This window comes from Elgaria multicarinata, chromosome 1 (assembly GCF_023053635.1).
Source record: "Elgaria multicarinata webbii isolate HBS135686 ecotype San Diego chromosome 1, rElgMul1.1.pri, whole genome shotgun sequence".
Lineage (NCBI taxonomy): Eukaryota > Metazoa > Chordata > Lepidosauria > Squamata > Anguidae > Elgaria > Elgaria multicarinata.
In genome coordinates, this window is record NC_086171.1 from 180834963 (window position 1) to 180958439 (window position 123477).

General features: G+C 44.3%; 1 protein-coding gene across 2 annotated transcripts; it reads left to right on the forward strand.

The window, feature by feature from the left end:
• Nucleotides 1-6962: 6962 nt before the first annotated feature.
• On the forward strand, nt 6963-94920 carry MTCL2 (microtubule crosslinking factor 2). Of its 2 annotated transcripts, none has more exons than XM_063144911.1 (15): nt 6963-7148; nt 33113-33337; nt 42792-42950; nt 55501-55563; nt 63040-64272; nt 66477-66650; nt 67909-68034; nt 69057-69284; nt 70576-70683; nt 70989-71156; nt 82531-82782; nt 84566-84637; nt 84875-84945; nt 86840-88283; nt 90408-94920. In XM_063144911.1, exons 1-15 carry the CDS (start codon nt 6987-6989, stop codon nt 90555-90557), a joined length of 4635 nt encoding a protein of 1544 aa, XP_063000981.1. In that variant the 5' UTR covers nt 6963-6986; the 3' UTR covers nt 90558-94920. The 2 variants fall into 2 exon arrangements, with proteins under 2 accessions (XP_063000981.1, XP_063000971.1); XM_063144901.1 differs by having other exon boundaries at nt 6979-7148; nt 66480-66650.
• The last annotated feature ends 28557 nt before the right edge of the window (nt 94921-123477 follow it).

The following is a 123477-nucleotide window of genomic DNA, read 5'->3' on the forward strand; positions in this document are numbered from 1 at the left end:
GCCATAATAAATTTGTTAGGAGACTGTGCTGTTTTTAGCCATCCTTCATGCTTTCACAGATAAAATGCTTAGAAAAATCTGAATTCGGTCTTGCAACAAATCTGAAGAATAGTCATATGCGAACCTCCTGCCAATGTTTTGCTGGTGCTACTGTTGGTCTTTGCTTTTGTTTTTCCATGGCAGGGGTTTATATCTATTTAGCTTAAGTCGGGGATGGCCATTTAGCAGCTTGCAGAAGCATCTGGCCAAGGATATTGTTTTGTCTGGTTTGCAGGAGTTTTTGTAGTGGGTAGTACATAGTAAAAAAAAACAAGACCTGGAGCTGACTGTAGTTCAGATCACGAACTTCTTATTGCACAATTTAGAATCAAACTAAAGAGAATAGAGAAGACCCACAGATCAGTTAGATATGAGCTCACTAATATTCCTAATGAATATGCAGTGGAAGTGAAGAATAGATTTAAGGGACTAGATTTAGTAGATAGGGTCCTGGAAGAACTATGGACAGAAGTTCGCAACATTGTCCAAGAGGTGGCAACAAAAAATGTCCCAAAGAAAAAGAAAACCAAGAAGGCAAGATGGCTGTCTGCTGAGACGCTGGAAGTAGCCCAAGAAAGAAGGAAAGCAAAAGGCAACAGTGATAGGGGGAGATTTGCCCAATTAAATGCAAAATTCCAAAGGTTAGCCAGAAGAGATAAGGAATTATTTTTAAACAAGCAATGCGCGGAAGTGGAAGAAGACAATAGAATAGGAAGGACAAGAGACCTCTTCCAGAAAATTAGAAACATCGGAGGTAAATTCCAGGCAAAAATGGGTATGATCAAAAACAAAGATGGCAAGGACCTAACAGAAACAGAAGAGATCAAGAAAAGGTGGCAAGAATATACGGAAGATCTGTATAGGAAGGATAATAATATTGGGGATAGCTCAGACGGTGTGGTCAGTGAGTTAGAGCCAGACATCCTGAAGAGTGAGGTTGAATGGGCCTTAAGAAGCATTGCTAATAACAAGGCAGCAGGAGACGACGGTATCCCAGCTGAACTGTTTAAAATATTGCAAGATGATGCTGTCAAGGTGATGCATGCCATATGCCAGCAAATTTGGAAAACACAAGAATGGCCATCAGACTGGAAAAAATCAACTTATATCCCCATACCAAAAAAGGGAAACACTAAAGAATGTTCAAACTATCGGACAGTGGCACTTATTTCACATGCCAGCAAGGTAATGCTCAAGATCCTGCAAGGTAGACTCCAGCAATTCATGGAGCGGGAATTGCCAGATGTACAAGCTGGGTTTAGAAAAGGCAGAGGAACTACAGACCAAATTGCCAATATCCGCTGGATAATGGAGAAAGCCAGGGGGCTCCAGAAAAACATCTATTTCTGTTTTATTGACTATTCTAAAGCCTTTGACTGTGTGGATCATAACAAACTGTGGCAAGTTCTTGGTGGTATGGGGATACCAAGTCATCTCGTCTGCCTCCTGAGGAATCTGTATAACGAACAAGTAGCAACGGTAAGAACAGACCACGGAACAACGGACTGGTTTAAGATTGGGAAAGGAGTACAGCAGGGATGTATACTCTTACCTTATCTATTCAACTTGTATGCAGAACACATCATGTGACGTGCTGGGCTTGACGAATCCAAGGCTGGAGTTAAAATCACAGGAAGAAACATTAACAATCTCAGATATGCAGATGACACCACTTTGATGGATGAAAGTGAGGAGGAGCTGAGGAGCCTTATGACAAAGGTGAAAGAAGAAAGTGCAAAAGCTGGGTTGCAATTAAACCTCAAAAAAACCAAGATTTTGGCAACCAGCTTGATTGATAACTGGCAAATAAAGGGAGAAAACACGGAGGCAGTGACAGACTTTGTATTTCTGGGCGCAAAGATTACTGCAGACGCTGACTGCAGCCAGGAAATCAGAAGACGTTTACTTCTTGGGAGGAGAGCAATGACAAATCTTGATAAAATAGTTAAGAGCAGAGACACCACACTGACAACAAAGGTCCGCATAGTTAAAGAAATGGTATTCCCTGTAGTAACCTATGGCTGCGAGAGCTGAACCATAAGGAAAGCTGAGCGAAGGAAGATAGATGCTTTTGAACTGTGGTGTTGGAGGAAAATTCTGAGAGTGCCTTGGACTGCAAGAAGATCAAACCAGTCCATACTCCAGGAAATAAAGCCAGACTGAGGGACTTGAGGGAATGGTATTAAAGGCAAAACTGAAGTACTTTGACCACATAATGAGAAGACAGGATACCCTGGAGAAGAGGCTGATGCTAGGGAAAGTGGAAGGCAAAAGGAAGAGGGGCCGACCAAGGGCAAGATGGATGGATGATATTCTGGAGGTGACAGACTTGACCTTGGGGGAGCTAGGGGTGGCGACAGCCGACAGAAAGCTCTGGCGTGGGCTGGTCCATGAAGTCACGAAGAGTCGCAAACGATTGAACGAATAAACAACAAGTACATATGAGTACTGTAGAGCTGAACAATGAGGTCTCGGCGTTTTGTGAGTTCCCTTCCATACACAGGCAATGATATCATAGCCAAGGAGGGATCCAGTGACATGATTTTATAGGGTAACCCTCCCAGCAGTCCTCCTTAGCTAATATTATTATATCACCTTCTCCATCATCATCTCACCTTCCCAGGAGTTCAGGATGGCGATATAATTCTCTCTGCTTTCATCCTCACAACAATACTGTGAGGAAAGTTAGGCTGAGAGATAGTGACTGGACTCAGGTCACCCAGTGAGCTTTATAGCTGAGTGGAGAATTTAACGTGGATTTCCCCAGTTCTCATCCAACACTTTTAACCACTACACTACATTGGTTCAATGGCAGTCTTCTCTTGAGACTTGCCTTCACGGAGCCACTTTGCTGCCACGTTAGAGAAATTCCCACAGTTTCGCTGCTTAGGGGATGGAGGTGGGAAATCCCCGTGGCCGGAGGGAGCATGGCGTTTTCCGGCAGCCATCCAGGTACTTGAACCTGCCACCTGCCCTCTGCCTGGTTTCTGGCAACCAATCAGCTATTGCCATCCACCTGGGAATGCCCCCCAGCTTGTTGCTGGAGCAAAGTCACACTGTGGAGACTTTGCTTCAAGGGGAAAAGTCTGCTTTTTAAATGCAGAGCTTTGGGAGAAAGCCCCATGGTAGCTGCGAGTTGGTGGCTGTATTGTATAACTGCTGCAGTGCCACCGCCCAGCCACCATGGGCAAATGGGTTATGGGAAGCACGCTAGTTCATAGAATTATAGAATACTAGAATTGGAAGGGGCCTATAAGGCCATCGAGTTCAAGCCCCTGCTCAATGCAGGAATCCACCTTAAAGCATACCTGACAGACTTATGTCCAGCTGCCTCCTAGATAGCCCACAAACTCCCTAGGTAATTGGTTCCATTGTCGTACTGCTCTAACAGTCAGGAAGTTTTTCTTGATGTCCAGCTGGAATCTGGCTTCCTGTATCTTGAGCCCATTATTCCGTGTCCTGAACTCTAGGATGATCGAGAAGAGATCCTGGCCCTCCTCTGTGTGACAACCTTTTAAGTATTTGAGGAGTGCTATCATGTCTCCCCTCAATCTTCTCTTCTCCAGGCTAAACATGCCCAGTTCTTTCAGTCTCTCCTCATAGGGCTTTGTTTCCGGACCTCTGATCATCCTCGTTGCCCTCCTCTGAACAGTTAACATGGTCCTGGGCATACTTCGAAGGTGTAGGATGCAGGAAATGTGTGAAGCCAAGAAGATCTGGGTTTGGTCAGTGCCTGGGTGGAAAACTCCCCTCAAGCAGTAGCAACAGCAACAGCAGCAACAACGAAGGGGCTGCTGAAATGTTTGAGGGGCCAAAGATCAGACTAGAAGCAGAAACACAGTAGAATGAGGCACAGTTAGGGTTAAATATAGTAAGGGATGGGGCATAAGTGGGGAGAAATGCTGATGGTGGAAGGAAACCAGAGGTTTTTTTTCTAAAGTTGAAGGAATGAACTTTTGGCTGTAGTAATCTTGGCTATAAATAGTATTCCATAGAATAAACTCTGGCAGGATGACCTAAGGATTGTTGATAAACAGAGAAGTAGTGAGCTGACATTAGTTATATTTCTGATAGTCAGTTTGTAATCCTCAAAGGACTAAATGCAGGATAATGCAATTCACTTCAGATTATTCTACATGAAATAGTATTATGCTTGTCTTGATTAGCTGCTTAATCAGAAACCAGCAGATTTTAAATATAATGATGAAGGAACATTACCAGAACTAAAGAAAATAGTAGCATTGCTGTCAACAGTGCTCAACTTGAATATGTGACCTATGTGGAAAATAATTCAAAGTAAACGTCATCAAAAAGAAAGAAAGAATGTTGATATACAGACAAGGTGAAAATGACAGCCTGGAGTTGGCAGATGATATAATTGGTGACAGGCTGCTTCAGTGAAGACTTGTGTAGTGTCATGCAGGGTTGGGCAGAAGTGAGGCTTGAGGGATCTCTCTTTTTTTTTAACTAGAACCATGAGATCCACCAGCCTGGTGCCTGGTGCAAAAGACATATACTTAAAATAGCAAAATTCTGAGCCCAGGAATTTGTTTTGAGTGCTAGAATTGAACAGCGCCCAGTCCTTCCACATGAAAATCCATTTCCCAATTTTTCTTCATTTCAGCATTCAGGATGCAGCAATATAATTTAGGGAGGGGGAAAGTCATTTTGTCATTGCTATTATTAAACAGGATGGAGTTAGAAATCCTTGCCGATCTACTGCAAACCACTAGAGATTTTACCAGTAGATTCTGATCTAATGTCTGCCTATCCATCCCTAGAATTTTGGTTATATAGGGAAGTTGGTTCAGCTCTTAGCTCAGCTATTAACTCACTGGGTGGTCATAGAAAGGCCATTACAACTCAGCTTCAGCTCCCCATGTGTAATATAATTTGAGGATAATAATAATGACCTACTTTGCAGGGCCGTTGCAAGGATTACTGAGATCCATTTAATATGTTTCTGCACAGAAAGATCTGTGCAGAAGAAAGATCTGAAGAAGAAAGTTCCAAGGAGGTCTCCTCAAAGTGTCCTGCTGCTGTGTAGCCGGCCTTTGAACTAATTATTTGAATAACCATCTTTGAATTTGTAATATAATGATTCTCCCCCCTCTCCCCATGCTCAGTTTGATGAAAGTCTGGTTTAGGAAAGGCTAGAAGGCAGATTTACATAATGGTAATAAAACAGGATATTAGAACAGAGGGGTGAAGCCTAGGGGATTACATATTAAAACAGTTTAGGGAAAAGGCCTGATGTGGGTGGTTGTTTCTTTTGCCTTAGTGAGCTATTACTTTCAGAAGTAAAAGAAAAAACCTTCATATAGATAGTTTCCCTCTCCAGAAACAAAGGCCAACTGTGTTAAATTACTCATGTATTCCCCTCCTGTAGGCTTCCTGTGCTGTGCTTCTGTTTCCATGTAGGACACAGTCTTGTCCATTCTATTCCAGGTTGGAAACAACTGCTGTAGGGCTGGATTGTGATTCTGCAGCTTGTTGTTGCAAGTATGGGTGAGGCAGATCAGAGAGATTTCCAACCTGCTGCTTCTTTCATTTTATGTGGAGAAAATCTAGGAGTTGCCTGCAGAGATGAGGATTATAGTTCTCCTGTCCAGTGGTTAGTTTTAAAAACACACACACAGACAAATGTTCCAAAGATTCACACATGCCCAAAATTACAGTCTTCTAATCTGGAAGCCCTACCTTTTAATCTCAAAAATTACTCTTTGGCCAGATGCACTATTCCAGAGATGAGCCCAGGCATGAAAAAGAGGTCCTGGGGCTATGCTGCGGTGAGCCCTACCTCAAATGGACTCCTGCTTAAGGCGAAATAGGGTGTTGCGTTTTTATTGATTGATTTCAGCCAGGAGAGACACATCCCCTCTCAGCCGTCCGGAGAAGGGGGTCGCTGTTGCCTCGAGGATCCGAACGCCCCCTCGGGCGCCTCTCTCCGCCTTTTGTTCCCAGGCCGTGCGCGTCACCGGCTTAACGGCTGGGCGGAGATAGGAGGCGAGGGGAGGCAGAGGGCGGGCGGAGGAGCTGGGGCTGCTTCGAGAGGCGACGACGAAGGAAGCATCATCGCGGCGTGGCACAAGCAGCAGCACAGCAGCAGCAGCAGCAGCTTAACGGCCAACCCAATCCGGTTTCGCTGTGGCGGCCAGAGCAAGCCCCATCCATCCGGGGAGCTTGTTTGGCGGTGGGGGCGCAGCGCTCCAGACGCAGCCGGGCGCGCAGCGTAGCGAGGCAGGGCACGGCTTCCCGCGCGTGATCATGAGCGACTCCAGCCCCAGACGGCTCCGGGGGGGCCAGTGAGGGCCCGGCAGCGCGCCCACAGACAGCCGGGGATGGCGGCGCCGGCCGAGGCGGAGTCCAGCCACCAGCCCCTCGCCTCGGCCCCCGCGCCGCCGCCGCCGCCTCAGCCCGAGAAGAAGAAGCTGCAGCGAGCGCCGTCCCCGGCCAGACCCAGGGATGTGCCGGGCTGGTCGCTGGCCAAGAGCCGGCGCGGCAGCCACCCGGGCTCGCCCGCCTCGTTCTCCGGCAAGCCCGGCGCGGGGGGCGGGCACTCTCGGCGGCCCGGGGGGCTCAAGGATGGCCGTTGCGACAAGAAGGGCAAGGCCATGCCGCCCATGGGGACCAGGAGCGCCGGCAAGGGCTCGGGAGGCCGGGCCGGGGCCAGAATGAAGGGGCGGAGCCGCTTGGCGGTGGCCGCCGGCGAGGGAGCCGCGGCAGGCTCCGGGAAAGGGCCCGGCCAGGCGCGGCCCCAGCCGCCGCCGCCGCCCGCCCTCAGCCTGACGGACAGCAGCTCGGAGGTGTCGGACTGCAGCGCCTCGGAGGAGGCCAAGCTGCTCTCGCTGCTGGAGCTGGGCGGGCTGAGCGGCGGCGGCAGCGACACTGAGTCCCCCGCCAGCAGCAGCGCCCCGGCCCAGCCCGCCAGCGCCTCGGCCGACGGCATGTCGCCGCTGCCCGAGGACCCCTCCACGGCCGCCTCGCTGGCCAGCAGCCGGCTGCCGCTCAGCACCTCGCTGGCCTTCTCCGACCTCACCGAGGAGCTGCTGGACGCCGGTGTCGCCAGGGAGTTGGAGGAGCTGCGCTCGGAGAACGACTATCTCAAGGTGAGGGGGCTGTCGCCGCTGCCCGGGCGGAGGGGCCCGCGCTGGTTTCAGGGCAGCAGCAGCTCTGGAGGAGCGAGCAGGCACGCTGCACTCCCACACCGAAAACGCGCTCGTCCCGCACGCCGCATGGGCAACAGATTACCTCCGGGCCTCTGGAGATCCTCCAAGCCTAGTGGGACAAACTCAGCAGACCCCACAACTCAGATCCAGGAGGGCAGATGGGTCAGCCTTATGTAAAACAGACACCCGCTTCCCCCCCCCCCCCCCGGCCCACCAAAATGTCCTAAGGGGAGAATTGAACATTTCTTCTCTATCCATTGTAAAATGGAATGGAACAGGTGTCTCCTGGAACATTTCTCTCACCTCTCTAGGGAAGACACCTTACAGAATAAATAAGCCCATAGCCTTTATTTACTATTATATTTATATCCTGCCTTTTTTCCTCCAAGGAACGCAAGGTGGTTTACATGATCTTACTCTCAATGTTATCCTCTCAACAACCCTGTGAGGTAGGTGGGGCTGAGAGTCAGTGACTGGCCCAAAGTGAGCTTCATGGCTGAGTGAGGGACTAGAACCCAGATCTCCCAAGTTCCATTGCAACCATCTAACTACTACACCACACTGGCTCATTAGATGAACATGTTGTTCTTCCTTATACAAGACATCTGCCCTCAGTGCTGGCTCAGGACATTTGGGTGCCTGAAGCAGATTACCAGATGTCCCCCACTCACCCCAAGGCAGAAGAAGCTCCTGCCTTCATCTGCCTAAATCGTGCTCCCTGAAGTGGTTTGCTTCACATTGCTGCATAATAGGGCTGGCCTTGTTTCCCCCTTAAACCAAATGCCCACAAAATCTTTTAGACCAGATACATTGTGTCATTAGACATGACCTGTCACTACCCAGAATTTTTAGAGTCCTTCCTTGGGATAGCCAGCATTGTCTAGTGGTTAGAATGTTAGGCTGCAGCTTGGGAGATCTGGGTTCTAGTCCCCACTCAGCCGTGAAGCTCACTGGGTGACTTCAGGCCAGTTACTGACTTTCAGCCTAAGCTGCCTCACAGGGTTGTTGTGAAGATAAAATGGAGAGGAGGAGGACCATGTTTGCTGCCTTGGGTTCCTTGAAGAAAGGTGGAATAAAAATGTAACAAATAAATAATAAACAGATACTCTTATAATGAAAGATGGGCCTTAGCTAGACCTAAGGTTTATCCCGGTATCGTCCTAGGGTCATTCCTGTTCATGTAAATGACACACAGGAGATCCTGGGAGCAGGCAGGGACCCCGCCGGAACGATCCTGGGATAAACCTTAGGTCTAGCTAAGGCCCTAGTCTCCCTACCCCAACATCTGCAAGATGTTGGCTATGTGGAACAGTCATTTCACATCCTTCAAAACACCTGCCAGCATTGCAAAGCTACTTGTAATTGACATTTCTCTGCCTTGTGGGGCACACATGTGTCTTTAAAGAAGCTTTCCTCCCCCAGCCCAACATTGCTTCCTTGGAACAGACGTTCCACAGCATTGATGACTTCTCTCTTCTAAAACCAAGCATAAATATGTAACTGAGGCATACATCACAGAGACCCAGTGTATAGAACCAGATACCTCATAGATCCCCTTCTCTGGTATCATAGAAAGCTGATGGAACTGATGCTTCACATTCCCTAAGAAGATATCTTATAGCGTCCTGGAAAAAAATATCCCTCAGTTCTATCAGACAGATACATCACATCCTTAGGAAACAGATCTTCTTTCATGAAATTGGAATGAATTCCTCACATCCTTGCATGTATTGAAAATTCAGAGCTACCGGAATAAAATTCTTAGGGTCATGTTAAAGGTGCCCAGGATTTTTTTCCATATACCATATTTCTTCGATTGTAAGACACCATCGATTGTAAGACACAAACTAATTTCAGTACCACCAACAGAAAAAAAGCGTTGATTCTAAGAATAATAATTGCACCCGTGATTCTAAGACGCACCCCATTTTTAGAGATATTTATACGGGGGAAAAAGTGCATCTTAGAATCGAAGAAATACGGTAATAAACAGTTTAGCACTCTACTGCAAGTCTCCCACCAGTGTTCCAAGGGTGACTCTTCATCCCTATTAAGCAAATACCTCCAGGCACATTACAAAACTACTTAGGGCTGGTTGCAGCTACTTCCCTCTGGTGACTTCATGTCCAAGCTATAACATCATATGGTGCAGCTCCTGATTGCCTGGAGATGTTCCATGATTGCTGGAAAGCATTGCTTCCATGGCATTGCATGGTATTCTAGGAACACCTGGACCTGGCATAGAAAATCTAGGTAGAATATGGGGAATTTATATAATAAACAATGCTATTTATGACAGTTGTGGAGGGGAGGGCATGAAGTTGTGCAGATACAGGATCAATGTATAGAGCTTAACATGTGGAACTTAGGCAAAAATGCATCTTGGAAAAACATCACCCCAAATCCATGCTTGTCAGAGTAACACAAATCCCTGAGGATATGGGAGGGCATTTCCAGGGGAGAAATAGTGAGGAAGATTAAATCATTTACATATCTGCTGATTTCACCCTGCAACCCCCACACCTGAATTTCTGATTTCAGAGCCTAGCTGGAAATGTGAAGAAAGATGTCCATGGAGTGTGCGTATTTGCAGGGGAGGGGTATGTCTAACCTCAGGGAGCTGGGAAGGCATTTGTAGGGGAGAATCAGTGGGTGATTCTCCTCTGCAAACATCCTCTTTTCACTTGCTTATTCTGCAAATCGCCCCACTAGCATTATGAATGAATTGTGGTTGGGAACCCCATGTTTCTATTGTAATATGTAGTTCTCTTCTTATAGCTCCATTTGATGGAACATCCTAGTTCTGTGTAATATTTTATTAGTTTTGAACTTTGCAATTTTGCAACCAGAAGACTCAGTGTAAGGCAGCATTGTATTTATCCTTGATTATGAGAATTTGCCATTTTGGGGGGGGGGGGACTGAGTTTTTGCAGGGTTTAGTATGATCTCAGAAGTTCCAGACACACACTTAGTTCTGTTGGGTATACTCCCCATCAGATATAGTAGGTATAAATATAGTTCCGGGCCGACTTTCAGAGCCCATCCACATGGATATTTCTAAAGTCTTTTGAAAGTGGTTTTGGTGTGCTTCGTAACTCTGCCATACATCCATGTGTTGTTGCTGGAACTGTGTGGCAGTCTCTTTAATGTTCCTGGTTGCACAGGGCAATCAGTCAGATATCAGCATCAGCCATTCAGTCTAGGTGACTAGACTGTACCTGGTTCTGATTTCTGTACCTGGTACTTTCCATGGTTCTGATTTGGCTAAATTAATAGCATGGAAAGCTATTGTGTTGGTATGCCCCCAGAGTGGCTTGGAAAAAGCATTACAGTCTGTTTGGGTGATGTAACAATATTGCTTGACAGGTAGCCTTGTGGTGTTTGGAATATGTGGAGCTGGGGAGGCCTGGGGGAGTGGTTGAGCTGTTGCCAGGTTCAGTTGCTGCCTTGATTCTCTTGCTAGTACTACTGAGCCATGATGGTTTTATTTTGCAGGATGATGTTGGCATGGCAACAGTAGTAGGTGTTTATTGAATGGCTGCATATAATAACCAGCTCAGATGGAGGATTAGGTTTATAAAGCAGTGGTTCTTATAGCCCCTGAGAGGTCTCCGGCAGGGTGGAAAGCAAAAATCCCTATATATCCTTTTTGTTGTTATTGTTGCAAAAAAAGGCAACCAATATGATGGTCCAATCTAGGGGTGGCCAGAAGGTTGATTGGGATCTACTGGTAGATCTCTGGGTGATAAGCACTAGATCTGCAAGTGATTCTTGGCTCCTAATTGTTTAATAACAGCAACAACGATAAAAGGCTCCCTCCCCAACCCCCAAATTAGGCTGCTTAAATGAAGAAAGCTTGTGGAGGGTGCATGCATGTGCACGTGTACACACAGATGCACACCCACACCCACCCAGGAGTGGATTTTTGTGTGAAAGGATGGTGAGCTCTGTTCTGATACTGAAAATGAATTCTTGCTCTGAGGCATGTATTTAGAGGCACCCTGTTCATTCATTCTACCATATGCGTGTCTGTCCCACTCCACTATTTTGCAAATGAGTCTAGTTGATGGTTCTTGAGCAGATTCCAGAAACCTGACGCCTTCCCACCCTTGGTCCAATCTGACCTTTTATAAAACCATCCGGGAAAAATATAATTAGATAAGCTGTGTAATACTTTATTCACCCTGGTCTCATTCCTATTCTGCACATCATTTGTCCTCTGCCTTTTTACTTAGAGAATCCACCAGTGGAATTTTGTCTTTGTTTGGAATTCACCTGTCTTTTGGCATTATGTGTCTCTGAAAGTCACTTTTTGCCAAATCCTCTGCTGGCAGTGCGTAAGCATTGCTGTGCTGGTCATTGTTGGCTCCCATATGTCTTCAGTCTATGTGCTGGGTATGCAGCAGTAATTCTAAATATCATCTCCAAATAAGTATTGATTGGCACTCTGCCTGCACGCTTTCCATGTTGTTTGAAAAATGCTGAGTTGGTTAGGATCTAACTTGCCTATTTTGTTGGGGAAAACAAGTGTTGTTTTATGGGTTGAAATTTGAACTGCCCAGCTTCACATACCTTGCTATTTAGCATCCTCCTCCTCCTAACTGTTGTAAGCATTTCGTTCCAGGAGAGATGGGGTTCAGCTCAGCCATAGAACTAGGCAGCTACATAGGGTGACATGTTTCAAGGGGCACCCACCTTTACAGAAATCCTGGCTCTTGATCTGTCCCATGCAGAAATAACGTTCTCAGTTCATATGTGGCCTTGCTTTCCTTTGAGGCCCGGACTGTATTATTTATTTATTGCATTTCTATACCGCTCAATAGCCAAAGCTGTATTCTTTCTCCCCCACCTATTATGCTGCTGTTTTGAATAATGTTCACATTGAGATGACAGGCATATGGAGTGAATCCATTGTACTCAGACGTTTTACGTTGGTGCAGTTCGTTCTGGTTTCAGAGGCTGGTGAACCTTTGAGCTAAAGGCTGCGGACTGCTTATGTAGAGTCAGTTCTTGCAAAGCCAAATAAAGTAGTTGGTTATTCCCTGCCGCTGCCCCGCCCCCCCTTAAGTAAAGGAAAATTGGCAGGAAGTCAAGACTTCATTTAGACTGGCCCTTCTCAGTATTCTGATAGAAAACGGCTGCGGAGATTCAAAATTGCCATGGCAATGTAACAACATTTCACACTCACTAGAAATATAGAGAACACTTATGTTTAAAACTATGTGCGTGATCTAGGCATAGTTAAAAGTGCTTAACAGTGCAGTCCTATACATGTTTACTCAGAAGTAAACTCCAGAGAGTTCAATGGGACTTGCTAGTAAGTATATTTAGTACTGCAGCCTAATAGTGAGATTGTGTATATGCCTCCTCAAATGTAAGACCCGCTGAGTTCAATGGAGCTTACTCCCTTGTAAGTGGGTATAAAGATTCACAGGAAGTCTCATTGATTTCAGTTGGAGGGAGTTAATCATGTTCCTTCCTAATTCTCTAATCTTTGGGACTTATTCACTCTTGTATGAAGGTTGCTTTATCTTTTAGATAAAGGTTCTCAATCTTTGGTGTTACTCTGTTATTGTAAGAGTTGATTTATCTTCTTACTTTTGACATTTTATTTATCACCTTGTAGTTTGCTTTTGCTCAGGTCAATTTCAGTCATATTTTTCCTCATAGAGATTTCTTTAGTAATATTATTGGCAACTAGGTTAAGGAAGATAAACTTAGCAAGAGCTGATCTGCTATATTAAATCAGAACTGTTTGCAAACACTCAGCTTCTATGTGCATTAAGTAACATGATCAAGATAGGTTTTACAAATATTCTAGGTCATAAAAATGGTGTACTACAAATATATATTTTTAATCCATGTTAGTCTTAAAATATATAATGGCAACGTTTGATTCCCCCCTCTCCCCCAACATTTCAAGAGACCAGGATGAATACTGACTATTGGATTTACTTTCAGCACAGGTCAGGAAGTCAGAGGTTTCAGAATCAAGTATGCCTCAGTTGTCAATCTTGACATTTGAATCTGATCTTACTTTTTATTCTGTTTTCAATTCTACGTAAGTTTAATCCTAGCCTGTCATCTGCTCCATCTGTGGGTAGCATCCCATGGTATCCCAGTGCTAATGATGTTGTGCTAGCATAAACCAACAGTTGCACTAGTTACATTATGCAATTGTTGGCTTATACAAGCACAGTGCCATTAGTGCTAGCACTGGAACACTATTGGATAAGAGAAGGTTGAGAGGAGACATGATAGCACTCTTCAAATACTTTAAAGGTTGTCACACAGAGGAGGGCCAGGATCTCTACTCAATCACCCCAGAGTGCAGGACACGGAATAATGGGCTCAAGTTACAGGAAGCCAGATTCTGGCTGGACATTAGGAAAAACTTCCTGATTGTTAGAGCAGTACGACAATGGAACCAATTACCTTGGGAGGTTGCAGGCTCTCCCACACTAGAGGCATTCAAGAGGCTGCTGGACAACCATCTGTCAGGTATGCTTTAAGGTGGATTCCTGCATTGAGCACGGGGTTGGACTCGATGGCCTTATAGGCCTCTTCCAACTCTACAATCCTATGATTCCACCCATTATCTACAGATGCAAAAATGTTCACTGAAAGAGCAGAGCAAGTATGAGCCTCCATCTACTTAGCACACTTATGTTCAGTTACATTGTTTCCATCAATTGAGGGAACAAATTTTCCAAGTCATTTATTTCTCTCATTAGTGCTTTCTTGTGTATATTGTAAACGTGGTGTTGTATATCCCCCGGGTTGGTGGCTTAGCAGTCTAATACACCTTTTGGGAATGGTGTTGGGTTGCTTGCTGGGTTGGAGGCAGAACCCTTGATTTGTATGTAGAGGAACTGGATGGGTTAAGAGGAAGGTGGAGGCAGCTTTAGAGTTTGATGTTCTACCAACTGGATGAGAATCCTATAGATATTTAATATTTAATATTAAATGAAATATTAATATTAATATTAATATTAATATTAGATGAAATATTTAAACAGTACTGCTTTCTTTTTCATAATGAATTGTTGCACTGTGTATTTTACTTAGGCACCTCTGCACAAAGCAGTCAGTGCCTAGGTAGCTTCATCTATACCAGCCTGATTGGCTGCATGGCTTGGATAGAATATCAGCTTTTGAAATATTTTGTAGCTGTAAGGAAGGACACATCTTCCATTAATCAACAACAACCTTTTATCAGGAATCTACTGGCAACTGATGAGAGTAGAGACAGAAAAAGGAGTACTGCTACTATCCCTTCTTGCATGCCTCCTCTGGATACTTCCTCCTTGAGGAACCATAGCAGCAGAAGTTGCATTTTGTTGAGATCAGTACAATGTTTTTGGCTAAACATGGATCACAGCTTGAAAGGCTTTCAGTTAAAACAAGGAGGGCTGTAAACTTGTGGGGATTTGGTTGCAAAATCCATGCTTAGCATTGGACAGTCTCTTCTGTGAATTTTGTGCTTTATTCAGGCATTCTATATGTAGATAAATCAAACGCTGGAAAATCTGTGTTCTGGCTCATGTGAAAAGCCTCCATGGACAGAGGAGGCTGTCTTCTTCAAACTGTTGCCCTCCACAAATAGAGTGACAGATGTGAAAAGGGAGAGGGACAGGGCTGGAGTGCTCTCTCTTGTTGCATGTTTAATTTATCCACATATAGAACGCATGAATACAGTTTCTGAGAAACCTAGATTTAAAATTGTACGTGTAGCTAAGTGTCCAGCAGTGTTCCTGCTGCCTCTTCCAACTGGTCAGAAACTCCAGATTTACTGAAATGCACTACTGTGCACTGAAAAGGAAAGTAAGCAAAATGAAGAATTTTGCTTCGTTGTTTGAAAGAAAGTGAGAGAGCTCCTGGGATCTGGTTGGTAAACTGCTGTCTTTAAGGTAGAGGGCTGGAGGTGAATTTTCTTGCCTTTAAAGGTCATCCCACCAATAATACTTTGATAAATCACCCTGCTACAGCTGACTTATTATCTTGCACTACTTCTAAAGGCCAAATGCTTTGCTTTTGCAATGGTTTTTCTAAGTGGTAAATGTAGAATTGTAAATATATAATAATCCTAGGGGCAGCATCCAATGCTGCCTATCCATTTCTCCTGATTATGTTGCACCACTGGGACCCAACACCAGTACAACAGAGCAACCCCAGAAATGAGCTGCAACACTCATTTCTGGAATGGGACAGGGTAGCAGAGCTCCATCTCATAGGGTGACCATATGAAAAGAAGGACAGGGCTCCTGTATCTTTAACAGTTGCATAGAAAAGGGAATTTCAGCAGGTGTCATTTGTATGCATGCAGCACCTGGTGAAATTCCCTCTTCATCGCAACACCTGCTGAAAGTCCGTTTTCAGTGCTACTGTTAAAGATTCAGGAGTCCTGTCTTCCTTTTTATATGGTCACCCTACCCTTTCAGGTCCTGTACTGTTCCAGAAATGAGTGTTTTAGCTCATTTCTGTGGTTGTTCTAGGAAATACTAGCATCCAATTGTGTAGGCAGCGTGTCCCACTGGTTCATGGGCAGCATTAGATACTGTCCCCAGTAATCTTTGCTGGAACTGTTGTAGGGGAGGAAACTTTTTTAAAAATTATCCTGTCATGCTCCAATCCCAAACCTTATTGTCCTTTCCTGTACTTGCTATTTTTAGTAAAATTATGATCATTTTGTTTCCCCGATTTCCCCTCAAGTTACAAAAATGTGGACAAAGCAGAGTCAAGGTTACCCCAGTGGGTTTGATTTACAAGACAATCCTTTGTTTCTTCTGATTTTTCTTGTTGGATTTTGAGTTGTTATATCTTCTCTGGGAAAAATGCACAAGTTGCTCAGAAATGTTCATCGCAAAATATGTTTCCCTCTGTGCTTGCTTCTATCTTGCTGATCTCAGGAGCCCAGTGCAATGTGTGGCAGTCCTATCCTAGCTCTGGAGCTGAAAGTTCCCTTCCTGTTTCAGAACAACTATGCTGATTGGAGGAAGAGCAAGCTGCTGTATTTGGCTGTTGCAATAATAAACATAGAAGGAGGATGCTGACAGCACCTGCTTTTCTTTTTCTTCCTGGCCTCTCCTCAGATATCAGAGACCTTTGAACAAAAGTGGGCAGGAACGTTTTCATGTTTGGGAGCTGCTATGCCTTTAAGAGCACGGCAGCCTGCCACCGCCTTGTCATCCCAGTGTGAGGGAACAAGAGCTCTGAGACCCTGCTCAGCAGAATGGAAAATGTGAGATGTGATACGGCAGCAGCTGCAGAGGGATGTGAAGACAAAGAATGGGCACTGGAGATTCCATTTGCTGTAAGGCGAGGAGAAACCTTAAAGCCAATCACATTTCCAAATAAAAGGCATATGCCACAGATAACTGACAGATGGGATTTGGACTGGCCTCAGCCCAGGGGTCCCAACTGGCCTTCTGCTCATCTTCCGATTCAGGCTTTTCCTGTTTACTGTGTTTCCTCCCCCGACTCCTGTGTTAGTGTTGATCATCTCATGCCTTCCCTACCCATCCTTCCCTTCTTGCTAAGAAGCAAAACTTGGCTATGGATCGGGCTTGTTTTTTCTCTTTCCCACAAATGTAAAAGAGATGCTCAGTAGAAGAGAGCAACAGGAAATGTTCGTTTGCAAATAGCCAGTGCTCTGTTCCTTGCTGTATTTATGCAGGTCCAAACGTTTGCCCATGGGAAACCACATTGGGGGGAATACAAATATGAGTTCTGAGCTGCTAATTCACATTGGCCACTTGCTCTTCCTATTTATGTTCACAACATGGAGTTCTGGAGCCTGAAAGGTATGAAAAATGATATACAAAATTTTGCCCCTTACTAGAACTACTGCTTCTGTGTAACCAGTCTGGAATGCTGCACATTAGAATTTACCATTCAGTTTGCATTGCATTTCATAATGCAGATAGCTGGCCATTGATGACATGGTACAACTACAGGCAATATTCAGTATTAATTTGGTGTAAAAAAACCCTAACATGTGAATTACATGTGTTCCTAATGCAGCATGAAATGAAAGTGGCAGCTTATGTCACCTTTTATTTTTGGGATGCAGCTTATTGGCATTACTATTGCTTGGTTGTTTGGCTGTTAATTTATACAGGAAGGTGTAAATCTGTGAGTCAATTATCTCCATTTCCCCCTTCCTGCTCATAATAACTTCTGAGCTGCATGTATTGTCTTGGCAAGAAAGATGCAGGGGGCAGTGCATTGCAGCGTTTTATGGTTTGTATGTTGCATTATCTGTCAGGAGATGGAAAATAGGCTCATTATATTCTGTGGGCTGAACTCACCAAACAATGATGTGGACTAATCATAGTTTAGAATCCAAACTTTGATTTGAGCTTACAAATGTACAGGCAAGCTATTGTGTAGAGCTGTTTGTCTTTATTTTCTGTCTAGTTAGAGGCACTGCTGTAACCATAATTTATCAACACAGACATCACATCAGACCATAGTTATACTTCCTTAATCATGGTTTGGTATGTTTGAATTCAGCCTATGGCCTGGTTTGGACGTATATATCCTGGCATATTAACCCAAGGTATGAATGAGCTTTGTGTCTGTATCCTCCTGCTATTTCTTCCTTCCTCACTTCTCCATGCACCATGATTCAACACTTCTAGAGTTAATTACCCATAATTTCCTGTTATGTCTGAATTCGGAAATGTGGTTACATGGGCCAAATATGGTTTGTTCCAATCTTGGTAACCATAGTTTCCCAGTTTGGACGTGATAGGAAACTGTGGTTAGTTTACACTGTTGTTAGTGCTGAATGATAAACATGCTGTTTTCTGACATGCTGAGAAATGAGGAGGGAAGGGGCGTCTTGAGAATGGAGTAACAGGCATTCGTTTCTCAGTTTAACAAACTCAGATACATATGTCTGAACTGGGTAATTATTATGTATGCAAGGTCCCTAAGATATATTCCGAGAAAACTAATAGCGAGATTTCTGAGTTGTAGCTTTTTGTACAAATCTCGTATGCAGGTATTATGAGAAAATATGCTTCAACTGTCCATATTTACTAAGGATAATCCCTTTTTTCTACTTCCTGTTTCTGGTAATAGAGATACTTGGAATATCCCTAATTTTGCCTTTTTGGGGATAGTTTGTTTTTGCTGGTGTGATTTGGTAGCATTGTCATTCTTCAAGGTTCAACTCCCTCCCCAGATTCTTTAAAAGTTAAATTTCTCATTGGGGAATACATACATCTTATTTTTTAGTGCACATGTATGCAAATGTGTGCATGTGACCACTAAGGCATCAGTGGGATGGATCCAGATCTAGTCATCTTAGAGTAGACCTGTTGAAATCAACAAGGCGCATTAGTCATGACTAACTTAAGTCCTATTGACTTCATTGGGTCTGCACTGACTAAGTCTGGATCAAACCAAATGAATATAGCCAGAGAGAAGAGCTTTTAGCAATGAGTAATGGAGGGTGAGGTGATGAAGTGATTCTTTATATGAGAATGGGGGTGTTACAAATATGTCCCTATTTTCATTTGTGAAACCTTGGAAAGTATGCATTCACTCTCACAAGTTGCACTGTGGCCAAATCTGTTGGTCTAGCTGAGAGTTACAGTGCTATTGCCAAAGCCTTCTTCACACTGATCTCTGCTGTGCCATTAACACAATAATCTCACACACAGTTTCTTTCGCTTTAGTACCGTGAGATGCACAAAGAAATGACTGAAAAGCTCTTTGAAATGAAAGTAAGATTTACTTGCCCCCTTTGTCCATTTGTAGTTTTTCTCTAGATAGCTCAGGGTAGATAAACTGTATTAAACCCCTCTGCTTGTACCTCAACCAGGATAAGCTGAATTATAGGAAGTTAAATGTAAGCAGCATTTTTGATATTCAGTCAAACTTTAATTATAAAATGCAAGAAGCTAAAATTGCATCCTACATATTGGCATCTAGCTATATCAGACATTGCCACCTGGAAATACAGCTGATTTAGTATTTCAAAGGCTCACCACAATGGCTGAAATTCCAAGGAAGAATCCTAATGATCATTTAAAAATACATATAATTTGTAGACCTGACACAGAAGGTCACAAACTCTGAAATGATTGATGCTCTTTAGGATCAGAAGAAGCTCTTTAGGAAGAATCAGGCCATTGGCCTGGTTAGCACAGTATTGCCTACACCAGGGGTCCTCAAGTTTTTGAAATTGGTGGGCACATTTGGAATTTTGAGAGAGTGTCATGGGTACATACACAAAATGGCTGCCAAAATGGCCACCATGGTGGGCATCACCAGTCACATGACACTCATTTCCCAGAAGACAAACTGGTAAGACTAAAAGAAAAGTAGCTTGCTCAAGAAACCAAGTGCAAGGCAAAGATGAGGTCTGATCTCCAAAACACAAAACTGCTCTTTTGAACCCAAGTAAAGATGGTACTAGAGGACAGCACTTTGTTTTGCAGCATGCCAATGCCCCATATAACAGAGGAATATAATTAAACACGCGCGCATGCGCGCACACACACACACTAACAAGTAGAAGGGGCAGGGAGCCTAATGAACACCAAGGCCAGATCTACACCAAGCAGGATATGACACTTTGAAAACAGTTTGAAAACTATATGGAGTGTGTCCTGGGCCCCAACAGTTGTCACTACTGTTATAAAACATTTTAAAGCAGTAGTGTAGATCCTTCCCAAAAGAAGTACCTGCAGGCATATTGGTGCCCATTGGGCTCCCAGGATCTACACTGACTGGCAATAGCTCTCCAGGGCTTTTGACAAGGGCCTTTCCCAGCCCTCCCTGGAGATGCCATGGATGAACCTGGGACCTTATGCATGGAAAACATGTGCTCTACTACTAGGGTGACCATATGAAAAGGAGGACAGGGCTCCTGTATCTTTAACAGTTGTATTGAAAAGGGAATTTCAGCAGGTGACATGCATACTGAGAGGGAAGTATGCATGTCGCACCTGGTGAAATTCCCTCTTTATCAAAACAGTTAAAGCTGCAGGAGCTGTACTAGAGTGACCAGATACAAAAGAGAGCAGGGCTCCTGCAGCTTTTATTGTTATGAGGGAATTTTACCGGGTGCTGCATGCATACAAATGACACCTGCTGCAATTCCCTTTTCAATACAACAGTTGAAGATATAGGAGTCCTGTCCTCCTTTTCGTATGGCCACCCTATACGGCTTTTATTTGCACCTCTTTTGTTTTACTGGCCACAACGTCATTTGTAACAGCTTCATTTGGGGAAGCAGTCTGTTTTCTGTAACACTTTAATCCACTTGGCCTGGAGATCTTGACACCATTTCACTCATCTGTAGAACCATTGCACAACTTCCCTATGGAAATCTTTTCTTATTTTGTCCTGGTAAATTATACCACTGTTCCTTCTGTCAGTCTGTGGCTTGGAGTTAATTGAAAGCTGCTGCTTTTGTTCCTTTTAATCTCTAAGGAAATGTTCCCCTTGTTATTCCCTGATGTCAATTTCCATGTTAGAGCGAAAGATCACAAGAATACGAGTTTAGCTTTTGCTGTACTAGGATAGATCAGTGCAGCATTTCAGCTTCCATATTTTTCAAAATGTGGCCTCTCTGAAATTCATTGACTTATAAAAACCAACAAACAAACTCCCAAATCCTTATAAACAATACAATAATTACTTTTTGCCTGTCTCCTTAGTCTTATTAGTTATAAGTGATTTTCACTAACATTCTGGACATAAACGTCACATCAGTGCAAAAAATATTTTTCAGATTAAAGAGAACAATAACATTCATTTGAACCAGAGGAGGGTAATTTTTTCTCATTGAATTAGTGTCCTGTCATGACCACAAGTGGGGGCATCTGAGAGGGAAGTATTAGTCGGGTAAGTGGGCCACAGGCCAAGGCCTCAGCCAGCCCTGAGTTACCAAGGTGTAAAGACAATGGTCTGACTGGTCTTCCTAGGCTCCACCCACTTCCTGAAAAGTAAGTAGCCTTAAAGGGTAGATCTCTTGTGAAGGCTTGGGAGAAGAAGAAAAAAAACAGGAAAAAATGGGGGTGGGGTGGGGACAGGAACGGAAAAATTCCAGGAAAGGGGAAACTAGTAGTCCCCCCTTTTCCAAAAATCCCTTGAAAAACAAACCCCTCTGTTATCCCTGCCATTTATTTCTGTTTTCTGCCCTCAGGCCTTCACATCCCTGCTCTATCCTGGAGTCTAGCACTCCTTCACCTCTTTGTTAACTTATTCCTGGTGTGATGCCTGCAATGGCAGTTAGGCCCCTGGTATAGAGGGGACTGGTCTCTTGGAGGAATCAGACCTCAGGAATGTTGTGTTTGCGGGTCCTAGTTCAGGAGTCTCTGGCCCAAGCGGCTCCTGGTTGACAAGTTCAGCCTCTGGCTCAGTATTAAGGTTTATGTGGGTCCAGCATATCTGTGACTGATGATCCTAGACCTTCTGGCTGGCTCCTCTTCTAAGTTTAGGTCACTGCTTGGGGTTAGGGTCTTGACAACTAGGGGATATTTTTGATGTATAATAGGGTATTCAGCACTGGTTTATTATCCCATAACTGATAGTAACCCCTCTGGGAACCAGGCAGTTTCCTGAGTCATTGTTATATTGCTTGTCTCTTGTTGCTTAACGCAGTTGTAGTGTGCAGTATTAATTAACACAGCTCAGTTATAGCCGCATGGATCTTTGTACAATTTGTCCTGATCGCTTCCCAGTTCCTCTCCATTCTACCCCTCCCCCCAGATATGTAGTGCAAATGCCATTTATTATGGCCCATTTATTTGCCAAAAAATTAATGGGCCATTCATGTGTAGCATGCAGATCTACAGACTGGAATGACAATGACGTGGAGCTGGGGTTGTAGACAGGTTGATGGATTTATTATTGACACTTTGGAACAAACCCCGATCCCACAGTCAATTTGATGCTGCTAGGAGGTTACCTCCCTCCAGTGTGTCCTCCCCCTGACCCCTTGAGAACACATGCCAGGGTATGGTTTAATTTGTTTTTAACTGTGCATATTTATTGTTTTATACTGTATGCTTTTATCTGTATGCTGCCCTGAGATCTTAATGATATAGGGCGGGATACAAATGTTTTAAATAAATAAATAAAGCAAACATTGTCTAGAAAAGGAGTGCTCAGAATTCTGGGTGGATCTCCCATGTACAGCAATTTCAGAAAATTCAGTAGGATATTGACACTGCCTGTGGCAGTAGCATAGTACGTTAAATGTGTATTGGGCATGCACACATAAAAAGGTTTTAATATTTGCAAAACCAATATGCCAGTTTCTGCTTAAACCCTTACTAATAGAAGGAAGACTTGTATAAATGTTTCTTAAGCACCTAGCCAGCGGTTGTTAATGGCAATAAGGATCTCGAATGGCTTTGATACTCTGTGGGAGGTGGAGTGAGGAGTATTCTTTAATCTAATTTGAGTATAAAATATTGGATGCTAAAAATAAGCTAAGGGCAGAATGGAATTACTTTTGAAAATGCAGGAAGTGGTTCTTTGCTATTGGGAGCTCAGAGCACAAGCTTTGTATATATAATGTCTCAAATCCAATCCTGGCATCTCCAGCCAAAAGGATTTTAGGTGGCAGGGTTGAGAAAGACTTCTGCCTGAGATCCATGGCCAATCACAGTACCAGGAATGCCAGGAAATGGATATATGCGTGTCTAATGTAGGAAAATCTTGACAAAATGCATTTATGTTTTTTCTGAATTATTCTAATGTTGGGTTTTGGCAGACCTCTTTGAGATTTCCATCATTGGAACAGAATTGTTGGACTGAACTTGAAGCAGGCCTAGATCTCAGATCTTAATGGAAGGAGGAGCTCTCTAACATGTTTCGGGGTTATGGATGGAATTTTGAGTGAAGTGGAAAAAGTGTCAGTTTTATGAAATTCATTGAAGTTTTTCCCCCCTCTCACCTTTTCGTATAAGGCAATGGTCTAGTTTGCATGTAGCAACAATTTGTTTAAAAATTGTTTTAAATGTTAGCTGTTTTTATGTTTTTAAATTTTGTATATTAATTTTTAATCTAATCTTTTTAATTTTTGTAAACTGCCCAGAGAGCTTCAGCTATGAGGCGGTATATTAATGTAATAAATAATAATAACAGTGCAAAGTACAAGTTGAGTATGGGTTGTTGTTGAATCGTGGTTTGTTGTTGAATGCATTCCTAGCCATGAACTCTCAAAATTCTTATTTACTCTCTTCTTTGCATTGCTTTGGCATTTAATAGATTTTTAAAACTAATATCAGCTCACATTAAGATGCTGTTGTGAGAATTCTAGTTCTTCAGCAGACTTTCATTTCACTGGGGGTAGGGGCTTTACATCTGGCCCATTTTGCAATATTAGCTTATATGGCCCTTTTTTTGAAACAGCCCCATTGATTTCTCCTACAGAATCCAGAACAAGTCAGTCTGTCCTCTTTGTTCACTAAATATTTCGTATTTTCTTTTTCAAAGCAAGCCTGCTTTGTCTGCCAGATGTGTCTCTCGTTACCCAACGCCTGGTCATTTGCATGTGTAGGTATTACACATTTCTTCCTTTTACTCAAAACGAGTACTCAGTATTTGGAAAAAGTGTGACAGAAATATTATCTTTAAAAATGTGAAGAGGTGATTTCCTTTATGAGATTTGTTCTTGTAAAAGTTTGGGTTAGATTGAATGATACCTGCAACAGATGTAATTTGGAAATTTACTATGAGGGCAATTGCCACCAGCAGGCCTAAAGAGATTCAGAGACTGTTGCACATTCTAGTCTACAGTGACAGAAATGGTTTGAGACAGTGGCTCAGTTCAGACAACGTGGTAGTCAATGCAGTGTGAAAACCCCACTCAGTGGTTGAGTTTTTAGGGAATACTCCCCACACAACATGTTCTAACTCCACCGTTGCGTGACTGTGGGCTACCATGGAGTTGAGTAAAATTCATTGCAATGTTTGATTGACAGTTCTTCTGTCTTCTCTCCTCCCCTGGTCCTCCCGATGGTATCCCATCAGCCATTGCTGCAAAAAAAAAAACCACAATCCCAGCAGCTCTCCTAGAGTGACACTCACTCCTTTTGTCACTCTTGCTAGGGCCCTCTGTAGCCAGTGGGAGAAGTCAACTCAACGGAAAACTCCATGAAGCCCATCACACAACATGCAACACAACAGTTGTGCAGTAACTCCTCTGTACAGCATGGATATTCTGTGTAGAGTGTTTTCCAAAAACCCCTCCACTGTTGCATGGAGTTTTCCCACCAGACAACACGTTTCTCAATGGTGGTGTAAAAATTCCACCGTGGAGTTCTAAAACCACTGTCGAGAAATGTGTTGTCTGAAATGAGCCAGTGTTGGTTACATGGAGACTTCAGCGGTGTGTTCCTAAATCCTTTCTAAAGAACAGTGCAGAAATGGCCATTCATATACACCCCCACAAGGCACTCTTCCTCTCAAAAATGGGTTATTTGAGGGTTGTCGAACTCTCCAACAACCCCTACTATCTGGGTTTGCATGGTATCACAAGCCAGGGTAAGCCAAGTGTTCACGAGCGTCCGGCACAACGCAGCAGCCCATATAGGTAAATTAAACCACAATGGGCTGTCATGTCATGCGAACTAGGTCAGAATGTAGTGGCAGACCAGCCCTGCTTTAGATAATCACTCTGCAGTTTCGCTGTAATTGCAAGTCTTTTGATTGGGGTGGCCTTGTGTCCTACCTTATAGAGGTCAGTCTTCTATTTAAAGACCTTTGGCGCTCTATTCAGAAGTGTCAATCTAAGTCCAGTTTAAGGACAAAGGATCCTAAGAAGGGAGCGCAGGGGCCTTGAAGTTTCCTATCAATAGTTGGCACCTGAATAACAGACTGAACAGACACACAGGTCACCAGGTCTTCGCCACTAAGTGAGATTTCTTGTATTTCTGTTTAAATGATACTAATTATTTCTAAATGTGCATCTCTCTCTGAGCAAATTAGCATGTGCAAATTGCATGCAAATCTGTTTCTTTTCTCCCTGGTGATATATTTCCTCTATGTTGGCAATGTGCAAATGGGCACCCAGTTTTTGAGGATGGTCTGGCTTTTGGAGCTGTATTTCTCTGCCTAGGTTGAACTCTGCCTAGTAACAATTTCCTGCTCTTTTGTTGTTTATCGCAGCTGTCGGAGCAGAGGCGTTTCTCCCCCTACCCATCAACCCGCCTCTGCCATCCTCCATAGAAATGAATACCTGGGTCAGAGCTTTGATGCTGAAACTGGTAGAATAATGGGTTGAATTGCTCTGCTCCTTTGTGCTTGCTTTTTTTTTTTACGGTGCCAGTTTCAGCTTTGATATAAGTTTCGTTATAATAGTGCCTTTCAAAGAAGAGAAAGCGTCATTATGATATGGCCTTTAATTATAGCCGCCTATTGAAACTTGATCAACATAGTTCATGCAGGGCCTCTTTACTGAGAGAGGCTTGGTGCAGTAACAGTGAGCTCTGGACAATGTAGGTTTCTTTTCAAAAGCAACCTTCTTTCTGAAGTCCTTTTCAACCATGGACACATCTCATGCTCTGCTTGGACATCCTGCCCCCTAGAATACTCTGATCCAAATAACTAGCAGTCTTCTGCATTCTTTTCAGTTTGTACAGACATATCTGTATAACATATCTATTAAGAGTCTTCCTGTGAATACAGACTAGGAGCTGGTTATACCATTTAAATGCTGTAACAATTACTTGGTTTTCAGCTTCAAAGGCTGAGATTTCTCTAGAACGATTTGGGGCCAGCCTCTTTATAAATCCTCTACTATGCTTCTTGTGAATTCTTGCCATTGTCAGGGCTAAGTCAGCCTTCCCCAATCCTGTACTCTCCAGATGTTTTGAACTCCAGCACTCCTGAACATTGGCCATACTGGCTGGGGTTGATTGGAGATGACGTCCAAAACATCTAGGAGGGCACTGGGGTGGGGAAGTTTTGGCTGGCATGCTTTCAGTCTGGTTTCAGTGTGTGTGATCCAGCATCTTAAAAATGTATTAATTTCCCTGGCATGAGCCCATCCCATAAACTGTACGTATTGCTGTTGTTAGGGAGCTTGTGAGCTCTTCTGTTACTTTTCACAGCAAACATTTAGATCACAAGGCAGTAGGGTGAAGAAGACCGGTCTGTGATTGCAGCTTGCTGGGATATTGCAGAGAACTCTGAATCCTCTGGTGCCCTTGGAGATGATGCCTCATTTCATCATCGGATTTGACATGTTGACTGGGAGGCAGGCTTGTGAAGCTATTGTTTGTGTACCCTTTTTTGCTGGCTTGCTCAATAGGAAGGCTTCCTAATGGGTGCTGTTCTGTGATTGGCTTTCTTCTGCGGATCATAAGCAGATAAACCACTGAGCCGTAAAGGACTAGAGGGGATTTATCTACCTGCTCCCAGCCTCCAAATGAAAATGGACAAAAGCCTGAAGGTCTCCCAGAGAGAGCAGGGAAGGCAACCAGCCAGCAAAGGAAGTGGCTGAGAAAGCTCAGCCCTCTTGCAGGAGCATTTTTGCCAGTGAAACAGGGATTAACAGATGGCTTGGAACACTGGTATACTAGCAGTATCCCTGTACTACTAGCCATAGCCAAATGGGGTCCCTTAGGTTGCAGTATAGCCTGTCCAATGTGCCATCAGGTCTTGTTTTGTGACACCAGTATGTGGAAGTGATTTTGGATTTTCATTTCCTTTTATTTACATGAGCCATCACGTTTGTTGCTCTGCTAGCCTGCAGGCACTAGAGATCCTGGTCACTTGACAGTGTCCATACCATGGCAAGATACAAAATAAACTCATCCCAGTGCATTGGTCAGCTGGAATAGAAGTGTAGCTGTGTTGATATTAATTTTCTAATAGTTCTCATTTTCATGTATGGGGAAAAATGTTCCCCATCAGTAAATATATCTTGTACCAGTAGCTTTGGGTGATATTTTTAGGGACAATTCCAACTCCTGTTCCATACATAGAAGCCCCTACCTCCTGAAGTGAAAGGTCATATAAAGGAAAAGATTGATTTCTTAATAGAATGATACTTTACTAACAGAAACCTCTATGTGTTCACGGAACAATAAAACATAAACACAAATGTGTATCATTCTATAGGCATTGATATTTACATAAATGTGTCAGACTTTTTCTTTTGTTTCTAAATCCAAATACTGCCAGTTCATGAGCATATGCTTGGCCTGCCGATAACATACATGATTTTGAGTTTGGTTTATCTAAATTGAATTTGGCTTCAGTAAACTCAATTGCTGAGCCTGCAAATCGAGTTCTATGCATTTCTCTTGGTTGCATTCCAAAGGCTGTTTCTTTATTTTGCATCCTTCTGGGTAAAGCGGTGCTGTCTCTTCACAACCTGTTCCGACATCTATCCGCTAGGAAGGAGTTTCTCCCCCGTGATTGATCTCCATTTTTGTTGTTGCTGCTGTTTCTTCCGTCTAAGCATCACATTGAGGAGAGCCCTGTCTCCACCCACACTTCCCTCTTTATCTCCCTGTAAAATATTTATAGAAATAAGTTATCTCTCTCAAGCCACCCTTGCTTCAGGCTCTTTGTGTTCAGGGAGTTCCCTTCTGGTATCAGAGTTATTCTTCCAGACTGTCAGGCTTGTTTATGTTTCAGTGGTTGGGCCTAGTGAGGGAAAGTGATGTGCTGGTTGTTGAGTTGGTTAATGTGTCAGCCCTGTATGTGCTGTATGAAGGCAGTAGGTTTCATGTAAAGGAGATACAACGTGCTGAAAGAGTGTACGCTTTGAAGCTTTAATAGACTTACTCATTTCTGGGGGCCATCCTGGTAATTCTGTCCAGTACCCAAAGTGGCTTTTCCATGAGGCCAGGCATGGTGGCAGATTGTGGGCAGTAGAGTGGGAGAAACAGACTTGACCCAAAGGCATGATCTAACCTTCCCCAGTCTGGTGCTCTCCCGATGTTTTCATCTATAACTCCCAGGATTCCTGAATATTGTCCATACTGGTTGGGGCTGATGGGATCTGAAGTTTACAACATTGGCATAATCCACTAGGATTCCAGGAATTTCTCCACAAAATTTAACTGAAATGAACAGGAGTGGAAAATTATGTGGTCTTCTGTAGGTCCTGTGAAGGGACTTTCTCAGGACAAATTCCTTGTGGAATTAGCAGGTCTCAAGCCAGCCTTCCAGTGCCATGCTATGCTAAGTCTCCAAGAGAGTTGATCATCTTTTGGGTGCTGCTGCATATTGATTCTTATTAGGTACCAAGGCTATTGATGAGTTCCCACTAAATATCAAAATGCACCCTTGCAGCATTTATTGTGGAAAATGGTAACGCTTTTTAGGTTAGGGTAGTCTGAAGAAAAGACAAGAGCTCTTCAATAACACGGCTTCTGAACAACTCCTAAGGGAGCTTTGTCTAGTTCTATCCAATATGTGAAGGTAGTTTTAATTCTGCGCTTTTTTAAAGGTATGGACACACGGGTGATCTGAACATCACTTAAGGAGTTGATGGAGAAATGTACAGTAGAATCCTTGAGGATGCTATTATGCTTTTGTCCTCCTTGTGGGCTTTTTATAGGCATCTGGTTGGCCATTATGGGAAACTGGATGCTGGACTTGATAGGCCTTTGCAATGATCCAGGAGGGCTCTTGTTATGTTCTTATGCAGTCCAGAGAAACATAACCGAGAAAGACATCCTGTGGGATGCAGACTGGTTCAACCTATGTTGTCCCTGTTGGCCTTTGCATCCTAAGTGTCTAAACCAGGGGTAGTCAATGTAGCACTGGTGGGCAACATTGCACCTTCAGACTTGGGACCTTGCTGAGGTATCCTACCACCACCCCACTTAAGAACCCCCCCCTTCAAATAATGTTTCTTACTGCTGCTGGGATCGCTTCAAGGCAAAGTGAGGGCCTCTGGTTGCTCCAATCCTTTGCCATGAATGCCTCTGGGCTACATGTAGGGCTCAGAAACTTTCCTATGAAATGAAGATGGCAGGTTGCTTTCATCTGCAGTGTGCCCATTTTGTGGTGATGCCCAGGACAGTTTCTCAAATTGCCAAATGTGCTCATGAGCCCATAAAGGTTTTGTACTGGGTAGCACGTACTAAAGCAGTTGCTGGAATTCACAGGTTGTAGAAAGTGACTGCCCATGATCTTGAACAATAGCACAGAACCAATATTAAAGTATTTTTTCCCCTTCTCCCACCGTGTGTCTGTGACTCCTTTCCTATAAAGGGCGGATGTCTTCCCGACACCCTGCTTTTGGCAGACAATTCCCTGCAGCACTCTTTTGCTCTCCCATTACTTCTGGGAATTTATCAACATGTGATAATGTTTGTTCCAATATTCCATGGATTGGCAGAACCTCATTAACTCCCTCTCGTGTGTGGAGTTGATAGTTAGCCATCACTAATGCTTGTCTGTGTGTTGGTAGATCTCCATTCTGAATATTGTCATCACAACAATGCAGGTAGAAGCGATGTTACCAAAGGAATACAATAAACAAGAGTATTAATATTGCTGCTAGATTTTGGCTATGGTTAGTTGCTGTCTGGTGTTCCTGTACGGCTTAAAACTCTGCTTTGTTACAGGTTTTTCTTTGCTAGCAGTTGTCTTTCTGCTGATGTGAATGCAAGCAAGAAGGGTTATCCTGGTATGCTATTAGTGACAATTCTATAGCATGTCATCTCTCAAAAAAAAAAGGAGCCAATGCCCATTTTCTACTCATCTCTCATGTATTAATAAGCAGCTGCAAAATATGTTAAATCCAATTTTTGTTATGAGATGTTCCAGGTTAAATGCATGCTCTTGAGCATGACAAGTAAGATACCCCTTGGGCTGACAGAGCAAGGATAGAGCTGTATAATCCATGGGGAGAAGGATTTCCCTTTGGCCAAATAGCTCCTGTGATTTGATATGCATTTTTGTCATGGACTGTTAATGGCTTTTGGCAGCCATTTTGGAGCCCAGGTCTGAAATCTCTTACCAGCTCATTGAAAGGGAGGGACACTGGGACAGAGCACTTGAGACTTCCTTTTGATTTAGACAGGCTGGGAGCTCCAGACAGAGCCTAGCCCAAACTGTAGGTATAAGGATAGAAAGAATAACATTGCTGCAGGTGTAAGGGCAGTGTCTGTTGTGGCTCAGGGAGATAAACCTTGGTCCTCATGACTGGCGGTGGTGCGGCTTTCATCTTGCTGTGCAGTCTTTTTTGCCTAGCTTTACATGTGGCAGGCTCACAATGCATTTGCTTCTAATCTCCTTGGGCTAATTAGCTGGATTGGCATTGGAAGGCTGTACTCTGGTGCAGGGTGGTTTCAGAGCCTTGCATTTGGGATTTCCCTCCAATTTTTTCTCTGTAAGTGGTGGATTTGTAGCTGTTAATCTCGCCCATCACATGTTTCCCAAGTGTAGTTGTTGTATCTAGTAAGAGCAGCACAGTAAAAAGTTTAAATAACAAAGATAGTAGAACTAGCAGCTATGCCTAGAACTAAGCAGACTCTATTGCTACTTCCTATTTCCTTTTATAGGCAGCCTTCCTTCATCTGAATATAATTCCAGCTCTTTTAAAGATACAAGAGCATAGTCAAACTATGGGATTCGCTACCACAAAACGTAGAGATGGCCATCAGTTTGGATGGCTTTAAAAAGGGGGTTAGACAAATTTCTGGAGGAGAAGGGTGTCAATGGCTACTAGTCCCGATTGCTGTATGTTTATTCCAGTATCAGAGGTAGTACACCTATATACACTTGTTGTTGGGGAACATGAATGGGAGGGTGCTGTTGCACCCATGTCCTGCTAGTAGGTTTTTCATCAACAGCTGGTTAGCCACTGTGTGATCATAATGCTTGACTAGATGGACCCTTGGTCTGATCCAGCATGGCTCTTTTTACGTTCTTACAATGCCTGCAAAATCACCACCGTAGTTCTGAACACTATAGTGAGGAGATCTAGTGTACAAGTCTTTTTCTTTGTGCTGCCCTTGAAACATTTCTGGAGTGGTGGCAGCCTGTGCCAGGAGTTCATAGGTAATTTCCATGGATCTGCAGGTGATCCATCACTTAGGGATGCTGCAAGTGTCTGGTTGGGTCTGTGCGGGCAGCGGACCCCCACCTCCCCACTTCCGGCCCTCATAGAACCAACCCGATGTGCCTGCTGTGAGGGCGGACCCATGCCAGAGCGCTTGCGATCCCCCACAAGGGCTTGGGTGTTGGTCTGCCCTAGGAAAGCATGCTTTCTCGTGTCTCTGGAAAGTACACAATTCCCCCGGGCACACTAATTGGCTGAGCAGAGGCTGCCGCAGCCTGGCTCATTGGAGCAGGCTGCTCAGGTGGTGGTGCTCACAGGGCAGATGTGGGCAAGGTTAATAAAACCCTTCCTTCACTTCTGCAGAAAAGTAGTGGATCTGTGATTTTCTTTTCATTTAGCATTCATTATCCAGAGGCAGAAATTCATCATTGGAAGTAGTGAAATCCTGACTTTTTGTTGTCCTTGCAAGCTTCACCACTGATTATTCATACATGGATGAACAGGAAATAATAAATAATAGTAAATAATAAATATTTATATAGTAAGCATAAATAAAATTATTTACTTAAGTAATAGCAGATAGTATTATTCATTCATTTATTGCATTTCTATGCCGCCCGGTAGCCAAACCTCTGGGCAGTTCACAAAAATTAAACTATGAAAGCAATTCAAAGTATAAAACAAACAGCAGTATAAAGACACAGTGTAAAAGTACAATATAAAAGCACAACCAGGATAAAACCAGGCAGCAATGCAGAGATTAATATGGATTTAAAATACAGATTTAAAACAGCAAGGTTAAAAACTAAGATGATAAACTATTAAAATACTGGGAAAATAAAAAGGTGTTCACCTGGCATCGAAAAGTATAACGTAGGTGCCAGGCAAACCTCTCTAGGGAGCTCATTCCACAGCCGGGGTGCCACAGCAGAGAAGGCCCTCCTCCTGGTAGCCACCTGCCTCACTTCCTTTGGCAGGGGCTCATAGAGAAGGACCCCTGAGGATGATCTAAGGGTCTGGGTGGTACATATGGGAAGAGGTGTTACTTCAGATAACCTGACCCCAAGCCGTTTAGGGATTTAAATATTAATACCACTGTAAATGTATGACAGGAAATAGGAAGTAGTACAGCAATGTAATATCACATCTGTGATTAACTCTTATAGTAATGTATTCAGGACCAGGAAGGTGGGGAAGGGAAACACAGTTCATTCAAATCAACTGGCTCTAACCTTAGTGCCCTCCAGATGTGTTGGACTGAAAATCCTATAATTCCCAATTACCATGGACATTGGTCATGATGGCTGGGAATTATGGGAGGTGCAATCCAACACATCTGGAGGGCAGCAGATTGGGGAAGGCTGATTTACACACTTCTCTTGCCACCTCATAACAGGTATGTAGATGCCCTTCTCTGGATTCATCTGCCTTCAAAAAGTGAGGAGGGCATCTACTAGAGAGAAGGCCTTCTCTGTGGTGGCACCCTGACTTTGGATTTCCCACCCTAGAGGAGTTTGCCTAAGTGCCTTCATTATTGCCACCAGGTTAAGTAGTTCTGCCCTGTTCGCATGAGGTTTTAACTAGCTTCAGTGGCTTTGATTGGCTTTAATCTGCAATTTTTCATCTGTATAAATGATTTATAAAATGGCTTTATAAAATGGCACTGCTGTTCTGTTATGGTTTGCGTTTCTATTTTTTTAGTTGTGATTTTTATTGTCTGCCTTGAGGACTTTTTGTAGCAGAATGGCAGGATAGAATTTTTAATAAATAAATAAATACACAGACACACACACACACGTGTACGTATTAACTGTTTTCCTTTCCTTTCCTAATATCCCTCACAAGCTGGTTCCATGACTTTCACCCTGTCCGTCCTTTGATTATTGTGGTGTCTTGCCTTCCTCAGGATGAGATTGAGGAACTACGTGCTGAGATGCTGGAGATGAGAGATGTCTACATGGAGGAAGATGTCTACCAGCTACAGGAGCTCCGACAGCAGCTGGATCAAGCCAGTAAAACCTGCCGTATCTTGCAGTACCGTCTGCGTAAGGCAGAACGACGCAGCCTTCGTGTGGCACAGACTGGCCAAGTGGATGGAGAGCTCATCCACAGCCTTGAACAAGATGTCAAGGTAAGCCTGCGAGTACACATTTTTTCTCAATCACAACTGAAGAGATAGTTAAATGGCTCTGGGATATGTGTCTACTAGACCATAATGTTTGTTCTGGCAATTGGAATCTCTCCAAGGTCTTCCCTAGTTCAAGTACCTGAAATCCTTTAACTGGAGATAGCTGGGGGTTTTCTACATTCAAAGCATAGGCTCTACTGCTGAACTGTGGCCCCTTTTTTACAGAATTTGGTGTGGATTTCATGTAACTTTTGAAAAAGAGCTGCTTATAAATACGTCATTAAGAAATTAATCTGGTGCTGTGCTGGCCTGGAGGAACACTGGAGAGGATCTCTTGGAAGATATGTAAAGTGCTATTACGTATTTTAGTCATTTTCTAGAACAAACCATGAGGCTTGAATTCCTTTGCACAAACATAGCCTACCTCTTGTCAATAAAGGCAAGATAACAGGAAGTGAGTAAAGTAAAATAAACGGAGATCATAAATGGAGTCATAGTAAAGTAGACTCAAGCCATCACCATCTCTATGTTTCATATTTCACAATTTCATGATTTCCCTAGGCAAGCATTGAAATTGGCATTTGGTGCAGAATTGAGCTTTTTAACAGAGGCATATTTCTGGCCTTTATGACTGTGAAGATAGGCTTTAAAGTGTTTTGGTACTGCTAAGGGAAATCTCAGAAGCCAAGGAAGTGGGGAGAGAAAACCATGACTAACAGAACAGGAGGAATAAACACATGCAAAATAAACAAAAAAATTGCAAATGTGACTGCTAATTTGCATAGATGTCCCAAATTGATCTTTTCTTGGTGCAGAATTTGAGTTACCTGGATGTAGAACTTTTGTTTTGTTAATTTGCTTCATTTAAAAGCACAGTAAATACATAACCCTACATTGGAGCTTTCTGGTTCAAGCCTTGATGACAAGAGCAAGTGGCAATTTGCTTTGTTTGAAACACTTTTGGGGAGCGGACCTCCTTCAGCTCTTTATTCTTGGCTAATTTACTGTGCGATTTTGAATTGGCCAATCCTGGAGTTACTGGGGAGGGGTTATATTTATATTGGTGTCGCATTGCTGCATAGCAGTGTGAAGGCAATGCCTTTCCCTCTGCTTTGGAGAAGATATCTGCTGATGACCGTTGTAGAATCCTGTTACTCTTGCAACAGCTGAGAGTAAGAACAGTCATTTTCCCAAGGCTACCCATCGTAGTTGAAAGCTGCCTGTGAATTTGAACCTGTGTTTCACAAGTGAGATCATTCCAGTTGCAGCTGGACTTCTCCTTCTCCTTGCTTCTACTCCTCCCTGTTCATTCCCCTTTCCAGTCTTTAGGCTCCTGGAGGCTGTGCAGGCCAGGAAAGGGTTAGCCATAAGAATATGCTTTCTTGTCAGCTCAGTTTACAGTCATGAGAACTAAGCAGCTGACCAAAGTGGCTGAGCCCCTCCCTTGAGCTGCCCGAAGGCCTGAGCTAGTTCACCATGACGGTACTGGCCAGCTGGGCGGTGCATATGTTGCTTTAGTGTGGCACTTTCTTGGCAATGTACAGCATGAGACTGCAGGAATGCCTCTTCTCTCGCGGCCTATAAGGCTTGATCTGTGGTCCTTTGACTACAGGTCCTATACCTAATCATATAAGTATTCCATAGGGGACAGCAGCACAAGTGGCTGAGATGGGAAAGAGCAGGAAAAGAGAGCCCGCAAAATGTTTAGGTGTGCCCATGCTGGCTGGCATGATTGGACTGAGAGTAGAAAGGATTGGGCCAATTAGACTGCTTGGAGGAGTAAAATCGGGTGATAAGATGCCTGTGTCTTTGGAGACTACTTTTGCCACGATTACAAAAGCAGGAACCTTTTAATGTCAGAGCCAGGGCTGGTGCTACCATTAAGCCAACTAGGGCGCAGACCTCAGAGGGGCACAGTGCTGACCTTTAAGGGTCCTTCGGCCCGCGGGGATCTGCTCGGCAAGTCCGCTTAGCAGGTGGGGAGCCTCCACTGCAGCTGGGAGTGGTGTGCTGAGGGCTAGCTGGACAGGCAGAGAAGGTAATGCACTGGCACTCCCAAGCATACACACACCCGTGGCTTAATATGCGCCACTCTTGCCAAGGCGTCCTCCAAAGTTCTGCCTCTCAACCACCTCTTTTCCCCTCTTCTCCCCACGTGGGATTCTAGGGAAGGATCCTGCGGACCTTTAAGGGCATTTTTTTTGGGTTTGTGTGCAAGTAGCTCACCTTGCCTAGGGCGCAATATATTCTGGCACCGGCCCTGGTCAGAACTGGAACATTCTCCAGGGTGACTTGCACAAATATTCTGTGCAAACAGCACTGGCTAGTCTTGATTATCTCCAAGCAGTAGACTTAAACTCTTTGATAGTTTCTTCTTCTCCCCTTTCCACTGAATGCCGAACCTGCAAGTTCACCAAAGGAGTCATCATTTCCACAGGGGCTCTATGAGATTTCTCCAATTCTGTGCAGAAAGTAGAAGGGATTCAGCGACCTTATTCCAGGTGGTAGGGTTATTGTCACACTTCTTAGTGTGTACCCGTTTTGTGCTTTGGACTCACAGTGAGGGAAGGAAGATGGGTTCATTGGCAGTATGCTGTGTGAGGATTTGGCCATCTCATGGCCCTACAAGCTTGGCAGTCACACACACACACACACACACACACACACACACACACACACACACACCCCTCATCCTGCCAAACCACACAAGCAACCCATTATAGAATCATAGAATAGCAGAGTTGGAAGGGGCCTACAAGGCCATCAAGTCCAACCCCGTGCTCAATGCAGGAATCCACCCTAAAGCATCCCTGACAGATGGTTGTCCAGCTGCCTCTTGAATGCCTCTAGTGTGGGAGAGCCCACAACCTCCCTAGGTAACTGATTCCATTTGTCGTACTGCTCTAACAGTCAGGAAGTTTTTCCTAATGTCCAGTTGGAATCTGGCTTCCTTTAACTTGAGCCCGTTATTCCGTGTGAATAAATTGAAACAGACCTCCCAGCAGTGTTTGTGCGCAGCTCATCTGCTCCTTTCTGGTTGGCTGAGAGAGAAAAAGAGAAAACAATAATAAAATGTAGAAACAGTTTTTGACCTTCTTGGATAAGCAGTGCAGGAGAGGCAAACAACCAATGCTCAATACTGCTGATAGTTTCCAGTGGGCAGCCATTACTTGTAACGTCTTGTTTACCAAGGTTCTGTGCTTGCCTTGGTCTCAGCTCACTTGAGAGCGGCAGCTCCAGTTACACCAGCATGCCACCCTTCCTTGGCTACAAAATGCTTTTGCATTGTTGCAATGGGAAGCTTAGCAAAGCCTGAGACGGAGCCAAGCGATGGCCTTTACACAAAGGAGTGAATCTGCTGCCAAGTGCCCCAGGCTCCAGAAAATGGCTGATCCTGGAAATGAAGCATGCCACAAGTGACTGATGACAATCTCCACCCAAGCATCTACTGCTAACTGCTCTATAATTAAGAGGATGTGTTGCACGGTTGTTAAAAGTAAATATAGCCATTCTCCACACCTGCCGGAGTCCTGGAAAACGTGTTTTCGTTGTAATATGCACCGGAGGTAGTTTCTCCGCTCTGCTAATGCCACTGTCCTCTTCTGCCTTCTCTCTTTCCACCTAGAGGAGAGATGGGCAATATATGGCCCTCTATTTTGGCCTATTACTCCCGTCAGCCCTAGCCAACATAGCCAATGGTGAAGGTTGCTGAAAGCCTGAACATTTGGAGGTCCACAAGTCACCTGCCCCTCTTGATTTTGCTGCCTGTTTGGGCCTGTAAAAAACAATGGTTGTCAAACACCAGGCAAATCACAACACATGTCTGGTGGGCTGAGTTTGGCTACATGTTGAGCATCAACCATTGTTCAGGAATTTTCTGTCCATGTGATAAGTTGCAGCATGATATTCTTTTGCTTTATATTTAACAGAAATGTTGGCATATGGGATTTCTCTCAGTTTTGTTTCAGAATATTCAAAGTTTTCGTTCTGGAGCAGTTAATGAGAGGGGGAGTGTGTTTCTGCCCATATTATTTTTAAGTCTCTTTTATTAGCTCCCTGCAAGGCGAGGGCTCCTAAGGACATAAGAAGAGCCATGCTGGATCAGACCAAGGGCGTTGCTAGACCTACCGGGTGTTCCGTCGTTGAGGAGCGGTGAAAGCGGCTTTTCCCGTTCAGCCGTGACGCCTCATGCTCCACACCTGCCTTCGATTTGTGGCGGAAGTTTGCGCCGGTTGTGCTGCTGCCGCCGCGAGAACGGTTGCGCAGCCACACCGGCCTGATTGCCGCGGCTTTTTTTTTCGCTCGCTGCACGGTTTGCGCACGTCCGAAAGACCGCAAACTTGCGCAGCCGTCAGCGATGCCGCCGCCGGCCCTGGCGGCGGCAGCGGCGGCAGTGCCAGTGCCAGCCGAAGTGCTGCTGGTGCTGTTGAGGGTCAACATTGATGCGCTCACTTCCTGATGGGGGTCGTGGCGGGTGTCATATGACCCGAGGTCAATCGTCTGCATGGCCACTCTGTGCCTACATCTCCCATCATGCCTCTGAGGTGTCGGCGGCGATGATCGCCTCTGTGCCCTCTGCCCCATCCCAAGGAGCCAACCCACATCTGGCCGTAGCCATGGCAGCAGCCCACAAACAGCTCTGCCCTCTGCCAGCCTGGTACCCACACTAACAGGCAGCGTACAGCACCGCCATTATGCGGCCACGGTAGCTGCCCACCGCAAGGAGTCACCAGCCACTTTTCCGTTCCTCCGTTCCTGCGCAAACTGTCACTGGGGAAATAAAAAAAAAAAGCCGCTCCGCCGCGCTGCCCCAGCTGGTGGACTGCGCGCAAATGGCGGAGGCGGCTTGACCGAAGCCGCTGACCACTCCCCCTTAGCACGCCTTTTCCTGACCAGTGCCAACCGCAGTGACCTCACATCCTCCCACACGTACTCCGAATTACCGCGGGACAGCAGGAAAAGGCGCCCTAAAACTCACTTTTTTAAAGTCGGGAGAAAGAGGCTTCACCGCGGGATAACGGCGGATCCTTGTGAACGTCATCTGGAAGCCTCGACGTGACTGCGGAAGGTAACGCGCGCTAGAGCCTCGTCTAGTAACGCCCCCAGTGTCTATCTAGAGCTTCAGCTATTGGGCGGTATAAAAATGCAATAAATAAATAATAGTCCAACACTCTGTGCCCACAGTGGCCAACCAACTGTTGACCCACAAACAAGATACAGGTGCAACAACACCCTCCCGCCTGTGTTCCCCAGCAATTGGTGTATATAGGCTTACTGTCTTCTAGGAATTGGGCATGCTGTTCCATCCCTGCCCGGTAATGTCTGCCATTTTGCTTGATCAGCAGCACACCTTGATAAACTGTGGCTTTGTGTATGGGCACCCTTCATTACAGATGTTCTTCTGCAGTTGGGTCTCTTTTTGGCAAAGTCTCTGCGTTCCTCCACGTATTAGTACACTTCAGGGCTAGGCTTACCTGTAGAGCATGGTGTGCTGTCCAGTTTGCATGCATATGCTGTCTAGCTAAAGTGCCATGCATCTTGATCTGAGAGCATAGGAGCTGATATATATTGGAGACGACGACAAAATGTACAAAAATGCCATTAAAATATATATAATACACAAGACATAAGAGTGTGAATTTTTTTAAAAGAAAGAATAGAAATGTTAAGGACATTAGAAATATTAGAAGCGTTAGTACAGTACATCTTGGAGCCCCAGTTAGTGGTACACAAACCGATCTCCACCTCACTTACATCACATCACATCATATTGAGGTCATTAGGAATGTTAGATATATTAGAAATGCCAAACTTTTGTTAGCCACAGTTGGTGATATAGGGGCTGATGTTTGTTGGAGGAATATAGGAATAGGATCCGAGAAGTAGGATGTATTTTGCCCCCTCAGCCCTTTTGTTTCATCCATATGGGTCATTGCATGGATTGGTTCACTTCTGAGCTGGATGTGGCGAGAGAGCTCCCATATGTTTGTCAGGCTGCATTTTTTCACTCTCCGCTTTCCTTGCAGCCAGTAACAGCTGCCTCCTAGTTGCCTTAGCATTCACTGTGATCAAGTGTTTTGCTAGCAGAAACAGGAAACAACCAAAGGTTTTCCTTTCTTTCTTTCTCCTTGATGGTGCTGCTGTTGCTTCAAGCTGAGCCGATTTCATAGTTGTAACTGTGGTGCTGTTTGCCCCTCTGGTAGCTCAGTTTTCAGTTCTCATAGTCAGGATGCAACTGGGGATTTGTATAAATAACTGCAAAAGGTAAAGCACAGGGCAACTTCTTCTCCACCATCAGCTGCATAGTGGCTCATTGCGTGCTTTTTTCCTATTACCCACTGCAGCGTCCTTTCTTCTCCAACTGTTGCATCCATCATGATTGCTTTGGTAAAACACTGGGTTCCTGCCCTTTGACCTTCACATTTGTTGTGGTGCAAAATCCATGCTATCCTAATAGCAAGGTCTGTCCATTTAATCGAAGGACCCCACTCCGGATTCTTAACTGTAGTGCTCTTCTCTGATCTTTGCAGTTGTGCTACCATATCACAGGAAGAAGAAAGAGATACTCTAGTTTTAATGAAGAGTGAAGTTGTACCTATATAATTATGCATACAGCTGCACAGACTTTTAGCAGTGAGCATGATAGGGAAAGACTCTTTTTTAAACAACAACAACGACTTTATACACAATACTACAATATATAAGCAAGTATAATAATCACTTCAACACCGTTAATCACTATTAACATGCCAGGTATTCGTTTAAATGAATTATTTGAGACTGCTGCTTCAAAAGTAGTATGGTCTCTTAATGAGTCCTGCTCTGATATTACTTTGGTAATTATACATTGACTTGTAAATACTGAAATAAAGGAATAATATATCTGCCCATTTCTGCAACAATTTCCCTATAGCTCTTGATTTAAACTATTTTTAATAGCTTGCTAATTTCTATTAACTCATACTTCCCCAGATCTCCATAGTGGCCAAACAACTTTGATCTTCCAGCTCCTCAGGAAAGATTATTACCCCATTTTGGGCAAAGCATACGTTTTCCCACCCCTGATTGAGCTTAGCCCTGATTGGCTGGCTCTTGTGTCAGTGACTAAGCCACTTTCCCTATTCTTGAAGCATTTTTCCCCAACTGGATTTTAAAAATAAATGTATCAGCAAACAAATATTTCATCAGATAAATGTGCAAGATGCTTGAAGAACAACAGCAATACAGACAGCCCACCTGAAACCGGGATAGAAAGGGCAAAGAAAAAGAGGCAGTCAGCATTCATCAGTCAATTTGCACTCTATATGTGTGCAGGGCAGAAAGCAGACTTCACCCTGTTAGCAGGTTTTGGCTGTATGCAGCCTAAAAGTTGCTTATAGGCTTAGTGCCGTTTCTTAGACATCTCACAGTGTTCCCTTATTTTATTGGCAGTGTTTTCCATTGGGACCACAGTGCTGGATCTTGAAAGTAAACATTGAAGTTTTGCCATCTGGTCCGTCCCTTCCACCCCTCCTGGTAAAGGGAAAGGTCATTTTTTTTTGCGTGAAGTTAATTTCCTCTTTCCCAATGAGGAGGCTCTCTTCTTTCCTTGGATGTGATAAAGGAATACCTCTGACCCTAGTTATCAGAGAAACCCATATTGTGAGTGCATTATTGCCAAAGGGGTCAGGCCCTGGCTGTCCCCAGGGGCTAGGATTTATTGCTTGGGATTTGCTGGAGAATGTTTGCAAACATTAAGTTAATCAGCACGGTAGCATTACTTGGAGCTTCCTGTGTCTACAGATGTACAGTATTAGGAGTTATCCTCAGCGCTAAGGGTATGGCTTCTAGTTCAGAGTATGTGGTTCCATGGAGTAGACAGTAAAGCTCTACTTCCATGCCCCATTTCTGACAATTTCACCTGACAGCCATAGTCTAAACAGGATCCCAAGTGTTAAATAGCTGGTGGTTCAGTTCTGGCTTATTCAACAGATTCACAATTTATTTTCCTCTCATTTTAGGTCTTTCCCATTAGACTGACCCTTTCCCTAGAAACTGCTTTCTCCATCTTGGCAGTGTTGTAGTCCAACACATCTGGAGGTGTCAGGTTGCACTAGAATGTGACCTGAGTGCTCTTCCGGGCTTCATCTCAGTTACACAATCTGAGATGTAGCCAGGAATGCCATTGCCAGAGTTCGTTAGATTCTGGTCAACCCAAGAGAGAAGATTTTGTTTTGTAATACCCTTGGTCATTGCTGTAGGAGTGTTGCAAAAATTTCTAGGCTGCCTATTGCCCCATTAATGTTAGCATTTGTGAACCTGTTAGCAGCTTGTGTAGGGCATGCCCTTTAACCTTTGGTTCATGCTCTTCACGTCAATCAATTTTTTTGTTCTATTCTGACTCATGGGAGAAAGCCCTCAGAGGATAACCTAGCACCACCAGCTTGCTACCCTTCCTGTGCCTGTGGAGTCTGAAAGAAATAATAGGAGGTGACCTTGGCACATCCTAGCATTCTGGTGACAAGAATTTACATCTTGATTTCCTATAATTCATATTCCGAGCCCTTACTGAAACCTGGTAATGTACCTAGTAAATATGTCTTGTATATGACAGTTATCCCCTCTCCTATATCCAGGGGAGCTGGCATTCAAAGCACCATTGTGGATAGATGATCTGTTTTGCAAAAGTTCTAATTTCCTTGGGCTGTGCAGCAAAGCATAAAGGAATAAGGTAGTTGAATATTGAGAGGGACTTCACATGCTTCAAGGACGGGGGAATTAAGAGGTGACTTCTTCTCTCCATATTTCTGATTATTATGCAAACAGCTCATGCATTCCCCTATTGGGAAGATGCATAAATCCATTGCACATTATCCAGAAGCATGACTCAGTTGTGCTTCCTTTTTCAGTGCTTGTCTTCTTGTTAATATGTGCTAAGCCTCCCTGTGTTGCCTGGATTGTTGCATACTTCATAAGAACTAGACTGCAAGGTATTATATGCAATAGAAATAGGGGTGGAATTGTCTCAGTGGGAGCTGTAAAATTTGTCTTGACAACTTTTCATGATATAATCATGTCTTGGACATGATTATATCAATGCAACTTGAATTAAAGGGTTCGTACAATGAAATTAGTGCAAGCTGGTTAGTTGCCACTAGATGCTATAGGACATGCATGGATCCTGGTTGGCCAATGCTGAATGTCAGCATGCATTTTTGGAAGATAACCTTGCTCTTTCTGAATAGATTAGGGAAGCTGTTTTTTGCCCAGTGCTATTGCCTGAGAGTCTTTCTACATGAGGCATTTATTGTACACTTAGTAAAGTGGCGTGTTAAAAGTCTCATGTCTCATCTGAGACTGTTGAGTGTTTTGGAGCAGAAGCCCAGTGTTGGTACTGCTGCCAAATGATGATTAACTTGTGCATTGTGCATTAGGTCTGGGGTCCAAGCCTCATGCTGCTTCTTTGCTGTGTCTGCAGGTAGCCAAAGATATCTCTGTGCGGCTCCATAATGAACTTGAGGCAGTGGAGAAAAAGTGCATTAAGCTGGAGGAGGAGAATGAGGACTTGCGCCAGCGGCTCATTGAGAGTGAGTTGGCCAAGCAGGTGCTACAGAACGAGATGGACAAGCTGAGAGAGGTAAGTGCTTGCTTTGGGGACATTTACTTATTGCTTTTTGTTTTGACTGTTCTCCAAGGAGTTCTGATCAGTGTTCTGGCATCACAACAAGCCCATGAGAGTGGTTAGGCTGAGAAGGAGTGATCTCCTCAAGGCTCTCCTAGTGAGCTTTGTGGTTGAAAGATGATGCCAACTGAGATTTTGTTCATGCTCAACCAGCCAGCCACTGCACCACAACAGCGCTTTGTTCTGCCAAAACACCTAGGCCATGCCATCCTTTCCATTTCAAACCACAAGGAATGCCGGAGATTGCTACACCACCCTTGGGAAGCCATAGTAAATGTCAGAATGACTCATTTGCATGGATAACAAAAGACAGAATATTGTTTCCATAGGTTACAGTTTGATATGGGTTCCAGTTTCTCACGCAAAATGTGTGCGTTGGTAAATTAATTCCTTGGAGACAAATCGCCCAGTCCTGCATGTTTTTTGGAATCCATAACATTACCAGCTGCTTCCCCTTTTGCAGCTTCTAACTTGTGTTCTTAACATGTGTAGGCAAGCGGTTCAAATTAGCAAAAGACTTTTGTCATATGCAAAGGACTGGAGAAGACTATCAATGGCTACTAGTCCTGATGCCCCATGCTACCTCCAGTATCAGAGGCAGTATACCAATATACATCAGTTGCTGGGGAACATGAACAGGAGGGTGCTGCTGCACTCATGTCCTATTTGTGGGCTTCCCACAGGCAGCTGGTTGGTGACTGAACAGGATGCTGGACGAGATGGACCCTTGGTCTGATCCAGCGTGGCTATTCTTCTGTTCTTATGGATGAGACCACACCTGGGCACCACATTTCCAGAAGGACATTGACAGGTTAGAACAGGTTCAGAGGAGAGCAACAAAGATGATACAGGGACTTGAGGGCATGCCCTGTGAGGACAGGCTAAAGGAACTTGGGATGTTCAGTCTGGAGAAAAGAAGACTGAGGGAGACATGTTAGCATTGTTCAGGTACATGAAAGGGTGCCACAAGGAAGATGCTCAAGAACTATTTTCCATTGCCATAGAAATTAGGACACGAAATAATGGGTATATGTGGCAGCTACTTAGATTTTGATTAAATATAAGGAGAAACTTCCTGACAGTAAGAGCTGTATAACAGTGGCACAGTCTACCTACAGAGATTGTGGGTTCTCCATCTCTGTTTTTTTTTTTTTTTTTAAGAAGAGGCCACCTCTCCTGGATAGTTTAATTGGTTTTCCTACACATTGCATGAAAATATGTAGGAAAAGGATCACTAGATGATCCTTGTGATCTCTTGGAATTCCACAATTCTGTGATTCTATAAGAATCCAAGATGCTTGCTAGTCAGGGCTCCTCCCTGAGGCTGTTCCAATAGATTGGCATCCAGGCACTGGCATAGTATAAAAATGTGTGTCTCTAGCTTTTCTCCTACTTTTGGCTTAATGTGGTATGGATTTTAAGAATGCCAAGGAGGAAAAATTATATAGAATATGCCACTTAGTCCAGATGTCAGTCCCTCCTGACCACACCTGTCTCCGTTGCTACAGTATGTCTTGGTCTAGTTCTGTACCTCGTTATATGGAGTTCCTTGTGGTGTGAGCCTGCTCCCTACGGCATGTGTAGGGAAGCCAAGACTTTGGGCAGGATATGCCCCATGGCTTCCCCGTCTCGGTCCTGATTCCTTACACAGCAGCTAGGCTTTTTTTAGGTGTTTACATTGCTGCCAGCTAGGTTTTTTAAAAGCCTAATTGCTGCATTGAGGTTGGGTTGGGATCAAAGCCAAGGATGGAAGGTTTAAGCCTGCCTTCTGCACACACTATTCCTCACACACCCCAGCTGTCACTTTGGCTCCAACTATGGCCAGATCTGCTTTCTCTAGGAAAGGGCATAGATGAGGTACTATAGGGCATAGATGAGGTACTATCGATTGCGCCCTGGCCACTTGGAAGTCCCCAAACTCAAGAGGCTTCCAAGTTGCCTATGCCCTGCCAAGCTGAAAGTGGCTGGGTGGGAAGTGTGGTGGAGGTGATTCTCAATTGTCTGTCCTCTACTCTCTGTTACTTTTGCTAGATGGGCATTTCAGCCTGTCTAGCAAGGGAGGTTCAGAGGGGGAGTAAAGGTTCAGGATATCTCATATCCTGGCTCCTCTGGTCTCCTACCCTCCCTGCCCACTGGAATGCCCCCCTTTTCTGAACTTGGAGAGGCGGCCGGCATGGTTCTCTCTACACAACTGCGAGAGGGAGGGGCCTGGGTTTGGATTTCTGATTCCTGTACAAGGTTAGTGTGATGTCTTTGGCCTCGGAGGGCTTTTTCCGAGCTGTCTTGTGGTCCCTGGGATGGTTGCCCAGAGGCCATAGGATTGCTCTCTAATTGAAACTGTTCAGAGGCATGCCCATCTGCAGCTGCTACCTGAGCAACTAGAACAGCCTTCATAGGGTGACCATAGGAAAAGGAGGACAGGGCTCCTGTATCTTTAACAGTTGAAAAGAAAAGGGAATTTCAGCAGGTGTCATTTGTATACATGTAGCAACAGGTGAATTCCCTCTTCATCTCAATATATAGAATATGCCATATATATTCCCTGCCCTCCAGATGTGTTGAACTGCTACTCCTATTATTCCCAGCCAGCATGGCCAATTGCATGTCAGGGATAATTAAAGCACTGCCATGGGGTCTTGTAGTTAAATCTTTTCTAGCCCCCCCCCAACCCCCCCCCCCCCCATGGAAGCGCCTTAACTATACCTGACATGGCGCCAGGTTGGGGAAGGCTGATTTAGATCTTGTGTTTGCTCCTGGCAGCTGGAAAGTACCACAGCCTTGGCTCCTCCAAGGGGCAGTAGGAATAGTTTAGGCACATCTCATATCCAGTTGAAGTCTTGCTATCAAATGGCATCATGGAAGTGGAAGAGAGCTTATGGATCTCAAAACATTCTTCGTTTCTTGCACATCAGGCTCTGCTTCTGATCTGTCAGCATAGTATTCCTCTGGCACTGTGATGCTGACCAGATTTAATGATGCTGTGTTTAGGCACTACAGGGCACCAAAGCAGCAATGTAATAAAAAATAGCTTGGGCTTGCTGAAGTGATGCTAGCAAAGCCAATGAAACAAGCACGTTCAGCAGCTCCTTAGACCTTGAAGAAGAGGAAGGGGAACCCACACTTGGTGCTCACAGGCCTGCCAAAAAGTGGGGCTGTAGAATGGAACTGTGTCTGATATCAGGGCAGTAGGCCAAAAGGAATCTGATATTCAGTTGCAGTCTCAGCAATTTAGTGTCTGCAACATGGAATTACCCTAGTTGGAATTGGGCCAGGCAACCTACTATCCTGATTCTTTTTGCATTTTAAAAAATCCCTGCCAGATCTCCTAGCCCAAGTTTGGCAGACCTTGGTACTATCCCTCTTCTATGAAATTAAACCCTTCCAGAGCAGTACTACAGTACCACCATTTTGCAACACTATTTCTGTATTAAATTAATTCTTGCAGTAAAACAAACACCTATGCCATACCCTTCTAGAGAGAAATTCCAACCAACCCTTCCGCATGGTACAGGTTATCCTTTTTGTCAAACAACCAGCATTGCTGCTTGTGGGCATGGTGATATGCGGGATACCTGGGTGTTTACCTTCTCTCAAACAGGTCTCTCCTCGCAGATGGGCAGGACTTTGTTCCTAACCATTTGGGTGGCTAAGAATTACGGCTTTCTCCTATTGCTCAATTCCACTATGCAGTTGTGTATGTGGGCATATGACCATAGGAAGAAAGGCTAGTATAAAAATAGGTTGTACGTGCAATGAACCTACAGCCATTTCCCTTATCCCAGCTGCTGAGAAATGTACAGCCATGATGACAGAGGTGGCTGCCAGATCACCTTTCCCACTCATTTTTCTCCATGCATTTGCGTATCCACTTGCACAATTTTGTGGGGAAATGATAGTATTGCAAATGGGCCTGTAAACCCCAGCTGCGATGTCTAGGACAAATTTCAGAGCAGAGTCAATGGTCCCTCAGTCAGTTTAGAAGCCTCAGCCCTGCCTAGGACTGGTCGCTTTTACATTCAGTACTGTTCTCTAGGCAGCCTGTCCTCCCCATCCACACAGCTAATGGGCATGAGATTGGTTTCTGAGCAGTCCGAGTACATGATATGAATAGTAAATGAAAGGAAGTGCTGTGGCTGTCACTGAGTGGTGGGGCCGGACAGGAGGAGGGCTTTTCCTGTGGCCAGCAAGCCAGGCTGTGGAGTCACATGATGTGTGTACACAGGGATCCGGTCAGTGGGGTTGCATACAGATGATTTAGCTGCAGTGTTTACACCTTATGTTTTATTTTGTTTAGCCAAAGAGCTTCAGTGTGAACTGCCAGAACTGAGCACATTGCAGCTCAGTTTCTTTCTTTCTGCTCTTCCACCCTGGGAATGTATCTTGGAAATGAGAACAGGAACCTCTAGAAAAGAAGCGGGCTTTCTGCACCATGTCAGAGAGTTCTTTAGTGGGTACCCCAAAGGACTGCTGTGCTATAAAGCTCCAGCATGGTACACAGTCTTGCGTGCAAAGCCTCTCTTTGCTCAAGGTGGATTATGATGCTCCCAGCATTAAGGCTGGAGGGAAGAAAGCTATTTATGAAAGACAGATCAGCAAGGAGTGGACCCCTGTATCCAAAGAGCTGCTGAACCTCTGATGCCTCCATAGAATCAGGTTGAGAAAAGCAATGTCTGCTGGGTGTTTGCAGGAGTGTGGTGTTCAGGTTCAGACTTCATAGCAAGTTAAAGAGACCCAGTAAAGAAGACCTTTGATTCTGTGGCCTGGATACCTTGTACCATTTGTATCAGTTTCATATTCTAGGTTGAGCGTCCCCATTTTTCACATGAAGCTCTTTTTATATGCTTGCAATGTGGATGAATTGTCTTTTTCAATCTGTTCTTGGTTAGCAGCTCTTTACCCTTGCATCAAACAGTGCCTTTAAGCTTTGTTACCTGCTTCTTTGTGCTCCCATACTGGGATTGCATCATGGGAGTTGACTGCAGTAGCATTCATTCTGAATTACCAGAGTCTGTGCAGGAATGGTTAATTTATTTTTATTTATTATTACATTTATATCCCAAATTTTCCCTTCTTGAAAAGAACCCAAGGTTGCTAAGTCCTCCTCCTCTTCATTTTATCCTCACAAACTGTGAGGTAGGTTAGGCTGAGAGTCAGGGATTGGCCCAAAGTTACCCAGTGAGCTTCACGGCCGAGTGGTGACTAGAACCCAGGTCTCCTGTGTCCCAGACCAACACTCTAACCACTGCACCACAATGGTTCTCTGGTTAAGTCTCTGTTGGTCTGTCCTCTATCCAGATCCTTCCCCCCACCATCTGCTTTTTCTAAATCATAAAGAGGATGAGAGCCAGGAGCTGTGCTGCTGTCTCCGTTGGCCACATATTTGGCCTCCAGAGAAGCTCTCTCCAACTTTCTGTCTGAAAGGTACTTCACATTCATAGAGAACACTCATATAGAATCAACCCAGGACTTGGTCCAAAGGCATGTGATTTAACAATCTTTTTAAAGCTAAGTAGGTGTGGGGGTGTTCAGTGCCTGGGTGGGAGACAGCCTGGGATCCTGTTTATGTTGCCGTGGATTTCATTATGGAAAGAACGCAGGGTGTCAATGTACTAAATAAATAAATGTTGTGGATAGGAAAGGGCCCCACATCCAGAATGCCCTATGTTCTGTGGCAGATCCTACAGTGCTCAAATGTTCCTATGTTCATCATGAGTCAAAATGAGAGTGAGAGTCTTAAGCAAGCAAGCAAGCATCCCATAGTCTCCAGCATATCCATTTAAAAGAAGCAGGTAGAAGGCAATGGAAAAAGCCTCTGCCTGAAACCTTGGAGAGCCCCTGCCAGTCAGAGCTGACATTACTGGGCTAGATTGATGAAATAGCCTGGCTTGGTATCAGAGCCATCATGTGCTCATATGATGGCTTCATATGATTCAGCACAATCTTTCCCAACCCGGGGTCCTCCAGATGTGTAGGACTACAGCTGAATAACAAATCATGGGTTAACTCGAGGTTCTTTAATCATCTATGTTTAGATGTCATGCTCACAACCTGTGTTTAGATGTCATGCTCACAACCTGTGTTTAGATGTCATGCTCAAAACCTACAAATGGGCTGATTATAGGTTGTTAATTGAATGTGGAAGTGAGGCAGCATGTTCACTTGCTCATTTCCACTCAACCCTCCAATTCCTGGGTTAAACAACCCATGATTTGTCATTATGTGCGAACTGGGTCATAGACTCCTTTGTAAACCTACCACTTTTTGTATGTGTGGTGTGTGATGGGCAGGCAAGGAAACCTTTTTGTTCTGATGTCAATGAATGGATGAAAAACCCCTCTTCCAGATACTCTGTATTGAATTTACTACTTTTTTTTTAAAGTGAAGGCAGTAGAAATATTTGGTTGATGGCAGGCCATGAAATCCTGCTGGCATCCCGAGGGGAATTCACACCTTTCACCAAACTATTTATATCACCCTCCTTGGCAATGATCCCAACTGTGGCACTGTCCTAGGCTGCTCTAAAGAAGCAGCTAGGTGGTGCATATATGAAGCTGCTGCTGTGTGTGTGAACCTGGAGTAGTTGCATTTCTGAAACCTTGCTATCAGGTACAGTCCCCAAGAGGCCTTTCAGTCTTGGGTCTGTTGTCTGTAGTGCAGCTTCAAGAATTTTGCTGTCTGTCTAATTAGTACTTCTCAATAAGGAGCTTGATAGTCCTTTGCTATTGCATGTTAACAGGCAGGCTTGTGCATTCACACACACACATGCATAACCCGCCCCTAGAAGGCTCTGAATGATGCATGGAGGGGGGTGGGCTTGCTCCTAAGGGGATTATGTGCTGATTATTCTCCAGCTGGAGGGAGCATCTCCGATAATTGGATAAGTGTTGGAGAGGCCAATTAATTGTCACACTCTTGTCCACTTGCACCTGTGGCTTCATTTGTCCTGCAGGGAGGGAGTCAGAAGGGCTTGTTTATGCTTGAGCCATGCCTGAGCAGTGTGTGTGTGAGTGAATGAAAGAGATCTTATGTGTGTGTCTGTTAGCATCAAGATGATAGCAGTCAAATCTAATCACATTTGTGAGCTTTTGCCATGTGAACAAACCTCAGCACAGAAACACATTGAAAACAGCAGGGCAGTAATAAAACAAGCCCAATCCAGTTTGTCTGATGCTGGTGGCAGTCAATTAGGCAATGTAATCCTGCTCATGGTGCCTCCTAGCTGTGATGACAGAGTGTCTGTAACCATTATGTTGTCCTGCACCGCTGATGAGGCATGTCCATTGACCGGACATTTCTCTGGGAAAAGGCAGGTGCATTTTTCCTTTTGACTTCCCATTACGTGTTGTGAAAAGCCAGCTGTTTGTACTGCACAGCCTAGCTAATTTTTCTTAGTTTATGTGCACTGGCAGCCAGGCTCTGTATACTGAGTGATGAAAATAAATAAATAAATGACTTGGAGTTCTTTGTCATGGAGATCCATAGCCTGATCCGAGGAAAGTCTGCAGTCTGTTTTGTATTCTGCACATCTGCCTATAAAAGGAAGGGTTTCTTCACAGAGCACAGAGCTAAACTATGGAAATTGCTCCCACAGGATATAGTGATGGCCACCAATTTGGATGTCTTTAAAAGGGATTTGACAAATTTCTGGAGGAGAAGCCGATCAATGGCTACTAGTCCTGATTGGCTATGTGCTATCTCCAGTATCCGAGGCAGTATGACTATGTGCACCAGTTGATGTGGAACATGGGTGGAAGGGTCCCGTTGCACTCATGTCCTGCTTATGGGCTTCTCACAGTAGTTGGCCACTGTGTGAACAGTATGCTGGGCTAGATGGGTCCTTGGTCTAATCTGACATGTCTCTTTTTATGTTCTTATAATCACTTATTTGCACAATTCTGCTTCTGGCAGCTATGGGGAGGGCCAAAGAGCTGTGCTATGCAGGGCATCAAAGACCTAAGCCCTGAGTGCTGGAAAACTCTTCTGACCTCTTCTGCCTTCTGGTCTTTCACCACGCATCATCACCCCCATACTCTTCAGCTTTTAAAGAATAAGAATTCAGACTCTTGGGATGGTGGAATCTGTGTCCAAAACCCACAATCGCAGCACAACTGTGGAATTGATGGAGAGTGCTTGCATGGGCTGCAGTGCCCTATGGGGGGCTGGAAGTGCTAAAACAGGAAAAGGAATTGTGGGGCTGTTGCAGAAGGGGCTTCTTGAGTTGTTTGGTCCAGCGCACTGAGCCTGCTTGCCTCCATCCCCCAGTTCACAGGATGCTCGCTGTGCATGGTGTTCTTCGTGTGGGTAAATCCTTGGCATGTTCTTTTTTTGGCTTCCGTGGAGGGTGGGAGATGGAATGGCTGGCTCAGCCACCTTACCAGGGATCATTTACTGTTGTGGTGTGAATGTGTTGGATTTCTACCGGAGCCGGGGTCAAGCCAGCACTATTTCTGTGCTGCTCTCTCCATACCATACCCCTCTGTGGGACCTGTAGCTCACTGCCTGGGGCATGCCAAGCCGCTGTGAGAAGCTGCTGTTTTTGAAGAATAGGCTTGTCCTTAATAGGAGTGTCCTGGATCTCTGGAGCCTTGGCACAGGCCCCAGCTCACATTTCACAGCTGTATTTCTTGGCTAGGGAGCTTTAGCACCAGCTTGTGAATGTTTTTGGCTCAGTGTGTGTGGACAGAATGGCGTCCAAGGGACACCGTTCCGACCCACGTTATGAGTTATTGATGTGCATCTCTCAGCTTGGTTTACTAAACACTTTCCGAGGGTGTCGGAGGGTGGGAAAGGCAGACTGGCTTTTCCGTGCTTCATTATAGGGAGCTCTTTAATAGCACTGGCCATGTTCCAGCTCTCCAGCAGGGGTGATGTTTGTTAGGAGGAGGAAGAGAGACATAAATTAGGGACGGGGAGTATTCACAAGCCTTTCAGAGCTTCAAAAGATGTCCCAATAAAAATGATCATGTTACCTAATAATAGGATAATTTTAGTGCATCAAATGCCTTGTAATCCTTGTCAGCATTATAGCAGCCTTGTGAGTGTCTTATTCCAGATGCAGAGGTGGGGCATGAGCAATGTACCTATTTCTGTCCAGTGAATTCCGGACTGAGCTGGAACTTTAAGCCCAGCTCTCCATACTCCAAGACAAATGTGGACCACTTCTCTGAGGCAGAGGTTGACATAAGCTGATACACTAAGTCAGCCTTCCCTTATGTGGTGCACTCCCATTGTGTTGGACTGAAACTCCCAGTCATCATGGTTCAACATATCTGAAGGGCACTAGGTTGGAGCAGGCTGCACTAAGTTGCTGTTGTTGTTGTTGTTGTTGAGGAGGAGGTTGTAAATCAAGCACAGGAGATGTTTCATAAGTCACTTTAAATTATTGTACCTTTCTTGTGCCTTTGGAATATAAACATAAGCATCACCTTGTTGAATCAGACCAAGGCAGGGTATGAAGGCAACAGTTCTCTGTGGTTGTTTCTCCTGAGCATATGGTACTCATCCTCCCTCTGGAAACTCCATCCTTCCTTATCTGCCATGGTATGGAGTCGTTGATAGACTCCCTTGTTTATAAATTTAGAAAATGAGTGCCCATTGCCACTTTTTGTGGCAGCTGGTTCCATAAGCACTGTGTGAAGACATACCCCCTTTGTTGTCCTGAACCTACTGCAAATCAGTCTCATTGTGTGGTGGCCTTCAAGTGAAATACATTATTTCATCCTCCATCAAAAGTTGTCAGTTTTGACGAGTTGTTTTCACAAAGGGCACTTGTATTGGTTGTCACAGCTCCTGTGTTTGTAAAATGAATGAAAAAGCCACAATGATGTTGTATATTCAGTTTAAAAATTGTGATTTGTATGAGTAACATTGAAGTGATATGTTCCAAAGGAAAAGGTGACTATAGTGTCTCTTAAATGCCTTAATAGAGAAGAGTAGAGTTTAGCTATCATACAAGGAGGTAGAGAATGTCCCAAAGATAAATTAGAGCGAGATCTTCACCTTTCCGTCCCGCTAGACCAGTAGGTCTAGCTAAGGCCCTAGTCCCTTTCTCTCCCTCTCACTGTTGACAGGAAATCATTAATAAGTTATATTGTAGAGGTGGGAAACCTGCAGAAAGGGGCAACCAAAATGATCAGGGGATGAGAGTCTACAAGTGAAAGTTATGATGTTTGGGGCTTTTTAGCTTAAAAAAATGCAATTGGGGACAAGGATGAGATATATAAAATTTTGCATGGTGTGAAAAAGTACATAGAAAGATGTTTCTGTCGTGATACTAGAACCCAATGAGGTCATCCAATGAAGTTAAATCATGAGAGATTCACAAAACAAAAAACAAAGTACATTTTTACGCAGCAGATCGATAGAATTCACTGTTACAAGGTGTAGTAATGGCTGCCAACTTGGACGATTATAAGACGGGATTAGAGGTTGCTTTATCTTCCATGAATTTGTCTGTCAATTGCTACTAATCAGGATGATTATCTCTCTCTCTCCAGTATTTGGGGACAGTATGCCTCTGTATGCCAGTTGCTGGGAATATGAGTGGAAGGGTACTGTGGCATTCATGCCCTGTTGGTGGGTTTCCCATATGCATCTGGTTGGCCTCTGTTGAAACAGAATGCTGGACTAGATAGGCCTTTGGTCTGAACCAGCAGGACTCTTACACAAGTGGCTGAGTACTTGGTTCAGTCTATGGTTCGTTAAGCCGTGTCTTTTCCGATTTTCAATTCAGAGGATTATTAACACATGCATGTGGATAATTCTGAACACTCAACAATCCACTGAGTCCCTTATGTTGTCAGTTCTTGTACAACATAATGCAAATATAACTGTTTTGTTCTAATTTGATGGCTTTAATATTGACCTCCCCCAGGATCAGTTCTCCACCTACTGAGAGAGTAAAGAGACTCTCTGCATACTTCTCAGTATCAGTATGGTTTTGTTGGAAGACCAAAATACATTTAAATTTTACAAATCTGCTTTGTTAGCTAGATTGAATCCCCCGGATCTTCTCTCCCTGTCTCTTGAACATTATTCTGCTTCAAAAGCCTTTGATTTTTTTTTTAAAAAAAGAGAGAACAAGAGGCAGACATTGTCTCCTCCAATTATCAGTGAGCACATGTTCCTTTTAAATCTTCTTTCTTTTCCTGAGCTGAGAAATGTAACATTCTTTCATTGAGGAGTGCTGCATGAGAAATGAGTAGCACTTTATGTGGATGTGATTTTAAAGTTGTTTGCCCATCTTTAGCTCCTCAAGTGATTAAATTATTTCAAAACAGGCAAATGGGAGAGGAGGAGGAGACCCTAGTCTGTGCGAGGAGCCCAATGACTTAGAAAGGATAAGGATGTAATCATCTGCCTGCTTGAAAGAATGCTATGTTTTCATCTGAGCCTTGCAAAGGTGGTTCATCTGCACAGCTGCAGCTGAACTGATTAAGATGTAATCTCTTTAAAAGGGCCTTGCAGTGAGTTACATTTTTCTCCAACCTGAAAACACATCTCTTGGGTGTGAAGTGTTAGGTTGTGCCTGAATGATCAAGAAGCTGCAAAGAATTCCTACCCTTTATAAAGAAATCCCAACTCCTGATATCTCAGATGTGGCACCATATTTCCTACTCTGCTTTTATTCCCCCTCCGTCTATCTCACCCTCCCTCTCTGTAGGATGTGTTCTATTACTCCTTGAATGTTGGACAGCACCCCTTAGCTATGGAGTTGTGTTGAATCTCATCTAAAGTAGTTCCTACTTTCCTGCTTTGTCTAGAAAGCTAGAGTCATTGACCTATGTCATACTTTTGCTCTCACATGCAGAGATTTTGTCTGTCCAGATCAAAATGACAGATTTCAGGCAGAATCACACACTGATTTTCAAGGGCTTTCATGATCATTGGGGAATATTCCCCTGCTTCAATTAATGCACAGTACTACTGATCACAGGTCATGTCTTTTCTGCATTAAATATCAATATGCACACTCTAGCACAAGTAGGATAAGATATACTGCACTTGCCTACCCTAGATGCTGATGCACACTGCCCAAAAACTAGATTTGAATTTAACCCCAATGTGATGTGTCAGGTGATGGTTAATAACATGTTATTTTTACCAGACTGTCTGCTCCATTGCTATTTCCTTCACCATTCCACCCCCCCTTCTCTGGGTTCTGGTGAAAGTGAAAGGTCAGGAAAAGCCCTTTCAGGTTCACCCCACCTCTTGATTCCCATAAAATAGAAAAGGTTGAAGAAAAGTCTTGTCAATCTCACTGAAGTTTTAGTATGTGCGCTTGCATTGGAGAATAGACATGCTCTTGTTGTGTGTGGGGGTGGTGAGGGAATCCATACTGGGGAAATTGACTGCAACCATGTCAGTTTCACCAGAGAGTTGGGTATATATGTGAAGTGGTTATGGTACTCATGGTTATGGAAAAGGAGGACTTCATTAAGAGATCCATGTCAGTTAATAGTGCTCTGCCATCATATGCATTAATCTGTTCTCTCTTTTGTTTCAGAATTCTTTGAAGAAAAGAGGATCACGCTCCCTTGGGAAAACAGACAAGAAGTCATCTGCCCAGGTGTGTATTGAATACAATAGGTTTCCCACGATAGCTAACCTTCTGCAAGGCGCATCTCACAACATGTGCTTAGCTTAAAGGCTGCACTGCTGGCTACTGGGACAGAAATCAAGTTGCTTAATCTGATACTCAAGGACAGCTTTCCTGTTCTCTTAACCTCATCAAGAGAGGACTTGTAGTTTAGTGGTAGCAACATGTGTCCCAGGTTCAGTCCTTGGCACCTCCAATAAAAAGGAACTCTGGTAGCAGGAATAAGAAAGATTGCAACCTCAATCCTGGAGGTTGACTATTAGTTTGAGTAGATAGTAGAGGGCTAGGTAGACCAGTGTACTGACAATGGTATAAGGTAGCTTCGTTATGTACATTTGGGCTGGCAATGATAGTATCCAAAGTCACTCATTGAGCTTCATGGCTAGGTGAGGACTAGAACCTGGGTTTCCTGAGTCCCAGTCCAACCCTCTAACCACTACACCACCCTGGATCTCATGTCATCATGAAAGCATGGGAAATGATCCCATCCTAGAAATACATGGGGTAAGCAGGGTTTTTGTTTTTTGGTAGGCAAGCAGGGCAGAATACTCTTCCTTGCTTACCTTGCATAAGATGCCACTTCAGCTGTTACAGTTCAAGCAGAGGTGTGTGCTGTAATAACTTTAGCTCTGATTCGGAATGGGCAACTGGCCTGTACATTTTCAAATGTCTTAGCATTTCCACCTGCTTCAGCATATTTACCAGTTGCAACATGCTCTGCTAAATAAGATTTTTTTTTACTTGCTGACAAATGGAAGGGGGATTACCTTCTATTTGCTCTTAAGTACAGTTGGTTGATGCCATGATGCAAAGGATCAAAGCTGATGTTGAAACTTTTGTTTTGTTGCTTGTGCAATTCCTTTTATATATATAGAAAGCTAATGGCCACATTTTAATCAAGTAGAAGAATAACAGGTTCGCAGCATTTTTTAGTGGTGTGTGGGTTTGACTCTTGGATTGCTGTGGTTAAATGCTCAGCAGCAAATTGGCTGACCCTGAATGGCAGTGAAATATCTGGAATACATTATTCAAATCCCCCGCAACAACGCCAAGGGGTGGCATTAGAAAGAAGCAGTGATGCAAAGGAAATAGCTTGGTGGAGGAGCAAAATGAGGGCTGGAACGAATTCCGGTCCGTTGCATTTCATTGGTAATTTTTAAATTGAGTTTATGCCCCTCTCTAAGCCAGCACCGAGGCCAAAATCGATCTTGTATTCTGTGCACAACCATTTGTTAGATCAATAGCTGGGGAATATATGCACAGTTCTTTTGAAATTGGTAGCACCTTCCTGATTTTCGCTTTGCTGATATAGTCATGTTTTGCTCAATGACCTTGGGAAGAAAGATATATGCCTACATGTTTATAGTGCAGAACAGGTTCCAGTAGTAGCAGCTTTATCTTCCTAGCAGAAATAATCAGAGAGATGTGGTGGTTCATGATAATCAGCCTTCCTCAAGCTCTTGTATACTGGGACCAAGGCTGGTGCCCCTGTTTGTGCTGTGACATTTGCCGCAGCTTAATGTTGTTGAAAAGATGAGGGGGACACCACACCCCCTGGGTACGGTTGTCAACTGTGTGCATATGTGTGAGTTTTAAGCAAAGCTTAAATGCTAGGCAATCCACGTGAAGTGCCTTCCATGTAGGAATGTTGTTATATTTGAAATAGTATTTTGAAGATGTTCCATTTGTACACTTATACAAGCATTGTGTGAACATCTGAAAGAATGATCTAGTCAGTGTTGCATCAGTTGTTTCCCACCCTGACACTTCTTTTATTGAGGAAAGAGAACAGTTATGTATAGGGAGGGTTAGCTGTAGGAGAAAGATTGTGCACTGCGATTTGAGTCAGTTTGATTTGAATTCTGAATCACCTCTCTCTTCCTAAGAATTCTTAGACTTCCTCTATTGTCCTGCCGTATTGCACTGTATGATTCCTTTGAAATGCAAAGAACCTTAGCAGGAAATTACAAGACCCATCTATCTTCTGTGTGAGGGTCCTTGATTGCCATCTGTGTGAATGGTAGTGCCAGATTGATGTTGTAGCAGTTGTTGTAGACCAGTAAAATATAATTCAACTTTCCCTGGAAATTGGCTTTCCATTTGGAGGGGTTTAGGAATTCTATGCCTCAAATGCCAAATTCTGCTCTTTGGCCGAATTTTCATTATTATTATTATTATTATTATTATTATTATTATTATTATCTGTACAAAATGAGCTCAATTTAAATGCTTTGTGCAATATGCTGAAATGCATATTTTAAGTGATGCTTAAAAAGATTGTATTTAAATCAGTAGTGTGGAGAAAAAGGGATGGAAGGTCCAAAGAAGTATATGAAGGAGTTGTAGATACATGAGTACTCATGGGTGGGACTATCAGAAGAGATTGGAGTAGGACCTATTGGGAGCGGTTTAAAGTTTTGCTTTGTAAAGCTGCTATCCCCTGACCACTTGCGTGACGTTCCTGTCTTTTTGTTCCTCTGAGTTTTATTGTATATCTTTAGTACTGTTTTGTAAACTGCCATGTGATAAATATTCATGTAGAGCAGTATAAAAACACCTTAAACGGAATTATCATAAGGAACAATTAGTATGTATGGATGCAATATGTACTTTCCCCTCACAACCAAAGAAGCCACATTTCATCCTTGGTGGTACAATAAGTTGTATAAAAGGAGACCATGGGAAGGGTTGCTTGGGCAGCACCAGTTGCATGACTCTCAACTTGAGTTTGGTGCAGGTAATAGTTCTCTCCCAGGACATCATACTTAGTTCTGAGGGGAACTTTTCCAAAATGTCTTACTTGGTAATAAGGCACCAAATGCTGGGAGCAGTTGAAATGCCCATTCTCATATCCGTCTGTCCTTAGTGTGAAATCTTCTTGACAATTGAACCCTGTGAAGGATGCTGAGTATTTGAAAATTAGGCCCCAGAAGCATTCTGGGTTATAAATTTCTTTTTCCAGCAAGGCTGCCATTGAATCGCAATGTGGAGGGTGTGCTCAAAGTCCTGAGAGAGCATGAATTTTCACACAGTTACTGTTTCCCTTCTCTTTCAGGGGAGGGTTTTTTTCTTCTTCTGTCCAGTGAATTTCTGATGGAGTTCTGGTGCAGTCAATTTTTGTAAGCATAATACAACAATGTAGGGCATTTTAGAGTGTTAATAATAGCTGCATTTTTCAACTGTGGCTGATGCAATCTCAGGCGTGACAGTTGCAACTGAATGCTCACACTGTACTGGACATCTGGAAAAGGAGGTCTTGAGTGCCTGGTGGAGAGTTTCTTTTCTGGGGAAGAATTTGCCAAAGTTTTCTCTCCCTCATTCAGCTATGGAAACAGGAAATGAACTAATTTTATAACCAACAGTCACTTTTTATGAGATAATATTCCTTGAGGGTAAAAAATTCAAATCCCTGTAGTGCCACAGGGAGTTTGAGCAAAGACATCTCCAAAGTGTATAATATTTCCTAATGGATTAGGGGCTTGGCTGGGGGGTGTTGGAAAGTCTGTAAGAACAGAGCTGAAATTTCTCCCTGCTCTCCTCTTTTGCAAGAATGCGAACAGAACTAACTGTTAGCAATGTTTATATAGAGACAGTGCTTTAGTCACATTTTGCTCTCTGTTTTGGAATGACTGTACAGGCTGACTTCCTCATGTCCCATCATGCCATGGGGCTTCTCAAAGGCAACTGTTTCCCTCCGTTTCTGCATGTTGCTGTGTCTTCAAGTGAAAGTTAACTGACGAGAATTCGCTTTGGTTTCTTCTGCAGGGCTTATTGAGGAGCAAGTCATAGAATGATAACACCCCCCTTCCAAAAGGCCAGTAGGTCATCACTTCTGCTCCCTTGACTCAAGGTGGAATTTTATCCTTTTCAACTCCCCACCAAGATTCAAATGTACAGAACAAGCATGTAGAACATTCTTTCCTGGCTGTACCTCTTTATACTATAGGTCAGGAAATGATGCTGCTCAGTGTAAAAAAAGGAAAAAAAACTTCTGTGCATATTTAAAGCCAACGTGCCAGAAGGTAGGCTAAGCACCTTGCTTTTAGCGATCACTTGAGTTTAAGCCTTTTGGTGGGAAATTTGGTGCTAGACAGAAAGGAATGGCAGATAGTCTTGAATTTGATGCAGCCAGAGCTAGCTCTCGCCTGTTTTCTGAGTTGAGTGATTGCAAGTCTTAATCATTGCAACGTTATCTTTCTTTGGAAGCTGGAGGAGGGGGAAGGTTAACGACCTCACCTCCCCATATGAAAATTGCCCCCCTGCACTGGCGATTAGTTGTGGAGGATACAATAGATACCTGTGTGGTTTCCTTTCTGTAGCTAATAGCAACTGCTGGTAGCGGAGAGGTGATTTGCATTGAGAAAACAATTCAGGGACAAGTCTGTTTAAAGTGATTAACAGTGGGTTTTCATTCACATTTGGCCAGTTCGTATGATCTAATGACCCACTGTTGCTGGTGTGGGCAGACAGGCCGTCATTTTGAACCTTGAATGCCCGGCAAAGGCGTTGGAGGTTACGCAAGGGTTAATAATAATAATAATAATAATAATAATAATAATAATGATAATTCCTGCCTCTCCATTCTGATCGTGGCGGGGAACAACAGTAAATATGAAATACATAAAACTGAATTAAAACATAATATACATTGTTAAAAACATCCGAAAAACATTCTAAAACATCTTAAAATTCCACTTGATAGGCCTGCCGGAAGAGATCCGTCTTTATAGCTTTCTTGAATGCTAGTAGACTGTTAAATTGATGAGTCTCCTCTGGAAGGCCATTCCACAGTCTGGGAGCAGCAGAAGAGAAGGTCCTCTGGGTAATACCCATCAGCCTAACTTTGACTGACTGAAGTAGATTCTTCCCAGAGGACCTGAGTGTGCAGGGTGGATTGTACAGGAAAAGGTGATACCATAAGTAACCTGGACCCAAACCATGTAGGGCTTTAAAGGTGATAACCAACACTTTATACTTCACCTCTCGCATAACATAACAACAGACCATGGGTTGTGTGAAGGTTGTTTAACACAACATGAGAAGCTGGAGCCGGGTGTTGGATATTTAAATCTCAGCGGGCAGGCAGTGCAGCCCACCATGGCTTAAATAAGCCATGGTGGCCTGTTTTAATCATGCAAACTGGGTCTTTCTGTCATATCGTAGCACACTATCTGCTGCACTTGGGGTTAAGCAAGGAATATTGGTCTGTGTCAGATCCATTTTTTAAAACAAATCTGGAGATCCTGCACTCTCTTCACCTGGTATAGATGGTGTTCCTTAAGCCTGTGTTAGGACCTGGGTTTTGGAGTTGCAACCCATACTTACCTTGGGAGTGTTCCATTGGGCATAGTGGGGCTTACTTCTGAGTGGATAACCATAGGATTACACTGCACATGTATTTTAATGGATACTAATGAGAGTCTTGGCTAACTGGTGATCAATTTGAGAAAGGATAGGTTTTTTTCTACCATAGTTTTGGAATCAAGGAACATTTTTCCTCTCTCTTTCACCTCTCCTTAATTAGAGAACTGCATGAAGGACCAATCGCTTAAGGAGCTGGACTACGACAAAGCCGTGCTTGTTAAGGAGCCATACAAAAACCAGTTTGTGTTCTGAAAATGTACCTCTGGTGGTTTAAATTCATAGAGAAAACAAGCCTCCCCCCGCCACTTTCCTAACAGAATTTGTGATTATTGATGTAAATTATACAGTTTAAAAATGCAGTATGTGTGTCTCAGAAGGTTTAAGCAAGTTTGAGAAGGTGAGCAGTGCTACGGACTGCAGACAAAGCTGTTCTGTTGCAAGATTTGGCCATTCTGTTTGTATTCTACAGAACATAATCCAAAGGGCAGGTTTCCAGGAATAGAAAAGGGTGATCATTGTACCTTGAGGGCTGAGCTAGCAAGATGGAACACCCTTGCTCGGCTTCGTCCATTTTCTTCTGCTGCCCCTTATGCCTGGAACGCTCTCCCAGAACATCTAAGATCCACAAGTTCAATCGCAGCTTTTAAAGCTCAGCTAAAAACTTTTCTTTTTCCTAAAGCTTTTAAAACTTGATGCTGTTTGGACTTTATACTGTTAGTTTACCCTACCCTGTGCCTGCTTACCCTACCCAGTGCCTGTTTGCATTCTCTTCCCCTCCTTATTGCTTTACTATGATTTTAATAGAATGTAAGCCTATGCGGCAGGGTCTTGCTATTTACTGTTTTACTCTGTACAGCACCATGTACATAGATGGTGCTATATAAATAAATAATAATAATAATAAATGACCTTACCTGCCCCTTGTGCCATGGAGCTCTGAAGGGCCTACCAGTTTCGAATGAGAAACCACCCCAGTTAATGTTTTCCTACGTTGGTGTCCCTGGCCAGACTTCCCCTGAACTGAAACTATTCAGGTCTTACTTAACCCTCTGGAAACATAAAATGGAGGCCAATCAATCAAGTATTTGGTGGGGGGAGCGTGCCTTGAGATGTTGCTGCATCTGAGACATTTCCTAACTTGCTAACCATCTGATATAGAGCAGCTCAACCCTTATTATCACAACATAACAATGGTGAGTAGGGAGGGTGGAAACTGGTGGCTCCAATGTCAGTGAGGCAGTGAATCTGCTCCAAGATTTAGTCAGAACCAGTCAGAATTCTAAAGGAGCTATCCAAGGTGTCTCCTTGTCTGTGCTTTTAGCTGCTTTCCTAGCATTTTCTAGGAATAAGCAAATTTTTATGAAGAGCTGCTTCCAATATTATAGTAGCTAGGAGTTGTTGTTTATTGATTTATTATTTATAAAATCCCTAATGCTACACATCTAGCAAATGGTCTACAATGGTTTCACTTGTTATTTTTCTGCTGTTTTTAGCTGATTAATTTAACTTGGTGGTTTTTAACTATGCCGCTACTGCTATTTTTGCACCCTAAGAGGTAAGCTGATAGGGCAGGGTATATGTTTTTGAAATATTGTTTGTTTGCTTGTTATTTCACCATGTGGGGGATCCACGGGATCCACCTCACATGGTTTGGGGTACACTACAGATATATGCACTGAACTTGTATTGAACCCATGAAATCTGTAATATAGGAAGACCCGCACAATTGTCTCAGATAGGGTAAAATCGACATTACAGTGCGATCTCAACCCAAAGAGAATGGTTCTTATATAGGGTATGCCAAACTTTCCACTGCTAAAGCAACGGGGAAGCAGAACAGTATTCTGTGGTCATTGAGTTAAAGAGGTTGTTAACTGGAAACAAACAGTTTGCAGTTTTTCTTCCCTTAGCTTCCCTGTGTGACAAGGATATAAATATAATAAACTGCATGAATGCAGCATGTCGGTTGTAGCCCTTGCGCCATAAGAGAGATGTCAGCGATAATCTTTTTAGCACAGAGTAGCTTGCCAATAGTGCCGCTTTTTGTGATGCTTCCACTTTCTGTCTCTTTCTGAATCCTAGGAGGATAACGCAGATCTCAAGTGTCAATTGCATTTTGCCAAGGAGGAGTCTGCTCTCATGTGCAAGAAACTGACAAAGTTAGCCAAAGAGAACGACAGTATGAAGGAGGAGCTGACAAAATATCGGTCCCTGTACGGGGACCTGGAAAGCTCCCTCTCCATCGAGGAGTTGGCTGACTCCCCTCATTCCAGAGAGGCAGAGCTGAAGGTCCACCTGAAGCTTGTTGAAGAAGAAGCCAACATCTTGAGCCGAAGGATAGTAGAGCTTGAGGTGGAGAACCGAGGATTGAGGGCAGAGATGGATGACATGAAGGGGCAAGGGGATAAAGAACTCTTAGGGGCAGACATCCAGTTTGCCTTTTCCATGACCAACTGCGGGGACTCTGGGGAGAGCGTGGCGGAGCTCCGACGGCACTTGCAGTTTGTGGAGGAGGAAGCGGAGCTGCTGCGGCGCTCACTGATGGAGCTAGAGGAGCAGAACAAGCTCCTCATGAACGAGCTCAATAAGTACAAATCTGATCATGACCTGGACATCACCCTGTCTGAGGACAGCTGCTCTGTGATCAGCGAGACCTCCCAGGAAGAACTGGCCACTGCCAAGGTGCAGATCAATGAACTCAGTGGCAAGGTCAAGAAGCTGCAGTATGAGAACCGCGTGCTGCTCTCCAACTTGCAGCGCTGCGACCTTGCCTCTTGCCAGAGCAACCGGCCCATGCTGGAGACGGATGCTGAGGCAGGCGACTCTGCCCAGTGCGTTCCAACGTCGCTTTGGAGAGAGGTGCCTGTTGGGGGAGAGAACGACGCCAAGGAGAGAGTGCCCGGCAATGGTTTTAGCAAGTCTCGGGAAAGCAGCAGCCCCAGCAAGTTCCTCAAATCCAAGGACTTTGAGACCCTCTTTGACATCAGGGACCAGGCAGCGCTGGTCAGCAAAGCCATCGATGTCCTGATCTCCGATGCCAACGGCTTTACCTCCAGCCTCAAGCTCTGTATGGACAATGACTGCGCTGAGCTGGTTTTGAGCGAAGCCATGGATAATGAGGGCACCACGGACTCTAAGCTGATCAATGCCATTTTGATGCGGCTCGGGGTCCTCCAGCAGGAGCTGAACACCTTCATGAGGAAGGTGGACCACATTGGAGATGGCCTGAAAGACCAGAAGGACTCCCTGCCAAGCTGCAGTTCCCAGGATTCCACGAAAGAAGCTCTTCGGAAAGGGCATGGCTCTGAATTCCAGGTGAGGATTTCCCCGAGTTGTTGACAGTGATTCCCTTGCAGTGATTATTGCTTTATTTGCCATGCTGTTTTTCTCCTGCTTTAACAAACCAGAACCTGACCCTGTTAATGTAACTTCCCTTTTCTGCCTCCTCAGAGTGAAATGACAAACTAACAACTGGCTCACTGCATGGAACTGAGGCCAGTGACAAGATAGGACTCTGGTTTAGCAGAGTGTGCAAGGGACAGGAGATGGATTGCCTAGAAAAATGTATACTGTGTTATGACGACTGCGGAAGATTGATTTATTGCCAAGAACAGAGATGTTGTCCAGTCCTTGCCCAGAGGGGGCTTTCATTTGATAGGCAAGCTCATGCATTTATTTTTGTGGTAGCGAGATCAATGCATAAGGATCTTTCCAGATCATTTTCTTATGTGGAGAGAGTTGTCCTGAAGCAGCCCCCCGCCCCAAATATCTCTGAAAATCTCCGAAGCTTACTAGGCAAAAGTTTTTTGTCTGACATGGTAACCTCCATGTGAAAATACATTGATGAAGTGTCAGCTAAACCAAGTCAGATATAAAAGCATGATTGGCCAAATGTTGGCTACAGATGAGGACTCCTGTTTTAAGTTATGGACTAGTTTCGAGTTCCCTCAAAATGGTGCAAGTGAGGTCCGAAGTAGATATGATTCAGGAATAGGGCCTTGAACGGATTAGAATTTCTTGCTGTTTTTGCAGAATAGGAAAATTGTACTCTGGGAGAATGAATGTTTTAATCCCTTATTCTCAGTGCCTCCCCCCACCACTGTAAAGCTTTCTCTCCTCCCCTGTCAGGGTGGAAGAGATACAAGAACACTATCTGTACCTGCTTTTTTGCCAGACTAACCTATTAGCAGCGAGGGAGGGGAGTTTTACATTGGGGAAAGTGGTACATGGGAAGAAAGAATGCTGCTCCCCTAGAGCAGCATTCATGAATCCCATCTAGTTGGTGCCTTTGATTTTATTTGAAACACAGGGAGTGAGATTTTGAATTCTATAGCTACTCACACTTGATGTCAATCAAATGAGATGTGGTTTAACTTTAAACTCTACATTCTCCTGGAAGGAGGAGGAGGGAGAGTGGCTGTTGAATGCAGGCTGCTGGGCTTTCCTGCAGACCTTGAAACATTACCCAGGAGTGCCACTCACCTGGTGGAGATTTTTTTCCAAATGGACTTGGTCTCTCTCTCTCTCTCTCTCTCTCTCTCTCTCTGACACTTTTCTGTGTGCAAAGGATGGAGAATACTAATGATTGCCATCTTAGAAGGCTTAGATTGTATTTCCTCCTAATACTAGCATGCGTATTTGAAAGCACTGGTCCTAATAAGGCCTTTTTGATAAAAACTGAAAGACTGGGAAGCACAAAAGAATACTTCTAGCTTGATGCAGAGTGTTGTCTCAATTGCTAGTTCAGCAAGCTGGGAGAGTTGTTCCGCAAGCCCTTGGAGCATCAGAAGATAGCCATTGGGCTCTAGTGCTGGGCCCTTTTCTCTTCTCTGGAGATTCGTTGAGCCTATCTCAGGAAGATTTGTTTGTATTTTTTTGCTGTATTGGAAAGCTTGCCTGTACTCGCCTCTATAGAGGGGAGAATTGGAAAGGTGCTCGAAAGTGGCTCTGCAACCAAATTATGGGTCTGGTTGCACATCCATAAGTTTCCAGCCTTTCTGGTCAGACGTTGGCTTGATTCTTGTGCACGTTGTTGAGGACATGCTTAGTTGAGGACATGTTTGATCCTCAGGACCTGGGTTCCAGTCTAGGGTAAGACCTGAGAGAGGTCTCTGCTTTGGAGGGAGGGTTCTGGAAAGTTTGTCAGGTTGCAACCTCCTGAAGCACACTCCAATTTTTCAGAGTTCTATTTTTGTGCATGCACTGGTCCCCTCCCCAACCCCAAGTAGCCCCAAACCCACCCCTGGCACCGCATGGCACCATAACTGGTGTTTGCACATTTTTTCCCCTCTCTCTCTTTTTCCCCACCCCAAACAATCCAGCCCACGTGTCTGCTCATTTTGTGTCTCCTTTTGTTTTCCGCTTTGTCTTCTGCCACGGTAGTGAAGCTCCTCCTCCTCTTCATCCTTTTTGTTGTCTTGTAGCTCTCTTTATTGTTCCTGAGACCCATTGTTTTGTTTGTTTTTTCTTTTCTTTTCTGCTCTTTTGGTTTGTTCTCATTAACTTGCCCATGCATGCAGCAGTCTGACTTTAGGGAGGCCCCAGACTGGGACGTCGGAGAGAGCAGGACCTCTGATCTGTACCACAGTAGCAGCAACAACAACAACAACACCATTGATGTGGATCCCAACATGGAACTTGACCGGAGCTACAAGTCATATCAACCAGAGGAGAAGGACTCTTATGTGTCTGAGGTATGCGCCCATGTTCCTAAAGGAGGGGAAGCAGGCAGGCAGGCAATTTCTCCAACTTGAAATATCAGATCAATGCATTTCACAGGGCTGAAAAATAATAATGATATTGCCCTTGTTCGTATCATGTGTTATTAGGCACCGTAAACCTTTTATGAGATCTACATTGTGGGATTCAAACTGTGGATGTAGAATTTTGGGTTTGATGGAAGATTTAATCATTCCTTCTAGGAAATTGTTGTTTTTCAATTGTTTATTTATTTATTTATTTATTACATTTTTATACCACCCAATAGCCGAAGCTCTCTGGGCGGTTCACAAAAATTAAAACCACAAAAAACATCCAACAAGTTAAAAACACAATTACGAAATACAGTATAAAAAGCGCAACCAGGATAAAACCACGCAGCAAAATTGGTTATAAGATTAAAATACAGAGTTAAAACAGTAAAATTTAAATTTAAGTTAAAATTAAGTGTTAAAATACTGAGTGAATAAAAAGGTCTTCAGCTGGCGACGAAAGGAGTACAGTGTAGGCGCCAGGCGGACCTCTCTGGGGAGCTCGTTCCACAACCGGGGTGCCACAGCGGAGAAAGCCCTCCTCCTAGTAGCCACCTGCCTCACTTCCTTTGGCTCAGTGCACGTCCAGAGGAGTTCATATATGCTAGTTTACCTACATGTTTCTTCACAACATGGCCATAGGGCAACACCCCATGTGGAATATGAAGCCATTCTTTAGAATAACTCAGTAGGTGCTAATTTAACACACCTGAAGTGCAGGTAAACAGTAGGGAAGCAATACTGGCTTTGCCTCAACAATATATTTCTGAGCCGGTCTGAAACTCAAGTTGTATTGCATGTTTATTGGGGCTAGGTGTGTTCAATGGCTATAAAATTTAAAGTATAATTTGAAGTTATAATATAAATGGATCCATCCAATAATATACCAGGTTGACTCAGTATTTCCAGAATTCCTTGCTTCTTGTTACTTTCTAGAGTTCTCACACTATTCATTGGACACATTTAAACATGCACATACAACACTGCAAATAACAAATTGTGGGGAAAGTTTGTATGTGCACCAGGTCCCTGAAAGAATAGGATGTTGAGCATCGGCCCAGGCTGCCCCTTGCCTGACTGTGGCTGTGCTTTGCACATGCCATTTTTGGGGGAGGCAGAGAGGCCTTCTCCCAGCATGCATGGAGAGTTTTGTGAGGATCTTCCCCTTTGACTGTTTTTGGCTTTTAAACTGTCCCCACAGATCAAGGAGTTGCAACTGGTTCTTTCAGAGGCTAATGAGAGCCTGAGGGGCCTACAGGAACAGCTGTCCCAGGAGAGGCAGCTGAGGAAAGAGGAAGCAGAGAACTTCAGCCAGAAAATCTGCCAGGTCAGTCCGAGTTGCCTGCTGCAGCCACTCTCCAGGCTATGAGACCGGCATGCAGCAAATGCACAAGAGTTCTCTAGCGCAGGCCTCAGTCCCTCCCACTGCTTCAGGAATATCATAGCTGAAGGCAATCTATGAAAGCACAGAACAACACTGTCCTGCCCTCTTTGGCTGCCAAGGAAGAACCAAAGGCTCTAGCTGACACCTCCTGGGAGTGCATTACCCAGGATCAGTCCATAACAAGCCTAATTTGTCTTCTCAAAATGGAAACTAATTGAAGTGAACTTAAGAAAATGACTCCACTCCATCTTGGAGCTCTGATACCGGGACTCTACCACTGAGTCAGCATTTTGTCTTCTTCTCCTATTCCCCCCCTCCACCCACCCACCCACTCCTTCCTGCTTTTTGTAACATCATGCCTGGTGAAGAGATCTTGAAAGATCACACATTTTTGGCTAATAAATATGGACTTAGGATTTTTTTTTTATGGACAGTGTGACTAGTTTTGCTTTTTAAGAAAACGTGCCTGCCTTTACACTCAGTGCCAGCCCCATGTTTTGGAGGGACCTTGGACAAGGCACTCACAACGAGGGCCCTCCCTCAGTGAGCCTTGCCTTCTCACCAGCCACTATTGCTCCTTGTCCTTTTTCTCATCATTGTTGCCACTTGCCTGCTTGGCAGGCAGAGAGCCAGTGAACAAGCAGGCAGTGGCATCTATTCTCCTCCTCCTCCTCCTCCTCCACCACCACCATTCTCTGGGCCAGAGCGAGAGGCAGGTGAACAAGCAGCTTGCAATGGTGAAGAGGAGGAGCGAGTTCAGGGGGCTCTTGTCAGTGGGCCCCTGTGGGGATGTGGGACCTCAGCAGCAGCCCAGCCATGCCTACCCAGACCCTGGCCCTGTTTACACCCCTGGGTTTTCTTTGGCCCACAGTTCTTAATTACTTCAGTGAAACATGTAGCTGGCCTTGACGTTACTTCACTCTGTCTAATGCATTTGTCTTCTGCCTCTTCCCGTTCTTCATCAGCTGAAAGAGGATCACCAGAAGGCCCTCCTGAGGCGAGAATTTGAGCTGCAGAGTCTGAACCTTCAGAGGAGACTAGAGCAGAAGTTCTGGAGCCAGGAGAAGAACCTTCTGGTGCAGGAATCCCAGCAGTTCAAACAGAATTTCTTGCTCCTTTTCATGAAGCTCAAGTGGTTCCTGAAGCATTGGAGGCAGGGGAAGGTCCTACAGAATAAAGGCGACTTCTTGGAGGTAGGACAAACGTCAAGGTATCCAATTAACATTAATTAAAGCAGAGAACTGTGGTCTTTGCCCTTAAGCAGGTATTTGATTGACTTATAACAAGAATGGGTGATGTCATGGCTTCTCTCTTTGGGCTTTATCAAAGCATGCCAAGAATGGGGCTTATATCAACTCAGACTTATCCGTTGCCTCCTATCTTTTATATGCTCTTTGGAGGCAAGAGCTGCTATCCAGTCTTCAGAATGTAGATTACATTTCTCAAAGTAGCCAAGGTCGCCCACTGAGATGCAGGGCAATTTCAGATCAAAACAATCAGCTTTGTTTTAGATTCCTAATGCAAACATTAGGTTCCTCACACATGTGTGGAGTTTACATTGGCTGGAGTCTACGTTCTGTTTCTCCTCCCAGGAATTATCCTACCACATGAACAACATTCACAAGTGATGCAAGAAAAAAGCAGCAGAAGGGATGCCTAAATGCACTTTCGGGGGTCTCAGATTAAAATGCTTGCTGCAAAAGTGCAGAGAAGGCTGCACAATCTGGGCAGGATCCAAATTTTTAAATAAATAAATAAAATCAAAAAGTGCTCTAGAGCAGCAGCTCGACCCCCACTTCCTAGCCTGTGAGCCCCAATCCACCCTGCATCTATCCTATCCTCACTCCTGGTTAGAAATGGATCAACTGTTCTACTTGACAGATATGTTTCTATCAAGTAGCCTTGAGAAGGCAGGCCTAGTCCGATCGATGCATTAAATAGACCCTTACTACCACCAGAGCAACAAATCCATCTCTCATCAAAGTAGAATACATGCTCTGTGGACAGCTGAGCACTGGCAGGCTTGGGAACAACAGCCCCTTTATAAGCCAGCTTCATCCGGAATCCAAATAATGATTCTGCCTAAGCACAAATATACTGAAAGGTGCCTGGTACAGAAATGCCCAAGAGCGGATGATGATGATGATGATGATGATGATGATGATGATGATGATGATGATAATAATTTCTTACCCGCCTCTCCATTTTGATCAAGGTGGGGAACAACAGCAAATGGTAAAATACATAAAACTGAATTAAAACATTGTTAAAACATCCTAAAAAACATTCTAAAAACATCTTGATGAAAGGAGTTGTAATGATGTGACATTGAGCCATCTCTGGGAGTGCGTTAGGGTTAGGGTTAGGTGCTCACCCCTGCAGTAGGCCAGCCTCTGTCCAGGTCCTTTTCTGTCCACGAAGCACCATGTGGCTGCAGCCACTGCAGATGCCCATTCAGTCCTCACTCTGTCCGGTGCCTTCCAGGTGAACAGCATGAAAGAACTGTACCTGCTGATCGAAGAGGAGGAGATGAATCCCCAGCAGCAAGCAGATAACAAGTCCTGTACTGGAGATACCTGGTCTCAGAACACGGTGAGATGGGGTGTAGTGGGGAGGCAGGGGAACGAGGGACACCTGCATTTGTGGAGCTTGTTCCATTAGGGATTCCTGCAAAGGTCTCCCTAGGTCAGGCTCAGCTGCTCTTGTACAGGACTGTAATCACGTTCTCCAATTTGGGTTTGGAGGCCAAATGCAAACTGTAGTTTGCCAACAGCAAACTATGGCTTGTCTGATCAAGGAAACACAGGAAGCAATCAGGTTTCACAAGCGGAGGAGGAAGCACCTGAGCCTGAAGATTCATGGCAGTCTTACTTCTTTCCTTTTTGTATTTCTCAAAGCCCAATGAGTACGTCAAGACCCTGTCAGACATGAAGGTGATCTTGAAAGAACTGTGCACAGAGCTGCGTGAAGAAAGGAGAGGCATGAACGAGCTGCAGCAACAGTTTGCCAAGGCCAAAGCTACCTGGGAGGTAGAGAGGACTGAGCTCAAATGTCTCATCGCACAGGTTAGACACCAAAGAATAATATTTTACCCCTTTCAATCGCTGTGTAGAATTGTTCTTGCCTTCAAACAGGAAGTAGGTGAGGTTCAGGTGGAATAAGGTGTGACTCTTGGACTTGCGTTGTCCACCTTCTCTTGCATGCTTTTAATCACGTTCTCCAATTTGGGTTTGGAGGCCAAGTGCAAACCATAGTTTGCCAATTTGGATGTAACAGCAAACTATGGCTTGTCTGACCAAGGAAACACGGGAGGCAATCAGGTTTCACAAGGGGAGGAGGGAGCACCTGAGCCTGAAGATGCCATCTTTTGGCATTACATGTGAGCCAGCCTGTTGTGTGAGAGGTCTCCTGCTGAGCCCTTCAATGATTTCCCATGATTTGGAGGCCCTCTGGATATATAATATGTGTTGTCTCTTAGTGGAATAGAATACCAGCTCCAGGAAACTCCAGGGCATGTTTGCAATTTGATAAACTGGGAATGGGTGAATCCGCCTGCTCATGATTTAGAATTGGACTTGACTTACAGATATTTTCCTGAAAAGTCAGAAAATAAATCAGTTACATTATTTGGGAGGCCATTTGATCATAATGGTCTGGAGGATAATGCCCAAATAGGACTTGTGTGTTGTTTGTATTAGAAGGTTGAGAGAATAAAAACACAGGGAGCAATAACAACTTCTATTTCTCTTGGCAATGTCTAATTTGGCTCTTGTGTCTAGGTAGTATAGATGGTACATGCTTGAGATTGTCCAGAAATTGTTGAGTTGTTCTGATTTGTGTGTGTGTGTGTGTGTGTGTGTTAATTTCTCTCCCTCTCTCTTTGCCGTGTACCGCATATTCAGTGAGGAAGGCCTCTTGCCAGCCAAGATTATATCAGGACTGATGTAATCTGGCACTCAGCCTTGGAGTGTGGTTTTGTGAAAACGCAATAAAACCTACGTCTCTTCACTGTAGCTGTGTGGGTGCCTGCTGTGGAAATGGCTCAGTGATGGTGCTTCCCCCCAGCAAAGAACTTCCTTTGGGGGAGGCTGCCAGCCAGATCACAGGCTTTCTGTCCATGTGTTCTGATGCTCTTTCTCAGTTGATGCTCACGTGGAAACCCCCAGATACATACAAAGCCTCGCCCTCTTTAGAAAGACAGGGTCTGGATACAAACCAACGCATAATGAGAGATTCCTTAGCAGATTCCACAGCCTTTGTAGGCTGCTTCTGCACCAGCTGAGGATTTCTGTGTGCTCACATGCAGCACCACAGCCCGGAGGCATCCCTTATCCCCTTTGCTCAGTTCTTTTGTTAATGCATTAGTCTGGTTCACACAGTCTACTCTGGGAACATCTGGGAAAGCCAAATGTCCAGGGTGGTCTGGGAAGCTTTTGTGATGGTTCTATGAAACATTCAGGAAAACGAAGTGTATTTATTTATTTGTTTGTTCGTTTGTTTATTACATTTTTATACTGCCCACTAGCCAAAGCTCTCTGAGTGGTTCACAAAAAGTGTACAAGGGCATCACTTGAGGGGCCTTAGATTCCCCCCCCCATACCCCTCCTGGCTATCGGGGTCCAGCTAGCTGTGGGTAAGAATGAGGAAAGATGGTAGAAGAATCTCTTGTTCTCGTCTATCCCTTCTTTGCCTTGGTTGCTCTTCATGCTCCTTGTGTTCTCATCGTTCCTACACTTTTGTGTCCATAGGCTTCTTGGATAAAGAGGTGGTGTTTCAATATTGTGATGGTATGATAGCAAACTGCCCATCTTGGTGTCCAAGATCCTTTGCCCTAATGTGCATTGGAACTGATGTCTGAAAATCACTCACCCCAACATCACGGAGCACACTTTCTTTTGACTCATGTGCCTGCTTGTAGGTGCATGCCCAGCACTGATGTTTCAGGATGCTTATGCAGCAGCTCTCCAAAGAACATATGTGTTGGGCTTGAAGAGAGGGGAAGCTGTCTACATCCTGGCTGGTTTGTGGCTAAAATGAACAGTAACATCATCACCCATCTGAGTTGTTGAGTCATTCTTTTATTTCCCTCGCCCAGAAATAACTCACACTGACATAAATCCACATCCTGCTGTGCAAAGAACACTTTTGGTTTTGTACCTACATCTGCACAGTGCTACTGACAAGGACTTCATAGTATTTTCATAATAACAATGTCATTTGGATCTTTCTTGCACACTGTATTACTCCAGCACCTTTTGAGCACAGTGCAAGAGAAATCTCAAGTTTTCCTGCTGCAAGAGGGAAGAGTACACCTTGATTTAAAAACAAAACAAAAAAACACCCGTTGTTGTCTTGCTCTTAGGAACAAAGGTTCACTGGAAGTCAGTGTCACTGGTTTCTAAAGGTGCTGGACAAGGGAGTTCCAGTGAACCTTTGTTCCTCACTCTATTTCTGGTGTTCTTGGTCAGCTGGAGCAAGCCTGGATTATCTTTTGTAAAGAGAAATACAACCATAATGTGATGGTGGTTGTCTAGCAGGAACACAGGAAGCTGCCTTATATTGAGTCAGACTTGGTCCATCTAGCCCAGTATTGTCAACACTGACTAGCAGCGGCTGTCCAGGGTTTCCTAGCCCTACCTGGAAATTCTGGGAAATGAACCTGGGACCTTCTGCAGGCAAAGCAGGTGCTCTGTCGTTGAGCTACATCCCCTCCAAGCCTGGGCTTGGAGTCCCCGTTCTTTAAAAAACCCCACCGCCAGCTTCATTCTGGAACCAAGTAGCCGAGCGGAGCCAGAGGTGGAGAAGTGAAGGATGAAGTGTAGAAGGAGAGGATGATCTGTGTTTGCAGAAAGTTGAGTGAGCAAGTGGCTTGTTCAAGTTAACGTAACAAGGTGTGGAAAGGAAGTGCTCCAACAGAAGATCACGGCTCTCTCTTCCTGCAGCACTTCTACGTAGTGATGCTATATGATTATCTTGCTCTGTGGCTCACCTTGCAATGTAATGGCAGAAGGATGGTGCATTTTTTGTGCCAGCTTCAAGACCTGAAAGAATCCAGTGACAGAACACGTGGTACACTGTTCCCCTTTGGTAGCTTTGAAGATGCTCAGGAAACAATTTGGGGGAAAAAACAACGTCAATTCCTTTATTAACTGCATATGTAAATCTCTCTGCAGGTGTTTACTGGAATAAATGTTTTAATCACTGATACTGTCAGTTTTGACACTGATTCCAGAGGAAGCTAGCCAAAGCATTCTTTTTTAATACATGTGTGTCTGTGTCAATAGCAATATCAGCTATATCTATAGCTATCATCTACATCTATATATCCTGCCTTTGAACTTAAAAAAAAAACCCTTTTCAAGGCAGTTAACTATAACAGGAAAAAGCAAATTTTAAAATGGGGAAAGTATCACTATAACAACAGAGGCAAAATAAAAGCGGAATAACAGCATAATAAAGAAACAGAAACAGCATCGATCAGTTACAGTTAAAAACACCCATGCAGCAGCACACTGTAAAATGATTTAATGTAAAGATCAGTAACTGTGTAAGAACATAAGAAGTGCCCTGATGCTGGATCAGACCGAGGGTCCATCTAGTCCAGCACTCTGTTCACACAGTGGCCAACCAGCCATAGGCCAGGGATGAACAAGCAGGACATGGTGTAACCTAGTACCTAAAGGTTAAAATAGTAGGCATCAGTTATGTGTCCCTGAAGAGAGAATTCCATAACCAGCGGCGTCTACATCTGCCTTGCTTCAGGAGCTGGGAAGCACTTGGAATATCCTTGTTCTAGGGTTTCCCAAAGATATCAATAGCTCAGAGTGAGGTAGAGCCTTTTTTTCTTATTGTCTTCAGCACCCGGATCCAACCAGTCCCACTTTTAGTTTCCTTTTAGAGCACACTCGAACCTTTCATCAAGGTGATCGATCCCACAAGATTTCCTAGTGCTGCCTCAGCCCAGTATTGAGTTTCTGTCTTGCTAAATGTGCAAAGACCATTCCATTGTCTTAGTAATCTCAAATGGTATCTGCTCAGTGGCCTTTCCCAAAGAGAACAGCACCCGCTTGACCCCACCTTGCCTTCCATCATTGATTCCTCTTGCCTATAAATACTCCCCTTATAGCCAGCCAAGTGTTCAGCACCACATGAAGCATTTGGGTGCAGCACTTGAGCTGTTGCTATTTTAGCCTGGATTACTGGCATCATCAGCATCTTAATAGTAGCAATTGAAGCTGGTCCTATTCATGCATTTTATTGATTGTCCCCCCCCCCCCCACGCCCCTGTTTGGCTCAAATGAAGGGAAGATATGCAGCATTATATGCATCACACCCAAAGTCTCTAGGGAAATAGGTTTGTTAGGAGGCAATTAATAGACACTTTGTCCTTGTTCAGGGTTATGTGGATCAATGTTGACTGCTCTGTTCAAGAGAAATTTCCAGAGAAATTTTTTCTGGCCATCTTGTGGTTTGCAGGTTGAGTGATGTTGAACTTGCTCTGAGCAGAACAAGATAGTAGGGGCGTGATGCATATCTTCCAACAGAGGACAGTGGGCGTATTTGTTTTACATTATTAAATGAACATGAGGCTCATTCATGGTGGAGAGCAAACCACAACCCTCAGTCCTGATGGGCATTTGTTGTCAATAGCCAAATCTCTTTTTAAAAAATAATATATATTTTTGAATAATAGATTTGTTTATTTGTTTTATTGTCACTCATCTCATACTCCCGTGCCATTGGCATCTAGGGGTATAGTCTTTTGGGGCATAGGTAAGTGCTCTGTTTGTGTTTTGATCGATCATGTCTATGGTTTTATTGTGCTTTATTAAATGTTTGTGATGTTGGAATCTTGGTTTCAATGGTTTCCTCTTCGTGGTCTCTGTGCATCACACACACAGGCTTAGTGCCTGTGTGGAGCTTTGTTTTGGGAAGTTTCCATAGCTGAGAATGTTGGCAGGAAAACCAACCCCGCCCCCTGTCATACTGCGCATATGTAGGAGGGTTCCTGCCCAGTCCCTCAGATCTTCTTCGACTGAAACGTGCTCATTTTTGGACCATATTTTACAAAATATATACTGTAGGTTGTTAGCTGCCATGGGTTCTTTGTGAGAAAGGGTGAGATAAATTAAATAAATACACAACATTTTCAGTAATGTAGCAGTCACAAGACGCAGTTGCCAAGCTGAGTCTGACTGTGCTCCAGTCCATTTGTTAAGAATCGGCTCTGATGCATGCCTAACTATCCGCGTAGCTTACTCTCAGGTGACACAGCAGCAGCAACTTCCATGAGCAGGGCTTTCCTTCTCCCCAGCTTGCCCCTCTCATTGATTGGTGCTAGGGAGTTTTTCCTTAGCAGGCTTCTTGGACATTGCACCACCCAAATGAGCTTGTTGCTTGCATGAACCGATATTTAGATATATCCAAGATTTTTCATAACTTATCTACATGTCATACTGGGCAAAGAAATATAACAATTGGGGACTTGCAGATGCAGCAGAAAATAGACAGAGGGACTTAGGGGGTGGTGTGGGGGAAAGCAAGCAGCAGACTCCCAAGTCCCCTCCCCCAGCCTAATCTGACCCACTTTCTCCACAAGCAGTCTATGTATGGTAAATGCAGGCTAGACTCACCTAGAAGATTCCTGTTCTTTAAGGGTAGCATGCACGTGCTATACAATGGAATGGTTTCAGGGATGGGTTGTTGGGGAGGTAATATTTGCAAGCCTATGGGATACACTGCCCAGCTCCCCTCAGCTAGCATTTTTGGCTGTCCACACAGATGGCCAAGGTTGCTAATGGGCTATCGGTTCGCATGTAAGCTGCAGTTAACAGGAACAAAATCAGTGTACTCAAGCAATTGATGCACGTAGTGTGAAGTCGGATATTGAACCTATTACAATCGTTAACTAGGGCAGTGGTCTTCAACTGGTCCAGACCTGAGACTCAACTCCGGCTCCCAACCTGCAACATGGGACCCACTTTCACAATTGCCAAACATGGTGGCAACAGCTTTGCTGCAACCCATCTGGACTCATCTTGCAACCCAATTTTGGGTCATGACCCAACGGTTGAAGACCACTGAACTAGGTCATATTCCAATGCCCCTAATGTAGAGCATTAAGAATGTTATGTTTATTTCTGATCTTCTGCATTTTAGTTGTGTGGACTGTTTCATCCTGCACTGGCATTTAATGGTATGCACTGTAAACAGGGGCTTGGACTGTGCAGTGTGTGCAGCAGACTCACCATGATAAGTATGACAATTTCCCAGGCAAAAATGTGCCCGGGAATGTAGAAGCTGCTGTCTGGATGAGTCCTTAGCAGGCATGGTAGCACCTTACTTAGATCATCACTGCAAGAGGGCTCTATGAATTTGTGAAGCTTGGAAATTTTCTTGATCCTAATGTGGGTTTCCTTCCACCCTCCGCCTGCCACTGTATGGGAAAGGGAGGATAAGGAACAGAATTGCAAATTAGTAGCTCCTTGCCATCATAATAATCTCTCAGATTACTTAGAAACAGAAGTGGCAAGTCATGGCTGAGTCCTTGTAAACCGATGCTACTTCTGTTTGATTGCAGTGTCTTTTCAATGGCTTCATGAAGATACATTAAGGTTATTCTAATGAAGTTTCAAGTAATAACCCACTTGCTGGTACTTTGCTCTGGAGATGCCATTATTGGATCTTTCCTGGATTCCCCCAGATGCCTATTATCTGTTTGCTCACCCAGAATGGCATCTGCACTGAACTGCTGTTATGCATAAATGCAGCAAACATGTCCAATTATTATCTGATTAGAATAATCATTTCCTCTTCAGCTGTCTGAGCTGTCAGGTGCCAGTGGGCCTGGGAATTGGGGCTTCCAGAAATAGCTCACTGAGGGGCAGTGGTGCTGTGGCCTCTTTCTTACTGAGGCCTGTGTTTAACTCGCCTCCCTCCTCGAACACCCAGCCTCTCCCCAGTGTGGTTGCACAGGCATCCAGGAAGAAGGGACTCTGGATGGTTCTTCACTGCCGACAGCCTGCTGTTAACTCTACCACACTTGTCCAGATTCACATACACAGAGCAATGGGAGGGCAATACTCTGAGTATTAACCACAAGGATTCTCCTTGCCCTTTATGCTAAGCTCCCCAATTATGCAACAGGTTCTTTGGCATCAGAATGTAGTTAGTCTCTTCTTAGACATTCTTAAGAAGTTTTGACAGGCTGCAGCCTCACCTTCAATCCATCATAGGCAGGGAAGGTCAGTTGTAGCTTTTCTAATCTTTGAGTGACCATACCTCAGTTCTCCTCTTTATAAGCTGAGTACACGAGCTCATTTAATGAGCATCCTGATTTTGGAGTCCTGCCCACACAAAAGGGAATTGATTACACTGCTGAGCCCACCAGTCCTCAAGTTTCAGCGTAGGCTGTGTTTGGGGCCAGCACCTGCTTTGGACGTCCCTGGTCCCGACTTGCCGTTCAGTCTCTTACAGGTGATAACACCTCACTCTTTTGAAATGGCAGTTTGATGGGGAGCTTGGGCTCTTAGAGACAGCTGCATCTGTTTGGAGTCACAAGCTAAATGCTCTTGCACTAGCAATGTCCAACCAATGTCAGCAGGTTTTGCTGCCATGTTTCTTTTCAGGATTGCTTATGAGTTACTCTGTTGTTGTTGTTGTTTGGCTGCTGCACTGATGATAACCCAAATGATTTCAGATTCCATGTTCTTTCCTTCTGTTTTTCACCTGTGAGATATTTACCGCCATGAATATTTACTGCCATATTTGACATACTTCAGAAGCAAGAATGCTCTTTGCAACTTTTTAGGGAGGTGGTGTAATTGAAGGATTGTGATCATCATTATTATTATTATTATTATTATTATTATTTGCATTTATATCCCGCCTTTTTTCCTCCAAGGAACCCATGGTGGCGTATATAATCCTCCTCCTCTCCACTTTATCCTCACAACAGCAACCTGGTGAGGTGGGTTGGGCTGAGAGTCTGTGACTGGCCCAAAGTAACCCAGTGGGTTTCCATGGCCGTGTGGGGACCTGGATCTCCCGAGTCCCAGTCCAACACTTTAGCCACTACACTGGCTCTCTGTACATACAGATAAAATTATCCCTGTACTTACAGATAAAAAGTGAAGATAATGTATTGAAATGGTTTTCAGTGGTGAGTCTTCCAGAGATCTACTGGCCAGTCAGGTCAGAATGGAGGAAGAGTGGGGAACTCCTGGAGTCCCAATCCAGCCACTGGTATTCCCCCAGATGGCCCCGCCGCATTCCACTGGCCCCACCCCTTTCCCCCCAACCACTGATTGTTTGGTGATCTCTCAGCTTTTGTGCAATTTCCCCCATTATTAAAGGTTGAAATTCATCTCCTTAGGCTTAGTTACTGGCACTAAGAGGTTAAGATATAATATGCTGGTATTTGGGGTGTGCGTTATGTTTAGTTCCACCCACCACTGAAATGTGGCCCACAAGAACTTCTCCGAAATTGAATTCAGTCCTTGGGCTGATATAACATCCGCACTCCTGCCTTAGAGGTATTCTTGACTTTTGTGGTAAAAGCATCAAGCAAATTTTAAAAAATCTCCTCGCCTAACATTAACTGTATTTAATAAGGAGAGGAAGGGCTCACTACCCTTTGAACTAGTTCTTCTGCCCTTGCAATGCGGGCAATAATCTTATCATGTTCAAAAGGGAGATTTCATAACTTCTGTCTCGTTTGGGCCAGCTTGCGATTAGTATATTATGGAAGCTAGAGCCCTAACAGAACCTTGATCTTCATCTGTTACTGGAGACATTTCTTTATGTTATGAGAACCTTGTCCATTATCTTACTGTTCCCAGACAGCTAGTTGCAGCATCTGCTTCATGCTGGGCCGTTTCCAAGAAAACCAAGTCTTTAAATGTCTCCTTTTGAAAAAGTGCTGGTTTGAACTCCTTCAAACAGACTGGTGATAGGCAACAACTAAAAGACTTTCTTCTAGGACCTTCACTTAGCATTGTTTCCTGCTAGATGTAGGCAATTATTCAAAGCAGCACTGCTCAAAAATGCAATTATGTATTTGTATTTATTGCATTTATGTCCTGCCTTTTTCCTCTAAGGAACCCATGGCAGCGTATGTAATCCTCCTCCTGTCCATTTTATCCTCACAACAATAACCCTTTGAGGTAGGCTGGGCTGAGAGTATGTGACTGGCCCAAAGTCGCCCAATGGGTTTCCATGGCCGAGTGGGGACTAGAACCCAGATCTTCTGACTCCCAGTCCAACACTTTAGCCACTACACCACACTGGCTCTGAATTAGAGCAGCCCAATTTGAGGGTGGTACAGTGCCCTTTTGAGCTTGCCCAAACTCAAATTAGTGCTCTCACTCCTCCACAGTCATTGCAGCCGGAGTTCATGGGGCTGAACTTGGGCTGGAGTTGACAACTCTGTGTATCCTGGGAAAAGACATGCAGAGCTGTCAAAGCTGCAACCGGAGGTCACGGGACTTCCCCATCACATGTTCCATGGCTGCGTGGAGCCGTCAAATGCTGCAGCTGGGGATTGCTAGCCGCAAATGGTAACCCATGCAGCTACTCCTGGGATGCACGGAGTTGCCTGCTCTGCTCTCCAACCCTCTGCTGCCTCTCCCCCTTCCCCAAGGGAAGCATTTTTGTTCCTGGGGAAGGATCAGGAATTGGCAACATGGGTGGGGGAGTGGAAGTGGCAAAGAGTAATTGGGTTGATTTAGCATTCAAGTCAAACACTAAAAAAAAAAAAAAAGACCGCTCAGCAGTCCACTTGATTTTCAGGCTGATTAAATAGCTGTTTGCCCAAGTCTGATTTCTCCACACGTAAAATGGGGGCAGCATAACCAAGGTTTTATTTATTTGGACTTGTCTTATTTTGACTCTTGACTTATCTGCCTCTTTGTATTGCTGCTTTGAAGAAAGAGTTTGAAATTTTCTACCTCCCCAGCTCCTAATCAGTAAATCCACACTGTGAAGACATGGAGTCTCAATTTATCTGCCTGTCTGGGTTTAAATTGGGTCTGCCCTTATTTATTTATTATTGATTTATAACATTTATTGGCTGTCTTTCAGGGCAGGAGCCCTCCCAAAGTGGTGTACAACAACAAAACTCACATAATAGAAATCGATATGGTAACAAAACCAATAAAACCAGCACAATAATAAAACTCACATAATAAAAACCGATACAGTAATAAAAACAGTAAAAACAGAAACAGCAGCAAACATCCTAAACAAGAACTAGCATAAAAACAAAACCTACCACATATAGTTGCTGTTAGAACCCAGTCTGATAAAACATACTCAGGGAAAGCTGAAGTAATAAGTTTCAGGCCCTTTCTCAAAGTCTACCATGATGGGGCCCTGTGGACCTCCAATGGCTACTTATTTCTGAGGTGTGGGGCCGCTGTGGAAAAGGCCCTGTCTTATGTAGTCGCCCACCTAGCTGCCCTCACAGGTGGGCAAATGAGAAGGCCTCACTTGCTGATCTTCAATTGCAGGCAGGTTAATATGGGTGAAGGCAGAAGTTGGTCCCAAGCCATTTAAGTCTTTAAAGGCCAAAACCAGCACTTTAAATCAAGCTTGGAAACACCCAGGTAACCAGTGCAGCTGGTTCATGCAGTTCCCTCTTCCCCCACCCCTGCCAACACATGAGAAGAATCACCACATGCTTTTGAAGACTGATACTGCAGGGAGATTTTTATTACTTCATTTATACATTGATTACAGTATTTATAATCCACTTTTCAACTAAATGAAGTTATTATTATTAATAACTTTAATAAAACGTATTAAAAACATGCCAATTTTTTAAACCCCCAAGTAAAAACTGATTTGCAATAGCAATGTGCGTTAGGCAGCAGAAACAAGGAAAATGGTAATCAAAGCAGTCGAAAAGGCCGGTTTTGGTCTGGTATCCAAAAGCCAAAATACAAATTCCCCTTAAGAAGCGAGCTCTACGACTTTGGTGCCACCACAAAAAAGGCCTTCCCACTGTACTTCATGGGGACATGAAGCAAGGCCTCTGAGAAGGATCTTAATACAAGGGGATTCTTATAGGGGAGCAAGTGCTTCTGCTTCCTTTGCAGAATGCTGCTTGAGTTTGGCACCATTCCTTTAGGGCAGCCCTCCCCAACCTGATGCCCTCCAGATGTTTTGGACTAATAGTTCCCAGCATTCCTGGCCATTGGTTGATGGGAGTTGAAGTCCAAAACATCTGGAAGGCACTAGCTTGGGGGAAGTCTGCCTTAGGGCATGAAATGAGTCTGCTCACCTTCTTGCAGTGACCTCACCCTACCCCACCCTCAAAAGGCGGTGGGCTATTTCCCATCGCCAGCTCTGAACCCAGGAGGTTCTGCCCTATCCAAAAGTAAGCTGGTGCCTTTGGTTTAACGGGGTTCTCTGAGACAGTGGCTCTCTTGCTCCTCACAGCTGGAATCCAAGGCTGGGAAAGGCCTGGCGGAGCGAGCTCTCTCTGACTGGAAAACGGCTCTGAAGAGGGAGCGGGAAGAGCACCAGCACCTCCTGGCTGAGTCCTACAGCGCTGTCATGGACCTGACCAAGCAGCTGCAGATCAGTGAGAAGAACTGGGACCAGGAGAAACTGGAGCTCCTGGGACGTTTCAAGGACGAGCAGCAGCAGGCAGAGCAGCAAGTGAGGGAGCTGCAGAACAAAATTAACCAGGTGCGAACTGAGGGGGCATCTTGCGTCTTAGACACAACTCCCCCTCCTTGCTCAGCTCTCTGTAAATATTGGCATGCTTTCGCCAGACGTAATACGGGCTCCCAGCTCTCATTGTCCCCACGTGAGCGTAAGCCTGTGTACAGGCCCAGGGAGCTGGAGCTGATGGCACATTGGACTTGGACTGGAGAGTCCTGGGTTTAGATCCTTGCGTCGCCGTGACGTTCACTGGATGACTTTGGGCACTCAGTATCTCCCAGGCAAATCTACTTTGCAAGGTCATGGTGAGGAGGAGAACCATGTATGCCACCATATCCCCCTTGGGTAATAAAGATGACAGCAACAAGAACAACAATAGTAGTAATAATACTATTGTAATAATAATAGTGATGATGATGATGATAATGTGGAAGGAGGCATGCCTATCCCCTAGACCTCCCTGTTCCAATTAAAACATGCATGTGTTGATACACATAGTACACACAATAAGTAGAGGCTGGTGTCTCCGATGTCAGTGGGGCGATAAATCTGTTCCAGGTTTCAATCAGAATCAGTTAGAACTCTAAAGGAGCACCTTAGATAACTCCTTTAGAGATCTGACTGGTTCTGACTGAAACTTGGAGCAGATTCACTGCCCCACTGACATCGGAGCCACCAGCCTCTGCTGCACACACTAGGGAGGTACACGTGACCCTGCCTCACATCCCCCTCCCCAGCAACATGTGTTCTGGTCATGTGCCTGGTCATGTGCCTTGCACTTTTGGAAGCCACTGGAAGGGGCCTTATGCACTTACATATACACATAAAGCTCTCCCATGCAAGGAGAGATACTGGGCCAGTTGGGTTCCCACCATTCGGAGGAGATCTATGTGTATGCAGCTGTTTGCAGTTTGGGCTCCTTCACACAGCCACCAAAGTCACATCTAGAAGAGACGGCTACGTTGCACAATCCTGCAACTCCATTCACATGTTATTTCAATGCATGAGACAGTTTAAGTAAACCCTGCTAATTAAACATAGGCATTGACACTGCCCCAAACAAAGAGTCTGAGCAGAAAAGGACCACTGTAGTTTGCAGAGCAAATTGCAGAGCAAGGCACATGCTGCAGACGAAGACAAGCACCGCCTTCCGTCTGGTAACAGACAGTCCCCTGAACCTATGAATGGGTTTTCCCATGCAAAATTGCATGGGGGTGCACTGCAATCCCTTGAAACCCAAGAATCTGTTTTTTATGAAGATTCACAATCTCCCAAAAGAAGGAACCTCCAGCCCCAAACCTCATAGAGGCAGGGGATGTTCTGTACCCCTGTACCCCAATAGGCTGAATCTGATACATCAAAATAAAAACGAGATGCTCCTTTACAGCAACTGCATCATCTGTAGGTTTTCCATGATCATTGATGGTCGGGTAGATCCATCTGCCTCCCAGTGGCATGCTGAGCTTATTTCTTGGCCACCAGTTAATGTTCCATTGACATGTCCCCAGCCTGACCCTCTCAGAATGGATCCTAAGCTAGATATCTGCCCCGAAGCTCCAGTTTTTGTATTAGAGATTGATTTTTAGAACAGTATATCTGCCAGATGTGGGTCTTGCAGGGGCCAACCAATATTCCCCTAGTATTTCCATGTCAGTGGGAGGTTTCTGCAGGCAATCAGCCTTGCGATATCCTCACTGTAATGAAATACATAAGGTTACTGTCCACGCCAATGACGCTCTGAGGACAAATAGGCTCTTACGGGCAGGTCAAGCCTGTGAATTGCTTCCTTTTGTCCACTCTCTTTCAGCTGCAGAAGGGCGCTGACCAATGGGCTTTGAAGAACTCTGAAATGGAAAAGCATGGCAGTAGCTGGAAAGAGGTAAGCTGGCCAGAAATGGCCTGAGTTAAAAGTATCCCAATTTTGGTCAGAGGCAGGAATGGAATTGGGACATCATGTGCTTATCACCAGTCAAGTCTTTTTGCCACTGAAGTACAAAGTGAGGTCTTAGGTTATATGGGGAGCTGATACCGCTACCTCTTCATCTGAGTTCCTCTAGCCCTGTCCTAATGTCGTGAGGCACAGCTGTTGATAAAGGCATCTTTGATATTCTTTCAGACTCTTAATGAGAAAATCACTGACAAAGAAACTGTTTCCGAAGTGGACATCAAAGGAAGTAACTTGAAAAGGTGAGATGTGTGCTGAGCTTATTGCAAAGCTCCACAGATCAGCTTTCTATGCTTTGCTCCTTTCGGCTCCTTGAAATAGCCAGCTTGCTCCTTTCCCCCCACCTGCAAAGGAGAGAAGCACACGCTGGCCATGGAATGCAGCAACATTGGCTTCTTCTGTGCATACAAGAGGTTTTAGATGGGCTTATCTGACACCATGGAGAATTTGCCCTACTCAGCTTTGCAACTGGCTGGAAAATGTGGAATGGTGGATCATTCCCACCAGCCCCCAAAACTCTTATCTTCCATGAGTGTGAATGTCCATAGTCCATATGATCATGTTGCTATTTGACCCTCTTTAGGGTACTTCCAGATAGAGGCCTCCTAGCTATTCCACCTTTCCCTACTTAGTGGATTTTTTTGTGGTGAGAAAAGGATGAGAGAAGCAGTGGGAAAACACAGGTGGGTTACAGATGGAAGAGGTCATCTGGATGCACACACGCACACCCCACACAGTAACATTTCATGAATGAGACAGGGCAGCTACACAATAAAAGCCACATCTGGAAGCAAAACCACACAAAGACAAACAAGGAGGTAGAGTGGGCTTCCCATGTTTCTTGGACTGGTGATGCTGGGGAGACTAATATTTTCATCCCGCTTCCTTGCTGAAAGCACAAAACATGTTATCTTGATCATTCTATTGTGTTCTAAGCACTAGTGTGCTGTTTAGTTTTGCCCCTAGTCTCTATTTGTGTCCCATGGAGCTGAATATTTAGGGAAACTCTGTAAAGTGCAATGAATAACCCTAGCTGAGCCAGAGCAAAAGAGGACCCCATTAATTCGTAGAGGGGTTTCTTAGTGCAAATGGACTTGTTTCCCTGATTGCATTGTACAGAGCAGGGAGCATCTGCTCTTCTCTAGGGTTTCATAGCAGTTTTGTCACAAGAAAAGTACTCAATAATGGAGGCATAGCTATCAGAGGTGATGAGAGTCTGAGGTACCCCATGCAAAATCTTATGCCTTTGTACTCCATATTAGTTAATCCAGTTCCATACACTCAGTCATTAACATTAGATTTCTCACATCGCAGTTAAGCATGCTGTGCAGTCGCTACATTAGGAATGTTGAACCTCTTTCAGCCAGAGTGCCAAATTCCATTTTGGAGACACTCTCAGGGCCAACATATGACTGGTGGGCAGAGCTAAAGGCAAAAAAGATGAGGCCAAAGACAGAAATACCAGCGTATTGTAGCTTGAAGCACTTACTGTCAGTAACTTAGCCTTAGGAGAGGCATTTTAGAATGGGAGAAAATGGCACCTATATTGGGAAACCACCAATCAGGGCCAGGAAAAGGATGCACGGCTCTCTGGGGAATCCCAGAAGGCTGGATTGGAACCCCAGGAAGGCCTGATTTGGCCCCTGGGCCTGAGGTTCCCCACCCCTGCATTGCAGTTACTCTCTCTTCTGTTATGGGGGATGCACAGCCTTATACACACATGCATCCACTGTGGATCTCAGGGTCAAGTTCCCAACATTACTTTTCCTACTCGTAATTTTTTTTGGGACAATGGAGAGGGACATGATGGGAAACGTTGTAATGTCAGAACATTGAAATGTAAGTTCTGTATACTAAACTTGAAAGGCAACTGAAGCAGGTCTGCAAATTCCATACATATATCTATCCTCTGTCCATTCAGTCATTAACAGAGTCTTGCGTCATATTTTCCTTGCTTCTCCAGGCATCTTTAGAGATGGATTAAAAAATGACAGGGAAATGGGCCCATCTTGGTGGGCAGAAAAGTAGTTATAGCTAACCCAGGGGAAAAAACTTCTTAGGAAAGACAGAGCCAGAAGGTGGAAATAAGCCACTTTCCCTAATACATGTACTCACTCCCTTCTCTTGCCCTTCCAGGACAAAATCCGTTTCCTCAATGTCTGAATTTGAAAGCTTGCTTGACTGCTCTCCTTACCTTCCTGGCAAAACCAGTCCTGTGATCACAGACAATGCCCGCAGCCAAAAGGGGTCTCCAGCTACACAGGTGTTACAGGACCCTTTAAAGGACTCTGCAGGGCCCAAGAACTGTGCCCATGGGAATAGTGAGCAGCCTATACCTGAGAGCCCGACCCCCAGAAAGCTTGACATCTCTGCGTGTGATTTCACCCAGACAAGCAGGTTCTCTGTGCAGGATCAGACCCAGAAACATATGCAGAGGAGCTACACAGCCCCAGACAAGACGGGGATCCGCATATACTATAGCCCACCTGTGGTACGCAGGCTGGAGCCACCCCTAGTCCACAACAGAGAGGGGAAGATCATGGTGGAGCCTGGGTTCCTGTTCACAATGGCCAAGCCCAAGGAGGAGTCGGACAGCTCAGAAAGCATGTACAGCCGGTGGCTGTGCAACTTCTCCAAGCAGCACCGAGAGCTGCTCGATGGTGGTACGGTTAGCGAGAAAGCTGTGGCCCCCGTCCCCAGGTTTCCACCTTCCCTGCATGACCTTGAAATCTCCGGCAACATGAGTGATGACATGAAGGAGATCACCAACTGTGTCCGGCAAGCTATCCGCTCCAGCTCCCTGGAGAGGAAGATTAAGAGCACGTCTAGCCAGACAGTGGGACTGGCCAGTGTTGGTACCCAGACTATCCAGACTGTCAGCATTGGTTTGCAGACAGACATGCCCAGGGGCAGCATCCACAGCAGCAAGAGCTGGTCTCCACGAAGCTCCTCCCTTATGTCTGTGCGCAGCAAGCAGATCTCGACATCTTTGGACAAGGTCCACTCCAGAATTGAACGGCCCTGTTGCTCCCCCAAGTATGGATCTCCCAAACTCCAAAGAAGATCATCTTCTAAGCTGGACAACTCCAAGGACCGAAGCCTGTGGAACCTCCATCAGGGTAAGCAAAACGGGTCAGCCTGGGCTCGTTCCACCACGACCAGAGACAGTCCAGTTCTCAGCAACATTAACGATGGCTTGTCCAGCTTGTTCAATGTGGTGGAGCATTCTGGGAGCACAGAGTCCATCTGGAAGCCAGGGTGTCCAGAAAGCAAAGCCAAGCCGGAAGCACCCAAGTATGGGATCGTGCAAGAGTTTTTCCGGAATGTGTGTGGCAGAACTCAGAGCCCCACGTTGGTTCCCGAGAAGAAAGACCCAGTAGGGGGTGACAACGCCAGCAAGAAGCCAGAACTTTCCTCCTCAGCTGTGCTCCAGCAGTCTGAAAACACTGCCAAGATCCTTGACAAAAAGCCCTTGAAGCCCAGTTGCAGTGAGGAACCAAAGCTGTCCATCCCAAGCCAAGGTGGCAAGGACAGAGCCTTAAAGGAGCTGGACACCATCTCTGCTACTATTGCCAATGAGGTAATGTCTGTTTAAGGCAGGGATTTGGAACTTCTTTCAGCCTGAGGGCTGAATTCAATTTCGGAAAAGGTCGTGGGGGACCACATTGCAGTGGTAGGTGGGGCCAAGGCTAGGGTGGCCATCTGGAAAGGAGGACTGGGCTCCTGTATCTTTAACAGTTGTATAGAAAAGGGAATTTCAGCAGGTGTCATTTGTTTGCATGCAGCAGCTGGTGAGATTCCCTCTTCATCACAACAGTTAAAACTATAAGAGATCTGCCAACTTCACCTCATACAGTGGCAAAGGGATGGGCCCAGAAATGTCAAAATACTGGTTATCTTTTAGCAAAAGCTATTACTACTAATAGTGAAGCCTTAGGGGAGACATTTCAACCTTTTAGAATGGGGCAGGGGTGGGGTGGGGCAGGGGAAGGGGGCATGGCCATTTGAGCTACCCTGGAGGGCTGAATTGAAAGCCCAGGCAGGCTGCACTTAGCTTGCAAGCCTGAGGTTTGACCCCCTCTGTTTTAAGACATAACATATGAACCTTAGAAGCAGAAGCTGCTCAGTTCCTAACCTGCCTCTGAAAAGGCATCTTCCATTTAATGAATATTTGGCAGCCAGAGGCAACACCCACCCACACGGACACACCGTTGACAGCCTTCCAACATTTTTTGGTGTGGCCGCTGTCAGCTTTTAAAGAGAGATGTCCAAATGGGGCTGGACATAAAAAATCACCCAGAGAGCATCGGCTATGGGATGGTATATAAATGCAATAAATAAATAAATGAACTGACGTGAAGACCCATGGAAAGAGATCTGTTATGACTGCATTTATTTATTTATTTTATTTGTTACATTTATATACCACCCCATAGCCGAAGCTCTCTGGGCGGTTTACAAAAGTTTAAACAGTAAACATTAAATGTTGAGCCATGGGAGTTAATAATACACATTGTACAGGCTCGGTAACTTCCTATTCCCAAATCGGGGTTTACTTATAGAATAGGTGATGTTGGCTTCAACAGCTGCCCATCCTGCCTTCTTGCACTTTCTGTTCTAGCAATGAGGTTGCGGGCAGATTATACAAATCTTCTCAAAGAGGAGCACAGGGCACTGACTGCATGAAATAAGGCAGGCTGGTTATCAAGCTGCATGCAAGGCAGGGGTCTTGACAGTAGCTGCTGTTAGCTTTGATACAGTACATTTCAGCCAATCAGAGTGGTTCAACTGCATTATCTCCACAGCAGTGGATGTTGGTGGCTCCGATGTCAGTGGGACGGTGAATCTGCACCAGGTTTCAGTCAGAACTCTAAAGGATCTATCCAAGCTGCTTAGAGTTTTGACTGGTTCTGCTTCACTGCTCCACAGCATCTGAGAGCCAGTGTGGTGTAGTGGCTAAAGTGTCAGACTGGGAGTTGAGAGATCCGGGTTCTAGTCCCCACATGGCCATGGAAACCAACTGGCTGACTTTGGGCCAGTCACAGACTCTCAGCCCAACCCACCTCACAGGGTTGTTGATGTGAGGATAAAATGGAGAGGAGGAGGATTATGTACGCTACCTTGGGTTCCTTGGAAGAAAGAAGGTGGGATATAAATACGATAATACATACTTAAATACATAGAATCATAGAATAGTAGAGTTGGAAGGGGCCTATAAGGCCATCAAGTCCAACGAATCCACCCCAAAGCATACCTGACAGAGGGTTGTCCAGCTGCCTCTTGAATGTCTCCAGTGTGGGAGAGCCCACAACCTCCCTAGGTATTGGTTCCATTGTCGTACTGCTCTAACAGTCAGGAAGTTTTTCCTGAGGTCTAGCTGGAATCTGGCTTCTTGGAACTTGAGCCCATTATTCCAATGTCCTGCACTCTGGGAGGATCAAGAAGAGATCCTGGCCTTCCTCTGTGTGACAACCTTTTAAGGATTTGAAGAGTGCTCTGTGAGGTAAGGCTATTGCTATCTCCATATTGCAGATTTGGAGAAGAAAAGTATAGGAATGAGGGCATAGCAGTAAGCCTTAAGGCCATTTGGAAGTTTGTTGGTGAAGGGACATTTGAACAAGATCCATGCTTGTTCCCAGGTCTCAGTCAGTGGTGTTCTTCCATGTCCACCTTTTTTCAGCCTGCCACCCTTTTCTCTTTGCAGGACGTTGCCTGTGATTGCAGCTCCCAGTCGCTGACCTCCTGTTTTGCTCGGCCATCACGCTCAGCTGTCCGCCACTCCCCTTCCAAGTGCAAGTTGCACCCCGCTGAAGGCAGCCGGGTGGAAGAGAAAGCAGCGCCCCCGAGTGAGTGAGGGGGCTGCACTTGCTGGTGTGCTGATGGAAGAGCATCTCTGCCCTGGAACCAACCGCCAGTCCCATGGCCATCTGTCGGACTGGCGACCTCTGAGCCAGCCACAGGCGAGGGGCTCTGCTCTTGGATACTCAGAGCAGTGACGTACAGCACTGCCTGTCTGTCTTAGCTCAGCAAGGAAACCTGCAACTCCGAAGCGGTGCTCTATAGCCAGGGGACAGAGTGGGAGTCTTACTAGGGGCATGGTTTCTTGTCACTGGAAGCCTTTCAGTCCCTTCCCCGCCTCCCTCAGTAGGAATGTGATCTACAAGAGCTGGACACTGCCAGAGTCTATTGAAGCAGTCGGTGCTGTTTTCATGGCATCGTGTGTGTGTGTGTGTGTGTGCGTGTGTGTGTGTCTCTCCTTTGTGAAAGATGTGTCACAGTGAGAGGCATCAGGGAGTGTTGTGAAGTATCAGTGGAGCTGCTTGGCTGTGTCTGAGGGGGAGGGAGCACCAGAGAGCTGGTTTCAAAGCCTTAAGAACTCCGAAGAACAGCTGTGCTGAAGGATTGTCCCTGACTGAGGCACTTGCTGAGGTGTACAGAGAGGGAGGATTGGGAGGTGGGAGAGGGTGTTGTCAAATCTTTGCTAAGGAAATGCCACCATAACATCAGTGCTCTGGGCTTTTGAGTAGAACTAGGCTGGAAACAGACTGGTCTGCGACCATGTCCCTGTGGGCAGTTCTTTTCGGGTGTGTCCAACCTGTGGTGCCATTACTGGGCTGTGCTCCCAGCCTGCACTGCAGTTAAGTCCTGGCACAGAGTATGGTCATACAGAAGTGATGCCAGCAGTGAACCATTTCTTCCTCAAACAAGGGCCCCATTTGAGCCACCACTTCTGCAGGTTTGGTGCAGGAGGCAACCATGGTGCCACACGGCCTGGGTTGCCTTCCTGTCCACTTGCATCAAGCTTCCCATGATTACTAAGAGGCAGAAGTAGAGTTGGGCTTTCCTCTTTAGGCCGCTGATGTCATCTCGATAGCTCTGAACAATGGTTGCTTTGTTGTATCGGCCTCTGCTTCTGTGCTTGGCTGGCCAGGGTGTAGTTGAGCATAGGGCCGTCACAGAAAGGGAAAGCTATCCTGCCATGTCTCCAGCCCCGTTCCCACTTTTCCCTGCCCCATGCAATGGATGGCTGCAGCTATTCCTAAGGAGAATAGGTGCTGCCTTTTTTTTTTTTTTTACAGGAAATCTCAGCACATCTGTGACCAACAGGATTCTGTAAGAATGATTGTTTTAAGGGAGAAAGGACTCAGTGCAGTGGCAAACAAGCACAGATCCATTAAAATGAAAACCCTGGGAGACAGTGGAAAGGTAGAGGAGGTAGCACCTTTCCAGTACTGAGTGGGGTGCAGAACATTCCAGCGACCTGGGAGGTGTGTGTGGCAACTTCACATCTCAGGGCAGGGCTTCTCCTGTGTCATATTCCCTGTTTGTTGCAGCAAGGACTCCAGTTACTCAACAGTTCAATGCTTGGTAGTTCCCATGCATTGACCCTCTCTTAGGACAAAGGCATCTCTTGGCTTGCTGTCCTTTTGGCTCCCCTTGTGTGTCTGGGATTATCTGCTCACATAATCAACTTTCAGAGCCCCAGCAGAGGACCTCACTGTGCACTGACCTTTCCTCCTTGGGGGAGGAGGGATTGGGGGGGGGATGTCAGGTGCTCCCCCTGTTTCTGTAGCACAGGCTCATTGATATTGCAGTGCCTCCTAAGTGACACTTCTGCAGGGCAGTGGTCTGCATGTGTAGGACAGTGCTGCCTCACAGTAGTTAGAGCATCCTGAAGTAACCTAGAGACTTCAGTGATGTACACCACCAGCATCAAACGGCAGTGCCTCATCACTGTGTAGAGCACAACTCGGACCAAGCACTAGCTTCTTAGGAAGTACCCTTCTAGAGAGGGACAGTCCTCCTGGGATTACATCACTTGAGAATGCAGCTTGAGGATCAGGTTTCTCTTTGTAAAAAAGAAAAGAAAAATCAACTCAAAACTCCATGCATATAAAACACTTGCCTATCAGGCAGAAGATTAGTTAGAACACTTTCCCTGATGTGTCAGCTTTCCAAAGTCAGGAAACATTTGATGTGACAGAGTTTAAACATGCCACATGATCCCACCTGCATTCTAAAGAGGTATAGTCTCAGGGAGGGGCTGTACCATCTGTTTTATATAAAAATGCACAACAGTCCTTACAGAGGGTCAGGGAAGAATGTTCCCGAGTAAAGGTGCAATAGAATCTGACTGATCGATATCAAGGTCAGATGGTGTTGCTACTACAAGATAACTGGTCACTATCATGGACTACAGAGACGATTAAAATTGTCCTAGCCTCCTCCATCACTCAGGTCAGAGAGACTTTGGAAATCTCAAATCATTATGGAGCTTCTCAGATGAGTTGTTGCAAACTGTGTGAACATGGTTGGCCACTCTGTGAACAGAATGCTGGACTAGATGGACCCTTGATCTGATCCAGCATGGCTCTTCGTATGTTCTTAAACAAGTTTCTTTGAATATCCCCCGTCTGGAACCTGTGTGAATTTTGGCGGTTTTTTTAATACACTGATGAATTTGTATCATGCAGTTTGTAATTTTAATTTGTACTTCTCACTAATATGAGATAAAGTTCAATTAATTATCTAAATAATGACTATTGCAGCAGTATAAATATATGTGGCATTCTATTATCTATTATAAAATTATCTATTGTGACATGTTTACAACTAGAGACCATAGAATTTAAAAAAACCAGCCTAAATTCTCCAGCAAACTAAGCTGAATTTTGCAATACAAAAATTATGCTAAATATATTTGCTAATTTTGCCTAATTTATTCTGCTACTCCTAGTCATGGAGAGGGGCAAAAAAGAATTTAAAGTAATCCTTTCCCTTTTGCTTGGAGATTCTGCTCAGCTCATCTTCTACCTCCTCAGATTTCACCAGAGTTACCCACTTCATTGTCCACAAACTTTCAAGCATATCTTTACTCTACTAAGGCATAGAAATTGATTGCAAAATATACATTTTTGTACCATTTTATTCATAAGGTCAGTCAAATTTGCACCATTTAATTCATAATGTCAGTCAAATCTGGACTTGGCTTAGAATGTTTATTTCAGCTCTTGTCATAATATTAAAACCAATACCCAACCACTAAGAATTGGGTGAGTTGGGTCAGCAGGTGTCTATCTGATCTTGTGCCCTAGAGCAGCCTTCATAAGAGCTGGAAAGGAGGGGGGTCAGTGTGCATCCTGGTTCTCCCCCCGCCCCCCACTCACTAGGGACATTTCTGATGCTTGGACTTTGCAGCCTACTAAGGAGAAACACAAAAATAATCGGGCCAGTCCTTCCCTTGAAACTTCTGCAGTTGTCAGCTCTGTGATTTCTTTACACAAATATTTGCTGGAAAAGACCAAGAAGCCAAGGTGGTTATTAAGGGATGAATGATGCCTCTGGGACTCCATTAGAGATGTCTGAGTGTGCTGTTTTGGTTATTGTTCTTTTGTTGAGTGACAGGCATTTGCTCCTATTGCAGTCTCCCTTGTTCTGACATGCATGTCCATTATGTTCCTATTTGTAATCAAAGATCTGTGTTGCCATTTCTAACAGGGAAGATGATTCAGGAGGACCTGCAGTTTCATCCTTCGTGTGGAAATAAGCCCAATTGAATTCAGTGATGCTTACTTCCAAGCATAAGATGGCAGCTGAAGTTTGACTTCAATTAAAAACACAAAAAGCAAAACCAACTTAGGTCACCCCTGCCTAACATACTTTTATTATTGGAGTAGGTTTCGTGGATCCTCTGTATGGTTCTTGTCAGTTTTACAAAGTAGAAGTTTGGATAGTTCCTTCAGGCAATCACTTAATTTTATTCTCTCTCTCCCCTTCACCCACCCCATTGTCATTGTGTACCTTCAAATTGCATTAGCCAATGCAGCTAGACTGAAGCCTAGTGATCACTAAGCAAAAACATCTCCATTATTCTTTCTATTTTCATGCAATAGCAGGCTATGTAGAGCACAGGCCAAAGGGTGGGGAAATCAGTGTAACTTTAGATCCTTGATCTCCTTTTAAAGGAGTTTCTTTAAATACTGACATTCTCTAAATTTGGAGGTAGGGAAGCAGGTGAGCCAGGTAGAAGATTAGCCAAGATAAAAATACCCTTTGGATTATGGGATTGCAGGTGCAAGGTAGCCAGCACTGTCCTTGTACGACAGTCTGGAGATACGCTTGCTTGGTTTAGCAGGGAATGAGTTCATTCTCAAGGGAGGCAACCAGTCCAATCCCTAAATATAGAGGTGGTAGAAAAGACTGGAGGAGCAGCAAAATAATAATAAAAATAAAAATTGGAAAGTGACACTGCCAAATAGTTTGTGATGTCTCAAGGTAAAAATCAGTATCACTTGCACTGGATATCATATAAACAGCTGCACAATGGAGAAGTGTTTACACTGCCTTGAGCACAGGGAAAGGAAGAAGGGCCAGCCAGGATTCTTCAAGAGCCAGTTCCTGTGTTATTTTCATTGCATTACTTGCAGGAGCACATGTGCCTTCTGCATCCCCCTTCGGACGTTGCAGGCAAGCTCATTTAAAGTGACATAAGAACAGGTTCTTAAGTGCTGAATGTGAAAACCAGAATAATGTACAGCTAATAAGAGGCAAGGGGATAAAAGGACAAGGTGTCAGGCAGGAGCTGCAGCAAGCACATCCTAACCCCATGCCCTCAGGTAGAGTGGGACTCCCAGTATTGGGATTCAGCATACAGTGGGCTCACGAGATGGTTCAGCCCAGCCTCTTTTGCTTTAATCCCAGTGAACTGCTACATCCTGTTCCTAGGTAGCTCAGCTGTTTCCTTCTGGCAGGCCAGCAAGATTCATGCAAATATCACATCTGTGGCCTTCTTCTCAGTCTATCCCCAACTGTGTGAGTGATTCTGTTACCGCTCACAACTGAGGCATTGCCGCCACCAAGCGCCTTACCGTGCCAGGGAGACAGAGATACCGTCTGCTGAGCTCTTGCTGTCTTCTTCCACATACTGAGGCGGGTAGAGCTTGTTCTCACCTGAAGAACGGAATGCAAAGCAGACATTGGCAGCTGACCAGCTCGGGGCTGGACAGCTTTTCTGGGGCAGCCCCTTTCTATTCCTTGCATGAATTTGTAAAAGGGGGTGGGCAGGGAGCGGGGTTAAACACACCTGCTAACTCCTGATGTTGTAAATACTTCCTTTGGGGATGGTTTTTAGCATTTTCATTGGGAACTTCTTCTTTTTTTAAAGGATCTTCTACTTTTTGGATTGTGATTTTTTTTTATTTTTACAAATGCCTTTTAATTATTTGTATATTCTTAAAAGTTTGTCTTACTCTGTAAATAACTGTGTTGGATATTTCTCAGTATGAAATTAATGGGACTTGGGACATTTTGTCATTAGCAGATAACAGCCCCGTGCTTCAGGCCTGTAGCGTCCCCTTTGCCAATCAAGCTGAAATGGCCAATGTGTCTCAATGCTCACAGCAACTGGACTTTACCTTGGCAGTTGGTGGAAGGTATGAGACTGGGCACATCATGAGAGATGGACTGTGTGCAATCCACAGTTTTGTAATGGAGTGTTTTTATCATCTTTCTCCACCCAACCTGGAAAAACAGTACCACCACAAAAACTGGCCTCTACTGAGTAGAGTCCCCAGAGGACTGGACATGCTAAAAATGGTTCTATCAAAATTGAATGTGAGCCAGTTCAACTGCTGAGCTTCCCACCCTCACACCTGGCTAAGTCGGCCATGGCCTATTTTCCAGTCAGTCTGTGTCTCTCCGCCTCCAAGGAAGGCTGTGTGCATCGGATGGTGCTGATCTTTCTCCATACCTAGGCATCTCATTTCGTTCTCACCTCATTACTTCATTTCCTTATATGAGTGTGCAAAACGCAGCAGAACTGAAGTACAGGTAGATGGCTAGTTCATGCTGAAGGCTGTCTGTCTACCACCTCTTGCTCATTCTCGTGACTCTCAGTATTCTGCAAAAGAACAAACCCCAATTATTTCAAACTGAGTTGAAAAGTGCCTCAGGAGGCTGCAATTTTGAGCATTGAAGAGGCATGAGAGATACTTAACTCATAAGAGCTGTTTCGAGCCCCACAATTGGCTCTTTGCTTTTCCTCCTGAGGGGTACTAGATGCATGTTTGCAAGGGTAAATATGTATCTGGAATCCCATAGCAGAAAAACAACATCTGGGGGTGGGGGTGGGGGTGGCAGCATTTTCATGGAACAACAACTGACAGGAAAGAAGTCTACCACCATTCCTCAATTCTACCACCCTGCAATCTTCTGAAACTGCTTTTCATTTGAAAAAACAGCCTGACAAGGGTGCTCCATTACACACAATTGCATCTAACCTTTAGTTTGCCCTATCACTTCTAACAGGGTGGTTCATGCTTTTTGTTTCTGAGGCAGTGATGTCCTCCCACAGTGTCTGCTCTTCTCCACCTCACTCACTACACAAAGGGGGCTTTTTCACACAGCCTCCATGTGAAAATGAAAATTCTCCACACAGCGCACAATTGATTTATGGAATTCTCTGCTTCAGTCTGTGGCAAGGCCCACTGGCTTAGACTTGAAAGGAGAGGAGGCCAGTTCATGAAGGATAGATCTTCTAATGGGAGCTAGCTATGAGGGATAAATTGAGCCTTGGTGTTCATGGGCATATGCCTCAGGATACCAGTTGCTGGAGGTCAACAGCAGGAGAAAGCTGTTGCCTTCATGCCCTGCTTATGGGCTTCCCAGAAACATCGGACTGGCCTGTTTGGGATGGAGGATTCGGAACTAGGTGGTCATTTGTGTGATCCAGCAGGGCTTGTATTATGAAAATTTCCTCAGAAGGTATGCTAGTTTTAAAGGGCCTTTTATGATGCAGCACATCATTCCCCACTCCCAACATCATGGGGACCCTTTTCACACAAACAGCTGCCCATGTGAAACGGGCAGTAAATTCACTATGTGAGGATTTTGCCACCTCAGAAATAAATGTCTGGGGATTGTGTATATCTTTTCTGAGTAGTATGATGGACCCCTGGTTGCTTGTATTACACATGCTCATTTCCCTCTCTTCGATCCTATAGTCTCTAGTGAAATTGGTTTTGTAGATTTTTGAAGCACGACAAAAAATGGCAAAATCAGTTTCAAGAAAGACCATAGCAAAAAGCTGTGTTCAAATGTGATGCTAACCCATGGTTTAGCACTGTGTATATGAGCAGCAGCATGTCTCAGGCTCATGCACTCATGCCTTCTGTCTCTGGCACAGTTTTAAGGAGATTGGAAGCTTTCACATCTGTTTTCAACTGACCGTGGTTACTCATATCTAAACTGAGAACAACAGTTAGTGTTAACTATGGTTTAGAAAACAAGCAAGGATCAATAGCCATGGTTTGAAGCTGGTTTATTTCTCTAAAGTTAACACTAGCTACAGTTTGTTCAGGTTAGTTAAACCACAATTAGTTCAACCACTGGTCAACTATTTTTCATTAAACCATAGTTCAATTACAATTAGTTGAAAGTAGAAGTGAAAACTTCCAATATTTTCACTGTCTACTGGAGGTAGTTCAACTGTGGATGAAGTGTTAAGTTCAATGGTAGTTAGATGAACCACAGTTACTTCAACTACTGTCAGTTGAAAATGAAAGCAAAAACTTCGTCTCTCCACAGCCCTAGTGGAGGCTTGTGCATGTAACACTAACCGCTGTTTAGTCTGGCCAATGTGTGTATTGCTCCCAGGAGTGGGGTGAGGAATAACTGTAATACTATCACGTCTGCGAAATGTTAATTGTACACAGCTTGACTCTGCTTTCTATCTTGCTTGAGTTCCCCAAACAGCCCACAGAGTTCCTCTGACTGCTCTTTGCTGCTTTGAAGTACCCTCTGCCCCCAAATTACCCAAAGGACAGTTTTCTGCTGGCAGGAAATGGATTTTCAGAATCAACTTAATGCAATCTGTACCCCATGCTGGCTGAATGTGGGAAGGAATGTCACCTTCAGTCTTCGCTTTCCAGGTGCCATTTTTAAGTCAATGACGCCTAAGAGATAACATTTCAAAGCTGGAAGGCTAACTGTTATAACCTCAACATTTCTCCTAAGGGCAATACTGCCACAGAGTCCATCTGGATGCTCAAATGTCCCCAGGAAGAGCTCTATTCTCTTAGAATAGCTTGGCTTATATCATTCTGTGATGTGCTAGGGAATTTTATCCCACATCAGATGGTGTGGCCAAATGAACATCTTTTATAGGCTCAGTGACTGGCCAAGTTGAATTGACCAGTCCCTATTGAACCCCACAGAAGGCTTTGCTGATATTGGGTGGCTTTTTCTCTGGAATTTCATCCCAATACTAGGCTCTGTGATCGAACGCTAGTCATAAATACAACCATCCCAAGCAGAATATGCCCTGGGCTGTCTGCCTCCTGCTGGTAGAGCCCAGGGCACACACAGCTGTCTGGCTTTTATAGGGGACCCCCCCTTTTAATACATATAAAAAGAATCAAGTGTCAACAGGTGGTGACATTATATCATGCTGCCACCTTAAATCATAGAAGTGGCCAGGCTGACCTCCCATTACAACCATTCCTATTCCCTAAAAGAATGAAGGTGAGAGGTCTTATCATATAAGACACTAATTCCCAGGGCTTCTAGTGAGAACACAGCCCATCTTAGACTTCAGCCCAGACTTTGAAGGAGGGGCATTTCTCCACCTGTCCAGATTATTTCCCCATTTGTGGCTACTCTAAATGCAATTTTGGTCATGCTTTTAAGCTGAACATTCTCATGCAAGGTTCACGCTGCTAGTATTTTGGTTCACCTAAGTTGCAGGTGTACACCTAGGATGCATGACTTAGGTGTATGTCATATTGATTTGCTCATACAGAGGTGACCTGGTTTAAATATGATGCCAGTCACATGGAACACCACATGGGTATTTTTTAAACATGTTTCAACCATGCTGTCTTTGGTTTTGCAGTCTTCATTCATGGATTGACACCTTCTGTTTCTAACAATTTTCTTTCTTTCTGCCGTTATTTCACCTTCATTTCTTGGGGTTCTCTCCCATCACATTCCCAGCTGACACTGAGTCTTGATCTCATTCATTCTGCTTACCTTTTCTCATGATATGTCTCCACCCATGTTTTCCTTGCATTGCTCCCACCATGCTTCTGTGGGTCACTCTGTTCCTCCTTTGCTTTACTTTGTTGGTTACTTATGGTGCTTCCCCTCCCTTTTTGATATTACTTCTGTTTTTCCTTTGGTCATTTCATCCTCATTTGCCTCATTCTAACCCTCTTCCACGTCATGTTTCCATTGCTCTTCATGACCCCTGCTGACATTCCTCATCTCCGCCATAAACATCACTGCTGTCTCAGGGCTGGTTCGTGCTGAACGTCTCCACATAATCCACTGGGCCTGGTAGTCCAAACTGTTTATTTGTCAAACCTTTACTCACATACATATTTTAATCTTTCATTTAATTCATCCAGTGTTAATGTATCATGCATCCTCCTGCATCGATCCTGGAACAGTGACGCCCCCGTTTTCTCTCTCTCAGATATCACTGTCCCTTTACCCTTCCATGCCTCTTTTCTATTGCTGCTCCTATTTTCTCTGGCCCTTCGCTCCTGTAGTCCACTCATTATTTTTTCCATGTCCACCTCATATGTCTTTCATCCATGGTTTTATAATATGACTCTAGATCATGTACATGTGTCCACGTTGCTCCCTTTTGCTTGCCATTTCTGCCCAGGAGTCTGTTCACCATCCTACTTCAACCTTCTGCTCTCATTGTCTTTGTTCCTTCCAGTTCCCATTGGGCTAGTGTAATTCTACAGCATGATGCTCACTTTGGCTGGTTATTTTCACCTTTTGAATTTTGGAGTTCCCTTGGTTACGTTACATACTCAAAAGAAAACAGAGCACATGCTTGGCATGCAGAAGATCCCAGGTTCAACCCCCAGCATCTCCAGATAGGGCTGGAAAAACTCTTGCTTGAAACCTTAGAGAGCTGCTGCCAGTCAGTGTCAACAATACTGGGCTAGATGGACCAAGGCTCTGACTTGTTTAAGGTATCTTCTTGTGTTCCTATCCATCCTTATCTCTTCCAACCTTTCCTTTACTTTTTCCTTGCACTTACATATTTTTCCCCTTGATTTCCCCTCCGCTGATGCTTTGCATATCATACCTGGTTTCTAAGGCTGTAGCTAGACCTATGGTTTATCCCAGGATTGCCCTGGGGTCAAACCTGTTCATCTAAGTGCCACACAGGGCATCCAGCACTCAGGCAGGGGCGAACCCAGGATGATCCTGGGATAAACCTTAGGTCTAGCTACGGCCTATGTCTCCAATTCCCACTGGTTCCCCACCCACCCCTTTCATCAATCACTGCCATTGTGTTTTACTGTCTCCCTATTCTGATCTCAGTCTCTGCTCATTACATGGTATGTTTTTTAAGTCTTCATTGGGCATGATCAAATATATTTGATATAGGGTGGGATAAAAATGTTTTAAATAAACAAGCCACTTTTGGGCTGAGGTGCATGCCTTTTTGAATATTCAAGCTGCAGGTGCAGGTTGATACGTCATCCATTCCTGGGTGGCAACTCATGCATAACCTGTGGCCTTTTCTAGGGTTATGCGACGGTTGTTTAACCCTCATACAACCCAAGCTGCCTGGGTTCAGACAACATAACAAGCTGCGGCTTGAATATTCAAAAATTGCTTGGCATATGCCGCAGCCAACTGTGGCTTAAACAAGCTATATTGGGGTGTGGTCATAGTGTGAACTGGGTCATTTGTCCCTCCCCATTGCCCTCCTATCTCTTGTCTTTCTGAACAACCCTTCATCACATATCTCCAATTGTTTTGCTTCCTTTGTTTCTGCACGAGTGCAAAATGTAAGTTTTTTAAAATAATAATTCCCCACACCCCCGATAGGCACAGGCTCCTGGCTCCTTGCGGTTACTTGTGAGGAGCTGGAACAACCTGTGACACCTGGCCACACATTCCGCGGTCTCGGTATCATACCAAGACTGCGGAAAAAGCGAGCTAAAAGGGTAGGCCGTTATCCCAGGCCAAGGGAAGGATCATCCCTCCCTGCTCCCGGGATCCCCTGTGTATCATGTGAATGCACAGGGATGATCCTGGGGCAATCCTTGGGATATCGCCCCGTCTAGCCATGCCCTATGATGCTGGTTACTCCAGTTTCTTTGATAGTAAATACACACACACACACACACACACACACACACACACACACGGACTTGTACCATTACCTTGTGCTTATGTGTACAGACGTCTGTCTCATTTTTGTTTCCCTGTATCACATTTTATACATACTTGTTATTCTAGAGATAGGGCTGCCTCTCTGAACCTAGTCTGCAGTGATACTAGTACACATTTCCTCCAATACTTTCAGATAGCCTTGTAGGTGTCTTCCTTTCCCTTCCCCACACTCCTATCTTCCACTTATCTACCTTTCCTCATCTGGCACCTGATCAAAAGCAATCCTGATTAAAACAACGTCACTCTTATTACACTTCATATCAGGCACCCATTATGCTGTGCAACTTTTGAGGGAGAGGCATTTATTGTGCATTTTCCTTGCACAAAGGACTGTGTTGTTATACTTTGCACCACTCTCTAAATTATCCTTTGTCCATATTCTCATGTAGGAGGAGGTCAGGCATCCACTACTCCCTGGAAAGCCACATTCCCCAAATGTGTCGTAAGCGTTAGCACTTTGTACTGGGGCTGCAGACCTCGGTACAAAATGCCCCATCAAGGGTTAAGGTCGTGCACAAGTAAATTTGGTGTTTGTCTCTACAAAAATGAGATGATGTGGCTCCATCCTTTCCTGGACTTTTTTCTTCTTTTAAAACAGATGCACATCTAATCCTAATGTTGTGGAAACTCTGGATTTGATTGTGCTGTACAAATAGATTGCAGATAACCCTCATAGTTTTTTTCTGATTGACAGCTAGGACCTGTTGGGGAAAACATCTTTGCTGCTTGTAGGAAAATCTTTGCCTTGTGCTTTGCTACTTGTTAGAAAGTTAGGGTAAGGCACAGTTTGTGTGGATACTACCTACAATACTTTAGCATTTCTATCGCAAGGAGAGAGAGAGAGAGAGAGAGAGATCAGTTTCCATTATTATATTCCTGAGATCTGTACTTCTGTATTCGAGAGATTTTAATTACTCCCCCTGGTGGTTGCACATTCTCCTAGTTCTGTGCTCAGTCAATGTCTTCCCATGCCAAGAAGATTGTAAATATTCACTTTGAATTGGGGCATGTTTTGCTATTGTGGCAAGAGGATTTTGCGGGAGGAGGGCTATTTTTCAAATCTTTATGTTGAAATGTTCTGTCTGGTCAATATATCCAAAGCTGGATTTTTTTTTTTTACTCTAAATTCTCAAACACTTGTATATGGTCTCGGGGCTTTTTACACTGAATTGTAGAAAATGGGAATCTAAAAATCTGTTGAAAGCGCCATTAAAAAAAACTTATTAAAAATAAAAAATTATCCACATTGTCATCTTATTTAAGTTGCTATCAAATTGTTGCTATGAACCTCAGGTCTGACAAATTCAGTAAACCTTGTCCTCTCCTGATATCTTAAGTCACCTTTTGGAACCCAAAGGATTTCATCATGTATAGAATTCCCAGCAGGTAGAAGACCCATGGAATACAACTCATGTTCTAACTCCTATAAGAAGCCCATCACCAATCATCTACTTTTAATACATAGCCTTGGACAAAGGTGAGGAGTGTTGTATTGGGGAACTGATTTGTGAGTCCCAGAATATTTACATGTCTAAAGAATGTGGTAATCAATTACATGGGTATTACTAGTTATGTATAGGCCTGTCTATCTAGATCCAACATTGCTAGCAAACTGCCTTCTATATCTGTGGGAAACTCTTGTTTTTTAAGGGTTTTGCACCAAACACACACCTGGGCATCTTTCAAAAGTAATGTAAGGGTTTTGGGATGGGTTGTTGATTTGTGGTAGAAGCAATAGCATTTGTTACATTCCTTAAAACATTAATGGGCAGAATTTAGGCTTATAACATAAGAATGTAAGAGGAGCCATGCTGGTTCAGACCAAGGGTCAATCTAGTCTGGCAAAGAGAAGCATGTTTACAAGCAGGGAAGATTTATTTATTTATTTATTTATTTTATTTTAGTGGGTTGTTTTATCATTGTTTAATGCCTAAAGTGTTTGGAGCAGCAGCATATGCATTTTTAAAATAAATTTGTGCTCAGAAAAGTTGGAATTGCAACAGATCTCACAATTGTTGGTGTACAAAATGGTGGTCTCCATTTTGTATTATCCATAGAATCACATTTGGTCAAGGGGTTGTGGGGGTGATCAGTGCAATCAACAGTAGCTGAATATATTAGCATCTGTTGGAATAGGAAGCTTACTATATATAACTACCTTACATCCTACCTCCTGCTTCTTTTTTTAAGTCACGTTGCAATCCCCCTCTTCTTTCAAAGAGTTCATGGACAGTTTCTTTTATTGGCAGACACACTGAAGGAAGGATAATAAAAATGAAGAGGAGAATCAGTGAGACCTCTGGTTTCTGTTGGCTTGTACAGTTATATTCTTCTGAGACAATGGGGATGGAGGACAAAGTAAATAATAAGAGTTTGACTGTGTCTGGGAAGAAATTAACTTTTGCTTTGCTGGCTGTTTAAGATATCAAGGAGGGAGGTAGCCAGATGGCTGTTTTTGGGCAAGAAGTTCCACAATGTTGGTGCGGCCACTAGGAAGGCCATGCTCTGGACCATCAATGATCTAGCCTAGAAATAAGCTTCTGGACTATGCAAGGGCAGCTCCACACAGAATACCTTGCAATAATCAAAGCACGGCCATTAAGTCCAGACACTTAAAGTTTATGTGAATTGTCCTTTATAAATTGGTTCCAGGGAAGGAAATTCCATAATTACCCTGGGCTGCTTGTTCCAGTATTCAATCAATTACAAGTGAAGTATACCCAACACACACACACACACACACACACACACACATGCAGGCCTAATTTAAATCTTTCTCTGATACAACAGTTACAGAGTGAAACAATTTAGCTGATGATGGGGATTGCTCCATAGGAGGAATTGTGCATGGGGGGACTTTTTTTTTTTTAAAAAAAAAAATGAACAAAAGCACTTTGTGGAGGAAGAGCAGCAGGACAATGGCTAGAATGTGGAACACGTTGAGTCGTGTTCAAGCCAATGCATGAAGGCAACACCCCACCGAGGAAGTTTCTGTTTAATTGGATTCTTTCATCTGTCAAAACAAGAAAAGCAAGGGGGAGTAGCAGCACAAAACATGGAATGAGGATTGGATGCACCAGTTAGTTGCGGTATATTCATGTACAAATCATAGGGCTGGATGGTTGTTTGTATCACCCACTTATAAGCAAAGCTGAAGGAAACAGGAAAAGCAAGTGTGTTTTATATAACGGTTTTTGGGAATGTCGTGTAACAAACTGCACTGCAGCACAGCCTTGATTCATAGAAGCTTTGGCCAATTGCGTTCCTTGGAAATGCAGCCCAAACCGCCTGCATTCTACATGTATGGAGGGTTTGGTACAGAGATACTAATTGTAAGAATGAATGGAACTCAAGATGCGTCCCTCCTATTTTATCCCACTGAATGCGTACTATTAAGCAGAACTGCATCTCTTAAAACTTCTATGGGAAATCTGCTTCCTTCCATCTTCCGTATTTGGTGGCTCATTAGTACCTGCCTCCTTTCCTCAGCTCTCCAGTGTCAAGTTACTGGCAGTTTTCTGACACCTGGTTTGCACAATGAAAGGTGTAGACCACTTCTACAGACAAAAAACAAAACTCCAGTGATGGGGTACAATAATTTAACTTTTAACTCTGAGAATTTCAGTGGTGAGTCATGAAGAAGTCTCAGGAATGGACTGGAGCAATACATTCTTATTTCCATATTTAATTTCAATAATAACTTTCACATAATATTGCTTCTCCCTAGTTAATCTGGACTAAATACTACCCTTGGGTTCCTGGGTGCCATCACAAAAAAATAGATTAGAATCCCCATTTCGCCTATCAACATGTATGGAGAATGTAGATAAATCCCAAAATGCAGGAGTCTCTGCCTCCCTCTTTCCCCAGAGATATTTCTAGAGCTGAGGCCAGCATCTCTGTCATTTTAGTACCCCAGGTGTTTGCCTTGTTTGTCTCTGTGGTTGGGCCCATCCTGCTGGAATGTTAGTCTCTGTACAGCACTGAGAATCCAGAAAAAACAGATTAAGGTTAGCCTGGTAAGTTCTGATATGCCTTCCCATCCTGGCATAGAGAGGGAGTGAAGTTCTTTGAGGAGCGTTCCTTTAAGGTGCGTACCCAGAGAAGCATTATGAGAAATAGCACCTGTTCCCTGAGGTATATTAAGGGCTGGCCCAAGATGTTTTGCCGCCTGAGATAAAAGAGAGGGTGCCCCCCCACACACACATAGAAACTGATTGAACTGGTAGTTGGCTCTTACTTCAACACTGGAGATGGGAGATCCTTCTCCACTGTCCCTGGAGATAGCTATTTTAGGGGCAGAGGGCAGGCTCCATGACATAAACAACACTCTCCTCCAGAACACCTCACCACTGCTTCCACTTCCTGAGACTTAGTCGCCTGAGGCAGCCACGTCACTCTGCCTAATAGTTGGGCTGGCCTCGGGAATATTTATGGGGTAATAGAAAATCTGTTTGTGACAATTGGTCAATATTTCAAGCAGCCAGTGTGAGGAGCAGGGCCGGGTAAAGCTGGTAATAGGCCCGGGCCAGATAGGAAATGTAGGCCCCATTTCAAACTGCTCATTAAGTATTTTTTAATCAGTTCTAAATACATATGAACTAGAACGATTTATAAAAAAGGTAATGGCAAGCACTTTAATTCAAGATATATATAAGACAGCACTTCTTCACATTCAGAAATGCTTTATGTGTTTTTCTTTGGGCAAATTCATCATCAGCAACAGAAAAATCAAGCAACTTTGCCTAGGGGACTTGGAGTAGGCCCCCTCAAAATCATAGGCCCATGCCAACTGTCCCCACTGCCCCCCCTTTGCCCAGCCCTGGTGAGGATGCCATGTACAGGACAGAACCACACAAGAAGACACAGGTAGAAGGCAGGGGGATGGGGATCATACATCCTCACAGAAATAGGCCAGTCTGCAGTGATTCTTCGTAGTATCTGGAGCAGCAATACCTCCCCATCGATTCATTCAGACGGCTACATGCACCGTGGGTGGGAGAAATTCTAAAAACCACAACTCTGCAGGGATTCCAGCTCCCCCCACCCGCAAATCCCTGTTTCCATTTCTCCTTCACTCCTGTTTCCATAGAAGCCACCAAATATGTTACCATGGAGATGATGGCAATTGTTTTGAGTTCAGCGCAATGAAAACAAATGTGGAGACTTGACAGAATTGCAAAAGATCAGGATGCAGGCTGTACTAAAGGAGAAATAATCAAAGGAGAGGCACACAGGGCAGGCCAGCGTGAAAGAATGGAGCTCGTCTGGACAGTGAGAACAAGGGCAAGAGGGTGCAGAGCAATAAGGGGGCCTTTATACCCACCAGCTGTATTGATTGCCCTGACAGACTTTGTTTGGGCAAGGGTATCCTGGAGGAGTGTGTGGCTTTAGTGCAGCACGACACAGAAGAGCAAGAACAAAGGCCTGTGCATACAGTACAAAATGATGCATGGGATGGAGAATGTGGACCCAGGGTCATCCCGTGAAGGTGTTTGGTGGGAGATTCAGCACAGATAAAGGGAAATACTTCTTCACGCAGCATATAGTCAGATGATGGAATTTGCTACCTCAAGATGGAGTGATGACCACCAATTTGGAGCACTTTAAAAGGGGGTTAGAGAAATTCCTGGAGGAGAAGGCTGTCCATGGCTCCTGGGAATATGGGTGGGAGGGTGTTGTTGCTTTCATGTCCTGCTTGTGGTTTTCTGTCAACATCTGGCTGCCCACAGTGTGACCAGAATGCTGGACTAAGTGGACCATTGGTCTGATGCAGCATGGCTCTTCTTATTTATTTTATTTATTTATTTATTACATTTTTATACCGCCCAATAGCCGAAGCTCTCTGGGCGGTTCACAAAAATTAAAACCACAATAAAACACCCAACAGGTTAAAAACACAATTACGAAATACAGTATAAAAAGCGCAACCAGGATAAAACCACACAGCAAAATTGATATAAGATTAAAATACAGAGTTAAAACAGTATAATTTAAATTTAAGTTAAAATTAAGTGTTAAAATACTGAGTGAATAAAAAGGTCTTCAGCTGGCGACGAAAGCAGTACAGTGTAGGCGCCAGGCGGACCTCTCTGGGGAGCTTGTTCCACAACCGGGGTGCCACAGCGGAGAAAGCCCTCCTCCTAGTAGCCACCTGCCTCACTTCCTTTGGCAGGGGCTCACGGAGAAGGGCCCCTGTAGATGATCTTAAGGTCCGGGTAGGTACATATGGGAGGAGGCGTTCCTTCAAATAACCTGGCCCCAAACTGTTTAGGGCTCTAAATGTCAATACCAGCACTTTGAATCGGGCCCGGACTTGGACTGGCAGCCAATGAAGCTGGAAAAGGACTGGCGTAATGAGATCTCGCCGGCCAGTCCCTGTTAGTAAACGGGCTGCCCTATTTTGTACCAGCTGAAGCTTCCGGACCGTTTTCAAAGGCAGCCCCACGTATAACGCATTGCAGTAATCCAAGCAAGAGGTTATCAGAGCATGGATAACTGTAGCTAGGCTTATGATGTTGAGTTAGTTGCTGCTGCTGCTGCTGCTGCTGCTGTGTGACAGCTACTCTTGACCCTGCTTATGGCATATGGGGTCTTCTGACTTGATCACCATGGGCAAAAGCGAGCCACCCTTACCCATCTTGACTGAGAGCATCGTCAGCCAAGCATTTTATCACACACTCGCTACCTCCCACTTACAAATGTTCAGGCATCCTTTAGATGACGTCTGACTCCTGTGCACCTTCCACTCATTTTTCTGTTGCAAAAAAGGCCCCCTTCAATCCGTCTTTTTTAAAAAACAAAACAAAACTAGAATGTGCCACAATTTCCTGCTAAGTGCAGGAAAAGCGGCATGATAAAAATGGGCCCTGAATGGGTGACGTGGTCATTGCTGCTTCCTCTTTCTCTCCCTGTGTAAAGAGATCATTGCTATTGTGGGACAGCAGCAGAAGGCCATAGCAACAGTAGGGAAACGCGAAAATCTACCTGTCTGATGATGCTCTGAGAAGAAGTGGCATGTTAATTTCCGGTTCAGTTTGTGAATGTGTCAGGTGAATCATAGAGTGAATGTAATATTTGTGGCACATCTAAGCCAGTATTTCAGAAGGTCCAGGATTAGTCCATATATAAGACTAGAAAGGACAAAGGGCATTCCAGAAGGAAGAACCAAGAGTCTGGTTCTCATTCATTCATTGCATTCTAATCCTGCTCTTCATCTGAAAAGGTCCCTAGAGTGGCTTATATAAGATTAATACAAACAAAACAGTCTCTGCCAACAGGCTTACAAGCTAGAAGATATGACACAAAAGGAAAAAGAGACAAGGAGGGAAGAGGAAAACAAGCCAATCCAAATGCTAATTATTGAAGTTATTTGTAGTAGATCCTATGATGAGCGACTGGAATACGAAAGTTTAGGGCAGCCTTCCTCAACCTAGTGTCCTCAGATGTGTTAGATTACAACTACAAGTGTTATCTCTGTTATACACATCCACACAAAACTCATACTTGTGCTTTGCACTTTGGATAGCTCCTTTAGATTTCTGACTGGTTTTGACTGAAACCCAGAACAATTCACCCCTCCACTGACATCGGAGCCATTGGCTTCCACTGGAATTCTGCATGTGGATAAGGGAGGATTAACTCTCCCCTCCTCAGCTGACACCCGTCAATTGTCCCTCCCTGGAATTAGGCTTGATAAAACCTTTTCGTTGGGTCTGGTGGAAGGCTTTTGCCAAGTCCAATACTTGTGCGTGGGGTGTGTGTGATTTTGGCAGGCAGGATAGGTAAGAAAAAGTGGACTCTTCCTTTGTCAGCTCCAAGTTCTTTAAATTACTGCCATAGCTAAACTTTTTTAGAATGGCTGCAGGGGCAGGGGGGTGGGGTGCTCAAGGCAATAAGGGAAGCCTCATGGCTGAATGCATCTCTTGGTTTAGGTGTTACAGTCGTTTGGCCTTCCCCTCCCCACCACCACAAGGAAAATCAAAGGTTTGCCCTGCTTGTACATCTGAATCAGGAGTAGGGATGTCAGAGAAAGCTGCAACAATTCAGATTTCTATGAAACTAACCTGTGGATTTGGCAGTGGACCAGCTTTTCTTAAGTTGCACAGATTCTGTGGAGTGGCAGACCAGTTTTTTTGTTTGTTTACTTTCTGGAATTTTACACATAATTTAGTTGTAGAAAAATACTACTACTACTACTACTAATAATAATATGCCAGCTGAAAATACATATTTTCCCCATAGGCTAAAGCATGAAATGCACATTTTGGGGAGATTTCCACATTGGTGGGATTTTTGCAAGTGTGAATTTGCACAAATGCAAATTTGTGCAAATTCAGGAAATGGGAAAAAATCCAATTCTGTCAATGAGCAGACAACAGAACGAAAGTCACCTGAACAATCTGCAAAATGCAAATGGAATGGATTTTACAAAACTCATATATTCCTAACCAGGAGTGTGCAAATGTCAATATCCAGGCTGGCCTAAACTCTGACTTTTATTCTCATAATAGCTACTCTTTTCTTTGAAAAAATCCCTGCTGCTTGAAATGTGACCTTGGCATAATTCAAAGGCCAAGGAACAAAAAGAAAATTACAGACTGAAAAGGGCGAGTCCTTCTGCACAAATAACATACCAAGCAATCAGCAGGGTGGGACAGAGGGCCCAGATGTTGTGACCCTGCTTCAAGGCACGTGGCAGCTTTACTTGTAGCAGCAGCTTTTGGGATGCCGTTGCTGCTTGGGCCAAATGGATCACTTGAACTCTTGGCTGCAAGCAGAAGCCACAGTTTTGCAGCCTGCTCCAAACCCGACTGAACATTCGGAAGCACCAACCTCCTGCTTGTAAAAAACACGCCTGTTTGCCATGAGCAAGGAATAAACAGTCCCCGCACACAGTTTTGTGCATCATTCCCAACTGCGGCACCTATGCTATAGTGTACAGAAGTTGTTCTTAACTAAATTTCCAGCTTATTTCTTGAAGGCTTCTTTAGGTCATCAAAGGAACTGCATGTGATGTTGTTCCATGTTAAACATGATACCAGGGCTGGCTAGGAATAGAGAAAGTACAATCACTAAAGTTGACCACTGAAAACACTAATCATATTTTACCTTATTTTGTCTGTTTTTAAAAATCCAGTCTGAAAAGCTGTACCTGAAGCACATTCTCAACTGTTTGCTGCCCTCTGGTGCCCTGTTAGCCATTTGCAATGTTCCTCCAAACAGGCTTTGCAGAATCCATTGTAACGAGGGCAGGGCTGGGGAAACTGTGTCCCTCCAGCTGTTATTGAGCTATAATTCCTAGCATCCATCACCATTGGCCAGGCTATGATGGGAGATGGAGTCCAACAATAACTGGATTCCAAGATTCACCAGCCTTGATATAGGGTTTATCCAGGCAGTGGCTTTGCACGCTCTTAATTTAACACAGTGTAGATGCAGTGACTTATTGTAAAATCACTGAGAGGTACATAAAAGCACATGGGGAGCCAGTTGTCTGTAGTTGCACCCAGCTATAAGGTGAGCAGGGTCAGCCGTACCATGAAGCAACACGACACAGTAGCTTTGACCAGCAGAATCCTGAGGCCTCCAGTCTCCATTACAGTGTATCATTAGGGAAAAAATAGATCGAGTCCTGAACAGTGTGCATGTATGACAGCTATCCTGTTAATTTAATTCATTTATTTTAAATATGCAGGCTGGAGAAGAGGATAGGAAACTTTCCTGATGTTCTGTGAACTTAATCAGTGCAATCCTATATAAGTCTACTCAGAAGTAAGCCCCGCCAAATTCAATGTGACTTACTTCCAGTTGAGTATAGGATTGCAGCCTTCATTGACTTATTTTGGGCTCCAAGCCTTTGTGTAGCAAACTTGTTGCCTCTGTCTACCCAATGTCTTGTGATGAAAAATGCAGTGTTTGAAGTACATTTTTTAAACGGTTTTTAATGCTTTATGTGTGTATGTTCTGTGTTTCAGAATTTTAAATTTTGTATGCTTGTTTTTATCTTAATTTTAGAATTTCTGTAAACCGCCCAGAGAGCCCTGGCTATGGGAGCAGTATATAAGTGCAATAAATAAATAAATAAATAAATAAATAAATAAATAAATAAATAAATAAATAAATAGAAACCTTAGGCTAATAAATCCATGGTAGAGATGCAGCAAGAGGCAGAGGTTTGCTGCAGCTCCTTCACACCTGCCTATTATGCCTCTATAGATGTGAATCTCCCCTTGAAATATCATAGCATGGGGACAGACAGTGATCAAGGTGTAAAAGTACACCTGCCACAAAAAATGCAAAATAACCCTTATAGGCTGATTTCACACTTGAGACTTAAAGCACCTCTTGCTTCATTCGGGTTTATAATATGACTGTAAAACCACCATTGACCAGAATGTCTCAACTCTGCGTTCTCTTCAATATGAACACCAATCAGATCTAAATAGCACAAGAAAGGCTCAAAGTTGATTTAAGCCTCTTGTTGAAGAGGTCCCAGCGCTTGCATTTAGCCAAGTGCACGTCAGATATTTTTGTCTCCCAGACAGATGTCTTTCTCCAACAGAGGGCACTAGATCCACTTTTTCTGCTGCTGAGTTCGCCCTACTGTCCTATTGCCAGTGCTGAATTAAGATTCAACTGGTAGTCCAGTCAGTTTTTGTAGGGGTAATGGGGGTGGGGTTTAAAGTTTGTTTTTGATAAGAAGTGTTGATCAGAAGTGTTTAATTAGGGGATGGGGACATTAAAATGGTGATGCCGAGAAAGGCAACTGTGTGCTCCTTTTTAAAATAATTTCTTAAAATTAACATTGTAGCACTATAAAACTCTACATTTAAGCACTATTGCACAGATATTTTAATGTTTGTTAAAATATATTTGGGAAAGCATTTTAGTGCTAAATGAAAGCTTAATTTAAAAAAATCAATGTGGTGATAACAGGCCCCAGGCGGGTGAGCATCCAAGATGAACACAAAAAGAGAGAATAATTTCAGGACACTATAAACAAATTTATTGCTGAAAAGCCCGATGCATTTTGGCTTCTTTTTTATTAGGCCTTCTTAAAGTGGATGTACCAATACATAAATGAAATAAGGCAGAAGTAAAACAATTGCCAATTAGAAAAGTGCATAGCAAGCATGTAATATTTTAACTGTTTTATACTATTTAAATATATGCACAGGCTTTACTTGCAATGTGCCCTATGAACTACTTATGTGTAGTACTGAAATTGTGTTATTGTTGATGTGAATGCAAACGCCGTGCTTGCAATATGCTTTTCTGATGGAAAAATGTTTTACTACTGTGTTGTCTCATTCATGTTTTAAAACCTACAGCCCCTTGAAGAATTCAGTTATAGCATCCAGAGAGTAGTCTCTCCTTTTGTGATAACAGGGCCTGCCCACCCCCAACAGGGGCCCGCTTATAAGAACCCCTTGAAGTTACTCCTTCCCTGCACCATCACAGCCTGCTTGTTCTTCTGCCTCTTGCTCTGGCCCAGAGAACAGTAGTGTTGAGAAGAAGCAATAGATGCCCTTGCCTACTTGCTCACTGGCGCTCTGCCTGCCAAGCAAGCAAATGGTAGCAATGATGACAGAAGATGAGGAGCAATCACAGCCAATGACCATGGGGGTTGAGAATGTAGACTTACGGAAGGAAGAGGCCCATTGAGGGTGTCTTTCCCAAGGGCGCTCCAAAACCCCGAGCCCTCCCTTGGTGATAAAATGTTGCCCAATGGGAAAGTTATAGGGTAGGTGTGATAGGTGGTGGTGATAGGTTCACCTGCTGATATATCGCTACGCATGTTGAAACCAAGAAATAAGTACTCCTAAAGTGATACAATCCACTATCACTCCTTGGGCGTTCCAAAGTACAAGAAGTAAAGAGAGACTCTCCTTGGCCAAGCTGCTTGAGGCCACATCCTCCCTAGCCATGACATCATCACTCCTTCAAGAGTCCCAGGGCAGCCCTAACATTAGGGAGAGTGAGGCTGCTGCCTCAGGCAGCAGATGCTGGCAGGGGGTGGGTGGGCAGGCAGGGAGCAGCGAAGAGGTGTTGCAGAACAGAACAGTGTGTGCCATGCAACCTGCCCTGCATATCCCAAGCTAGCTTGCTGCCCTGGTGCCCTTAGACGTGCAATGGAGGACTGTGTCTCACTGCCAATGTTAAAGTAAGATTCAACGGCCAGTCCAATCAGCTTTTATAGGTGCCATAGGGTGTGTGTGCTGTTTTGTCCTTTGCCACAGCCTTGCCTCTCAATTTGGACAGACAGAGTTCACACACCCCACCCCACCCCCATACAGAGGCATAGACATGTCCACAAGAAGGTGGTGACTGGTGAGAGAGGGCTGCCTGCGCAATGAAAGGCAAGGAAGCAAAACTCATGAGCAGCTTTTTATTTTGTTGGTGTTCCCACTTGGACCATAAGAGGGCGCCAAAGGTTCCTTTGCGATGACCTTGAGGAGTATAGGGTGCCTGGTGTTTTTTTCCCAATGGGAGGGGGAACGACCTGCTAGCTTAATAGTACTGCTTCTTATCTAGCAGTTGCTTCTCCTAAGACATGAGGACGGTGCATGCCAGATAATGCAGTGACACTTCCCCACCGCCCATATCTGGCATGGAGAGGGGATTGTGGGGCTAGTCAAAACCAGGATGGAGGCTGAATGAAGACTACAGACCAGCATTTCTGATCTTAATTATCATTGGTGAGATCTGAACAATTTTCTTTCCATTTGTTTAAGGAAAATCTATCCTCCTGATGACAGCAGAACGTACAATCTGAAGGCATGAGGACTCCTGATTCTAGGGGTGCACCGAGAAAGATTCAGATAAGGACAAGGTTCAGGCCACTTTTCCCAGGTGAGACCCTTCAGTATTTCCTCCTGTGCCCTCCAAGCTGGAGGATATCATCCTAGCACCATCCTTGGATGTGGAGGACAAGTCCTCAGCAGCCCCTCTACCAGACCTATCTGACCTCACAGAAACCAAACAATACAGAATCAGGCAAGGTCCATTTAAGAAACACAACTGGCTCCTTGGAGGAGGTTGGGGCTAATGCAGAACAGGCCATGCCTGCCTCAGATCCCTATTGGGTCAACACTTTTCCATAGTTCACCTTGCCGGGCCCTCTGGGAGCTTTCCAGGGTCCTGATTCCTGCTTAGAGAGACCTGGGCCCTTTCTACACCTAAGGGCCTTCGGAGAGGGAGTGGGGGACGATCCCGACTTACCTGCTTCTGGGATTGTCTGTGGATGTCTAAATGGAAGCCCCGCCACTGCTCTCCCCCACCCCAACATCCCTGGATTCCCCCTGGCCTGGCTCCTTCCCTCTGCTGACCCCTGCTACTCCACCCATGGTCCTCGGGATCATCCCAGGATGGGTAAAACCAGGATAACCAAGGTCTTGATTATCCCAGGAAAATGGAGGAATCATCCCTGCTTGCCCCCGGGATCCCTTGTGCATCATTTGGATGCACAGGAACGATCCCAGGGGGAAAGGCAGTTGTAGAAAGGGCCCTGGTTTGACTTTGCCTGATTGAACTTGGCTCTTTGTAACATGACCTGCCCAGAAGAGACTTTCCCTGCATGTGCCCACTTCCCGTCTGAGCCTCAAGCCTCAGCAGAACAGTCTTCTGAAGGGACTGAACTTGTGTCTTTCCTGCCTCTCCCTTCTGAGGAAGTACTTCTTCACACAGCGCATAGTTAAACTATGGAATTCTCTACCACAAGATGTGGTGATGGCCACCAATTTGGATGGCTTTAAAAGGGGGTTGGATAAATTCCTGGAGGAGAAGGCTATCAATGGCTACTAGTCCTGATGGCTAAGTGCAACCTCCAGTATCAGAGGCAGTAAGACTGTATACACTAGTTGCTGGGGAACATGGGTGGGAGGGTGCTGTTGCACCATGTGCTGCTTGTGATTCCTTGGCTGACAGCTGTTTGGCAGAATGCTGGACTAAATGGACCCTTGGTCTGATCCAGCAGGGCTCTTTTTATGAGAAATGAAGATGGTGGTGGCTGGAGGCTCTCATTTTGCTTCGAAGCAATCCTAGTCACTAAGAATAATATTTTTAATTTTCATAAAAAACCCAGGAGGATGGCTTTGGGGGTGGGGATGGGGTCCCTGGGATGGCTGCTTTCTCTGCAATAAGCTTGTGGGTAGATTCATCTTTGACTTCTGAAGAGTCTTGGGGAATCTCTTCCCTGCTTCCTGTGTTGGCTGGTAATTTCCTTCTTCTGAATCTGACTGACACCCCCCCCCACAGAAACCCCCCTCCTTTCCCTGCATTAGGGAGAACAAGCTTGATCCTGACACACACATGCAATACACCTCCTTACTCTGAACCCAGTACTGTCTTCACCTGCCACTGCCTCCCGCACTGGCTTTCCTGAACCTGGAAAAAGGGTTCATCAGGCAGTGGTAAGAGGGATCTCTTTTCTCCTCACTTTTTCTTGGCGGCTGGGTGCACCATAGAGCAGAGTATCAGCCTGCAATCCCCCACCATCTCCCTAAGAATGTTCCTGAGGCAATGTGGAGCATTTACAGTTGCTGGGGAACATGGAAGGTAGGTGTGCTGGGTGCTATTGCACCCGTGTTGTGCTTGTGGGTTCTTGGTCGACAGCTGGTTGGCCACTGTGTGTGAACAGAATGCTGGACTAGATGGACCCTTGGTCTGATCCAGCAAGGCTCTTTTTTAATGAGAAATGAAGATGGTGGTGGCTGGAGGCTCTCATTTTGCTTTGAAGCAATCCTAGTTACTAAGAAGAATATTTTTAATTTTTATAAAAACCAAGGAAAATGGCTTGGGAAGTGCCTGGGTGACAGAGGATATGTGGGAGTGCCTCCAATATGTTGTGACTTGCCATTCCCCCATGCCAACAACATTTTTTTAAAAATACAAAATACCCCAAAGATTTGGGGATCCCTGTCCTAAACACGCCCACATCTGAGCTCACAAAAACCTGCTTCAGATGTTTTCATATGCTTCCTGGCACAACAGTGTAAGTGTGGAAATGTACCAGAAGACAATGGAAACACAAGTCTATTTCATTTAAGTAACCTTGACAGTGTCCTTTTATCTTTACTGTCCAAGCAGTAAATTGATACCATCTCAGAGCGGCTCAGCTTGGCCTTTCAGTAGTCCCCAACTGGAGTCCTGTCAAGCATTTGCCAGTGTCAGTCTGAATTCCTTCCTGTTCCCTTGATCTTTTATTCTTCGACTCACTCATACTTATGCTGCACTTTCCTTGTAGCCTCTGGTTCAAAGAAACACATCTCTTTATGAATTTCTTTAGTCTGTTGAAGTCCTCCAGAGCATTGTGTAGGCTACCTCAGCCTCAGGGCATCTATTTTGTTTCGATTAAGAACTCAAAGGCCTCTAAAAGGTGCCTGATGTGAACACATCTGCTGGTGCCCAACAGCCATGTTAACTGACAGGCTCCTGAGCCAGGAACTCAGACATTCTAGTCTATACTGCTCAGAGAGATGTGAGCAGACCTCTGTCAGTTCAAATGATCGTGGATATCCAGGGGTGAAGGGCAGACATAAACAGCAAAGTTTTATAGCATAGACCTTGCTGTAACAAAAACAAAGCACCAAACAAAAATGGGAGTGGGGGGAGAGAGAGAAACCACCCCAGCTGAGAATTAATTATATTTGCCAGTACAAGAACATGAAGGTTCATGTGAGGACACTAAGGCCATTTGAAGGCTGCATAACATCCTCAACAAAGCCAAACTATATCATTTTGAAATATGCAAAATATGGATTTGTTTGTAATATTTATACCCTGCCAATGAAGCAAAGTTCATGAGGCAGCTTACAATATATTTTAAACACAATAAAACAGAAAATTGAGATGTTAGAGTCCCTCACAGAGCAAGGGAAGGGGCTTCCACCTAGACTGCCGCTGATCTCTCTTGCAGCTTCTCCGCAGCCTGGAGATATTCCAATTAAATAAAAAGAGCTGTTTATGAAAGGCAGCATGGATATCCACCCTTTATGATCTCATAAATATGATCTCACCCTAATTTGATCTCATTTTTTGATAGGGTAACCTCCCTTGTGGACTGTGGGAATGCTGTGGACGTCATATATCTTGACTTCAGCAAAGCTTTTGACAAAGTACCACACTAGCTAAAAGTGGGCTAGATGGAACAACTATTAGGTAGATTCACAGTTGACTACAGAATCGGACTCAAAGAGTACTTATCAATGGAACCTTCTCAAACTGGGGAGAGGCAACGAGTGGGGTACCGCAGGGCTCAGTCCTGGGCCCCGTGCTCTTCAACATTTTTATTAATGATTTGGACGAGGAGGTGCAGGGAACGCTGATCAAATTTGCAGATGACACAAAATTGGGTGGGATAGCTAATACCCTGGAAGGAAGAAAGAAACTTCAAAGTGATCTTGATAGGCTGGAGTGCTGGGCTGAAAACAACAGAATGAAATTTAATAGGGATAGATGCCAATTTCTACATCTAGAAAATAGAAACTAAATGCACAGTTACAAGATGGGGGACTTAGCTCAGCAATACTACAAATGAGAAGGATATTGGAATTGTTGTAGATCACAAGCTGAATATAAGCCAACAGTGCGATATGGCTGCAAGAAAGGCAAATGCTATTTTGGGCTGCATTAATACAAGTATAGCTTCCAAATCACGTGAGGTACTCGTTCCTCTCTATTTGGCCCTGGTTAGGCCTCATCTAGAGTATTGCATCCAATTCTGGGCTCCACAATTCGAGAAGGATGCAGACAAGCTGGAGCATGTTCAGAGGAGGGCAACCAGGATGATCAGGGGTCTGGAAACAAAGCCCTATGAAGAGAGACTGAAAGAACTGGGCATGTTTAGCCTGGAGAAGAGAAGATTGAGGGGAGACATGATAGCACTCTTCAAATACTTAAAAGGTTGTCACACAGAGGAGGGCCAGGATCTCTTCTCGATCCTCCCAGAGTGCAGGACACGGAATAACAGGCTCAAGTTAAAGGAAGCCAGATTCCAGCTGGACATCAGGAAAAACTTCCTGACTGTTAGAGCAGTACAACAATGGAATCATTTATCTAGGGAGGTTGTGTGCTCTCCCACACTAGAGGCATTCAAGAGGCAGCTGGACAACCATCTGTCAGGGATGCTTTAGGGTGGATTCCTGCATTGAGCAGGGGGTTGGACTCGATGGCCTTGTAGGCCCCTTCCAACTCTGCTATTCTATGATTCTATGATATTTGAGAGAAGCCCTGCTTAAGCCCCCCCCCCCAGGCCTTAATCTGTGAGGAAACCTTCTCAATTGTGGCCTTAAGCAAGAGACAAGCAATAGACTTTTAAAAGAGTTGTAGGTGGTTTAAGTGACTGGGGCAGGATCTACACTACCGCTTTATAATGGTATTGAAGTGCACTGACAACTGTTGGGGCCCATTGACACATTCCATATACTGTTTTCAACCTGGTTTCATAGTGTTATATCCTGCTTGGTGTAGACCTGGCCTAGGACATAGGAGACCCACATTCAAATGCCTGCTCAGCCATGAAACTCACTGGTGACCTTGGGCAAGTCACTGTGTCCCAGCCGAACATACTTTATAGGGCTTTTGTGAGGATACCATGAGCCAGGAGAAAAATCATGTATATTGCATTGAGCTCTTTGAAGGAAAGGTGAGATATAAATGCTACAGTCGTCATCATCATCATCATCACCACAGACAGAAGCCTTATTTTCTGTGATATAACCCCCTCATTTCTGCTGTTCTACTGCCTCTGGTTAAATAGATTTTGAAGCACCACAAAACCTTGCAAAAACTGTGTACTAAGGATGACACTGAGATAAATTTCATATCACATGCACAAAGTTCTTTATAATTCTTAACAATCTCATTCATAGTTGCAATCCTTTGAAGAAGGCTACACAGAGGAATGGCAATTTGTCCAGGGCCACGTAGTGAGTTTCTGAGTTGCAGCATGAGCCCAAATCTAAATTTAATCTGCTAGAAACTTCATTCTTATTTTTTAAAAGGGATCGCCATAAAGTATATAAACACTTTCGAAAGCCTTTTAAACAACACTCTCCTATTAAGGACATGAGAACAGCCATGCTGGATCAGACCAAAGGACTATGTAATCCAGGATTTGGTTCTAAGGCAGTATGATATGGACAGGCGGGGGCGGAGCTTGGCAGCCTGAGCGATGGCGGGTTTCTTCTGAGGCTCTGAACGGCGCTTGCCGGAAAAGGCAATTATCTCTCTTCTAATGGGCATAAATCTTTGAGCAACTGACAGAAAATGATTATAAAACCAACAGGAGCCGGGAAAGTGGAGAGATTTGAAGTAGGGAGGTGAGATGAACTATGATTAATGCAATGTCTGTCTAAACGGCAACTCTATCAAAAGTGAAAGTAAAGTAAACGCTGACTCTGACGCAGTTTAAAAAGAAGGAATTTACGCTTGCTGGACATTGATTTGTGTTATAACCTCTCATCTTTATCTCACATGGGAACGATTGAAATGCTGGCTTTCTAAGGTGGAAGTGGTTGATTGGATTTATTGGCGTGGCGAGAAGGGGGGGTGAAGGGGCGAAAAAAGCTGCATTTGGCATTCGGTGAGGGAGATGTGGGATGCTGAGAGACTGTGAATGATTAAATCTGATCCCCTCTAGTGAATGCTGTTGTGAACTGGATATTTCCCCCCTCCTCGTGAAGAAGGAGCTGTGAGTGCTATATAATAGAGAAGCCAGCATAAGTTGCTAAGGAAGAGAGTTGGACTCTAAGATTTATGCCCTACCCAGAAGGGACCCATGCCCAACGTTAAAAAAAAGATCAAAAGTTGGGAAAAGCTTAATATACAAAAAAAGAAACCTTCAAATCATAATTTGGCTTACCTCTCCTTCCTGGAAAGTACAGCCCCTGGAGTTGAACAGGAAGAGGAAGATATAGACCCAGTCTCTTTGGATACAATACCAAATAAAGAAGAAAACATGGCTGAAGGGGGAAAAGAAAGTGGTAGTAACCCTCCCTCTTTAATGGAAATCAAGGCTATTATAGCAGAAAATAACATTATTATTTTTAAAAAAATGGATCAGCATATGAGTGAATTCAGAAAACAAATGCGTACTATTGCGGATAAAGCGATGGAAAATTCGGATAAGATCAAAGAGATAGAGGCTAAAGCGGATCTGGACCAGAAGAAACAAGAGGCTTTCGAAAAATCAATTAATATACAATTTAAAGAATGGGAATTGCGTTTGATTGCCTTGGAAGATCAATCTCGTAGATCTTCGCTTCGAATAAAGCAGCTGAAGGAGACGCAAGGAGAAGATCTTAGAGAAATTATCGTGAACTGGTTCAAGGAGCTGATGCCTGACATACCAATAGATGGATCGGATCTGGACCGAGTCCACCGTGTGGGGGGGCAAAACTACAAAGGGACTAGAGACATATTGGTGAAATTTGGTAACTATTACAAAAAAGAGCAAATTATGAAAGAATTGAGATCTAAGGTTCAGATACAGTGTAAAGGCAAACCAGTGCAAATTTACAATGATCTTTCTCAATGCACATTAAATTGGAGACGTAGTCTTAAACCAATAACGGAAACATTAATGAAGAATAAAATTCCTTATGCATGGGGTTACCCGGTTTTTTTAAGATTTACATATGGGAGGAGGGAACACAGAGTAACCTCATTGGATCAAGGTAAAGATTTGCTGAAGAGGCTGGGTCTGGATGGGGAAGCAGATGGGGCTGGAGTGGGTGGGGGAGGGAATGAGGCTGGGACATCTGGAGAGTAAGAGAATTGTTAATTATGTTTGGAGATAATTGCAAATAAAAATGCTAATATAGAAACCTGCCGGCCAGGCACAGCACTGCCTCCCCCCTCCCCCTTTAAAGTAGATGGCTGGAGTACTAGACTCACGGGGATATGGGGGGGGGATTAGAGTGGGGGGGTGGGGAGGGGGGGAAGGTAGGGGAGGAGGGATTGGGGTAGGAGGGTGGGGGTTTTATGTATGGAGTTTGTGTTTTTATGTAAGCAAGTTTGAATTGCTGAGCACAAGGGATCGGAAGAGATTTCAAAAGGGTGATTATGGATAAAAAGATAAAGGTATCAACACTCAATGTTAAAGGTTTAGGGGCAGTCGTGAAAAGGAAGAGAATAGAACAAATGCTTAATAAAGAGGGATCAGATATTATAATGATCCAAGAGACACACCAAGGCTCCGAGAATTCGAATATGATAAAATTAAAGTGGTTAGCCTATTATGAAAAGTCATTAGGGACATAAAAAAAAAATGGAGTGGCCACTTTGATTTCAAAAAAAAGTGGGTTTATATTAGAAGAGGTAAAAAAGGATGATAAGGGTAGATATCTTATGTTAAAAGGTAAAATTGAGGGAAAGGTCTATACTTTGATTAATGTTTATGCCCCAAATGAGAGGCATAGAGAGTTTTTTATAAAGCTGTTTAAAGAAATAGAAGAATTTAAGGAGGGGTATGCTATATTAGCTGGGGATTTTAATATGGTTATGGATAATAAAAGGGACAGGTCAAATCCCACTAATGCTGAAAAGAGGAACAATATGACTATATTGAATAAATTAGTAAAAGAAAATGATTATTTAGATTCGTGGCGCTTACTTAACGGGAATAGGCCTGGATTTTCATACTTTTCCCCAGTTCATCATACATACTCCAGGATAGATTATATATTTGTTTCAAAAGACTTTGCAACGAGGATTTGTAAAATGGAAATGGGGGTAATAAAAGTAACTGATCATGCCTTGTTAAGTTTAGAATTTACAGTTAAGAAAGATTATAAAGAGGCATATAGATGGAAGTTGAACACAAAGATATTGAAATACAATAAAATAGTAGATAAAATTCGGAAGGAACTGTCGGAGTCATGGGAAATTAATGAAAAAGGAGGAACAGCTGGGTCAGTCATTTGGGACACCATGAAGGCTGTAGCAAGAGGAATCTGTATTAGAGAAACATGTAGTTTAAAAAGACAACAACGTGCAGAACAGGAAAAGTTAGAGATAGAAATTAAAAACTTGGAGGAAAGATATTGGCGAAGTAAAGATAAATATAAATTAGTGGAAATACAAGCTAAGAAGAAACAATTAGAAAACTTAAATATAGAAGAGATTCAAAAGAATTTAATGTATATGAAAAGGGAATATTTTGAAAACAGTGACAAGAACTCGAGGTTGCTTGCCAAGCTCACACAAAAAGAAAAAGGGAGGAATGGGATAGAAACGTTGAAAGATAGCCGAGGGAATTATTGTCATGCAATGAAAGCTAAAATAAAAATTTTTCAGGAATTTTATCAGGAATTGTACAAGGGTAAAGAAATTCAACAAGAAAAGGTGGAGGAGTATATTGGAAGGTTTATAAAGAAGGAAATAAAATCAGAATATAAGGAGTTAATGGAGTCAGTAATAACTCAAAGAGAAGTTGAAGAAGTTATTGATAAGTTAAAAGTGGGTAAATCACCAGGAGCAGATGGTTTGGGTCCAGAATATTATAAGGTCTTCAAAGATTGTTTAGTTCCAAAATTAATGGAACTTTATAATAGGATATTATCAGGAGA

What these genes read in the sequence shown, in the direction of transcription:
- MTCL2 (XM_063144911.1), top strand. Translation starts at nt 6,987, where the DNA reads ATGTCGCCGCTGCCCGAGGACCCCTCCACGGCCGCCTCGCTGGCCAGC. An exon ending in ACAAGAAGTCATCTGCCCAG is followed by an intron (nt 55,564 to 63,039) that starts GTGTGTATTGAA and finishes TCTGAATCCTAG; the next exon opens with GAGGATAACGCAGATCTCAA. An exon ending in TCAGCCAGAAAATCTGCCAG is followed by an intron (nt 68,035 to 69,056) that starts GTCAGTCCGAGT and finishes GTTCTTCATCAG; the next exon opens with CTGAAAGAGGATCACCAGAA.